Source organism: Myxocyprinus asiaticus, chromosome 4, assembly GCF_019703515.2.
Source record: "Myxocyprinus asiaticus isolate MX2 ecotype Aquarium Trade chromosome 4, UBuf_Myxa_2, whole genome shotgun sequence".
NCBI lineage: Eukaryota > Metazoa > Chordata > Actinopteri > Cypriniformes > Catostomidae > Myxocyprinus > Myxocyprinus asiaticus.
In genome coordinates, this window is record NC_059347.1 from 46,947,597 (window position 1) to 47,091,775 (window position 144,179).

Genomic DNA, 144,179 nt, shown 5'->3' on the forward strand with positions numbered 1-144,179 from the left:
AAATTTCTAATGATAACAGAAGTGCATGCTGATAAATCTTCACACACTGCATAGAGGATTCTTTCATAGGAATGCATTTGAGATCAAATGTTTCACATGCGAGCAAACTTTTCAAAAGTCATATGTGATCATATTACTAATTATATGTGCCAACTGATTATTATTAGATTTATATTTCTCACTGACCTAACTGGTATTGACAGTATTGTCTGGCTCTATTGCCAAGTAATCGGTATAAAAGTCTTTTTCATGCATCATTCTAACTATGCAGTAAATGTTCATGTTCCATAACTTCTGGATAAAATATTAAACTCACAATTGTTAAAGATGGAAATCATATTAGTTAGTTTTCTTTTTTTCCCACTATATCATAGTTAAGTGAAAATAAGGAAATTATTTTGAATAAGTTTACTTCCCTTCACTTTTGGTTTGAATAGATGTTGTCATTTTTGCCATGTCCTCGGGTGACTGGCACTAACTTAAATGAAAAACTTACAATTTATTAAGAAATATACTTTTTATTATTATTATTCATTTTCCCCCTTTTTCTAGACAAACTGTTTCCATTCAGATCTTGCTGGGTTCCAACCTCTTAGGCATGATGGAAAAATTTTCTTGCCATTGTGTAAATAATCAAGTTATACTGTAGTTAATAAAGTTGAAGTGCCTGAGCTTTACCAGAGCATATTTCTCGGTATAGCCTTTTATAGCAATATTTCCTTAAATTACAATACACACAGATTAATTTGTTAAAAGTTACAGATGTCATATGTACTGCATAACAGAAATAGCCAGTCAGTTCCATTATATAATATCAGAACAATAAAAAAAAATTTATGAAAAAACTATTCCAACATCAAAACATCAAAGTACAGCTGACAGCATTTGTTGAAGGAAGTCTGTGGCCTGACAACTGGCCATGAAGCTTATTTCTCACCTTATTACTATACAAAATAAACATGGCTCTGAGCCCTTTGCAACAAAAATATAAAGTGATTATTTAAAACATTATTCAATTATCCACTAATATCTTTCAGTTGGGCCTTTACAATGCATACTCAGATCTAAACACACACACACACTCTGCCCCTCTCTCTTTTGTTCCTCTATAATTCAAAATTCACAGCATTTATGCAAAGCACGCTGTTACCCTGGGTGATCCACTTTCCCGCTGTCTCTACAGAAAGACCTTCTCCTGCCTCATGCTTGGTTACTTAACTGTAGTAACACACTACGATGTCTGCTGTTTAAACTTTGTCCTTGAAGTACTTGGCATGCCCTACATCAAGAGAAGGATGTAATGGTAACCCTGTTCACTTGCTCTTTCTGGCATGTGCATGTTAATATACATTCTTATAATATCACAGCATGCGCTCTTCCTGATTAAATCCTCTCAATCACTCGCTATCTTTATATGTCATCAATTACTTATTCTTTCCGCTCTCTGCCTCCAGACACTTTTCTTTCTTCCTTTACCAGTGTAGAATATGCCTAACACCTACAATCCCCCAGCCACAGCAGCATGAACTTTCTCGCAGCCCTTCTCCGTGTGCTCTCTCTTCAAGAAGCCTTTTAAAAGGCACTCCCCTCAGTCAAATCTTGTGGAGATACAATTTCATTTTAATCCCGTGGCCTCTATACCATACACGTAAACATGCATGTTACCAGTGATCCGCATGCAAGATCAAGCATAATTTCAAGACTGCACTGCAAAAACTAATTTTAAAGGAATATTCCAGGTTCAATACAAGTTAAGCTTAATTGTCAACATTTGTGGCATTATATTGATTACCACAAAAATAAATTTTGACTTGCCTCTCCTTTTCTTTAAAAACAAAATAAAAATTGAGGTGACATTGAGGCACTTCCAATGGAAATTAATGGGGGCCAATCTGAATGTTAAAATACTCACTTTTTCAAAAGTATGGCCACAAGAAATAAACAATGTGTGTTAATATGATTTTAGTGTAATAAAATCATTTATGAACCTTTTCTGTGTAAAATATAATTTTTTTTACAAATTGGTTGCCATGACGATGTAATGTCAACTAACCCTAAAACGACGATTTAAAAACTTTACAGCTCAATAATACGAGTTTAAACAGAGGAATTAAAATATGTGCTTTTATGTAATGATAAGCTTCACATTTCTGCCTATAAATCCTCCAAAATTTGCCACAAATTTTGTCGATTGAGTTTAACTTACTGAACCCGCAATATTCCTTTAATTAGTATTTTTTTTCTTGTTTGACAGTAAAAATATCTAAACATCCTTAAAGGCATATTTCACCCAAAAAGTTACAATTTTCTCATAATTTACTCTCATACCATCCCAAACTTTTAAGTCTATCTTTCTTCTGTAGAACACACACACACACACACACACAAAAAAAATACTTTGAAGCATGTACAGCACCAGGTGTTTTTGTCCATGCAATGTAGGTCAACTGGGTCCAAAAGTTTAACACTCAAATAAGGACATTAAAGCAGCATAAAAGCAATCCTTACAACTGGTAATTCATGTCTTCTGATGAGAAGAGAAACAAATTAAAATGTAACTGCTAATTCACTATAAATATTAACATTCCAATTGGAACACAGTGCAGGCTTCAAGACGGTGATTCTTTGACTATGCACGCGGTTGCCAGGTACACAATTCCAGTTTCATTATACATCAATTAAACATTGCATTTAAAAAACAAAACAAAAAAACAACAACTTGCGTCTCCAACTCATGCCTTTTCAAAATAGCCCAACTTGGCATGAAAACAGCAAACCTGGCAAACACTGTGTCTGGTTTGTATACAGCACTGCATATGAGTTAAACGCATGGAAGTGTGTGAACGAGCTTCTCTCATGAATGCACCAGGGAGACTGCAGAAGTAAAGATTTATAGTGAAAAAGGCCTTTCATTTTGGTCTGTGTCTTACCCAAAGTGGTCATATTGTTTCAGAAGACATGGATTAAACCACTTGAGTCGTATTGATTGCTTTCATACTGCCTTTATGTCCTTTTTGGAGCATGTTTCTGTCTATTGTATAGACAGAAACACCTTCAAAAACGTCTTCAAAATCTCTTTGTTTGTGCTCCACAGAAGAAAGTCATACGAGTGTGGGATTACATGAGGGTAAGTAAATAATGAGAGAAGTGTTATTTTGGGACGAACTATTCCTTTAAAACAAGATATAGACTTGTTTTCAGAGTATCTTTCATTCTTAAATGAAATGGCGTAGTGGGCTTAAGCACACAACTGGTAATCAGAAGGTTACTGGTTCAATCCCCACACTTAACACTTAACTCCAGGTTGCTCCAGCGGTATTGTCCCTGTAATAAGTGCACTGTAAGTCGCTTTAGATAAAAGCATCTGCCAAATGCATAAAATGCAAATTGCTTTAAGCATAAATCTAACATATTTTGTGAGGTTTATGCTTAAAACAAGATAAAACAATTCACCATTGTGGCAAGAAAAAAAATTCTTATTTATAATCTTGCACAAATGTTTTTTTTTAAATAAGTACTAGTAAATAAACTAGTAAGATAGTTAGATATTTTTACTGTAACTTTTTATTTATTTATTTTTGCAGTGTGGTTTTACTTTACAACCATGCTTTTTTCTTATAAAAACAAACACTTTTACACTGAGGCAAAGGATTAAAAACTTTTCTATGAATATGTTTCATACCCCATATCACTTAATATTACATACCCAGAAGAAATCATTTATGGTAATTGCTTGTTCTCTGCTGGCCCTCTGCTGCATAAATTGACAGGAAGCTTGATGCAGATTGTGTGACGGAAGGTTCCTGAGAATTTGCCAGCGGGCTTTGGAGAGCTCTGCTTAGAATGACCATGAAAGAGCTTAAAACCGTGGTTAACACTATAACCACTGCTAACGCTAAATGCAGGGCCAGCAGTATCAGGACTGCTACCAGGGCTGTGCAGGTCATCAAAATTGCTTGCGCTATGACTAACCCCCTTGTCAAGATTAATACATTTGACACACTGGACAATACTCTCTTCTGGGTAACAGCTTACTCCATTGCTGATACTACTATCTAAGGTAACAACACGAACATCACCACCACCAGACAAACCTGGATCAGCCACACCCACATCCTTAGGGGAAGTACAGTGTGTCTGTACCTGGACTGATGTTTGCTGTGGTGATGTAGAATGTAACACTTGCGGAACCTTATGACTGTAAAACAGTGTTTCTGGGACATGCTCCTGAACTGGGTCTCCCCGTTTTCCCCCCTTTTGAACAAAGAATTCTGGCTCCATCTCTTGCTCTCTTTCCATAGGGATGCTCTTTGTAATGTCAGCAGTTTGATTTGTGACCTTGGAATGTTTAAGCATCACTCTTCCTGAAGAGGGAAAGAATGTGATTTTCATTCGGCTCATTTTCTGCCCAACTGAAATGTGCATGTTTGAGCGTGTATTTGTCCGTTCCAGCTGAAGTTGACCGACAGAGTTTTTTATTTTGGTACTGATTTGCTTTTGCATGGTTGTGGGTGTCTTTATGAGTATTTGTGTCACCTCAGATGCCTGTATCTCATTACCAGTCTGCTTTGCCTGTGGGACTGTCCATATGCTGCAGGGATTTTGTGAGATTGCCTGTGAGTTTAGTTCAGAATCGGGCTCTTTCTTATATGCATCAGATGACTTTAAAGGATTAAATCCCACGCTGCAAACATTCTCAGTGAGACACTCTGACGCACATTGTCTTTGTACACATTTAACCTCATGGATATTACTGAATGACTCACAGCTCATGGTATCCTCTCTCTCGGCTCTCTCTCCATCTTTCTCAATTCTCTCTCCACCACAGTCATTAAAAGATCCTTTAAATCCCCTCTCTTTCTCATTTTCTGTCTCCTGATCACTTTCTCTCCATATCTCCACCTTTTGTTCCTCTTCGTAAGTGAAAGTATTTGTCCATCTCTTTCTGGCCATTTCTGGGGTGAGAGGCCGCAGTCTAGCAGCTGCTCCGAACAAAAAAGGGCGGGACTGTCTATCTTGAGGGCTGGGGATTGGATCGGCAGAGTTTAGGGACAGCGTACTATCCAATGAGCTGAGTGAGGAAGTGGTAGTTGATGACAGACTTGACATGCTGGCCAATCTCTGCGCAGGATGCCTGAAGCGGCTAGGGATTTGTGGTGACTTCCAGAAAGTGTAACGTCGTTGTCTTGTACCTATCCCAGAATTATGGGACTGTTGTTCTGGACTTAACCGCATGGAGCCCTGGGACTGCTCATTTTGGCTTTTTTTTACCACAGCATCATAGCTAGATTGGCGGATAACAGGTGGATGAGTTGTTTCCTGTGTGTTGGGTGTGGAAAAATACATGGATGGCTCAGAGAGGCATCGATCATGTGATTGGCTAAGTTCCCCAACCCCCAACATGCTCACAGAAGCACTGGAATGTGATGAAATGGAATACAGTGTTCCACAGCTGTAGGCACCCTCTGATGATGTCTTATTGGTATGAAAGGGGCGTGGTCTCTTCTCTTTAAGAGAAAGTGCAGCGAGAGGGAAGAAAAGTGGATGAACTTCAGGAGAGAGATGGGGAGAAGCGATGAAGTCTTGATCTGTGTCTTCTGAAGAGGAGTGTTGATGAAGATATGAAGCACCTAGAGAAGACAGAGTTATAACTTAAAGGGATAGTTTACCCAAAAATGAAAATTCTCTCATTTACTCACCCACATACCATCCCAGAAGTGTATGACTTTCTTCTGCAGAACATAAATGAAGATTTTTAGAACAATATCTCAGTTCTGTAGGTCCATTCAATGCAAGTGAATGACTGCCAGAATGTGAAGGTTCAAAATGCATATAAAGGCAGCATAAAAGTAAATGACTCCACTGGTTAAATCAATGTCTTCTGAAACAATATGATAGGTGTGGGTGAGAAACAGATCAAAATTTAAGTCCTTAAATTTTTTTTTACTATGAATCTCCACATTCACTTCTACTTTCACATTCTTCCGCTTTTGTTTTTGGCAATTCGCATCCTTCGTGCATATCGCCACCTACTGGGCATGTATGAGAATTTATAGTAAAAAAAAAGACTTTAATATTGATCTGTTTCTCACCCACACCTTTCAAATCGCTTCAGAAGACATGAATTAAAACACTGGAGTATTTTGGATTAATTTTATGCTGCCTTTGTTGTTTTGGAGCTTAAAAGTTCTGGCCACCAAACACTTGCATTGAATGGACCTACAGAGCTGAGATATTCTTCTAAAAATCTTCATTTGTGTTCAGCAGAAGGAAGAAAGTCATATATATCTGGGATGGCATGAGGGTGAGTAAATGAGAATTTTCATTTTTGAAAAATGTTTCAAATACAAATGACTTTCTTTTTTCTGTGGAACACAAAAAATGATAGCAGAATGTTAGCCTTAGTCCGCAATCACTTTCACTGGATCTTTTTTCATCCAATGAAAGTGAATAACATTTTGTCAAACTGCTCCTTTTGTGTTCTACGGAAGAAATAAAGTCATACAGGTTTGAATCAACATAAGGATTAGGAAATGATAGACATTTTACTGACCATTGCCTGCATTTCAATCTCTTAAATGGATAGTTCACCCAAAAATTTAAATTCTCTCATCATTTACAGTACTTACCCCAATGCTGCCCCAAACCCGTATGACTTTCTTTAACTTTTATGACTTTTTCTTTAAAGCCTGCCAACCGGCCAGAAAGCCTGCATTCCTGCAGTCAGTTTGGATGGACATGAAAAGTCAGAGAAGGACTCAGGTTTTTCTCCCAACTAACTAAACTCTTATGGAGTTTTTCTATACCACCATCACCTTTGACTTGCTCACTGGGGCCTTAAAAACAAAAACATTAAGGCATGATTTTCTATAAAGCTGTTCACTGATGGCTTTTGTGGGTCACATACTTCATGTAGCATATGTGGGTAGAAAACTGCATGGCCGTCTACGTTTTGACAAATTTTTACATGAAGTGGTCTTTTGATCTGCCACTCCAGGTATTCCTCAATTAAGATGTCTTAGACCATGTGAACTGACTCCTTGAACATTTAGTTGAATATTTTTTTAATTAGAGAATTTGTATTAGTACCCCAGAAAGCATACTGTATGTAGGTCCTATATGACCAGTATACATTTACTATGGTGTTCAATGCATTTAAGACTAGTACAACTCTTGTAATCATTGATTGTTTTCATTTTCCATTTATTATGTAATTAAATACATGTTAAATACCATGTTCACATTCATATTTATACGTCCTATGAAAGTATAGCATGTTGGCATTCAGCCGGAGCTTTTATCTAAAGTGCATGACACTATACCTATTACAGGGAGCAAGAGCACAATGGTAATAGCTCCAGAATGTCTTAGTGTTTTTAAACCTGCAAATTTTCTTTGTCCTTTTTTTTTCTTTTGTACGCCTTGCCACATTGAATAACAAATATAGCTACATAGAGTAATATAGAAATATAGTGTCATACAACAATATAGAGTACATAAGGTTGTCTTTTTACAAGTTTATAACACACACACACACACACACACACACACATATATATATATATATATATATATATATATATATATTACAGTACTGTGCAAAAGTTTTAGGCACTTAAAATGTTTCACAAAAACATTTGTCTTAAGATGGTTATTTATATCTTCAGCTTTAGTGTGTCAATAGGAAAAATATATTTTAGACTCCAAAACATTACTTTTGCAAATAGAAAAGATTAGAATAGAAGAACAGGGTGCTCTGCAAGAAATGGCATTGCCCCCACTGAACATCAAGTCAGTCTGAGATTACACGAAGAGACAGAAGCAATAGACAGCCTAAATAGAAGAACTGTGGTGAATTCTCCAAGAAGCTTGGTACATCCTATCTGCCAACAACCAAGAAAAACTGTATCCAGGTGTACCTAGGAGAACTGGGGCTGTGTTAAAGGCAAATATTGATTTAGCTTTTTTGTTTACTGGACTTTGTATGGTGTTAATTGATAAATGAAAACTATTTATGGCATTCATTTTGAACACATCCTCACTATGCAACATTTTTCACAAGTGCCTAAAACTTTTGCACAGTACTATATACACACACACACTCACATTCAGCAAAAAAAGAAACGCCCTCTCACTTTCAACTGCTTTTATTTTCAGCAAACTTAACATAAGTAAATATTTGTATGAACATAAAAAGATTCAACAACTAAGACATAAACTGAACAAGTTTCACAGACATGTGACTAACAGAAATGGAATAATGTGTCCCTGAACGGGGGGGGGGGGGGGGGAGACAAAATCAAAAGTAACAGTCAGTATCTGGTGTGGCACCAGCTGCATTAAGTACTGCAGTGCATCTGCTCCTCATGGACTGCATTCCCAGACATTTCTGGGGGGAATGGCTCTAGCCCTCACCCTCTGATACAACAGGTCCCAGATGTGCTCAATGGGATTGAGATCCGGGCTCTTCGCTCACCATGGCAGAACACTGACATTCCTGTCTTGCAGGAAATCACGCACAGAACGAGCAGTATGGCTGGTGACATTGTCATGCTGCAGGGTCATGTCAGGATGAGCCTGCAGGAAGGGTACCACATGAGGGAGGAGGATGTCTTCCCTGTAATGCACAGCGTTGTGATTGCCTGCAATGACAACAAGCTCAGTCCGATGATGCTGTGACACACCGCCCCAGACCATGATGGACCCTCCACCTCCAAATCGATCCCGATCCAGAGTACAGGCCTCGGCATAACGCTCATTCCTTCAATAAACGCAATTCCGACCATCACCCCTGGTGAGACAAAACCGTGACTCGTCAGTGAAGAGCACTTTTTGCCAGTCCTGTCTGGTCCAGTGAAGGTGGGTTTGTGCTCATTGCCGGTGATGTCTGGTAAGGACCTGCCTTACAACAGGCCTACAAGCCCTCAGTCCAGCCTCTCTCAGCCTATTGCGGACAGTCTGAGCACTGATGGAGGGATTGTGCGTTCCTGGTGTAACTCGGGCAGTTGTTGTTGCCATCTTGTACCTGTCCCACAGGTGTGATATTCGGATGTACCGATCCTGTGCAGGTGTTGTTACACTTGGTCTGCCACTGCGATGATGATCAGCTGTCCTTCCTGTCTGCCTGTAGTGCTGTCTTAGGTGTCTCACAGTACGGATATTGCAATTTATTGCCCTGGCCACATCTGCAGTCCTCATGCCTCCATGCAGCATGCCTAAGTCATGTTCACGTAGATGAGCAGGGACTCTGGGCATCTTTCTTTTGGTGTTTTTCAGAATCAGTAGAAAGGTCTCTTTAGTGTCCTAAGTTTTTATAACTGTGACCTTAATTGCCAACCGTCTGTAAGCTGTTAGTGTCTTAATGACCGTTTCACAGGTGCATGTTCATTAATTGTTTATGATTCATTGAACAAGCATGGAAAACATTGTTTAAACCCTTTACAATAAAGATATGTAAAGTTATTTGGATTTTTACTAAATTAACTTTAAAATACTGCCCAGTTTCTTTTTTGCTGGGTTTATATATATACACTGGCGGCTAAAAGTTTGGAATAATGTACAGATTTTGCTGTTTCAGAAGGAAATTGGTACTTTAATTTACCAGAGTGGCATTCAACTGATCACAAAGTATAGTCCGGACATTACTGATGTAAAAAAACAGCACCATCACTATTCAAAAAAAGTCATTTTTGATCAAATCTAGACAGGCCCCTTTTCCAGCAGCCATCACTACAACACCATATCCTTGAGTAATCATGTTAAATTACTAATTTGGTTATAGAAAATCACTTGCCATTATATCAAACACAGGTGAAAGCTATTTGGTTTGTTAAATGAAGCTTAACATTGTCTTTGGTTGTTTTTGAGTTGCCACAGTATGCAATAGACTGGCATGTCTTAAGATCAATGTTAGGTCAAAAAATAAACAGTTTCATTTAATTCTACCCGTTCAACACCAGTTTCATGTACAACAGTAAAGAGAAGACTCAGGAGTGCAGGCCTTGTGGGAAGAATTGCAAAGAAAAAGCCACTTTTGAAACAAAAACAAAAAGGTTAGAGTGAGCAAAGAAACAGACATTGGACAACAGATAATTGGAAAAGTGTTTATGGATCTTAACCCCATTGAGCTTTTGTGGGATCAGCTAGACTGTAAGGTGTATGAGAAGTGCCTGACAAGACAGCCACATCTATGGCAAGTGCTACAGGAAGTGTGGGGTGAAATGTCACCTGAGTATCTGGACAAACTGACAGCTAGAATGCCAAGGATATGCAAAGCTGTCATTGCTGCACATGGAGGATTTTTTCCTAACTCTTTGTAGTTACTTAAGAAGTTAAAGAGCACCTATTATGGTTTTTCAAATATTACCTTTCATGTAGTGTGATATATAGCTGTTTGTGAATGTAAAAAATCTGCAAAGTTTCAAAAATCAAAGTGCACGACAAATGGAGTTATTGACTCTCAAAAGAAAGAACCGATTCTGAACACCTGAAACGAGTCGTTAATAATTCCAGACTTACTTCCTGTACTAACCAACGTAATTTGGTAACAAAAAACCCGCATCTGGTCTTCAATGGCTGCTCGCGAACAGCTTTGACCCGCCCTAACACTACACTAAGCGGTAGACCAATTACAACAGACTGGGGCATCTGACCAATCAGAGCAGAGTAGGCTCTCTGAAAGGAGGAGTTTAGAATGAATGCTTTAGAACGGATCATTGAACGAGTCGTTTTTGACACTGGGAAAAAGGTAAATGCTGCAATTTAAATTATGAGCAAATTAAAGTGTTTTTTGACCTTGGATTCACGTAAAACAAAGCAAAATTAGGCACGTTTAAAAACCATAATAGGTGCTCTTTAAGAAAACAAATTCAAATTGTAATAGTACTTTTTCACATTATTAATGTCCTGACTATGCATTGTGATCAGTTGAATGCCACTTTGGTGTGTAAAAGTACCAATTTCCTTCCATAAGAGCAAAATCTGTACATTATTCCAAACATTTGGATGCCAGTGTATATAAAAACAGTCCATTGTACTTTATTTGTGTTTGTGTGGGTGGAGTTGAGAAATTTCATATTTTCCCACCAAACATGGAATATGCCCATATTTGTCATATTACCTTCATATTAAGTACTGTAGTTTCATAAGGAATAAGCATCTAGATTTCACCTGGGTCTTTTTCAACCCACATACAGCATGTTTTTAATAGGGATAAGGTTGCATATACGTTCTAGGGTTAACAGTGACCGCATGAATCTGGTTTCTAGACAGAGTGGTTCGATAGAACCCACTTCTGTGTAAAGGGGCATGTCAGCCTGATTGGAGTGTGCCAAAATGCACTAAAATAAGAGAATGAGGGTGTCACTTGTCCTCCCCCCCGAGTGGGATTCGAACTGGCAATCCCCAGCATGGGAGTCGGACGCACTAGCAAGGAGGCTAGAAAAGCCACTGCTCTAGCCTCGGTCTCTTAAGGCCAGGAGAGTGAGGTTTACACACTGCACAGCTCTCACGTACCAGCTGGCTACCCATACAAGGGGAAGAACAAGATTGATAGCCTGAAGGACAAAGGCCATGTTTCTCTCCAGGCCAGTACTGTGGGGATGCTATGAGAACCTGAAGCATGAACTGAAGAAAATACTGAGAAATCCTTAAAGAAAACTTATTATACAGGGCAAACATTAACCTTTCATCCCGAGCGTGACCAAACTGCCAAAGACCATGCTGGAATGTCTTTGAGAAAAGTGTTTGAGTGTCCTTTCATGTCCTAAATCACAGACATGAAACCCACTGAAAATCTGTGCTGAGATAAAAAAAATTTAAAAAAACACAGGGAATATTCGGAATTACATCTACTACTAGGAATGCAGCATTCACTACACAGTGCATGCATTTTCTGTACGTATACCCAAATAACCTACTACATTGGGCAAATGTATATAGCCGAGCATACTGTAAGGGATATAGTGTCTAACAGGACTTGACCTTCCATTTCATTTAATTCAATGACAAAAGAATAAAAATAAAAATCAACCACAATCTTAACACCTTTATAACATTATTTGATTAGACTGTAGCAGGTCTACACAAAACTAAAATAAAAATTACCATATTTATTTCCATGATGATATAATCATGTGTTGGGCCTCATGTGCTCAGATAGGAGACAAAGGCAGGCTTACACACAATCATAAATCCTGACTGAGTCCTGTAGGAACACTCAGAGCCAAATGGTGCCAAAATCAAACAAAGGGAGTCCAAACAAATTACAGATCCCATCAAGTCTTGCTCACTTTACACCTAGGTGTGAAATTCTGAAGGATCGAACTCTGCTGCTAATAATATTTAAGGTATTACTGTAAATTACTGTTACCACGAATGAGATTTGCTGTGTTGTCATCCAACCACATTGGGCTGTTTGTGCATTTCTGCCATCGTGGTGAGACCGGCACACTGAGTTTATCCATTAAAGAACCAACGACCGTGGAGGACGGATTATGAGCCGTTCACCACATCTCTGAGTGATAAAACTAACGGTTGCCATCTCTCCCACGATCGCTAAACCGGCTAAGGTGCCATCACCCTGTTCTCTCTCTCTCTCTCTCTCTCTCTCTCTCTCTCTCTCTCTCTCTCTCTCTCACCACACACACGCGACCCCTCACAAACATACCCACACACACATTTGGCGAACAGATAACTTGGCGATCCTACAAAGTTAATCATTGTGATGAAGCATTGCAGGAACTAGTTGATTATGTCAACAGCCCGGTTGGGAAGCCATAGTGCAAAATCCCGGACCTCGTGGGCCAAATTTTCCTTCATCACTGCAGAACACAACTGAAAACCACAGAGCACCAGGCCCAGTTCACCCAGCTACTGAACAGCTACCAAGCGGTGCAGAGGGAAAATCTCAGCCTGCGCCAAGAAGTTAGGTACACCCAAGCTGAGAGAGTCAGGGCACAGGAATATAATTCCCGGATGCAGGAGGTAAATTAAACCCTGCGCAGGCAGCTCAAAGCTGCCCAGCTAAGAGCAGAGTCAGATCAGGTAAGTGCAGCTGTTGACTTGGCCACCCAGGAAATGCACAGCACCACATCTGACATCGAAGAGGGCCCCCTCTTTAGCACAGCCAGTAGAAATATGCCCCTAGGAAACCCAGGGACACACACTAGGAGCCGAGCTGCCCCTAGTGGTACAGTCTCTGACTTTGTCCTCCTAGATGCCTTTCAAGCTCCTCCAGCGGCCCGCTGGTTGGATGCAGGTGTCCCTCCTTCCGGTTGCCCCCTCAGTCCGTTTTCAGTAACACCACCTTGTTTCAACCAGACTGATTCTACACCATGAAGGGGGGGGAAAATTAGCCAGGGAGCTGTACGCAACACAGGGCCCACACCCACACTTTGACAGGACTCCATCCCCACCATGAAGGGGAAGAAGTCATCCTCATCGCTATAGCGATCTGAGTGACTATGGTGTTTCGGATGATTCGGAAGACCCGCGGTCATACCAACACCAAGACTTGAGCACTCGACAACTCGAGTCCCTTGCAAGGGACAGAGCGCTTTCACACGAGTAGTCAAGATTCAAACATCGATGATTATCTCAGAGAAATTGAGCACTGCCTTTTTGACTTACCTAATGCTTCATCGTGTGAAAAACTCAAGCTCATATGGAAGACCACGTTGAGGAGTGTCCACGTGTTTATGGAAATGCTACCAACTGGTACTAGAGACCGCTACTCAGCTCTGTGTAAAGCCCTACGCGAGGAGTATTCGCCTTATACCTACGAAGCCTCCACTACCCTAGGCGCTTTCGCCATCAAGCAGAAGAGGCATGAGCCTCTGTGCAAGTATTACAGATGCCTGAGAAGGATGTAATGCACCAGGTCTGGAGGAGGAACGGGCTTTCAAGTCTCTCATCCTTCACAACCTCCACGAGAGTGCACGATATGACGTCATAATGCACTGCAGAACGGGCAACCTTACCATGCAGGAAATCAGAAAGTACGCGCAATTGGCATGGAAGACACACGCATGCCCTGCTCAAGGGCACGAAGGTGACGCCGAAGTCCTGGGGATCCAAGCATCAGAAAACACCAACCTAGCGCTTGAAGGCAATGAGATTCTTCGTGTTAAGGTGAACATTAGAACAGGACCCCAGTGGTGCCGACCACCTTGCCAGCAGGGTGGGCAACACACCCACAGGATCACGCCAGGCCAAAATGGCAAAACGCTTGCCATCCTAAAGGAAAGGTACGGTTTAAATGGAAACCCAAACAAGAAGGTGAGTGGAAAGACAAAGTTTCAAACCCCCCCAGAGGACAAGGTTTGAGACAGGAAATGGAGGATATAATCCGGAGATGCCTGACGGAGGCAGTAATGCAGCTTGACGTGCTCCGTCGTTCACCAGGGCCACTGAACTTCTCAAAGGAACATGGCCCCCCGTCAGCATGACTAGACTATGTACCCCCTCACGTTAATGCCAAAGTTTACTTTGTAGGTTGGGAAAGGGGAACAGGGGAGGCCAAGTTGCTCCACAAAACAGCCACTCGTAATTGGCCAGGACCTACTGGACCAATTGGCTCCCCTCATTAACTGCCATCGTGGACACACGTGGGCTCAGGTTGACGCACTGAGGCCACTTGGTCTAGAAAACAGGTTGCCAGCTTCAGATGGACAAGTCACCATCATCCAGGAGTCCAGAGGATCCCTATCAATGATCATGCCTCCTCCAGAGCCTGAGCCTGCTCTGATCCTTCTATGCCACCTGCAAGCCCACAGTCGCCACAGGTTGATAGTCAAAACTCATTTCATGACCACAAGTCTTTCCTTTGTTCACTGAAGAACACGAACTTAACCCTGTACAGCCCCCACATAGTGGGAGGTGTGCACATCAACTGTATAGTGACACCAGATGCGCTTATAGCGCTCTGGTCATAAAAGACCGCTATGAGCAGGATCTATATGATGACTTGTGTCATCACAGTCCTCCTCTCCGTTCAGATTGGGAAAAGGCAGGTCATGCATTTCGTGAGTGTAGTCCCTCAACTCCAACCCCTGTTCTTCATGGGGGCGGACCTTCTGGTCAGACTAGGTGCTCAGTTGGACACAGTCAACCAGGTTCTGCGGTCCTAAGCCCGGGCCAAAAGGCATTCTCTGACCATTGAAGTAGAACACATGATTTCCCGCCAGACCATTCCCCAGGCGTGCCAGGTTGCTAGCGAGGTAGATATGACTATCCCCACGCAAACAGCAGGTATTCCCATCCACCTGGTGATCTCTAAAGGACAGAAGATACCTGGCCCACAGGTGTTCTTCCAACCCTTGCCCCACTTCTGGGAACTCAATCTGACCGTCTGCAGCATGCCCCTGCTCAAATTGAGCCACTGCTAAACCTGCTTGTTTGTTCTGAACCTGACGCACATCCCGACTCAGGTGACGGCACGGCGACCACTAGGGATGCTGGTCGATAACTCGTTTCATGATTTCGAACTGACATTGCCAGTGATAGGAGAATTACCTCCATCACTAGCCAGGGACAACAACCTGAATGGTGTCCCGTCCACTTTCCCGAACAAAATTATCAAGGTCGCCCGCCGCAAAGCACTACAAGACAAACCAATCTGCAGCGCTACCCTAGGCACCAGAGGTGACATGGTCGTATAATCTCTTGTGACTCAACCCAGAGACACAACCCCTGGTGATGATGGAACCTGCTCCTCACCAGAGGAACCCTATGTTGGCTTTGAGGCAGAGGTCAATGAGCAGCTTGCCAAAGCAAATGCTTTAATGACAGAGGATCAGAGAAACGTGCTTCAGAAACTCTTTAATGATTTCAAGCCAATCTTATTGAGAGATTCCCATGACTGTGGGGTCACCGACCTCCACACTGTTCGCATTCCCACTGATCAAAATGCGGTACCCACATTTGTATGCCAGGAAAAAATCCCCCTGGCTGCCTATGAGTTGATCCAAGGGATCCTCGACAAGCTTTTGCAAAAGCAAATCATTCGGGAATGCAACTCAACCTACAACTGGCCTATCTGGCCAGTGTTAAAGCCGACCAGCAAGTGGCGTCTCACCAATGACTATCGCCCTCTGAATAAGCAGGTTCCACTTTCCCACTGGCCCATGATCCATTTGGAACAAGAACTGGCCAAGGTCAAAGGGGCCCGCTTCTCAACTGTGGATGTGGCCAACAGCTTCTGGACAATGAGAGTCAACCCAGCTGGCCAGTACAAGCTGACTTTCTCTTTTGGTAACCGCCATTGCACCTGGAACCGTTGTCCATTTGGATATTCAAACTCCCCAGCCGAGTTCAATATTTTCCTCCATAAGGCCATGAGTGATGCCGCTGCCCACGGTAACCTCATCTACATGGACAACATCCTCATGAGGAACCAGACCTTTGAGGAACACTTGACCGAGATTCGACATGTACTTAACCAACTCTCCACGGCTGGAGCCAAGCTTGCACTAGCCAAGAGCCAGTGATGCCACACCAAGGTTGAGTATGTGGGTCTAACAGTGAGTGCAGATGGCATCGAACCCCAAGCTGAGATAGTTCAAGCCATCCACGACAAAGCTCCGACAAGTTTGTCAGGACTCAGAAGCTTCCTAGGTGTCTGCAACTACTCCCGACAGTTAATCAAGGACTATGCGGAGACAGACTGACCCCTCATGGAACTACTCCATAAAAACAAAACATTAGAGTGGGGAGATCCCCAGGAACAGTCTTTCCGCCAGATGAAAGACAAGCTCAGCTCTGCGCCCTGTCTGGCCTACCCAGACAAGGATAGTGTTCCACCTTGAGGCAAGCTTCTCGTCCCACTGTCTCAGTACCGCCCTGACACAGAAACAAGACACAGACAAACGTGTCATCGGCTACATGAGCCAACCTGATAGTGTTGTTGAGATGACGTTCTGACTGTGAGAAGGCCCTCCTGGCCACCATATGGGCTGTGGAACACTTCCGTAGCTAAATTGGGGGTCAGAAGACAGTCACCAAGACTTCTCACCGACCTGTCACCTTCCTGAACAGCCAACGGCTGAGGGAGGGGTGGGTATCCAATAGCCGCATTGCCACTTGGATGATGGCACTGCAAGGCTACGACACTGAGTTCAAGTACGCCCAGAACCATAAAATGGCCCTGGCTGAATGCCAACACTGTGACTGCGAAGGGCAACTGAGCCCAGAATCCTTACTTGTCACCACTCCGCTGCTCCCGTCAAATCATCATTACTATGATGAGAATACCTGTGCAGACCTCCCAAGGGTCTACATGGATGGCTGTTCATTCCGCCATAAAAGTCAGACTCATGAGCCGGTATTGTTTGGTTCAACCGCAACGTCAACAAACCAAACAACTACCGACTGGGCAACAAGACAAGCCAGTACGCGGAGATCGCAGCAGTGCTCATCATGCTCCATCAAGCCACCAAGTTGACCGTTGAGCAACTGATGATCTGTTCTGACTTTATCTCTCACTTTCCCACATGGAAAGAGAATGGCATGAGGAATGCGAGAAACAAGGAAGTCAAGCCCTCGGAACTCTTCCTGGCTTGCGACCAAGTTGTGACTGACTTGGGAATGACAGTGTACTGGAAAAAGGTCAAAGGTCATTCCCAAACCTCCGGTCCTGACAAAGACTGTAATGACAAAGCTGACCGCCTAGCCAAGCGAGTGACTACTAGACGAGTGGCTTCCAATTACCCAAAAATGTGCGGTAAATGCAATCACCCAGTCGGCAGGCAAAAGAAAGGCAAGAAGACCTGAAGACCTGCCCACTGACTCTGCACCTGGGATGGAGACCCGGCGATGCAGATCTTATCACCATGCAGGAGGAAGACCCGGCCATCCAAACCATCTGGCAGTGGGTAGCAAACCCTGAAACACAAGGGGCCTCTCAAACCCCACTGTGTGATTTGGAGGAGCTACATGCTCTCCTATCTGACCAGCCGTGTCTTAAACTGGAGAAAGGTTTGTTGGTCTATTCCCAAACTGACCAACCGATCATAGGGAGGTGATGCTAGCCCATGCTCACGACTCCCCTGTTGGAGGCCACAGGGGTTACAAGGCTACCCTCAAGCAAGTAGTTTATTGGCCATCGATGGCCCATGACACCCGTTCTTATGTAAAAGTGTGCCTGGTCTGTAGCCAGTTCCAGCCATCCAGACCTCTGGATCGGGCCCCACTCCAGAACCAAGGGATCACATTCCTGTAGTTCCACCTCCAGGTGGATTGGACCAGTCCTCATGAGGTAACAAGTTTCTCCTCATGGTTACCTGCTGCTGAACCATGTGTCCAGCCACTGGGGGATACCCCTCTCAGTTTATTTGGATCGAGGCACCAATTTCACCTCAAGTGTCATGAATACCATGTATGAAATCATGGCCGTAGAAGTCAACTTCCACATCCCGTATCATCCCCAGTCATCTGGACAGGTTGAACGTGCCAACCGCACCATTATCAACATGCTTAAAAAGTACGTTAACAGCACTGGCAGAGATTGGGATGTGAAACTCCCCCTGGTGCTGATGGCCATTAGGTCTACTACGCACCGCTCCACAGGAGTCACACCATTAGAAATGATGACTGGAAGAGAAATGAGCCTTCCGCTACACATTCTATACTGCCCCAAAGATGTCAGTGTTGCAACTGCCTATTCGGCGGACCAATACGTCACATTCGTGTGGGCCCAGAAGAACTTGGAAGCCAGTGTCAAGGGATCCAAAGCCTACTATAACAGGAAAGCGTCTCACCGCGAGTACCAAGTTGGTGACAAGGTAATCTATTTCAGGTTCACCAAACTGGCAGGAATCTCTAAAAAGTTCCTACCAAGTTGATCAGGCCCCTTCGAGATAGTGGGAAAGCTCTCATCAGTAGCCTACTGCATCAGGGTCTCAAAACCAAGCCAAACACTGGCATACAAATGGATCCATTCAAGTCAGATCAAGTCATTCAAGCCATTTTCACTCCAAAGGGGAGAAGATGCACCATAGTGCCATAAGGATAGATGCATGCCTCAACCCATCCTGTCAGCATGCATTAACTCCTAGCACCACTCCACTTTCATATAGTAATCAACTCTGGTTTGTTTCAGGACGAAATTCTCATGGATCCTCAGCATTCTCCTCAGCCAACAAGTCGCCCTATCCAGTGATGTGGTCGAGCCTGGCCCGCCGACCGGCATCGTCCTACAAGGGACACCTGGCCTCTTGATCACCCACTGCAACCTGTACACCCAGAGAATTTACATATGTTTAGATCCCTGGGTTGTATACCGCAAACACATCTGCCTACCCCCACAACTGACGAACACACGACACAGTCGAATGTGCCAAGCAGACAACTGTTCACACTCTTGAACATTTGCAGAAATTCATAGTGACTGTGGAGGACCTCAGCGGCCAGACACGTCCAAACGATTTCTCGGCAGCCTGATGCCACGGCATTAGCAATCGGGTCACTATTCTCCATTGGCCTCTCATCTGCCAACTCTGTCAGCTTCAGTGTGCTTCAAAGCCACATGGGTGAACTTGATGAGGAAATGCCAGAAATCCAACAGAGACTCCTCCTCCAACAAGAACAATTACAGGGCCTGGGTAAAACCCTTCAGGGTACTATAGTCACTGTAAATTTGCACTCTGCTCTTTTCAATAACACTTTGCATGGTTTAAGGACTTTGTCAGAGGTTGTCAGAGAAGACATAACTTATGTGCGTATTGTTAGAGATCTAATGCAGGACCTCATCAGGGAAATGATCTCCTCAGTCAACAGTCTGAGTGGTGGAAGAACAAATCCTTAGATCTGCTACTACCTCTGTTGTGTATCTGTGAAGGTTGCATCTGGCATATAGTCTTGGCAGTGCAATTCCAATCTATGTAAATCCTCAGAACCTCGAAATATGATTTATCCTCAATCTATCCATCATAGAAAGGCAGAATATATACCAACTAAAGTATGTATTGAATGTTGGTTTTCGGAGGGGTAACACACACATTCAACACCAACACCACATGCCTACCATGATGAGGACACCTCGCTCTACCTTATCCCTAACCTAAGCATGTGTACCAAGACAAAGAACATTCACTGGGTTTGTCCAAGCAACCCCTTTGTTAGAGAGGTGACTAAATACCTCTGTGGCCTAAAAGTCAAATCCCCTGAACAAAAGTGTCAAGGTAGCATGTCTGTCAAAGATGAAGAAACAGAGACAAAGGTAGAGCGAGCAGGCAATCGCTGGCTTGTTAACACACCAGTCACCAAAGTTCTAAAGTCATACGACTGCCATGATACAGCCACTAAACTAATGCTACCATACCAGATGGTGCTCTTAATGGTTCCCCAAGGAGCCACCATTCACATTGATGATATTGTCCTCAATCATCTCAGCATCGACAAACATGATGCGGAAATTGAGATCATGGATACATTTAGAGGTCACAACCTCACCATTGATGATACTCCTCAACAGCAGCTTCAGGCTGAAGGGACGAAATGAGTGAAGTTCAGTCTCAAACCTACTGGCTTGACCACTATATTTCCATCACATAAGCAGATTGTCATCTAACCAAGAACACCCTATCAGTCTGGTTACCCTTGGGCTCCTCCTTAGTGGTTGGATCATCATGGCAATTATTGCACACGCCATGTACAGGTACATTCAAAATTTACAGTACAGACTGCACTCTTCTCGTACAGCCAAGTTTTACACACCAGTCTGACCCCATCCCAAAGGTTAACCCCAATAATTTCCAAGGATAAGCCTTTTAACCTCTAACCCTCCTTTCCTTTCCCCTAACCCCTTTCCTCTAACATTTTGGTCCTAGTATCCATTGTCAGGTTCAACTATGATTTTGTGTTATGACCAAAGAACAGCAAAGGATTGTGTTACGGTAAATGCTGTGCCTACCATAACTTGGAATGTTTGTCTTTGTGTGATGAATGTAGTTTTAGACTTAACTAGAATTTCTATGCCCAGAAGTGCCTCAGTCTCTGTCCAGATAATAAAGCCCCTGTGAACTCTATGAACTGTATGGACTGTGCAACCGTTTTCTTTTCTATCAGGATGACACAGATGGCGTAACCCACAGGTTACTATGAAGCTACAGGAACTGTTCGGCCCTTCAGTAGCTCTAAAGATGCTGGACAACAACAAACCCTTCAGACCAAAGGGGGGAATATGTTGGGCCTCATGTGATCAGATAGGAGACAAAGGCAGGTCTACACACAGTCATCAAGCCTGACTGAGGCCTGTAGGAACACTCGAAGCCAAACGGCACCAAAATCAAACAAAGGGAGTCCAAACAAACTACAGATCCCATCAAGCCTTGCTCACTTTACACCTAGGTGTGAAATTCTGAAGGATCAAACTCTCAACTCCTATTGGATGAAATGCACAACAGAACGTGTCCCTCAACCATGATGTCATAGAGAGCATAAAACCCTGGATATTCCTCCTAAGCCTTGCTTCCAGTGACAGTATTCGCTGCATCTAGTTGCAGCCCTGCTGCTTCCAGGTGTAGCCTCGCTGCCCAAGGAAGTAACATACATACCTGAACTTTGGCCATACAATCTCCATCTCGCTGACGAGCCGAGATTCTCCGTGTTCCACAGAGCACGCTAACGGATCCGAAGGAGACTGCCAAGCAATCCGCATCTCACCCTTTTTCCTGCAGAAGTGAAGAAGACTTCCTTCTTCAACCAAGTTGACTTCGCTGATATCTCTGCCAACCCACCGAGAATCAGCCACCATACCGCCCGCTGACAGAGCGAGGAAACGGCCTCCCGTCATCACCCGAGCTTCGAGGAACCGAGTCGGAGTCAAACGATGGATGAACACACATTCTAATCATGTCCTCATGTGACTCAAGTGGTTTACATCTGGGCAGAGATAGATTATAGTGTGTTATTCTTGTGTAAAGGTTATTGCTTGTACAGTTTACGGACCGCTGAGTCCGCTCATTACTGCTAATAATACTCAAGGTATTACTATAACTTACTGTTCCCACGAATGAGATTTGCTGTGTTGTCGTCCAACCACATTGGCAGTTTGTGCATTCCTGCCATCGCGGGTGAGACCAGCACACTGAGTTTATCCATTAAAGAACCAAGAGCCATGGCGGATGGATTTTGAGCCATTCACCGCATCACTGATTGATAAAACTAACGGTTGCAGTCTCTCCCACGATCGCTAAACTGGCTTCAGTGCCGTCACCTTCTTCTCTCTCTCTTGTACTAACCGCACACACACGACCCCTCACAAACATACCCGCACACACATTTGGTGAACAGATAACTTGGCGATAGAGCCCAGCTTTGTCCTCAAGTTATCGTACCAGCAGAGACACGCATTAAACGGACAGAAGGCATTAACCAGTCTCTCCGCCCACATTCACGGCCGCATTCTCTGGCCGGAAACCTCGCGTGACGCACTCTCCACGAGAGCCACGCCTGCCATTTTGTGCACTCTTTCTCTCCTTACACACATACACACATACGCACATACACCCATTCACACACACACACACCTCTACACTCCTCTCATGTATTATAGGCTTATCTGTTATCATATCTAATCATGTTACTGTTTAGTTTGTAGTTGGAAGTCAGAAGTGCATTGTAGACTGCATTGTATTGATTATTTATTGTTATTACTGCATCAATAAACTTTGTTATACTATAAAGAGAAGTGTTTTGGTATTGTTCTGCATGCACCTGTGCCAAGGGCTGGCAGGGGATATCAGTGCTTGGATTCAAGCCTTCATTGTTCCCTTTCTGAATGTCTATGTTCTCTGGACACTGACTTTCCTACGAGAACAATCCTATATTGAGACTGCTATACTGTCTGGTTATTAGTCCCTGATTCCAGGGTGGTGCCCCAGCAATATTAATTCTTATTAATATTCTATTGATTTTGTTAATTGATAGTTATCTTTGATGATTGGTGATTTGAAGGATTAATAAGCTAATGTTGATTCTTATCAATGTTCTATTGATTTTAATAATTAATAATTATCTTTGATAATTATTAATTATTGCTGATAACCCAACCCGCTCCTGAACGAAGCTCCAACACGTGCATAGTAGTGGGGTCAAGACACACCAGTGTAGCATTCTACAGTTTAAAATGTTTGTTGCATACTGCATTCCATATCACTCATTCTTTAAAAATAGACTGCAGTATGCAATATAATACTGTACTTTGCAGTAGGCTGAAAATTAGTATACCCATAGTTTATTGACATTTTTATGCAGTCTGAGTTTAAGAGAGAATGGAATTGAGTCATTAAATTTTAAATCGCTGCCAAAGGCAATCCTAAAAAATACATTCAAAGCGTCTTAACAGTTGCGTAAATTAGATTTTCATTTTTTACTTTCAGTTATTTTACTTAAGGTTTTTACTGCTTGGTATCATTACCTGTGAACAAACATTAGGTCAAAACACCTGTGGGCAGAGTTAGCTTATTGACATTGACAATTAGCCTATTGACAAAACTGAGAAATTGTATTGTCAATAGGCTAATTGCTATCTGTAAAGTACCTCAATGACATCTACAGTAACTCTCAGTCTAATAAGGGCCAAAGAGTACAATACCTGTGAAGTCATTTGTTTCCTGCCCTGAATTAATTTGCCTGTCGAAGAGACTCTCCAAATCATTCCCAAATATGGCAGGAGTATTTTCTATCAGGTACTGGATGAGCACAGCGATCTAAACAACAGATGGAAAAAGCACACAACATCATTAATATGAAAAATAGACACTACTGGCCCACAAACATAAGTGTCAGCTGTAACAGTACATATATCTGAGGCTGAAGTGGAGTCAGCACAGGACATTGGTCAGATGTGCAAACCAGCTCCTAACACAAGCAAAGCAGTTGTTGAAAAAGTTTATGATTTGTTAATGTTTTAAAAAAAAAGATTTATGTTTTGTACATTCATTCAAGTATGTCAGTGACGGAGATGTCCACATTGTGTATGCTAGTTGCCAACCAACTTGTTTCAGTCCAAGTACTAGAGTGTTTAGACATAGTTTAGGGTTTTCATAGCACAGAATGTGTGTGACGTCAGTATCTATGTCTGGCATGTGCTTAGAGATCCTCAGTCCTGGTTTGTGTCTCGTGTCTTGTTCCTGAATTTCAGGACTCTTTGAAAGCGTAAGCAAAAAGCCAATACAGTTTTCCTTAATGGAATGGAGAATTAAAATGCATGCGGATGAGATTAAATGAAAATACACAGTTCTGTCACTTTCCATTGGAAATGCAGTTTTTTTTCATAGAAACTCTAGGATGCCATGGCTGCCTGCAGATGAGTGAATATCAACTAATTGACTCCTGCTGTTCTCTACTTTCTAAAGGATTCTCATGAGTTCATACATGGAAATGGCATCATCGTAGTTCTGGATACGGTCAACCATGGTAACCATAATAGAAAGTTAACACTCAAATGGCCTGCTTTTATTCACCACACATTTATCTATGTGAGTGCACTAATTGGGGTGGATTTAACTGGTATAGGAGACAAGGTGTGAAAATATTGAAAAGTCATGTTTGAATGTTGAGAAACATTAGCATTGTTTGCATCGTGCAGCTGACATCTAACTGCTAATTTTTGCTCTGTGATGTATCTTGGGATTGGAGGCTTCTCTGTTGTCCTTTTAATTATTAAATGATGCTAGCTAAGGCAACCATAACTATTACTGAATGGGTTGGGATATCAACAAACTTCTAACTCAAATCATTAAACTTTAGTGTGTAACTCATCCTGTTACAGACATAAATGATCAAAAGCAGAAATGATCTGCTTGAGGTTAAATGAGTACTATATTAAACTACAATATATAATGCTTAATATAATAATCTTATGGGGAGAATATTTTATGGTCTTGATAATATGTAGTTTCAGCTAAACAGAATTATGAATATTTCTATTTTGATGTCACCATTGCCCTGGGCTGGGCTGAATTTTTGTCCCAGTCCATATAGTACCTTATGGATCATTGAGCTTTAATGAACAGTCATTTTTATTAAATTTTAAAAGTTAAAGGGTTAGTTCACCTAAACTCAAAATTCTCTCCTCATTTACTCACCTTCATGCAATCTAAGATGTGTATGACTTTCTTTCTGCTGCAGTACACAAATGAAGATTTTTGAAGAATATCTCAGCCCTGGAGGTCCATTTAATGTAAGTGAATGGTGGCTAGAATATAAATTATCCAAAAAGCAAATCAAGTCAGCATAAACAATCCAAAATACAGTGGTTAAATCAATGACTTCTGAAGTGAGGCTGTGTTTTGGGTGAGAACAGACCAAAATGGAACTACTTTTCACTGTGCATCTTGACAGCAGTCTCCTTGGCGATCATGATTTCAAGCTTGTGCTCAGCCTGCCTGAAGACAGGAGCTGATGAAGAGGAGACGACATGGCGAAGATGATGTGAGAACCCAAGTGCAATTTTATTTTAGAAAGTGCAATAAATCCAAAAACATGAATCCAAAGTGGAAACAAAATAGAATATAAACCAGAACATAAACTAAACTTGACTATAAACAATGACTTGACTAATAGCATGAAAAATGACAATGTTACACCAACAATACTTGATCAAGGCAAAAGGCAAACAAGAGGGCTTAAATACAAACCAAAAGGTGACAACATAACAAGGCATCCAGTGACAAGACAGAGCTTATTAGCTATGTCTTGCATTGGATAACTTATGTTGTCACATAAGGACCAATGACAGAACTGAACTGGTAACAAGATAACAAGACTAATAAACCAAATACCAATAAGAACAAGACACATGAAACATGAGGGAAACAGGAAACCACATCGCTAAGGGACACGCCAGCATGGTGAATGGTGTCATGTGTTGTTCCTGGCAGGCTACTCAGCTTTACAGGCTTCATATGGTTAGGATTAGGGCAGAGGTGGGATTAGGACATCTGCTGCCTCCAAGGAACAAACTGAGGCACCTTTTTACAATGGGCTAAGACACATGACCAGACAAGGAAGTAAACTAATTTCAAAGTAAAAGACATGAACAAAAACACACATAAACATGACAGTTTACACTTCCTATAGTGCCATCTAGCACTTTACGCATGCGTCAAGCACTTGGAAGTGTAATTGAGGTCGAAATCATGATCGTGTCTAAAGATTGCAATAGCAAGATGTACAATGAAAATGAAGTTATATTTTGGTCTGTTCTCATCCAAAACCGATTGGATCGCATCAGAGGACATTGATTAAACCACTGAAGTCTTATGGATTACCTTAATGTCAACTTTACCTGCTTTATGGAGCTTCAAATGCCTGGCCACCATTCACTTGCATTGAAATGGACTACAGAGATTAAATATACTTCTGAAAACCTTCACTTGTGTTCAGCAGAAGAAAGAAAGTAATACACATCTGGGATGGCATGAGGGTGTGTAAACGATGAGGGAATTTTAATTTTTAGGTGAACTATCCCTTTAAGGAAAGAAACAGTTTTGCATATATCTTCAAAGTGAAAAAAAAAATAAAAAAATAAAAAAAATAAAATAGAATAAAATCCTGACCTTTCTGCTTTGTTTAAAGTATCAGGAGAATATCGAATTGTGAATTCAGTATTGAGTATGGAACTGAATCATGATATGACTATATAATTACCCCTCTACAATGGACCAGAATATCTAACAAACTTGCAAGTGGGCCACAAGTATAAGCAACCACCCAATAAGAAACCATCCTGAATCATGACAGCGACTTTTACAAATAAAAATCTAGCTTATAATGCATTTTCTCAATTTTTACTGCAATGCAATGCAGCCCCTTTAAATTGTGTTTATTTTTCTTACCTCATTTGCATATCATTAGTGAGGTATAAACCTCATTAAATTTGGTTAGATTTCTGTCAAAACATAAGTTACTATCTCATCTTATCTTACTTGTCAAGTAAATGTATACCTCGTTTAATGAATCTTTTATTTATTGTTTTGAATATGCTACAAAAATACTTGAAATTATAATTTTTTTTTATTTATTTTTTTTTTATATATATATATCTACTGAGTTTTGTATGTATTTCTTGACTGACTATTAGCTGTATATTTAACCATGTAATTCCATGTTTCTGTCATGGTGTGTGAACTGTCTGGCAAAGACCCTATGTGCATGTAATATCAACCCAGTTTGAAAATTAGTTTTAGTAACTGGCTCTGAGGGAAATATAGACATTTACAGAGTGTGATTTTGTCATTGGAAGCACGTAATGCTAGTGTTTTAAATAATAGATGAGATAAACTGACAGACATCTCTTTTACACCCGATGGATCCTTCAAGTCTGAGATGTAATGAATAAATGGAATGCAATGCACTAGGAGCTCGTTAATGAAATTTGTGTATGAATAATTCTCCAGCAAGTCAAATAGAGCATGCACACCTCTTTAAATGAGCGGTCAATGTGGTATGAATTATGCAGTTCTGCTATTGTAGAGACAGGGGATAGGTATTCATGACACGTGTATATATTTGCTGTGCAGCATACATGGAACTTTTTTGGAGTGAGAGTTGATCAAACTCTTACATCAATTACATTATTTGTGCCTGTTATATAAGTTGCTATGGAGACCAGTGTTTAATAAGATTTTTCATCTTTAGGTATCCCGGCAACACACTTTGGCCTGCTTTGCTTCAAAGGATGTAATTTAATAAATGTGCCCAGCATGTATGTCAAATTAGAGAAAGAACTCTCAAATCCTTCTCTTTGTCTTTCTCTCTTTCTCCCTATCACTAAAGCAAATGCAGCACTGAAGTCAACCTGAATCATCATCTCAAGCTTAGCTTTGACAAAACTGTGCTCTGCTTCCTCCAGACTTCCATATCATTTTCCATCTCTGTGTGTATCCACCTCCTCAATTTTCATTGGTTTCTTATACATTAGATTCAGAACTCTTGACTGTGGATTGCTGTGCTACCAGTGCCCTCCTGTTATATACAAGCCATGATGAACTCTACTGGTACAGTAGCTACAATCAGCTGCATCTTGTCCAAATGTTTTCCTCTCTTTAAATGAAAAGCTTTTAGATCTAGATCAAGAAACATGTCCATCCCTGCCACTCAGTCACAATTCATTTTTTTTATTTCGACAATCATCAATCAATCTCATGCCTGAAAAATACCTTCTAAAAATAATTAACTCTTGCTGTTGACAAAAAATACTAGCCCTCAGCTTCAAACTCTTTTGGAGTCAAGACCAGACCCTCCAAGAGCCAGCTCTATACCACCAGACCTCCTAAGACCCAGATTATGTCCTAACCCCAAGACCTATTGTCCCAAATAAAGAGACTGTCCATTTAAAATGAACTGAAACAGAGGAAATGCTGAATTTATTGCAGCATTCGTTTCAAACACTGAGACACTTCACGGTGGTTAAGTAGATGTTCAGAGCCACTTAAGCAAGTTGGAAATTAACTGAGGTCTTGTCTCAGACAATAAGCTGAGACCCACATCAAGGCCATGTAAAGATCACAAGATCAAGAGGACTTGAGGTCCCTAGTGCCACTAGTGCTAAAGTAGATGTCAATTTTTACTGCCTGCACTAGTAATACACAGCAGAGTGTATGTCCTTTAAGTTATTATGGTAAGACAGTGTCTGCAAAAAGTTTCATGTAAAGTTATGACATCTTGAATACAAATTTGCATCATTGAAGCGAGGAATCCTCCTTGTCATGTGAAGCAAGAGAAAATTAGTCAGGAGCATCTGGAAATGGTTTTCTTTCCTTTTTTTATTCTAAATGCTCTTGCATTTTATTGCTCATGACAATCATTTCAAGGTTTGGCATTTTCTGATATAAATAATTCACTTTTGGCACCCCCCATGGACTTTCACCCAGAAAATGGAGCTCACTTCTACCCATATGGCAAACAACACTTACTGCTTTGTCTACTGGGGGAATTTTGCATTTTGGTAAGCACAGACCCATTTTAGCTAAAGAAAAGTCAACATCAAGTGTAGGGTCAGTTCAGGCAAGCCACTGCCTCAGATGACGCTCAGTTGATCATGACATCTACCAACACAATTCAGACGGCTATCAGAGCGGTCCTATTTAAGTCACTTAACACCCTCCTCCATTCCCAGCTCCACCTCTTGTATGGCAGCTTTGCTTTTAGTTTTCTCCTCATCTGTCTTGTGTTCTGTGCACTAAGACTACAATTGTTTGCCAGTTTGGAATTCCTATCTTCAATGTCTTGTTGGGCCTCATGTATTCAGATATAAGAAAAAAAGGCAGGCCTGCACACAGTCGTAAAACCTGACTGAGGCCTACACACACAGTCATAAAATCTTACTGATAACAACCGCGCCAAAATCAAACAAAGGGAGTCCAAAATAGACTACAAATCCCATGAAGCCTTGCTCACTTTACACCTATGTGTGAAATTCCAAAGGATCGAACTCTCAACTCTTATTGGATGAGGCGTACGACAGAACGCCCCTCAACCATGACGTCATCAGGAGTAGAAATACTTCTGAGATCCTTCTGGGCATCGCTTCCAGCAACTTTGCGTGCCGTATGTAGACGCAGCTCATCGCTGCTCTCAGGTGTAGCCTCGTTGCACAAGGAAGTAATGTACGACTTGAAACTGTGGCCATACAATCTCCATCTCACTGGACAAGTTGAGATTACTCTGTGTTCCACCGAACACTCTAACGGATCCGAAGGAGACTGCCGAGCAATCCGCATCCTCATTCGTTTGCCTGGAGAAGTGAAGAAAGAATATTTGGCTCTGCCAGCCCACCGAGAATCAGCAGCCGTACCGCCCGCCGACAAAGCGAGGAAACGGCCTCCCATCATCCCCCGAGCCTCGAGGAACCGAGTCGGAGTCAAACGAGGGATGAACACACATTCTACCTGCTTCCTCACGTGATTTAAGTAAGAGGTTTATGTCTGGGCAGAGATAGAATATTATAGTGTGTTATTCTTGTGTATCAAGGTTATTGCTTGTACAGTTTACGGACCGCTGAGTCCGCTCATTGCTGCTAATAATACTTAAGGTATTACTGTAATGTACTGTTATCACGAATGAGATTTGCTGTGTTGTAGTCCAACCACATTGGACTGTTGTGTATTTCTGCCATCGCGGATGAGACCGATACACTGAGTTTATCCATTAAAGAACCAAAGACCACGGGACGGTTTACGAGACATTCACCGCGTCTCTGAGTGATAAACTAACAGCTGCTTTCTCTCCCACAATCGCGAAACCGGCTTCGGTGCCACCACTTTATTCTCTCTCTCTCTCGTAGTAACCACACACACACATGCGACCCCTCACAAAAATACCCGCACACACATTTGGCTAGTAGATAACTTGCTGATAAAGCTCAGCTTTGTCCCTAAGTTATCGTACAAGCGGAGACACGCGGTAAACGGGCAGACGCCATTAACCGGCTTCTCTTCGCCCACATTCGCGGCCATATTCTCTGGCCAGAAATCTCACGTGATGTACTCTCCATGAGAGTCACGTCCGCCGTTTTGTGCATGTCACTCCTTACACACACACACACACACACATTCACACGCACATACCTTCCTCTCATATGTTATAGGCTTATTTTGGTTACCATATCTAATCATGTCACTGTTTAGTTTGTAGTTGTAATACGGAAGTTTATTGACTGCATTGTATTGATTATTAATTGATATTACTGCATCAATAAACTTTGTTATATTTCAAAGAGAAGTGTTTTGGTTTGTTTTGCATACACCTGTGTCATGGGCTGGCAGGGGATGTCAGTGTTCAGATTCAAGCCTTCATTGTTTCTTTTTGAATGTCGAGGTTCTCCGGACGTCGGTCTTCCTAAGAGAATAATCTAATATTGAGACTGTTATACTGTCTGGTTATTAGTCCCTGATTCCAGGGTGGTGCCCTGGTGATATTAATCCTTATTAATATTCTGTTGATTTATTTAATTTATAATTGTCTTTGATGATTGTTGAATTTGAAGGATCAATAAGCTAGTGTTAATTCTAATCAATGTTTCATTGATTTTAATAATTGATAATTATCTTTGCTAATTATTAATTATTGCTAATAACCAAACCCGCTCCTGAACATAGCGCACAACAGTCTTAATGTGCCTTGTTCTTGATTTATCAACTTGATATTCAATACCTGAAGTTCTATCAGGAAGACTCACAGACTTAAGTACAGTTGAAATGGCATTTTTTTGATTAAATAATATTGAACAAAGAACTGTAATGTCTCTTTTGGCGCATACCCCATCTGGCGGTCCGATGAGATTGCCACTCGAACCGTCAGATCCTGCCGGAGATAGGAGGAAGGGGGCGAGGAGCCTACCCCATGCAGGACAGGACTCAACTGGTAGCAGTGGGGAGGAGGAGGTTGCCGTGTTGGCACAGTGAAACAGCAAAGAGGTACTGTAGATTGAAAGTGGGCTTTAAAAGCAATGGCTGATGTATGATTGGCTTGGAGATAACAAGATAATGGCATGACAATGTACAGCTGTTTGTCTCCCACTATAACTATACTTATGCTCACTTTTCTTTTAAGTGTCCATTTAATCTGTTATGCAATGAACGAATGGATTGTGCCACATTGCACTGTCAGAATGTTTAAAAAATGGAACAATGTTGTGATAATTCTGCTGGATCTGTTCAGTTACCCCTGGGGGGTTTTATTCGCTGCACTCCCTGCTTTGTCCATGCATTTGTGCATGGATGGGCGGAGAGTTTGCCCAGAACAGAACCATACTGCCAACACCAACAGATTACTTTAACTGTCTATAAGTGAATAAAAGTATTCATTCAAGTAATCAAGTAAAGCATTCAATTGATGAAAGTGGTCCTGGCTGAACTACTGTTTCCAATTTCACTGTGAGATCAGTCTGAAATTAAGGCATTTTAAAGTTTATGAAGTCTAATATGTACTTTTTTTTTATCACTGTTTTATAACCAGAGGTATTTAAATCACATTAAATCCTGCTTATATTTGAGATACCCCCATCCACATTAAGACAGAGTGTGGGTTCAATTTTTATGTTTATGTTATGTAATTATCTTTTATCCATAATGTGCATGAAAATGAAACAATCTTTTAAATATTAGAGTGGTTAGAAGATTAAAAATACTCTTGTTTGTATTTTTATTTGTTCATTTATGTAATTTTTCTTTAATAAAAGCACTGTACATTTTATTATCTACAATGAGTGCACAATAGGGGCATTTATAAAGTGATGTTGTTGATTAATACCAGCTGCATTTTAATGTGTGATTTTGTAATCGAGGTGAGTCATCATTGTCCCAATGTTCAGACGATCAAGACCCTTGTCAGTGCCTGAATTCGTGTTCACGATATACTGATTCACGGCACATGGAGCTAGGGAGCGAGATGAGACGCACTCATAATCTCAATATTTATGATATCGTGATGCAAGTATTGTGATAATATCATGACATGGGTCCCTAGCGATTCCCAGTCCTAATGATTTTTCTGGGTACATTTGTGTTAACATGCTGTTGATAATACAGAGACAGTTCCATTCCTTTGGAGACATCAGGAAAATCAGAGTGTGTCTTTGCTGCTATACATACTGCCAAGTTTAATACCTAAAACAATTCAGTTCTAAGCCAGCAGCACTGAGATGCACCTCAATCAGAATCGGCACCGTGAAGGGAACTGATTTCAGCTTTAGGCTAACAATAGCTGTTAAGAATAATAGTGGTTCACTATCAGGGGTTCCCTTGAGGTATTAGCTGTGCACATACCAAGTGTTTGTACTTTACAAAGTTGACCCTGGTCGTTGCACCCCTCAGTACCCTTCCCAGTGTATTTATAATTCAAGTGAGTACCTAGTAGTTTAATCATTTGAGGCTAAGGGCTTTTCTCCACCACAACAGCTCATGTGCACAGTCCTACTGAACTGTGTATCCCCGCCTAGAGCAATGAGAGGTGCAGTGTCTAAGTGGCACATCAGCCATGCTTAGCAAGCTGGCATGGAAATTAGGATCCTCTACACCAAAATCCACCCTCATCCCAGAACAAGCAAATGAATGATTGACACACTAAATTAATGGATGCATGCTATTTATCAATTAAGCTGATTAGTTTGCACATCAGTGACTGCAAGAGCATAGTGTCTGTGGGTAGTTCACTTGAACTGCAGTGTCCTGTGGTTTGACATGCTATAGTTCATCAAAAAGTAATTAATTCTATTTTTTTTATATAATATATATAAATATATATATATATACAGTATCATGCAAAAGTTTTAGACACTTGGGAAAAATGTTGCATAGTGAGGATGTCTTCAAAAATAATGCCATAAATAGTTTTAATTTATCAATTAATGTCATACAAAGTCCAGTAAAAATTAATATTTGGTTTGACCACCTTTACCTTCAAAACAGCACCAATTCTCCTAGATACAGTTTTTCTTGGTTGTTGGCAGATAGGATGTTCCAAGCTTCTTGGAGAATTTGCTACAGTTATCTATTTCGGCTGTCTCAATTGCTTTTGTCTCTTCTTGTAATACCAGCCATCTCTTGCAGAGCGCCCTGTTCTTCTATTCTAATCTTTTCTATTTGCAAAAGTAATGTTTGGGAGTATAAAATGTATATTTCCTATTGACACACTAAATCTGAAAATATAAATAACCATCTTAAGACAAATGTTTTTGTGAAGCATCTTGTGTGCCAAAAACTTTTGCACAGTACTGTATATACTGTGTATGTATATATTATTATTATTATTATTATTATTATACTGTATATATATATATATATATATATATATATATATATATATATATATATATATATATATAGTATACAGGATAGTAAGCCCACCAGGATTTCATGGCTCTTTTTCCTGATTTTTGCAGCCCAAAATGACTGAAATTGCTGCAGCTTTTCTCAAATGTTGCAATGCAATTTGCCCTCTTGTTTTTTTACTCAAATTTGAGCTATTTAAGTGAATTTCTGTCTTTATGCTGTGGAGTTTGGAAAGTGTTAATAAAGCATTTTTGTTACATACTGTATTGTTTTGTTCTATTTTGTTGTTCTTTCCAAATAACAAATAAATGCATTATGACAGGAAATAAGTATATATAGTCAAATTTTACTACTTTTAATATCTGAGATTAATCACGATTAACTATAAAAAATTATTAGATTAATCGTGATTAAAAAAATGTAATCTACTGACAGCCCTAATATATATATATATATATATATATATATATATTAAACTAAAATATTGATATTGAAATAATAAAAAAAAAATAATAGACATGTTTAGACATGATAGACATAATAGACATTATCTTGGAATATTTGTGAAATCAGATTTTTATTAGTTTACCTGCAATGCATTTTGTCCCTCTTGTTCAGGGCTAATTTGGCAAGACCTCCACAGCATGTTGGGTGCGATGCAGAGGGCCAAGTTTGTTGCTGTCATCTGATTCACCTCTGAGTACGAGTGTATCCTGTGCAGCACTCCAAACAAGTGACATAGTAAGGTAACATTCTCCTCTGGCAGCTGTGCAAGCAAACTGGACACAGAGATAGTTCCGCATAAACAACAGAAAAAATTATACAAAATATAACACTCAAATCATTTTGCCCAAAAAATGTATACAGTCTACCCTCTCAGCATAGGCAATTGAATGTGAATATACAGGTGCATCTCAATAAATTAGAATGTCGTGGAAAAGTTCATTTATTTCAGTAATTCAACTCAAATTGTGAAACTCGTGTATTAAATAAATTCAGTGCACACAGACTGAAGTAGTTTAAGTCTTTGGTTCTTTTAATTGTGATGATTTTGGCTCACATTTAACAAAAACCCACCAATTCACTATCTCAAAAAATTAGAATATGGTGACATGCCAATCAGCTAATCAACTCAAAACACCTGCAAAGGTTTCCTGAGCCTTCAAAATGGTCTCTCAGTTTGGTTCACTAGGCTACACAATCATGGGGAAGACTGCTGATCTGACAGTTGTCCAGAAGACAATCATTGACACCCTTCACAAGGAGGGTAAGCCACAAACATTCATTGCCAAAGAAGCTGGCTGTTCACAGAGTGCTGTATCTAAGCATGTTAACAGAAAGTTGAGTGGAAGGAAAAAGTGTGGAAGAAAAAGATGCACAACCAACTGAGAGAACCGCAGCCTTATGATTGTCAAGCAAAATCGATTCAAGAATTTGGGTGAACTTCACAAGGAATGGACTGAGACTGGGGTCAAGGCATCAAGAGCCACCACACACAGACATGTCAAGGAATTTGGCTACAGTTGTCGTATTCCTCTTGCCACTCCTGAACCACAGACAACGTCAGAGGCGTCTTACCTGGGCTAAGGAGAAGAAGAACTGGACTGTTGCCCAGTGTTCCAAAGTCCTCTTTTCAGATGAGAGCAAGTTTTGTATTTCATTTGGAAACCAAGGTCCTAGAGTCTGGAGGAAGGGTGGAGAAGCTCATAGCCCAAGTTGCTTGAAGTCCAGTGTTAAGTTTCCACAGTCTGTGATGATTTGGGGTGCAATGTCATCTGCTGGTGTTGGTCCATTGTGTTTTTTGAAAACCAAAGTCACTGCACCCGTTTACCAAGAAATTTTGGAGCACTTCATGCTTCCTTCTGCTGACCAGCTTTTTAAAGATGCTGATTTCATTTTCCAGCAGGATTTGGCACCTGCCCACACTGCCAAAAGCACCAAAAGTTGGTTAAATGACCATGGTGTTGGTGTGCTTGACTGGCCAGCAAACTCACCAGACCTGAACCCCATAGAGAATCTATGGGGTATTGTCAAGAGGAAAATGAGAAACAAGAGACCAAAAAATGCAGATGAGCTGAAGGCCACTGTCAAAGAAACCTGGGCTTCCATACCGCCTCAGCAGTGCCACAAACTGATCACCTCCATGCCATGCCGAATTGAGGCAGTAATTAAAGCAAAAGGAGCCCCTACCAAGTATTGAGTACATATACAGTAAATGAACATACTTTCCAGAAGGCCAACAATTCACTAAAAATGTTTTTTTTATTGGTCTTATGATGTATTCTAATTTTTTGAGATAGTGAATTGGTGGGTTTTTGTTAAATGTGAGCCAAAATCATCACAATTAAAAGAACCAAAGACTTAAACTACTTCAGTCTGTGTGCACTGAATTTATTTAATGCACGAGTTTCACAATTTGAGTTGAATTACTGAAATAAATGAACTTTTCCACGACATTCTAATTTATTGAGATGCACCTGTAAATCTGTGAGCAATCAACGAGAAGACAAAGATTGGTGCTGAATTGGAATTCGTAGCCTTTTTATGCGTTAACACCTCCTCATTTTTTAGATGGTTGATCAAAATGTAAAACTCAGCAGATAACTAACAGCAAAAAGACAATACTATTACTTTGTTTGCAGAGCTAAAGTGGCAATTTAACAAACTTGACAGGAGAAGACATTAATTCAGTTCAGATATTTGGAACATTGTTTGTACAAACAAAATTTTTTTCTCACAAGTCAGATGCATGTTTTTATGAAAGAGGCAGCTTAGAATGGTGCCGTTTGCCAGAGACCACTAAACCTTTTTTTTTTCTCTCCCCTTTTCTCCACAATTTGGAATGCCCAATTCCCAATGCACTCTAAGTCCTCGTGGGGCACAGTGGCTTGCCTCAATCCAGGTGGCGGAGGATGAATCGCAGTTGCTTCCACGTCTGAGACCATCAATCCATGCATCTTATCACGTGGCTTTTCCACAGAGACATAGCGCATGTGGAGGCTTCACACTATTCTCCAAAGCATTCGCGCACAACTCACCACACGCCCCACCGAGAGCGAACCACATTATAGCGACCACAAGGAGGTTACCCCATGTGACTCTACCCTCCCTAAAAACTGGGCCAATTTGGTTGCTTAGGAGACCTGGCAGGAGTCACTCAGCATGCCCTGGATTTGACTCCAGGGGTGGTAGTCAGCGTCTTTACTCACTGAGCTACCCAGGACCCCCACGAGACCACTCAATTTAATTCTTTGATATGTCTACTTTATAATTTAAAAAAATGTTATTTATTTTTTATGTTTTCCATTCCAGGTTCCATTACTTTAAGTTTAACTCCTAATTATTTCCAGGAAAAATTCAGTCCATACTATACAAGTATGTGATTTATAATTGATATCATAACAATTGATAATCTTCCTGCTGAGCATTCGTGCTCATGCTGTGCTCCACAAATACATTTAATTAAACACTTGCTTTTTCTCTTCTTGCTTTTTTTTCTAATTAGCTTGTTTTACTAATTAGTTTAATAATATGTGTATAATTCTTGGAAAAAAATGGAGGGTCAGCTGCTGCTGCATGAATAATAATGCAGATGGGACTGTTTACAAGGGGTGACTGGATTAATGAGAATTTGGTTAAAAATAAAAAAATAAGAGACGCACAGATCCAAAGGACTTGTCTCTTAAGTTTAAAAAGTGGCTGCTTTCAAGTCAGGACCCAGAGAGTGCATTTTGTAAGCAATTTCACTGCTTAAACACTTGTATTTGACATTTTTCATTTTCCACCTGAGCAGATTTCTCTAGTATTTTTCTAACACTATTATGAAATCAGGAGTTTTTTAGCCACGTGCGCTATTGTAAATGTTTTTTGCGATGAAGGGCAAAATTTCCTGATGGTTAATTTTACCATTTGAGTGATCCTTGTACTCCGTTAAAGGTGCAATGTGTAGTTCCTTCAGTGCTAAAATTATTTATTTTATGCCAGCATAAAATGCAGAGACAATTATAATGAACCATTTGTAGGTTTATTCGTAGGGGATGTACATACTACCTGTTAAAAAAAACAGTTATTTTCCACTGCGTCTGGTGACGCTAGTGGTGCAGAAATTACACACTTTACTTTTAATATACTTTGTATTATAATGTATGTACTGTACAAGTGTGTAAGCTGTTCTCACCTTCTGACTCTGTTAAGTCTATCCTGTTGATCGTCACTTTGCAGAACTTCCATCCAGTCTTCATACAAGTCACAGCACAGCACACCACCAGGCAGTTTGCGCAAAAACTCCTACACACAAAACAAAAGCTTCAAGACAGAACTTTATGTTGGGCATAGATAGCCATTCGTTATGAGAATTCAGATTCAAAATGATCATGTGAATTCAAATTCAGAGTGCTAGTGTGTATTTAGAGGAAGAATGATTAGTGTGAATTTACAGCATATTCAGAAGATTTGTTGAATTCAAATTCATAGAGATTACTTTGTTCTCACTGTAATTAGAGATGCAGAGACAAACACAGATTCTTCATGCAGTGAAATATTTTGTCCAGTATTCATTTGCTCCTTCAGAATTCTACAGTTTTTGGCATTTGCTGAACGGCGGAAGATTCCACAGGTCTCTGGACCCTCACAGAACAGAAGATACAGGAGGTCCTAGGTGCATACACACACACATAGACAAAATCATTCATCTAAGTCAAAGACAAATGCTCAATCTGACCTGATTAACAAATGAATTCTGATTTCAAAAGAGAATGCATTATTTTGAATCTTTCAGCCTTTCAGTGGGTTGAATTAACATATGATGTTACTGTTACAGTGCATCCGGAAAGTATTCACAGCGCTTCACTTTTTCCACATTTTGTTATGTTACAGCCTTATTCCAAAATGGATTAAATTCATTATTTTCCTCAAAATTCTACAAACAATACCCCATAATGACAATGTGAAAGGAGTTTGTTTGAAATCTTTGCAAATTTATTAAAAATAAAAAACGAAAAAAATCACATGTACATAAGTATTCACAGCCTTTGCCATGACACTCAAAATTGAGCTCAGGTGCATCCTGTTTCCACTGATCATCCTTGAGATGTTTCTACAACTTGATTGGAGTCCACCTGTGGTAAATTCAGTTGATTGGACATGATTTGGAAAGGCACACACCTGTCTATGTAAGGTCCCACAGTTAACAGTGCATGTCAGAGCACAAACCAAGCCATGAAGTCCAAGGAATTGTCTGTAGACCTCTGAGACAGGATTGTATCGAGGCTCAGATCTGGGGAAGGGTACAGAAAAATGTCTGCAGCATTGAAGGTCCCAATGAGCAAAGTGGCCTCCATCATCCGTAAATGGAAGAAGTTTGGAACCACCAGGACTCTTCCTAGAGCTGGCCGCCTGGCCAAACTGAGTGATCGGGGGAGAAGGGCCTTAGTCAGGGAGGTGACCAAGAACCCGATGGTCACTCTGACAGAGCTCCAGCATTTCTCTGTGGAGAGAGGAGAACCTTCCAGAAGAACAACCATCTCTGCAGCACTCCACCAATCAGGCCTGTATGGTAGAGTGGCCAGACGGAAGCCACTCCTCAGTAAAAGGCACATGACAGCCCGCCTGGAGTTTGCCAAAAGGCACCTGAAGGACTCTCAGACCATGAGAAACAAAGATTGAACTCTTTGGCCTGAATGGCAAGCGTTATGTCTGGAGGAAACCAGCCACCGCTCACCACCTGGCCAATACCATCCCTACAGTGAAGCATGGTGGTGGCAGCATCATGCTGTGGGGATGTTTTTCAGCAGCATGAACTGGGAGACTAGTCAGGATCGAGGGAAAGATGAACGCAGCAATGTACAGAGACATCCTTGATGAAAACCTGCTCCAGAGTGCTCTTGACCTCAGACTGGGGCGATGGTTCATCTTCCAACAGGACAACTACCCTAAGCACACAGCCAAGATAACAAAGGAATGGCTCCGGCACAACTCTGTGAATGTCCTTGAGTGGCCCAGCCAGAGCCCAGACTTGAACCCAATTGAACATCTCTGGAGAGATCTGAAAATGGCTGTGCACCGACACTCCCCATCCAACCTGATGGAGCTTGAGATGTCCTGCAAAGAAGAATGGGAGAAACTGCCCAAAAATAGGTGTGTGAAGCTTGTAGCATCATACTCAAAAAGACTTGAGGCTGTAATTGGTGCCAAAGGTGCTTCAACATAGTACTGAGCAAAGGCTGTGAATACTTATGTACATGTGATTTTTTTAATTTTTTAATTTTTTTATTTTTTTATAAATTTGCAAAGATTTCAAACAAACTACTTTCATGTTGTCATTATGGGGTATTGTTTGTAGAATTTTGAGGAAAATATTAATTTAATCCATTTTGGAATAAGGCTGTTACATAACAAAATGTGGAAAAAGTGAAGCGCTGTGAATACTTTCCGGATGCACTGTATGTGTATGTTATGATGTTGACCCCATAATTATGGCTCTGTCTGTGCTCCTTATTTTGAAAGGATGAAACATGAGGTAAAGCCCTTAAAAGACCCAAGAGGACTGGAGTGCCATAATAACACTATCTATCTGGAGCTGTGATTACAGCACACATCAAGAATTGAGTTCGTGGTAATAACCTATTATTGTGGGAAGCCAGGAAGCAAAAATCTAAAAATAGGGGAGAGCGGGACACAAACTAACGCAGTGTTAGTTGTAGGTAACACACATGGTTTAAAAGTTGTCAGATGCTATTTGTACCCTGGTGCAAATAATGGTATATGCTATTTACACCCCAGTGCAAATAGTGGCCAATATTATTAGCACCCCAACCCTGGTGCAAATAATGGTAGATACTAATTGCACACTGGTGCAAATAGGGTCATATACTATTTGCACCCATATTTAAATGACATACAGTCAGGGTTGGGGAATAACGAAATACATGTAACGGGAATGCGTATTTAAAATACAAAATATTAATAACTGTATTCCACTACAGTTACAATTTAAATCATTGGTAATTAGGATACAATTACATTCAAAAAGTTTTTGGATTACTGAAGAGATTACTTTTCATTTAATATTTAGTCCTTTCAGATGGAAATACACTATATTGCCAAAAGTATTTGCTCACCCATCCAAATTATTGAATTCAGGTGTTCCAATCACTTCCATGGCCACAGGTGTATAATATGAAGCACCTAGGCATGCAGACTGCTTCTACAAACATTTGTGAAAGAATGGGCCGCTCTCAGGAGCTCAGTGAATTCCAGCGTGGTACTGTGATAGGATGCCACCTGTGCAACAAGTCCAGTGGTGAAATTTCCTCGCTACTAAATATTCCACAGTCAACTGTCAGTGGTATTATAACAAAGTGGAAGCGATTGGGAATGACAGCAACTCAGCCACGAAGTGGTAGGCCACGTAAAATGACAGAGCGGGGTCAGCGGATGCTGAGGCGCATAGTGCGCAGAGGTCGCCAACTTTCTGCAGAGTCAATCGCTACAGACCTCCAAAGTTCATGTGGCCTTCAGATTAGCTCAAGAACAGTGCGTAGAGAGCTTCATGGAATGGGTTTCCATGGCCGAGCAGCTGCATCCAAGCCATACATCACCAAGTGCAATGCAAAGCGTCGGATGCAGTGGTGTAAAGCACGTCACCACTGGACTCTAGAGCAGTGGAGACGCGTTCTCTGGAGTGATGAATCACACTTCTCCATTTGGCAATCTGATGGACGAGTCTGGGTTTGGCGGTTGCCAGGAGAACGGTACTTGTCTGACTGCATTGTGCCAACTGTGAAGTTTGGTGGAGGGGGGATTATGGTGTGGGGTTGTTTTTCAGGAGCTGGACTTGGCCCCTTAGTTCCAGTGAAAGGAACTCTGAATGCTTCAGCATACCAAGAGATTTTGGACAATTCCATGCTCCCAACTTTGTGGGAACAGTTTGGGGATGGCCCCTTCCTGTTCCAACATGACTGCGCACCAGTGCACAAAGCAAGGTCAATAAAGACATGGATGAGCGAGTTTGGTGTGGAAGAACTTGACTGGCCTGCACAGAGTCCTGACCTCAACCCAATAGAGTACCTTTGGGATGAATTAGAGTGAAGACTGTGAGCCAGGCCTTCTCGTCCAATATCAGTGTCTGACCTCACAAATGCGCTTCTGGAAGAATGGTCAAAAATTCCCATAAACACACTCCTAAACCTTGTGGAAAGCCTTCCCAGAAGAGTTGAAGCTGTTATAGCTGCAAAGGGTGGGCCGACGTCATATTAAACCCTATGGATTAAGAATGGGATGTCACTTAAGTTCATATGCGTCTAAGGGCAGATGAGCAAATACTTTTGGCAATATAGTGTATTTACACATATAAATGATGCGACCCAAAGTGCATTTGAACAGTGGTGAAACACTTTCTTATGATGTGTTACATTCATACAAGCAGACAGAGAAGTAAGTCTGGAGCAGAAGAAATAGAAATAAACCTTGTGTAAATTGTCAGCTTTACATTAAGCTAAAATGCTATTTCTAGCCATTTTACATGCACATGTTACCAGGCACGATCATATTTTTTTATCAAGAAAATTCACGTTGGATCATAATTTTTTTTTTCAAGTTCACGTTGGATCATAATTTCTTTTTTTAAGTAAGACCTTTGATATTTGGGCAAAAATCGTATTCTTGATCATAATTTTTTTATTGTTTTCCTGTAAAAAAATATTGAAAAATCCTTAAAACAAGATAAATTTGATTTATCTTGTTTTAGAAACAACACTGCATAAGATATTTAGGTTTTTCAGAGAATGTATTTTTAACATGTATTTTGTCTTACTGTACTGGCAGAGTTTTTATAATAAAAAAATCTACAAAAAAATGAAAGTGAAAAAATCTACCAGTGCTGAAGAAGTAATCCAAAGTATTGATAATACGTGTTTATATATAAAAGACAGTGTGGTTGTTTTAAGGAGCACAACATGACAATACTTGAACAAAAATGAGCTGCATGGTCGAGTTCCCAGAAAGAAGCCATTACTGCGCCAATGCCACAAAAAAGCCCGGTTACAATATGCCTGACATCAGCTTGACACGCCTTACAGCTTCTGTAATTTGGAATGACGAGACCAAAATAGAGCTTTATGGTCACAACCATAAGCACTATGTTTGGAGAGGGGTCAACAAGTATTGTGCTCCTTGAAACAACTACACCGTCTTTTTCCAGAGCAGCCTGTATTTCTCCTGAGGTTACCTGTGGGTTTTTCTTTGTATCCCGAACAATTCTTCTGGCAGCTGTAGCTGAAATATTTCTTGGTCCACCTGACCTTGGCTTGGTATTAAGAGATCCCCGAATTTTCCACTTATTAATAAGTGATTGAACAGTACTGACTGGCATTTTCAAGGCTTTGGATATCTTTTTATATCCTTTTCCATCTTTATAAAGTTCCATTACCTTGTTATGCAGGTCTTTTGACAGTTCTTTTCTGTTCCCCATGGCTCAGTATCTAGCCTGCTCAGTGCATCCACGTGAGAGCTAACAAACTCATTGACTATTTATACACAGACACTAATTGCAATTTAAAAAGCCACAGGTGTGGGAAATTAACCTTTAATTGCTGTAACAAGGCCAAACATTCAAGGGTATGTAAACTTTTGATCAGGGCCATTTGGGTGATTTCTATTATCATTATGATTTAAAAAGGAGCCAAACAACTATGTGATAATAAATGGCTTTATATGATCGCTATCCTTAAATAAAAGTCATATTTTCAAAATCAATGCCAAAATTTCACAATTTCTGCCAGGGTATGCAAACTTTTGAGCACAACTGTACACACACACACACACACACACACACATATACATACATATATATATATATATATATATATATATATATATATATATATATACATATATATATATATATATATATATATATATATATATATATCACACACACACACACACACACACACACACACACATACACACACACATACATACACACACACATACACTATATTGCCAAAAGTATTCGCTCATCTGCCTTTAGACGCATATGAACTTAAGTGACATCCCATTCTTAATCCATAAGGTTTAATATGACGTCGGCCCACCCTTTGTAGCTATAACAGCTTCAGCTCTTCTGGGAAGGCTTTCCACAAGGTCTAAGAGTGTATTTATGGGAATTTTTGACCATTCTTCCAGAAGCGCATTTGTGAGGTCAGACACTGATGTTGGACGAGAAGGCCTGGCTCGCAGTCTTCGCTCTAATTTATCCCAAAGGTGCTCTATCGGGTTGAGGTCAGGACTCTGTGCAGGCCAGTCAAGTTCTTCCACACCAAACTCGCTCATCCATGTCTTTATGGACCTTGCTTTGTGCACTGGTGCGCAGTCATGTTGGAACAGGAAGGGGCCATCCCCAAACTGTTCCCACAATGTTGGGAGCATGGAATTGTCCAAAATCTCTTGGTATGCTGAAGCATTCAGAGTTCCTTTCACTGGAACTAAGGGGCCAAGTCCAGCTCCTGAAAAACAACCCCACACCATAATCCCCCCTCCACCAAACTTCACAGTTGGCACAATGCAGTCAGACAAGTACCGTTCTCCTGGCAACCGCCAAACCCAGACTCGTCCATCAGATTGCCAGATGGAGAAGCGTGATTCGTCACTCCAGAGAACGCGTCTCCACTGCTCTAGAGTCCAGTGGTGACGTGCTTTACACCACTGCATCCGACGCTTTGCATTGCACTTGGTGATGTATGGCTTGGATGCAGCTGCTCGGCCATGGAAACCCATTCCATGAAGCTCTCTACACACTGTTCTTGAGCTAATCTGAAGGCCACATGAACTTTGGAGGTCTGTAGCGATTGACTCTGCAGAAAGTTGGCGACCTCTGCGCACTATGTGCCTCAGCATCCGCTGACCCTGCTCTGTCATTTTATGTGGCCTACCACTTCGTGGCTGAGTTGCTGTCATTCCCAATCGCTTCCACTTTGTTATAATACCACTGACAGTTGACTGTGGAATATTTAGTAGCGAGGAAATTTCACGACTGGACTTGTTGCACAGGTGGCATCCTATCACAGTACCACGCTGGAATTCACTGAGCTCCTGAGAGCGGCCCATTCTTTCACAAATGTTTGTAGAAGCAGTCTGCATGCCTAGGTGCTTCATTTTATACACCTGTGGCAATGGAAGTGATTGGAACACCTGAATTCAATTATTTGGATGGGTGAGCGAATACTTTTGGCAATATAGTGTATATATATATATATATACATACATACATACATACACACACAGACACACACATACATACATACACATACGTATTGCAAATCAAAATTCAAATCGGTTATATACAGTGCAAGGGAATGTAATGGCAGAAGAGGTTGGATGTGTTGGATAATATAAAAAGACTAAGCTGTGTATTGCACATTAATTATTGCTCAAAGGGGCAGTTTTATCTGTTCATGAGATGGATAGCCTGGGGGAAAAAAACTGTTACTGTGCCTGACGGTTCTGGTGCTCAGAGCTCTGAAGCGTCGGCCAGAAGGCAATAGTTCAAAAAGATATTGGGCAGGGTGAGTGGGGTCCAGAGTGATTTTTCCAGCCTTTTTGCTCACTGTGGAAGTGTACAGTTCTTGAAGGGTGGGCAGGGGGCAACCAATAATCCTCTCAGCAGTCCGAACTGTCCTTTGTAGTCTTCTGATATCTGATTTCGTAGCTGAACCAAACCAGACAGTTATAGAAGTGCAGAGGACAGACTTAATGACTGCTGAGTAGAAATTACCACCATATTACTGCAGTAACACCATGGTTAATTGCATTAAAACTATGGTTTCTGCCAAAAAAACATGGTTACTACAATATTACTACAGTAATACAGTGATGCAATCTACATACAAGCGATGCTGAGCCCCGGGAACAAGTGCAATCGACAGACCACGCTTCGGATCAAACTCATCTCTGCACTCCCCGATATTCAACGTGACCAAATCACACAGATGAAATCAACATTTATATTAATTTTGTATCTATTATTTTAAGTAGTATTAAAGGAAATATTAAGAGTGGAAACAGAAAATCGGATGGGGAAAAGAGTGGGACAAAAGCCAGAATCAAACCAGGGTCACTAGGACAACACTATACATTCACACCGTCTTTACACCCCACGCCACTGCAGCGACACCTATTGGGTCATTTTTCATATATTCCTGTGGTTTCACCTGACTATTGGGGTGCAAATAACCACACTGTGGAGAAGGAAATAGCTGCAGGCATTGCCCAAAAAGGGGCGGGAGCTCCAAACCGCCATTAAAGATATAGTGGGTAGCTTACCTAACCCCAGGGCCGGAGTGACAATCGGGAAGATCGGGAGAATTCCCGCTGGGGCGGTCAAAAATTGGGCCGGTTAGGTCCGCATGTTGATTGACAAACTTTCATCATAAGTCACATAACAGTTGCCAACAGTCAGTAACATCCGGTATTTAAAGGATCAGAATTGCATTCCGTATTATAGCGGACGCAGTCTGTATTTTATCATCTCACACCCAAACAAATAAGAGAGTATCCTGTGAGAGACGAAACTGATGTGCTTCACTTTACAGCGCGGGAAGGATCACGGAAGATCCACCGAGAACAGATAGGCTACTATAGCTGAATGGATGAACGTGCTTCAGGTACAAGATCATCACAAGTTTAATACTGACTGCAGTCTCACAATCTCAATCAATTAATCTCTGAAATCCTCTTCCTTAGCAGTGCAGAATGATAATAGCAAAATTATTTTTTGTCACAATATTACAGAATACTTAAAGTAAATGAATACAGATGCAACAGCACGACATGGTATGAAAATAATGGGACTTTACAGCTCTCAAAAGATTAAACTCAACGAAACAAACTGCACAGAGTGCCTTCAATGTTGTATAATGCGATAAAACCCTCTTAAAGAGACAGAACATTTACATTCCAAGTAAAAGAAAAGTACAAATGTGTTATTTTTAGTCTTTTATTTCACTCTTATCATTGTAAAATGCCACGTTTTTGAATGGCATGTAAAAATGTAAAAACAATCACTCAACCTTAATTGTTTCACTGGATCTGTTGCTATTTTAATTATCTAAAATACAAAGCACTGACCATTTAAAGTGTGAGCCTGTACATCTTGAAAGAGTTATAAACATTTACAGTTCTATAGTGTTATTACGTGCCTAGATAGTCTTTAAAATAAACTTAGTTTACCCAAAAATTAAATTTCTCTCATCATTTACTCACCCTCATGCCATCCCAGATGTGTATGACTTTCTGTCTTCTGCTGAACACAAATTAAGCTTTTTAGAAGAATTTCTCAGTTCTGTTGGTCCTTTCAATGCAAGTGAATTGTGATCAGAACTCAGAAGGTACAAAAATCTCATAAATGCAGCATAAAATTAATCCATACAACTCCAGTGGTTTAATCTATGTCTTCAGAAGTGATATGATAGGTGTGGGTGAGAAACAGATCAATATTGCATTTTTTTTTTTTTTACTATAAATTCTCCTCCCTGCCCAGTATGGGGTGATATGCTTATGTAAATTACCAAAAACAGAAGAATAACTCTTAAGAGAGAAGAGTGCTTATGAAAGTGAAAGTGGAGATTTATAGTAAAAAATTACTTAATTATTGATCTGTTTCTCACCACTTCTCATTGCACTTGCATTGAATGGACCAACAGTTCTTCTAAACATCTTCATTCATGTTCTGCAAAAGAAAGTCATATACATCTGGGATGGCATGAGGGTGAGAAAATTATCAAATATTCCTTTAACATTCACTTATTTTTACAACACATACAATGATGTCTTATGACAATCTTAGTGAATGCGTATGTGGTATAATGACATGGAGAGCTTAAATAATTTTCTGTAATTAATAAAGTAATTACATATATTGCATATTTTTGCTGTGATCTTGTTTTATTGTTATCATCTTCACCACCAACCCCCCATTTGGGTGTGGGCTGACTTGGACATGACATCCCGGGCTGAATATGAATCCCACTCCGGCCCTGCCTAACACTTTCCCTAACCTTAACCGTGAATGGAAGTGATGCCCCCTTTTGGAGTTGACACAATCCCCTTTTGGAGTAACCACACCCCTTCTGGAGTAACCATGTCCTCTTTTGGAGATTCCACCCCCATTTGGAGGTCTCTGGCCAACAGCTATACCTACTTGGAACTGTATGGCAGATGTTACTTACACTAGGGTGCAAATGGAACCTTTTCACAGATGTGTTATGATGCGTTTCCGCCTTATTTAAAGGTGCAGTATGTAAAATTCAGAAACGCTTGTTATTAATGACACCTGTGGCCGTTAAGTGAACTGCAGCCAGCTACCTGCTGCTCATGCTTGCGCTCGTGCACACACTCCATAGGGACATGAGTGAGCGAGCTTCGGCCAAAACAATGACTTAACGTACAAAGAGACTGAACGTGATCCACCGGCACCATGCTGACAGATGAGGTAGCATAATTAAAATTACACAGTTATGATTGTTTTACTACAAATTTTGAGACTAAACTAAAACTACTTATCAGCTAACATAGCATACAGCTACATAATACTGAACTACACCAGATATTTTACTGTTGCACTGCACTTTTATGTTGCACTATTGTATGTTTTGTATGTCATATGTTGTACTATGATCAAGAAACCAGCGTATTTGCTTAAATTTATCCTGTATACCTGACTTTTAGTATAAAGAGAAGATCGTTGAAATTATTTGAAAGTTACGAATTAAGGTAGCTTGCAATTCATCAGCATTAGCTGGCAACATCAAGTTAGCTAAAATTACACAGATCAATCCTTATGGCACTATATTTCACATGCTTTGCAGTTATGTAAGCCTACCTGTCCAGTAAGAAGAATGCCAATTCAGGCTCGGTTTTGATCCCCAAAACCGAACGAAGGTCCCTCCAGGAATCAAATGCCCTGCCAGTGCTCACTCTAGTTTTCGCTCGACCACGATCACGTTCCTGCTTAGCTAGACGGGATTCAGTAGATACATGTTTTTTTTTTTTTTTTTTTTTTTGGCATACTCTGAGTTTGTTTAGGAGTCCGTGTTGTGCTGGGAGCCAGACATTTGCTGGATTCCATCTCTAACATAACGTTACCTAGTGTTGCAGACTGTCAGTTGACACTGTTGAATAGCGGAAGTGAAACTATTACTGAGGCAAGGCTCTCGGTAGTGCGTATAAACGTCACATCCATTGGATTTTCCCAGAAAAACCGACCCACTCCCTTCACATGAAAATCAGTCTACAGGCTTTAATAGGCAACCTAGGAAGTCCGGGAAGGGCTCATTTTTTAAGTTGCGTTACAAGCCATTCACACACTGGCAAAAAAAAAAAGGCGAATATTACATGAAAAGTGTTACATATTGCACCTTTAAAAATGTAAATGTAGCAAAGTTTTTTTTATTTTTAAAAACTGTTTATTTTAAATTTATAACATTGAACTTTGTATTTTATTACCCTGGAGTAAGTTTTAAAAATCGAGTTACCACAGCTGCGATGAGGTTTCTAACACAGCTGCTAAAATTTTGTCTATTTTCTGTTTTTACTGCTGTTATCCAGTGCTCTATATTTTTATCTTCCTTTGAAAAGCCATGAAAGCACAATCGCTGATATTTTCTTTTGCTGTTGGGACAAACGGGTGAGCAAAAATTACATTTGTTGTGGTCTCCCATTCACTGCCATCAAGTTTACCCAACTATGACTCTACTTCCACTCGGCAAACCTAGATATGTGAAAAGGGTCCATAGTCACTCCGTTAAAGGTTTCCACACACACTGGTATGATGAAACTTAATTTGTTTACTCGTTGCCATATCAATTCTGCGTAATGTTTTTTTTTGTTGTTTTTTTTTTTGCCAAAATTCAAAAAACCTTAAAGTAGCAAAAGTAAACTTTCAAAGTTAATTGTCATATCTTTTTTTAGTGTTTATTTAAAACTAAGCACACTTGGCATGATTTTATTCTCCAATCTGTAGGTTAGCATCTTGCATAGTCAATTAATGAAAAAGTATGGCCTACCCTGTATTCAGTCCTCCAAGTACCAGTCACAGCAATGTTCCCTCTATTTTCCTCTTTAAGTGCAATGAGTGCAAAATGCCATATTGATTAATGTCCTGCATTATTCTTGTGATTTAAGAGTTAGTTCACCCAAAAAAGAAAATTCACTTTTACTTACCATCATGTTGTTCCCAACCTGTGCGACTTTCTAGCACAGAAAGTCTGTGACAGATCAACTTTCTATTGGCAGATCAATATTTAAATCCTTTTTTACTATAAACTCTCCTCCCTGTCCAGTAGGTGGCGATATGCACAAAGAATGCTTATCGCCAAAACCAAAAGAAGAAGAATTTGAAAGTTAATTGGAGATTGATAGTAAAAGTGGACTTAAATATTGATCTGTTTCTCACCCACATCTATCATATCGCTTCTGAAGATATGGATTTCACCACTTGAGTCTTATAGATTACTTTTATTCTGCATTTATTTGCTTTTGGAGCTGCAAAATTTTGGTACCTATTCACTTGAATTGTGAGGACCAACAGAGCTGAAATATTCTTCTAAAAATCTTTGTGTTTTACAGAAGAAAGAAATTCATACACATCCTGGATGGCATGAGGGTGAGTAATTGACGAGAGAAATTTCATTTTTGTGTGAACTGTTCCTTTAACTATTGTGGCAGAATGACCGCCCCTCCCCCTCATTATCGTCGCCCCGCCTCTAAGGGCTGTCCTTCAGCCAGGCTCACAATGGGAGTGGGCAGGAGAGAGAAGAGGTGCATAGTTAATAATCTTTGTTTGGGCAGCGAGATGGAACAAGGCACACCTGATGTGTGTTTGGCCTCGTCACCGCTGCCAAATAAATGTACCGCGTGCCTCTTCTCGGGGAGCCGCCTTCTATTCTCCATGTGTGCACACACTGGCATCCTCACAGGCCTAGGATCAGAGCGGGGAGGGTTTGGCCGAGATAGATGCATGGCCAGACGCGCTCCTCGGAACTCCGGTACGAGTTAGATGTGTCGCCGGGGGAGAACAGCATGCATTGTTGCCTTCCCCTCACACCTGCCACGGGCCTGGAAAGATGACACCGCGCCACGGATCCAGGAGGGGAGCGCGTGCGGCCGTCGGACCCTGCTCATTCCTGGGCCATTCCACAGACACTTCCCCACCCTTCACGGAGCCCCGTCTCACAGCAAGGATGCCAGATTCCCCCTTTATTTTGAACACCATTCCCCTGGACACTCCACTCCACACTCCACATTCAATGGACAATTCCCCGCCCTTCACAGAGCCCTGTCTCACTGCGAGGATGCCAGATTCCCCCTTTATTTTGAAAATCATTCCCCGTGGACACTTTATTTTCTCCTTTTATGGACATTTTATGTTTATTATTATTTTTAATAAACGCCTCTCCGAGGCTTGACGCCACACCCACTGTGTCTGTCTCTTGCTTACCCCACTACAGTGGTGGACATTGTGGGCATGAGTGTGGGTAGAGACGGCACAGTTGGAAAAACACGGTGACATCACTCTTCCTCTCGCTCGCCGGTTAGATGGAAAGCCTGGAGTGGGACGGAGAAAACATGAGGACATCCTCCCATTTAATAAGCATTTACCCTGTGGTTGATTGAGGCTGTCATATTAATTAGTGTTTTTCTCATCCGGGTGCTAGCGAGAGGGTGAGCTGTCCCAGAGATGTATCACCCATATGTTGAGGAAGTAGCATTCCCTTGTGGGCGGAGAGGAGGGTGCACCTCCCCACTCTGGACTCCATGTTTGGACAGGAGCTGCTGCCAGGGTGATGCTTGGGGAGGGGGAGGTGTGGCTGAACGACCCGCCCCTTCCTCTCGTCATCGTCGCCCTGCCTCTGAGGGCCGTCCTTCAGCCAGGCTCACAACGGGAGTTGGCAGGAGAGAGAAGAGGCGCATATTTAGTAAGCCTCAGTCCGACAGGCTGGAGGCCGAGCCGCCATCCCCTCACACCTGCCGTGGGCCTGGGAAGACAAGACGCTAACAACAGTGCCACCCCACGCGCCACAGATCCAGAAGGGGAGCGCGTGCGGCCGTCTGACCACGCTCATGCCTGGGCCATTCCACGGACACTTTCATGCCCTTCACGGAGCCCTGTCTCACCACGAGGATGCCAGATTCCCCCTTTATTTTGAACACCATTCCCCCTGGACACTTTATTTTCTCCTTTTATGGAGGTTTTATGTTTATTATTATTATTTTTAATAAATGCCTCAACACTGTGTCTGTCTCTTGCTCACCCCACTACACTATAGCAAGCAGTATTCTGCAATATTGTGGTGTAAATTGTGATTTTGTTTGTTGTTCGTAGGTCCTTACTTTAAGGATAATATAAAAAATGCTTCATAATCATTCAAACACACATTTTCTAATTTTCCTCTCTGGGGATACCCCATACAGTACCTTTCCTCAGCCAAAAGGCCTCTTATGCCACATACAATATCTAAATGTAAAAATATAATTTTAAAGTATGTATTAAGTATTAAAACTCAAATACTGGACTGCTCTTTCAGCATCAAAACCAACAGTTGATCTCCTGTTAATATTCATGTCAAAGTGCATTCGACTGATTTAACTCAACTGAAATATTTTATTATTTCGGTAGAAATGGTATTGGTAATAGTATTACCATGGTACCATATAAAAAAATAGATAATATGTTTGTTTTTTTTAGTGCCAACTGTACGGCCCACCCTAAGAGACCTATGGCCCACCTTAGATCTTAGAGCTGGAGCCAGGCCTGAAATGAAACAAAAAGAACCAGAGCCAGTTATCCTTGGCATCCTTACCATTATTGGTTTGGGCAGGTTTCCATCATGACAAATGGATGAGAGAGACTGGCCGAATAACTTGTGAGAGGCAGTGTGCGAGTCAGTATGGCTTTCTGACTGGTTAGGGTGTCCCCTCCTCAGAGCCCAATCAATCAGAGACCTCTTTCTTTTGTGTTTCAGTACAGCACCTGACAATGAAGCACAATAAACCAATTACACTTGGCAAATAAATTACTGGGAGGAGTTTAAAACTCAAGCTGATTCCAGTCTGCCATTTTTCAGAGAAATAACTGTGCATTTTCCACTTTTCAACCCTGTAGAAATTCAAAATGTCTAGTAAATTTTCAGAAAGACACTCTCAAGCATTTTCTTATTGAATAGAATTTGGTGCTGCAAAAGATATGAACAGTATATGTGTGTAAATATGCATATCTACTGTTTGTCTATAAAAGGGACAGTTTACCCAAATATGAAAGTTAAAGAGCATAGAGAGAAAGAAAGTCATATGGCTTTTGAACAACATGACAGACTCAACATTTTTAAAGTAAATTACTTTTTATTCTGGGGTAAACTATCCCATTAATTTTCTCTCTGAATCTGCTCTGCTCATGTACTGAATAAACACTCTCAAACCTTTTGAGAAGTATGGAATACCTTTATGTCTTTTTTTGGAGCTTGGAAGTTTTGGACCCCATGGACTTTTATTGTATGGATATAAAAACATCATACCGTACATCTATTAAAATATATTTTTTTGTGTTCCGCAGATGAAAGAATGTCATATGAGTCGACATGAGAGTGAGTAAATAATGAGAAAATAATCATTTTTGGGTGATCTATTCCTTTTAGTATTTTGTGCAAGAAAATCTTTCAATTTAATGTTAACTGTTATCTCTCTTTTTTCTCTCTTCCCTTTTTTTTTTTTTTTTTTTACTGCTACTATGCTATAAAAAATATTGTGATGAAATCACTGAATGCATAAACAGCACTTGCATGTACTGTAATTATTATCTAAAATGTCTGAGAGTAAACGGGTTGCTTTGCTGAATGTCGAAGGTTAACAATAAGAGCTGTTCATAGAAATATTCATTACAATATAATTAGACACTCGTACAATCATTCCAGGCCTGCATAAAACAGCAGGGTGTGTAGGAGTGTTTGCATGGTTTGCTTTTGGTTACAGTGATGTGTTTTTTTTTTTTTTTTAAGGAAATCTTTCATCTGTTAGACTATTTCAGAATCTAAAAATGAGTTGTGACATATACAGCTGCCTTAATATAAAATGTCATTTTTACATTTTTACTTATAGAACTAATTAAGTTTTACAAACCTTAAAGCTCATGGTATTTTCAGAGAAATGTCAAATTCCTCACAACAAGTTGTAAATAGCTGCACATCTGAAAGCATCGCATCAACACAGACAACAGAGAGGTGATAATTTAGAGACCATAATACACATATAGACCACATAATTACATGGACATGACCACAATAGGACGTAGGTGGATGCTGAATTCATTGCAGTTATTTTTTATACAGATTAAAAAGCAGTCAATCATAATTCCAGATCTGAAGACCTGATCAACTGCCCCAACAACTATACTCTTTGCCCATGCATCTGTGGTTATGAAAACATTTAAATGTGTCCTTGGCGACCAGAAATCCACGACATCGCTCTAGTTTGCCTGTTGTCAAAACAGGTCAGTCACAAATTTTGTAAACCTTGTACATTCTAAAACCCTGTGCTTGTGTCCTCATCCATGACTTCATCTCAGCTTGTAATATAAAAATATTATTTAAAATGCTCCAGGACATGAACATCCATTCTGTTTTGTGCCACTGGGATCTGCTTTTTATGGGAACAGGACACAGACTGTCATGGTAAATAATCACAACATACCACTGGGGTACCTCAGGTGGGGTACCTCAGTAAAGACTGAACTTGACTGCTCAGTCTGGGTCATCAAGTAGGCAATTATCAAAGATGACAGTGAGCCTAATTCCCATACACAGACAGACCAGAGAGAAGCTTCGTACCAAGAGAAATGATAAATGGCTAAATTCTAAGAACAACAAAAAGTCCAGTTATAATTAAAAACAAATCAGTCTCCACTATAGACTAATCACTAGCTCATTTAAATGGAACTTGAAATCTACTCACATAATCAACAAAGCTCTTCAAAGGCTTTCTTACAACATAATGAGTTGGCCACATCAACTGCTCATCAAAGTCAGTATTTATGTGTGTGTGGGGAGCATGTGCAAGTGTACAAACATGCATCATGTCCGTGTGTTGTGTCATGGACAGGTGCACTCACCCCTTGGGGTGTGTATTCTGGTTTTTAGGGTGAAGTGAGGGGTCTTGGGTGTGGCCTCTGTCTGCTGGGCAGCACTAAATGCTTCCTGCAGGTGCACACTGGGCATGTGCAGATGGTCTTGCTGACTTCTCAAGGAGTGATGCAGAATGAAGAATGGAAGCTCATGGCCTAGAACAGACAAAAATGGAGACAGCAAATTGGTGTTTTAGGTTGCAGGACGTCATTCTCAAAAAATCATGCAGGAGCAAAAAAAAAAAAAACATATTATAATATGTTACTTTCAATCCCTTACATATTTCATTATGTACAGTATGTGCTTGTGTGTGTGCCAAAGAGGGTGTGAGCAAAAAAAGAGGAATCAAAAACAATGTCCTCGTTTGACCCTTTGCTAAGCCCCGCCATCTTAGTTACGGTTGCTCGCTCTGACAAGCTCTCCAGACCTCCCCATTGGAACAGAGCTGTTTATAACATCTCAAAACACACTCATTTTGGTGCTGTGAACTGTTTATTTACTATTGCTTTTACTATGATTTGGATCAATACATAAATGAATTAACGTTCAGTTATTAGCTTCAATAGACCTTGGAGCAGATGTAGGTGTCGTTGCAGATGTTATATGTTCATTTGGGAATGAAGTCTGACACATTTTAATCCATAGCATGCTCTTCTCCAGTTAAAGAGTATAAACAATTTTTTTTTTTTTTAAAGCATAGAAAAACACTGCGGGTATCCTCTCTGAGTAACTCGTTTCACTATTACAAATGACCCGGCAACAATATGTTTTTCATTTTTTTGATTATTTTGATCAAATCCAGCTTAAAAATACTCAAAAACACTTCCATCGGCTGTTGTTGGAAAATAGAAAACGCATGTCTGTGTAATGGCAGCAGGGCAACAGTTGCTAAGACAGGACTGGTAAGAAGAGCTTTTAAGGTGGCGCTTAGCGAAGGGTCAGTTGGCCTTGAGTACAAGTTACTGGCAGATTTTCTGTTGTCTCCCTGTCACTGGTTCAGGTTCATTTGTTATATTCTAACTCAGGGGCCGGCAACCTATGGCTTGCGTGTCAGCATTGGCACACGGAGGGGTAATCACTGGCACGCCAGCAACGGTGAGAGAGGAGTAGACTATTTTATTTATTTGAAATGCCACACCTGCATTCCAATCTACATCTTGATGTAGTCCATCCTCATGATCGCACAGCGTGTTTTCATGAGCTGAATGGGAGACTAAACGAAAACATAAAATGTGATGAGACTGCAGTATACCCAACAGACTCGTGCAGCGCGTGCAAGCCATTCGTGCATGAGCCAGCAGCGCTTCACTTTCGGTTAATCGCACGAGTAAAAGCGCTCACTTTGCTTCGGTCAGGCTGCACAGATGACAGCCTACATTCCGTGTTTCATTTGTTTCTTTTTGCTTTCAGAACAACACGTCATGTAAAAGGAAAACACCAATATTAATCCTTGAGATTTCGCATACAGGTACCCCCTCCTTAAACCATGGTCACACTCAAAATTACATTAAATGATTAAAAGAGAAAACATAAACCCACATCATGGGATTCAAAAATCAGAGTCTATTCAAAATATTAATTAAACCTGGAAATAAAGTTTTAGGATTTTGCAGGTGCGACTCACCGAAAAGGGCTAAAAGTTGATTGGCTTGTGATGCGCAAATGGCTTGCACGGGCAGCGCTAGTCTCAGTACACTTTAATACTGTTTAGTCTCCCATTCAGCTGTTGAAAACACGCTGCGTGATCATGAGGAAGGATGAAATCAAGATGTAGATTGGAATGCAAATCAGGTGTGAAAAACTTCATATAAATAAAATAGCCTGTTCCTCTCTCGTTGTTGCTTGCATGCTAGAGATTACATGATTACAATGGCATAATATAAACAATATTTAAGATTCCACACAATTTCGTGATCAGTAATCAAATAAGCAAATTTGTGACATTAATTGTGTTAACTCATGTTGTACAAAAGGACAGGTTTTCTTTCATTAAAGCACTTTCACAAGATGTTCTGTGAAAATTCACATCCAGGATCATGATTATATCATAATCATCAGGCTTTGCACAAATTCTTCACTTAATCTATTATGCTGATAATTTCATTTGTAATGATAAATAAATGATTAAATGAGAAAAATGCAAAATAGAAATATTTTCACAAGTGGACTCAAACTTCGGAAAATCACATACATGTGCAAGGTTGGCACAGCCATTGACCAGGAAAATAAAAAATGGCACTCCATGTCAAAAAGGTTGCCGTGTGTGTGTGTGTGTGTGTGTGTGTGTGTGTGTGTAAGTGCAAGTAGCTCATAAAGATTGTTGCAAGGGTTGTGTTTCTTCAGTAAATAAAAAGCTTTTTGGCTAATTTTCTATCATGCCTGGTCTTTCATCATAGAGCTGTTAGATCAAAGCTCACAGAGAAAAAGACAGTCTCAGTGGTGTCAAAGACATGGCCCTCAGGCAGTGGAGGAGTCCAGTCTAGCCCGTGGGATGATTTGTGGAAAACACAAATAATAGTAAAATAAGCAAAACACATTTGCATCTATTTATTAAATGGGGTACGATAGATTCATTTTATTCTATTTTTAGCCACAGCAAGACAAATAAACTGTTTACATTTTTATGTTAACAATAACATGTTATAGCATGCATCTTAAAGTGGTAAAACATGTCTTTTAATTAAACATGGCATTAGGCATGCATGCGTGAATTCACACTTTGCTGAAACTGGATCTGTGGGTGACACAACTTCACCCAGTTAATTTTCCCACGTTGAAGTTTGAGTGTTGCTCACAGAAATAATGACAACATATACCAGTACAAGGAAGGAAACATTTTACAATTCCAAACACATTCATAATGATTTGATGCTGTTGAGAGTTTTACTAAGAAGCAGGATTGTAATTAAAATGAGCCATACAGTACCTAACTTTATGTTGTTGTTTGATTCAGCTGGCTTATTAAAGCTATAATCCAGAGCTGTGAGTAGTTTTCTGATTTTCTTCTTAATCTGAAGGCCTCTTGTGAAAGACATTTGCACCGATCGATCGGCCACCATTCTAAATCAGCTGATATTTGTCTTAAATCTGTGATTGGCAATCGGCCAATCATGCCTAGATTCAGGGCCAATCTCTTTTCATTTGAATCATGCATGAAATCACACATACACTGCTGATAAGCACTTGCTCAGCCCTCGAAGCGACATTGCGACCACCGGAAGCAATTCTAAGCATTCACGAATTCAAACATTCAGACATGCTGTAATTCAGATAAATTTGGCAGTTTGTTTTAAAAATGTGAATGAGTCATTTCAAGAGTCATTATCAAATATGCGCGCTCTCAATCTCTCATCATCAGTCACTCATTCCAGTGCTATTCTGTGAGAACCCCAATTTAAATCAGATATTTATGTTTATCGCAATACCACTAATAACAGCAATACCAGTTTAACGTTCAATAACGGCATCTTCACGCAGTTTCTTAATAATTAGTAATTTGCGGGGCCTGGGTAGCTCAGCGAGTAAAGACGCTGACTACCACCCCTGGAGTCGCGAGTTAGAATCCAGGGCATGCTGAATGACTCCAGCCAGGTCTCCTAAGAAACCAAATTGGCCCGGTTGCTAGGGAGGGTAGAGTTACATGGGGTAACCTCCTTGTGGTCACTATAATGTGGTTCGCTCTCGGTGAGGCATGGTGAGTTGTGCGTGGATGCCGCGGAGAATAGCGTGAAGCCTCCAGACGCGCTATGTCTCCGGTAATGTGCTCAACAAGCCACGTGATAAGATGCGCGGGTTGACGGTCTCAGACACGGAGGCAACTGAGATTTGTCACTACTCAACCACGAGGACTTAGAGCGCATTGGGAATTGGGCATTCCAAATTGGGGAGAAAAAGAGGAGAATTTTTTTATTTATTTTTTTTATTTGCATTACAACAAAACGCCAAAAATGGTAACCAAATCATAGATAATGATTTCTTACTGGAGAAGTTTTGGAGCTTGTAATTAATATATCATTTTATTTTTGAATGCAACACTTCTGTGTGTGATGCTCTCATGGTGTTTACTGGTTGCCAGTGTGTCACAATGATCTTTGATAGCGACAGCAGATCTTTTTAATTCAAATAAATGTTAGCCTTTCACAATGCATGTAAATTGAATGGCATTTTACAATGTGAGGGCATTAACATTGAACTGCAGCATATAACTTGCAAAAGTGTGGCAAAGGGCACTTTAAAATTAAAAAATCGGTGATCGGATCGGTATCGGTTGATCACAGTGTAAAAATAACTTAAGTGAATCTGCCTTAATTTCCCGATCAGTGCACCATTAGTAAATTGCATGTGCTCCCTTATGTTTTACACCAGTGTTAATTATTAAAGAAGCATAAAGTTGATTTTTGGACTTAATAAGCTCCTGAGCAGTGTGATTTGTCCTGTCACAAATTTGTTTTCCAAACCAGCCCTCAATCTAAAATGAGCTTGACTCCTAATCTAGCATTTGTTCACAGTTGTGTTAGACAGCATGTTTAGTATATATTCATATGTTTTGTGTGTGCGTGCGTGCGTGCGGTCACCAATAAGAGGGAAAGTTTCCTCTTCTTTTTCATAGTTCACATACAACTGGTAGTCCGAGACTTCACCCTGCACACAGGAAGTGGTCATTATGTTTTGTAAAGAGACAGGAAAGAGGAAGTGGCCGCTATCAAACACAGGAAATGCCAGTGGATAAACTTGGCACTATGTAGAGTTACTGATGTTTATATCATCATACAACAACAGAATGATGCACACAACATTATCGAAGCACATCCCTTGCTAAATGATGAAATTCTGCCAATTCGAGTATGTCAGAAGTAATGAACAGGTAAAATGAGTTATTTTAAAATAATCGACATAACTTAATAAAAATGCCAAAACCACTAAAAATCAAGATGTAGGCCGACAACTTATAAACTGACAGTTCCTGAAACTTCTGGAATCACAAAATTAATTGTGATTAATTATTTAATTCTGTTAACACCCCTAGTTTCTGGGCGAAGAGGTGCCTTCAAATATGTTCTTGGACATTGGGGGGGCCTTGGAGGGGCTTTCTCATTTGGAGTTACCACCCCACTTTCCTCAATTGTGCTTTAAAGTGGGTCACTAGCTAAAGTTCAAACTAGAATTACACTCACAGCAATAGAACAAACTGGGTTTTTAAGGATCACTTACCAGCAGTTTGCACTGTTGCATGATGTATTGAACCACATTGTCTGCAGTGGTGCTCACATCCACTGCCACAGCAACAGTCTTAACATGCAATAATACGTAAACAAACAACAACAATAATCATCAACTCACAATAAATACCTTCAGGCTAGAGTACAACAAATAGCCTCCACTTATAAACAGAGACATTGTTTTAGTTCTCTGAGGACCGGGAGGGGCCTGGGTCCAATTTAAACCAAAGAATTGTGTGTACCGTAGGGCAGTCGTCACTGGGATGGCAGATCAGCAGGACATAGAGAAGAATGGCATTCGGCAAGATTCTTTGCCTGACTCTGCAGGTGTGCCTGAAGAATTAAATGTTAATACAAACAAACCAAAACAAATGGGAAAGCAAGAAAAACTCAAATACAAAGCCATGGAATATAAAACACTGCCTCAACATCACAGCATGAATAGAAGAAACTTGCACTTCGATACAATATAATGTTATGGACGTGAGACTCTTATTTTTGCTATGTATTCGTTTACAGTGATTATGCATTTCAAGGGTGTTTGCCACTCTCACCACTGTAGAGTATGTAACCATCTTTCCTTTGTTTCTGAGGAGCTTTAGTTTGGGAGAGAAAAACAGAGAGTACAATTTACAATTTATTTTCAACATTCTATTCAAGCATTGGTCAACATTCAAATGCTAATTAAATCTTTAGATAAATGGGACACATAGTTTTAATGAGGGGTATGGATGATGGTTTGTATTGTTTTGGCCTGGTTGTGGTGTTACAACAAAGAAAACCTTTTTGTAAAATTGTGTACTCTTAAACTTGGGACTCATTCCAATTTTTAATCCAATCCTACACCATGTGATGCAGAAGTGTGCTTCAGTTAACTAATTCAGTGAACCAAATAATTACATTTGATCTTTTTGGTATAATAAATGAATGTGTCAATGATTATGACAAACAACATCACCCCAGCCCATAGTTCTATACAATAAACAGCACAAAGCCAATGGTAAAACTATGGGTAACAATTTATTATAATGGTCCATAATTAATAGGTAATTATGCAGGAATTCATGCAGGACAAATGAGTAGTTCTACATTAACACTTTTGTTACTACTATTAACTAATATGGAAACATGATTAACCATTCAGTGAGTAATAGTGAACTGATGACTGAGGTAGTTCACTGTTAGGTAATCAATAATTACTGAATTTGATTTGCCTCACTGAGAACTATTAACTAACTATGGCTAATTTAAAATAACTACTAATGAATTACTCATCAAAACATTAACATGTGTCTAAAATGTGAATGATTATGTTTTTATTGTGAACATGATCATGAAATGCACCTTCAGCGAAATATGCGCCTCACGTGCGTTCTTTGTGGAAATTAATTTATGAACGTAGCTGCTCTCTAAATCAAGGCTATATTGTCTGGTAGAGTATTATAGTCAGCTTACCTTTCAGAAATATAGGGATGTATGTGCCCAGCCTGGGATATCTCTTCTGTTCATTACAAATTATTAACTTTGGCATATTAGATATTGCTGGAGATCTTTTTTAATAATTTTGGTAACCCATAAGTAATGAGTGTTACCACATAAACATGAAGGGATTACTTATTATTTTAAAGTGAGGGTCATTGTAATGCATTATTAATTAATGAATATACACTTGAATATACACAACATTTTCTTTTTACAAAATATTTTTACAATGATTTTTTTAGTCCTAGATACTGTAGGATAATCTTACAAGAAGTGTTTAATTTTATATGACGTGCATTTTTTTTCTGAGTAACTTAATGGATCCAGTGAAAAAAAAAGAATGAGTGTCACGTCTATCAAACTTCTAATCCAATCAGGGTTCACCATATTCGATGCCCACACTGAAACTGAAAGAAGCGTGTGCGATTTTGCTCCGCCCTCCTGTCGCTCTGCCTGCACGTGGTAAACTTCAACATACATTCTGTTCTGTACGTTCAGACCGAACATAGGCAAATGAGGAAACATGTCAAATTTATTTTATAAAAACTGTACGTATTTACAGAGTAGACTGTCTAGGGCGGAAGTACACAGTTCTCTTATGACTCAGTACACTTGACATTGCATTTATTAACGCATAAGGGGAGTGCCTTCTTACACGACCTAGTTGAAAACTCTCTACAATAACGGCAGTATTCTAATATTGGCACGAAAATGACCGCTATAAAAACAGGTGCACATACACCATTTCCTCAGAATTTCTTCCTTCAAGACAGCGATCATCTCTTGTCTAGAAGCCCTCTACCTTCACCATCGCTATGCATGAGTCAGCAGGCGGAATCTTTGCGGGAAGACTTTCCACCCCCTGCAGTGCTCCGGCAAACATCACACCGCCTCGCTGCTTGACGCTTTGCTGGTGAACGGGCCTCAGCATCCAGATTCCCCGCAGCGCTTCAGCAGGGTTTGTGTATCCTTACAAAGCAATTGTATGTATATTGTGTGATATAATTATAAATATATATTTATTTATATATCTAAAAGCCATCAGATCAGCATGAGAGCTGCGTTTACTGTCTGGGCCACGCCCACGCAGAGACAGCTCTCATGGAGACAGACTGTCCTCACTGTGAGGGCATGAGTCTCAAGACGGTTCGCTCGCAAATCACCCTCGTTCTGAGGGACGATTCAGCCTTACGCAACCTCCCACCCACCTCTTCTGTGATACCCGAGGATTCACATGAGGAGTGAAGTGCATGTTTTCCGATACGCTATGTGCGACACGAGCTCTGTCCTTCTGAAAGAGTGGGTCGGCCTCATCTTGTTCAGCGGTTCTGACGCTGGGGATAATAATGATGATGTCATGTCTCTCGCTGCATCAGGTGAGTGGTCAGTGGATGATGCTGCTGCCCCTCCCCCAATGAGGGTGAGGAACGTGCACGTGCCGCTGACAGGGAGATGTTCCACATCCTTACAAAGGCAGTTGAAGAGCTTCACCTTGAGTGGTCTCCCCCAGAGAAACCTGAACAGTGTCGCCTTGATGAACGGTTCCTGCTGTCTGGACACCGTCGAATGGCAGCATCCTGCAAATCTGCCCCATTCTTCCCTGAAGTTCATAACAAACTAAGTCTTGGCGCACGCCCTTCTTGGTGCACTCGCGCAGTGACGCCATCTTCTCTAATATGGATCATGGGGAAGAAAACGGTTATGCCCAACTACCCCCTGTGGAGGAGGCGGTAGCGGCACACCTCTGCCCAGCAAGTAACAGGCTGTGGAAATCACGCCCCATACATCCTTCCAAACCGTGTCAACAAATGTCCGCACTGGCAGGAAAAGCTTACTCAGTGGCAGGACAAGCTGGATCAGCATTTCATGCAATGGCGGTGCGCCAGGTATTTCAAGCCAAGCTCCTCAAGCAAATGGACGAGCACGGCTTCGATCCAGAGACATTCAAAGAGCACCGCACTGTTACAGACTTAGCGCTGCATGCCACGAATGTCACTGCACAGGCCATCGGCAAGTCCATGGGCAACCTGGCAGTTCTGGATTGACATAAATGGCAGACCCTCACAGAAATGAGTGATAAGGAAAAAGCCATTCTGTTGGATGCTCTAGTGTCTCCAGCTGGCCTCTTCCTCTGTGAATACATTTGCTGAGCATTATGTCGCGACTCAGCAGCAGTCACAGGCTATGAGACACTTTATGCCCAAACGGACTACATCACAGCCGGTTCGCCCACAATCTGTTTCAAGCCAGCACCCGACTCAAAGCCCCATAACTGCTGCCTCACCAGCACCTGTGTATCAGCATGCACAGCAAAAGCGCTCCTGAAGGGCACAACCCTTTGAAGCGAAAAGTAGAGCCCGCAGTTCTCTCGGGGTCTGCTCCAAAAAAGGCTCGATAGGAGACACAAACCACTGTTCCCCATCTCCCCACTACTATTTGCCGGGAAAGGAATATTGTTGTTCACAATATTGTTCAAAATGTTGTTCCTGTGTCTTGCACTCAAATAAATGCAATAAAAAATGCAATAAGTTCAAAACAGCATTCATTGCAAATGCACGAGATGATCACACATTCTCCATAAAGAATCCTTTTCCACTTCAAAGCACACACATTATGCGCAACCACTTCCCTATAGTGAGCAACGTATTATATCATATGGTAAACAAACCAAATTGCCCTCTGTCCCATTACACGGACGTGTGGCGAGCCCTAACGGGTATTTCAAAATGGGTGCAAAAAACGATAGAACATGGTTATACGATCCAATTTGCATGCCAGCCACCCCGTTTCAACGGCGTTCTGTCTACCACGTTTTATTCCGAAGATGTGCCAGTGTTACAAGCAGAAATACACAATCTCCTCATAAAAAGTGCAATAGAGATTGTACCAAATTGTCAAGCCCTAAAAGGGTTTTACAGCCATTGTTTCCTTGTCCCAAAGAAAGATGGCGGGCTTCGGCCAATCCTGGATCTGAGACATTTAAATTGTGCACTCACAAAGCACCCGTTCAAAATGATTACTCAGAAACGGATCTTATCGCATGTCTGCCCACACGATTGGTTGCGTCCATAGATCTGAAGGATGCATCCTTTCATGTCCAAATTGTATGACATCACAGGATGTTTTTGAGATTCGCATTCGAGGGAACAGCGTATCAATTCAAAGTCCTGCCCTTCGGACTGTCTCTGGCTCTTCGCACATTCACAAAATGCATCGATGCAGTTCTCGCCCCTCTGAGACGGAGCGGCATGTGCATCTTGAACTACCTCGATGACTGGCTGTTACTGGCGTAATCAGAGGCTCTGTTATGCCAGCACAGAGACTTACTGCTTCAGCATCTAAACAGCTTGGGCCTCAATGTGAACTGGGCGAAGAGCAAACTCTCCCCCATCCAACAAAGCTCCTTTTTGGGAGTCCACCTCAACTCCACAAGCAGACACGCGCACCTCACCTCACGAGCGCATACAAGCCATTCTACAGTGTCTGTCTCAATTCAAACTGGGGAGAACACTTCCACTGAAGCTGTTTCAGAAAGCAATGGGATTTATGGCAGCGGCATCCGCCATCATTCCATTAGGTCTCTTACACATGAGACCTCTTCAGTGCTGGCTGAAGCGCCGTGTGCCATGACATGCTTGGCGCCAAGGGTGCATGCGCATCACTTTATCCCGCTGCTGTATAGCTGCTTTAGCACCATGGACAGCTCCTGAATTTTACCAGCAAGGTGTTGCACTGGGGAAAGTTGCCAGGCGGAAAGTGGTGACTATGGATGCTTCCAACATAGGTTGGGGGGCGGTGTGTGATGAACGCCCAACTTTCGGCACGTGGACAGGGGCGAAGAAAGCATGGCACATCAACCACCTAGACCTATCGGCTGTATGTCTATCCTTAAAGGCTTTTCAATCAAAAATAGCGAACTGTCATATCCTGGTTCACTCAGACAATATGACAGTTTTGGCATATATAAACCGCCAAGGCAGAATTCATTCACCACCACTGTTGAGACTGACGCGTCGCCTCCTCCTATGGAGCGAGTGTCATCTCATCTCCCTGTAAGTGACATATGTCCCAGGCTGCCTGAATTATGACCTACTGTCACACCAAGGGGTGATACCAGGCAAATGGAGACTTCATCCTCAAACTGTATTGAGGATTTGGAAAATATTCGTTAAAGCAGAAATCTATCTATTTTTCTCCATGGGGAATACCCACTGTCCCCTCTGATACATGAACTCACAAGCCCCGGAGCGGACTCAATGCCACACAAATTGCCGGCGAAATGCAAATATGCGTTTCCCTGGTATACTTGATTCACTCTGTCATATGCAAAGTCCGAGAGGACAAGGAAATGATTCTATATGTTGCGCCAAAATGGCCCAACCAGTCATGGTTAATACCGCTGAGGAGGGATCTCCTCTCTCAGGTGCAAGGCACAATCTGGCATCCCCAGCCCCAGCTGTGGAACCTGCATGTGTGGCTCCTGAACGGAACATGCTAAATGTGCCAGAACTGACACATTCAGTCATGAAAACCATTTTACAGGCCAGAGCGCCGTCCACGAGACGCCTCAACGCACTTAAAAGGAAAGTGTTCTCTGATTGGTGTCTCTCACATGGCAAAGACCCAGCAAACTGCCCTATACATGAATTTCTCATATTTCTTCAAGAGCGATTAGACACAGGACTCACTCCGCCAATGCACAAAGTATATGTGGAAACTATATCTGCGTATCACGCACATGAAGCAGCCGCCTCTATAGGAAAGCATGATTTAATCATAAAGTTCCTTAAAGGAGCAAGATGATTAAACCCACCTCGCCTGGCTACAGTCCCAACTTGGAACTTAACTTTAGTCCCAAAAGCTCTCTCGCAGGGCCCCCTTCGAGCCTTTGGACTCTGTTGACTTGTGCATGCTCGCCGTTAAGACCGCACTACTGCTGGCTCTGGCCTCAGTAAAGCGGGTTGGTGACCTGCATGCACTATCAATTGAAAATTAATGTCTGCAGTTTGGCCCCGGTCTTTCAAAAGCCACAGTCAAACCCAGAAAAGGCTATATGCCTAAGGTCCTAACCACATCCCTCAGAGCGCAGGTGGTTCACCTTCAGGCATTCTTCCCTCCTCCATTTAATTCGGACGAGGAACAATCATTGCATTTGTTATGCCCTGTGTGGGCACTACACGCATACATTGAGCATACACACCAGTTCAGACTGTCTGATCAGCTCTTTGTATGCTATGGAGAATGCACGAAAGGAATGTCCATCTCCAAGCAAAGACTTTCTCACTGGATTGTCAATTGCCCTGGCTTATGAGTCACAGGGTAAGACTTGCCCAATTTGTGTTAAAGCATACTCATCTAGAGGCATGGCCTCCTCATGGGCATGGACGAATGATGTGTCCTTACAAGACATATGTTTTGCAGCAGGATGGTCTTTTCAGAACACATTTGCAAGGTTTTACAACCTAGACGTAACGTCTCTCTCTTCACAAGTCCTCTTCGTTTAGAGACAAAGGGAACGAGACATTGCGAACACTAGCCGCACTACAAGACTCAGAGCTCTTGAGGCACGAGTGATGCGCTCCTTGTTCTCAGTCAAAAATTCTGAGGAAATGGTGTTTGTGCACCTGTTTTTATAGCAGACAGTTTTGCGCCAAAACAGGTGGGGCTCAAACACCATAGCCAGTATTAGAATATTGGCGTTATTGTAGAGAGGTTTCAACTAGGTCGTGTAAGAAGGCACTCCTCATATGCGTTAATAAACGCATTGTCTCGTTCCCTTCGTCTCAGGGAACTGAGCTTATGAACGTAACCGAGACGATAGGTGGAATCGGCCTCATAGCTGCATGCCGGTTTTCTCTCCGTTTTCTGTTGAAGTCTTGTGGAGATCAACACACTTGTCCTTTAGACACATAATTTTATTATTTTACTTTATGTTAAGAGATAAGACTTTAACATGTAGTCACTGTGAGCACCAGCAATTAAAAGCATTATCCTGCTAAAGGTTTGTAGCCTATGCAATTATGTTCAATTATGTTCAATTATTTCAATGATTCATAATTTAATGCCAGAAAAAATATTGTGAATGTTTGTTAACTATCTGTTTGATTAAATGAATAAAATGTAGGAACAAACACTTGAACTGACAAGTAACACCTCAGTTACTATTAATGGTTTATAATGTGTTTTCACTTCATAATAATGGTCCAGATACCATTTAACTCCCAAGAAAGGAAACAGTAAGATCTCATGAATTAATAATGCATTATATGACCCTCGCTTTAGAATAATTGTCCAGATAATTAGTAATTCCTTCATGTTTGTGTGGTAACACTTGACTCATTACTTATGGGTAACAAGAATTATTTAAAAAAGACCTTAAGCAATATCAAACATGCCGAAATTAATAATTTGTAATGACCAGAAGAGATATCACAAGGAATACACAGGTTGGGCACATACATCCCTATATTTCTGTAAGGTACGCTGGCTATGATCATGACCATAACCACCATAGACATTGAGGGGGACATGCCCGCAAATGATGTGTCTTGCAGTTCGCACCACCTTTTGCAGGGCTTAGCGGTTGAGGGCGGTGCTGTTGCCGTACCAGGCAGTGATGCAGCCAGTCATCACTTCTCCTGAAGTCCACCACAAGCTCCTTGGTCTTGCTGACATTGAGGGAGAGGTTGTGCTCCTGACACCAGTGTGCCAGAGTGTGCACCTCCTCTCTGTAGGCTGTTTCATCATTGTCAGTGATCAGACCTACCACTGTCGTATCATCAGCAAACTTAATGATGGCATTGGAGCTATGTGTTGCCACACAGTCATGTGTGTACAGGGAATACAGGAGTGGGCTGAGAACACAACCCTGCAGGGCTCCAGTGTTGAGGGTCTGTGATGAGGAGATGTTGCCCATTCTAACCACCTGGCGTCTGCTTGACAGGAAGTCCAGGAACCAGCTGCACAGCAAGTTGTTTAAGCCCAGAGCCCGGAGTTTCTTATCAAGCTTTGAGGGCACTATGGTGTTGAATGCTGAGCTGTAGTCTACAAAGAGCATTCTCACATATGTGTTCCTTTTTTCCAGGTGGGAGAGAGCAGTGTGTAGTGTAGATGCAATGGCATCATCAGTGGAGCGATTGTTGCGGTATGCAAACTGCAGTGAGTCCAGTGAGGCAGGCAGCACAGACCAGATGTAATCTCTAATTAGTCTCTCAAAGCTTTTGCTGATGATGGGGGTCAGAGCAACAGGTTGCCAGTCATTTAAGCAAGTGATTTTGGATTACTTTGGTACAGGCACAATGGTGGACGTTTTGAAGCATGTGGGGACCACAGACAAGGAGAGGGAAGGGTTGAAAATGTCCGTAAAAACACCAGCCAGTTGGTTCGCGCACGATCTGATGACGCGGCCATCTGGACCCGCGGCTTTACGGATATTCACCCGTCAGAAGGATCGGGTCACATCCGCTACAGAGACGGAAAGTGAAATAACCTCTGTAGCTTCGACTGCAAGAGCTCTCTCCGCGAGGGCAGTGTTATTTTCCTTGAAACAAGCATAAAAATATTTAGCTCATCCGGAATAGAGGCAGCGGTGTTCACAGTGGAGTTTTTATTCCCTTTGAAGTCTGTGATGATATTAATTCCCTGCTACATGCTTCTAGAGTCAGTGGTGTTGAACTGTCCTTCAATCTTGTCCCTGTACTGGCATTTGGCTGCTCTGATAGCTTTGCAGAGGGCATAACTGGCTTGTTTATGCTCCTCCACATCCCGGAATTAAAAGCTGAGGTCCGAGCATTAAGTGCCGCACAAACATCATTATTAATCCATGGTTTCTGGTTAGTGTAGATCCGTATTGTTTCGGTCGGTACAACATCATCTATGCATTTCCTGGTGAAACACGTTACGCTATCAGGGTAGACCTCAATGTCATCATCAGAGGCGGACTGGAACATATCCCAGTCCACGTGATCAAAACAGTCTTGTAGCGTAGAATCTGATAGGTCCGACCAGCACTGGATCGTTCTGAGGGCGGGTGCTTCCTGTTTCAGTTTCTGCCTGTAAGTGGGCAGAAGCAGAACGGAAGAGTGGTCTGATTTGCCAGATGGTAGGTGGGGGAGGGATTTGTAGCCATCCGGGAAGGGAGAGTAGCAATGTTCCAAAACCCGGTCCCCTCGTGTGTTGAAACTGATGTGTTGGTGGTATTTCGGTGCTATTGACTTGAAGTTGGCTTTGTTAAAGTCCCCGGCCACAATGAACGCAGCCTCAGGGTGCGTGGTTCCCTGCTTGCTTATACTCCCATACAGTTCCTTGAGTGCCTGGTCTGTGTCGGCTTGTGGCGGGATGTACACAGCTGTGAAAATGACTGCTGTGAATTCCCTCGGTAGCCAGAATGGTCGACAAACAAGCACAAGAAATTCTAGATCAGGAGAGCAGAAAGACTTGATAGAATGTACATTCCTCTGATCACACCAGGATTTGTTGATCATAAAACATACACCACCACCTCTGCTTTTACCTGAGAGGTCTTTCGCTCTATCCGCTCGGTACATGAAGAACCCCACGGGTTCGATGGCTGAGTCTGGAATCTCCGCAGACACCCAAGATTCTGTAAGGCAGTCCCTCGTCTCTCGTTGGAAAGAAATCTTCGCTCTCAGCTCGCAGAGTTTGTTGTCTAGAGACTGAACATTGCCAGTAGAATACTGGGTAGCTGGGGTCGATTTGCGCGACGTCTTAGTTTGATGAGAACGTTGGCTCTCCTTCCCCTTTTCCAATATTTATATAATGAGACTAAATTTTTCAAGATAAGATTTTATGAGTAGATACTTAAATTACGTTAAGTGACAAAAAAATAAAATAAAAAAAATCTATCTTTATACAGATTTATACAGCACATGCTATTGAAGGGACTGCTAGTCTTTGCCTCACAGATTCGTTTTCATTCCTGTCAAAAATTAAGTATGGTATGCTCTGAATAAGGTCTATAGCATACGGAGTCCCTGAAGTGCCCTTTGGGATCAATAATAGCACCCACAGGACCCATTGTAGGGGTGGTCGAAATTTTATTACATGTTCAGACAGTGCTGTTGAAACATTCCTTATGTCCTGTAATTTGTAGGTTAATGATGATTGCTGAATACAATGAGGTTCAAAAGTCCACAAAATCTGTGATTGAAAACCTAATTTAATCCGGGAAATAAACAGAAATTTTTAGGATTAAAAAATAAACAAAGAAACACTATGATGTAAACTGAATATTTAAAATTCTGCACTAATTCCTGGTCACTAATAAAAAAATAAATTATAAAAAAGCTAATTTGTGACATTGAACATTGTAAAAGCATTCTCATTTTTTATTTTTTTTTTCATCCTGTGACATGCAACAAGATTTGACCCACTTTAATCAAGACAACAATTTGTTTGATGAAGGGCTTAAGTTAACAATCCAATCAGGTTAATAAGGAGTCGAATCAGCACTGTTAAGAAGAGAGTGCATATTTAGAACTGAGCTTGTAATTGAGAGAGAGAGAGAGAGAGAGAGAGAGAGAGAGAGAGAGCGAGTGTGTGTGTGTTTGTGTGTGTGTGTGTGTGTGTGTGTGTGTGTGTGTGTGTGCATTTATGCTAAATAATAATGTGAACTTTATAGGTGAATTTAAAATAATTTTGTGGGTTTTCTCCACATAGAACACAGTGTTTTATGATCAGGTCTGAGTCAGTTGCAGCTGTGTGGGTGGAACAAATTATTTGCCTTAGCATACTAGTTTGAAATGCTTAGGGCTTAAACACATCATCCATGTCTTCCCCTTCACTACAGCATACTTAAAATTCTTATTTGAGGACTACATCTTCATTTCAAATTGTGGAAATCACATAAACATACTGTAGAGGTCTCATAAACAGAATTGTTTAGAATAAATCATTTTATTTCCCTGTATGACAATACTGGTCTGGTTTGGTTTGCAAAGATTTCAAGTTGTTTGATTTCTGGAGTACAACTACTTTTAGAGTAGTTTTTTGTAGAATTACCTGAAAGTGACAACATAATTGGTGGTCGGCCAGCCAATCACAAATGAGTTTTTAGATGGAAGTTTTCTCTCTGTGATGAAATAAATACAGGATCCCAGCCATATGTCTGAGAGGCTAACACAAACCTTCAGCTTTAGATACAGAGACCTATAACACATACACACATACAATGCATATACATTTAGTACACAAGCAGCTAGATATCAGAGAGACAGATGCCCTAAATTTTGGCCTGATCTACATAATAATACACATACGCACACACGCTTAAATAGTAACATACTTGGTCTTGGCGATGATAAGTGAATCTGTGAAAAGTAACAGCAGTCTCTCTCTTGACTGCAAGCCAGTGGTAAGGTGTACATGGGCTTCCATCAACAGCACTGCATTTTGGGATACATGACATGCCTCATACTCATCGCTGTAGAAGAGTCAACAGTTTAATTTTACCACAGATGAACAACATTTGCTTTCATACAGAAGCCAAACTACTGTTCCATGTTAATTCTGTCCCAAACACTATATTATATTATATTTTTAATTTTACAAAAAAATAAGGTGTAAGGTAATAAGGTGAATTGGGGTAATCTGGGAATTCTACTTTTCGACAGATCTTAGGTGGTCCACACTACAAAATGTCCTATTTTACCATAATTCACCCTAACATTATAATATTTTGAACATATGAAAAAAATAAAATTTTCAATGTCAAAATGTTTTTCACAATATGCTAGAATAAAAATGATATACTAGAATGTTGGCAAGGGCTGCAAAATTAACTGTTCCCTGAATCTTACATATAAACACTGTATATATATATATATATATATATCTGTATACAACTATATATATTGCTTTTTTGTGAGCTTGGCTGATTCAACACACTAACTTAAATTTTGTCACATAAGTCCCTTTATGTAACCTGTGGACACCATCATCATGACATAAATACAGTTGTGCTCAAAAGTATGCATACCCTTGGAGAATTGGTAATATATGTACCATTTTTAAAATAAACGTGTGAGCAGGCAAAACACATTTCTTTCATTTCTTATGGGATTCATATTCAACTGTAGGTTATAACAGAATGGCACAATCATAAAACAAAACATGGCAAAAAAAAAAAAAAAAAAAATGAAATGACCCCTGTTCAAAAGTCTGCATACCCTTTGTTCTTAATACGATGTATTGCCCCCTTTAGCATCAATGACAGCATGCAGTTTTTTGTAATAGTTGTTTATAAGGCCCCAAATTCTTGCAGGTGGTATAGCTGCCCATTTGTCTTGGCAAAATGCCTCCAGGTCATGCAAAGTCTTTGGTCGTCTTGCATGAACCGCACGTTTGAGATCTCCCCAGAGTGGCTCGATGATATTAAGGTCAGGAGACTGTGTTGGCCACTCCAGAACCTTCACCTTTTTCTGTTGTAACCACTGGTGGGTCAACTTGGCCTTGTGCTTAGGGTCGTTGTCATGCTGGAAAGTCCAAGAGCGTCCCATGTGCAGCTTTCGTGCAGAAGAATGCAAATTGTATGCCAGTATTTTCTGATAACATGCTGCATTCATCTTGCCATCAATTTTCACAAGATTCCTCGTGCCTTTAGAGCTCACACACCCCCAAAACATCAGTCAGCCACCACCATGCTTCACAGTGGGGATGGTATTCTTTTCACTATAGGCATTGTTGACCCCTCTCCAAACATAGCGCTTATGGTTGTGACCATAAGCTCTATTTTGGTCTCGTCACTCCAAATTACAGTGTGCTGTGTACAGTGTGTTGTCGGGCATATTGTAACCGGGATTTTTTGTGGCATTGGTGCACTAAAGGCTTCTTTCTGGCAACTCGACCATGCAGCTCATTTTTGTTCAAGTATTGTCATATTGTGCTCCTTGAAACAACCACACCGTCTTTTTCAAGAGCAGCCTGTATTTCTCCTGAGGTTACCTGTGGGTTTTTCTTTGTATCCCGAACAATTCTTCTGGCAGCTCTGGCTGAAATCTTTCTTGGTCTACCTGACCTTGGCTTGGTATGAAGAGATCCCCGAATTTTCCACTTCTTAATAAGTGATTGAACAGTACTGACTGGCATTTTCAAGGCTTTGGATATCTTTTTATATCCTTTTCCATCTTTATAAAGTTCCATTACCTAGTTACGCAGGTCTTTTGACAGTTCTTTTCTGCTCCCCATGGCTCAGTATATAGCCTGCTCAGTGCATTCACGTAAGAGCTAACAAACTCATTGACTATTTAAACACAGACACTAATTGCAATTTAAAAAGCCACAGGTGTGAGAAATTAACCTTTAATTGCCATTTAAACTTGTGTGTGTCACCTTGTGTGTCTGTAAGAAGGCCAAACTTTTGATCAGGGCCATTTGGGTGATTTCTGTTATCATTATGATTTAAAAAGGAGCCAAACAACTATGTGATAATAAATGGCTTCATATGATCACTATCCTTAAATAAAAGACTTTTGCATGATCAGTCATATTTTCAAAATCAATGCTAAAATTTCATAATTTCTGCCAGGGTATGCAAACTTTTGAGCACAACTGTATAACAAGTGAATGGAACACCTGTTTCTCTGTGTATGTGTGTATGCTTCAGTTTAACTTTCAAGTGTGTAGGTTGACAAATCTGTACATTCTATCACAGGTGTTTGTGTATATACTTAGCTATAGTTTGGGGACAAGTTTTGAAAAAGAAAAAAAAATACTTAATTAAACATATATAGTATATTATTTTAATTCTAAATTCTGTTTGTTTGTTTATTTGTTTGTCTTTTAGGGTTGAGTAAGAGTTTAGGTAAGGTAAATGTGTGTGCAGTGTGTGCGATGATTCCTTTTTGAAATGATAATTCAGTCATTTAAAATTCATATGAAAACTCAATCTACTGCCAGTTGAAAGACTGACATACAAATTATTATTTATAGCTAGGAACAAAAATGTCATGTCATGTATGTATACATTTATTTCTGTATGGCATGTATGAATTTTCTAGCTGTCCATTTTCCATAGAACCACAATGACATGAAGACTCCAACCAATCTCAGACTTCGGATTATTCCTTCTGGATTCCTGCTAATATTTCCATTCTGTTTTTACAGTAAGCAGTTTTCTCATATGTTCTTCCATTCTCTCTGCCCAGGGCCCAACATGACAAATATTTCTACAACTGTTGTATCCTGTCCTTTATAAATCATATAATCCAGCCTGGATCATATCACCTTTGTCATGTGCCTAGGGCAACTAATAGATATTCTATCCGAATGACATGCAAATTGTAGCTACAGCTACAGGAAGCAGCTCAGCATCAGATTCAATCAGGTTTGTGTTCCTACCTTGCATAATCCTTTTTAATTTCAGATTTTTTCCACAAATACAAACTTACTAGTAGTTTTTTATTTTCTATTGTATTTAGTGCTTATCTTGCCCTGGTTTCTTGCTTCTCTCTCTCCCTCTCTCTTTTCTTGCTTGAAATCTAAATGACGCACATTGAGTGTGTGTGTGTCTGAAGTTGCATTCCTGCCTATATAAGGCACAGTGTCTTGTAGCCAGTACCAAGGAAATTGTCAGTAATGTGTGTGCATGTGTGTGTGCGTGTGTGTGTGTGTGTGTGAGACAGAGAGAGACAAAATGAAAAAAGAGTGAGAGAGACAAAGCTTTAGAGATCCTTTTGACAGCCTTTTTGCCTCAAAGAATGGATAATCCTTTGACCAAACAAGAAAATGGATAGATGACATGAAATACTTTTGGAAAGCTGGCATGCCCAGTGGTAAGACATGCTGTACTTGATCTAAATCTATTTTAAACAATATTTTGCTACTTCTATTACACATATAAATTAGCTTTTATGATCTCATATTAATCGATAGACTACATGAAACATTTGTACTTTCAACACATTGCAGAACCATTGTAAATGAACACCTTTTGTGTAGACAAAAAGGTGATTAAATGGTGAAAAACAATTTAAAAAATCCATGGACACGTATGCATCGACACATCACTAAGAGACTGTCAATTACTTTTTTATCTGTCTTTCAGAATAAAGAACAAGGTCAAAGATAAACATTCTTAGACTCTTCAGACTCCAAAACTCTTTGACTCTACACTTTTAAACTTCTTTTTGAAAGAGCCCTATAATCAAGTGCCCAGTGAGTGATTAAGCTTGACTCACACATGCACAAAGAGCAACACAGATTTCAGTACATGAAAGATGTCGTTTAGATTTAAATCAGCTAGATCAAAACACACACACACACGCACACACACACACACACACATACATACACACACACACACATGCATAGATCAGACAGCCAGTGAGCAGCAGAGGGACAAGCCGTTTTGATTTTCTGTCAGGAGTCAAAAGGAACAAGCAAGATACGAGAAGCAATTAAAGGGAGAAGGAGGAGAAACCAGTGGCACAGGCAAAGACTAATGATGAGAGAGTAAGGCTGTGTCTCGTTTGGAAGGCTGCATGCTAGGTAGGACACGTCCTTTGAAGGCTGCAGTATACCGAGTGTGCTCCTTTAAACCAGTCTCGTTTAAACGGAAACAGAACGTAACATAGTTGCTATGACAGCACGCCACTCTTTAACAAGCGGAAGCGCTTTGAGTGAGAAGAGAACAAAGTCCGTTTAGAAGGGAATGTATGAGGTACATTTTAGGAGAGTTATAATGATGTAAAGAGAAAAGAAAATAGATTTTACAGGTGTACTTTTAGTCTATTACTTTATTCTAATTATATATTAATATAATTATACATATTATATACTCTGCACCCATCTACTGAGGTACTTCAACTTGGGAATTAATATTCCTTGCGTTTGAACATCATATTTACAGGCAAATTGGTGTCATTTCTTTTAGACATTTCCGTTGAAGCAAAAAATTGTGGGTTATGAGTGCCCACAAAGGATACACCTCATGCATCCTCCAAATTCCCGTGAAAGAAGGTCGCATTCAAAGGCTGCATTCGAAGTGTCCTACTCACTTTTCTGAAACGAGACAGTCTCGATGACGTATGCGGCCAACAAATGCGACCTCCGGAGGACGCAGCCTTCCAAACGAGACACAGAATGTTTGTTTGAGTGGGGAGAGTGAGAAATGAGAAGTGAAAAGAATACACATTTACATAAATATTTGCTGTTTTCATTCCAGATCAATTTAAAAGAATTCCCATTACAAGAATACCTTTTTAAAAAAGCAAGTCAAGGTGTCAAATGTGTGTGCGTTTGTGCATATGTGTGTGCTGCATGTACCTTTGTCTGGTTTTGCTGAAAGCTTTAATAGATTTTCTTCTTGGTACTATGGACTTCATCTTCTGTGTATTGAAAGCACAAACATTTGCACACCAGTCATACAATAATACCACAACAAAAACATCAAACACAAACACACATGCACTGGCACCAACAAAAGAGCTAATCTATTGAGAGAAAACTTTGACAGAAAGTAATTAAAAAGTAATGTAGTAACTATGGCAACAGACTTATCCATCTGTGCAATGAGAAAATAATTTGTACATATGCCTTAGATAATATCCCATCCTCATATCACATCTGGTATGAACGCTTCACTGACCTTTTCATCATTTTCATAAAGGAGAGGTTGCAGGGCTTGTGTTTGGGGAAGTTTTTCCGAGAGTATTTGTTCATTGAAAAAAGATGCACAGCCAAAATTGCAAAACAATTACACTCAATATTATTCTATAAGCATGATAAAACATCCCTAAAGGAATATACAGGACTGATAATGTACTTTTTTTTAATAATTTGGAACAAATATTAAAGGCACCTACTAAGATCAAAAAAAGAATCCACTAAGAATCTGATAAGATCCTACTATACAGAGTCCTATCTTCCATAGACATTGAGGGGGAAATGTCTATTGTGATTAACTTTTCTTTTCTTTCCTTTTTTTCTGTTTTTTTCTGTTTTTTTGTTTTTTTCTGCTTTTTTGTGGTAATTTTACTTGGTGAATTTATCATAATTTTCTGCATCATTCCCCGTGGTAATCCTTTCTACTGGATAAACTGCAACTCCTTACTGCTTGTTTAAGCTTCACAGTCTGTAGCAAAATACATTGCAAACTCTCCGCTCTGTTCTGATCTCCAGCTCTATGCCCCTATCTGGTGCTGAACAGTCTAAATACTTTGGATAACTTCTTCAGCACTGGTAGATTTTTTCACTGCGAGTACAGTAAGACAAAATACACATGTTAAAAATACATTCTCTGAAAAACCTAAATATCTTATGTAGTGTTGTTTCTAAAACAAGATAAATCAAACTGATCTTGTTTTAAGGATTTTTAGATATTTTTACAGGAAAACAATACAAAAATTATGATCAAGAATAATATTTTTGCCCTAATATCAAAGGTCTTACTAGAAAAAAAGAAATTATGATCCATCGTGAATTTTCTTGATAAAACAAAATGATTGTGCCTGGTAACGTGCATGTAAAGTGGCTAGAAATAGCATTTTAGTTTAGCGTAAAGTTGACAATTTACACAAGGTTTATTTCTATTTCTTCTGCTCCAAACTTACTTCAAACTTCTCTGTCTGCTCGTATGAATGTAACACATCATAAGAAAGTGTTTCACTGCTATTCGAATGCACTTTGGATCGCATCATTTATATGTCTAAATGTTTTCCATCTGAAAGACTAAATATTAAATAAAACAAATGACAATAAAATGCAAAGTTGAATGCAGGACAATTTCCTCTCAAATCGTTTCACATTTAGAAAACGCATTTCTGTGACAGAAGCTTGTAAGTAAACCGTCACTCTGAAGCATACCAAATATACCTTTGGTAACTAGCGGATTTTATATTTAGTTTAGAGCTTGAATTAAAGTTTAAGTGTGTAATTTCTGCACCACTTGCTTCACCAAATGAAATTGCAAAAATGGTGATGTTAAGTGTTTTTAAACAGGTTTCTTGAACACTCCCCCGTCTTCCACTGGTCAGACAAACAGATAGTCCTGCTCCTAACTCACACCATTCACTGACAGAGCAACATTTGAAAGTGCCACAGAGGCAGTGTTTACACTTTTTGGGGAAATCAGCCTACCAATGGCTTACTTATAGTTGTCTCTGCACATGGAGCAAGGATAGGATCCAAAGTAATTTAATACTGGAAAAATGACACACTTCACCTTTTATTTCTCTCATACTGCTCTCTAACCCTCAGTTTTAAGGTCCCTCCAAGAGCACCAAATGTAATCAGCTGCTAAGCTTACACAAACATACACACACAAACCACTGCTGCCACTAAGTACATTCATGAAAAAGGTGCACCTTTTTCTCTGCAGGCCCGGTCACCGGTCCACTTCTGGTAGATTGAAGGTCAATGCAGTTTGTGATACACTGTTGTGGACTCATTTTCATCCATCTCCTTCAGACTCCATTCATCCTCAGCAAAGCTGCTCTTAATCTTCTTATTCACAGACAATGCATCAATTTCCACAATGCCGTTGTACGGAAAAGAGGCTGGATTGTCTCAAATGTAATTTGAGAATATGGTTGTTTGGCTTTTCTTGCATTCATAAAGGGGTTTGACTTTATCACCTGGTTGAGATGTTGCCTGTAACTTGGTATGATAGTGTGAGGAACTTTACCCAAACTATCTCCTTTATCCCCCCCACACAACTTTTTATTTTCTCCTTAATTTTCATAAATGTCCTCTTCCTTTTCCCCTCCCTCCTTGGCTTCTCATTTCTTTCCATTTTTTTCTTTCTCGGTAATCCCTCTCTCACACATACACAAATTCTTTCTCTCTCCCTCTTTCTCTAAATATGGACATGGAGATTTAATGATGACTGAAGTTCCAAGGCCCCCCACTGGTTGTTACTGTCACTACAGAAACTGACTGTTAGAATAACTGTGCCTTAACAATCAGCAGCAATTCTGTATTTAAAATGCTGCTTTGAAAGAGCCCATAATGACAGTGATTCCACTCCAGCATCACACTAAACTTTTCCTGAGCACTAATGGCCACATCTGAAACACACTCTCACCGCTCAGGACCAAAATATCTAACAAATCCCAGGAAACTGGAGCAAATTAATAAGGTTTGCAAAATAATCTGTCAAGCAACAATTAAATTTAGCTAAAGACATGGGAAATAACAGAAAGCCATTTTCAAAGACTGCCACATTCAGACAGTTTTAATAAATGTGTATCAAGTAGATGAGACTCAGCCTACCAGAGTGACAAAGCTGCATGTCAGAAGTCTTAGTCACACAAGCAGCTTTTATCAGGTTGCCACCATCTTCTCGGTTCATCCCTTTACCAGATGCAGCTCTTAATCAGATGCTCGCAAAGGCTTATAGCACAAGCTTTGTACAACGACAGAGCCATAATATACCTTTTTTAACCCTCTATATTTACTTCATTTCTTATTGAATTTTTATTTAGTTAGTTATTTAGATTTTAGTCCGAATCATTAATGACTTATCTATGTCCAAATAACCTATTATTTATGTCAGTACAATCCAAATGTATCTGTATCTGTCCCCCACTATGTATTTGGACGGTCAAGTCTCAATCAAGTTCAAGTTGAAAATGTCAAAATACTTTATTTGTCTTAATTATAAAGAGCATGTTTGGATTTAAAAAATGTGCTTGTGCTATCTTTCTTAAAATTTGCATTTTATAATCTCATACAATTATATTTTTTCAAAATTTTTGAAGTATGGATTAAGTCAGATACTGTTTTGTTTTGCCCATGATGGACCACTTGTTTTAAAATGAATAGAAGAAACTGGAACACCCAATCTGGCGGATGTAGAAAAAAAGAGCCAATCCTCTTTTAGATACTGTCATGGTTCCGGTTGGTCCACTGGTCTCTTTCTGTGTCGGTGTGTTTTTGTTTCCCTCCTGTGTTTCCCTTTGTCTCATTGGCGGTGGAATTAGCATTTCCTAGGAGACGCTCGTTTACGCCGCTCATGAGACAATCACCTCCACCTGTTGCTCGTTACCGCTGTGTATATATTCTCCCTTGTGGGTCGTGTCTATCACCAGATTGTTTTGTGAGTTTTGTCAATGCAGTCTTGCCATCCAGACAGACTTGTGTCTTTGTTTTGTTCTCTCCCAGTTATCTGTTCCAGTTTGGATTATCTGTCAGGATTCACCGCTCTTCTCTCTGCTTTGTGGATTATATTACTGGACTGTCACTTCACTGATCGGTTACTGACCTGTGGATTACTTACCCCGTCGCTGCAGTCATCATCACATCGCCATTCAGCACCCGGGTGTTCCATGCTGTGTCTCACCATCTCCTCGTCTGTTTCCCACACCATCATAGCCTACTGCAACCAGTGCTGTGGATTTATTTATTTTCATTGCCATATCTGCTCTGTGTGTTAATAAAGACTAATCATTGTACTCCCTCTGTTTTTGGGATCTTCCTCAAAACAAACCATGACAGAACAATTATGGCCCCAGCCAAACATGGACCCAGCAGAGGAAGCATCACTCCACATGGCAGTATCACAACAGGGGGTGCTAAAGGGTCGTCAACAAGAACAGCGGATAGCTGAAATTGCTCACTCTCACCAGTAGGAAAGGGGTTACTGGTGAGTGTTACTCCTTAAGGATAAATCCCCTGGAAAGAGAACTCTCCTTCCGGCCTCTTATATGGTATGGCGACACCCGTTACTCCATCTCTGCCCTTGTGGACTCTGAAGCAGAGGGTAACTTCATGGACGCTAAACTGGTTGCTCAGTGATCCATTCCCCAATCTCCTCTGGATGAACCCATCACTGCCAGCATGCTCTGTGATACCCCTCTCACCATAGTAACCCATATCACTGCTTCTCTTCAGCTTACCATATCTGGCAATCACATGGAGGAGATCCGGTTTTATGTTATCCACTCTCCCTCTGCTCCAGTGGTTTTGGGACACCCATGGCTGGTAACTCATAATCCACTCTTAAACTGGGTTGAGAATTCTGTAATGTCATTGTGTCCTTTTTGTTTGTCACATTGTCTTGTTTCTGCTCTTTCCCCAGTTCAGTCACGTTCTGTGTTGTAGGAGGAGTCGGTGGAGCTGACCAGAGTACCTGAAGTCTACCACGACTTGAGGGCAGTGTTCAGTAGGTCCCGGGCTGCTTCTATTCTTCCACACCGCCCGTACGAATGTGCCATCGACCTCCTTCCTGGCCTTTCTCCACCTCTGGGATGCTTTTATTCACTCTCTGATCCAGAGAGGGAGTCCATGGAGAAATACATCAGCTAGTCTCTGGCGGCAGGTATTATTCAACCTTTTTCCTCTCCGGCTGAGGTGGGGTTCTTCTTCGTGGGGAAAAAAGACGGCTCTTTGTGTCCCTGCATAGATTATCGGGGGCTGAATGACATCACGGTTAAGAATCGTTACCCTTTGCCATTGATGTATCCTGCCTTCGAACTCTTGCAGTGAGCTTCTTTCTTCACGAAGTTGGACCTTCGCTTTGCTTACCACCTGGTCTGGATCCGGGAGGGGGATGAATGGAAGACGGCCTTTAACACCCCTACTGGGCATTTAGAATACTTGGTCATGCCCTTTTCCAACTGCCCGGCCGTCTTCCAGGCACTTGTCAATGACGTGCTGCGTGACATGGTCTGCCAATTTTTACCGGTGGTTCATTCGGAATTTCAGTAAGATCTCTAAAGGATACCTTTATTCCGCCCAGTAGGGTGGTTGCCATGATATCCTGGGGAATAAAGTCCAAAGTCCGGCTGGATCTGCACGACATTACTATTCCAGAGAACCTGCTATTTGTTCCTGGGTCGGTCCGAATTCACGTCCTCCGGTGGGGTCATTCACCTAACCCTAGTTAAGCAGCAGTTCTGGTGGCCCTCGTTGGTGCGGGACATTCGTAAATTCGTCTCGGCCTGTCCAGTTTGCGCTACTGGCAAGTCTTCCAGTCGACCTCCTGCGGGGCTTCTTCCATTGACATGAATTTCATCACTGGATTACCCCCATTAAATGGCAATACAGTTATTTTAAATGTAGTAGACTGGTTCTCAAAGTTTAGGCTACCAGCCCCCATTATTCCCCTCCCAAGAACCCGACACTGTTGTTCACTGTGCTATCTGAACTGTGTTTTTGTGACTGTTTTTTTGCTTGTGTATTATTGTGTTACTATTGTAAAGTGTCCTTGAGCTCTGGAAAGGCGCTATATAAATTAAACATTATTATTATTATTTATTTGTTCCTTCCGTGAACATGTTTATCCAAAGGTGTCGATGCACCTGGAAGATCGCCAGAGAAGCCCTTCTCCAGACTGGTAATCAGAACAAAGTGTCGGTTGACCATAACCGTTCTAAGCCCCTGGTTTACGTTTGCGGACAGAAGGTCTGATTGTCCTCCCAGGACATCCCTCTCCGACTTCCCTCACATAAAGTGGGACCCAAATTTATCGGACCATTTACCATCTCCAAGGTGCTTAGACCGGTGACAGTTCGACTCAAATCTTTTCATTGCCATATCTGCTCTGTGTATTAATAAACACTCTAATCATTGTACTCCCTCTAAGTTTGGGTTCTTTCTCAAAACAAACCATGACAGATACAGACATTGCCTGTCAGTTAACTCGATAATGTGAATGCACAGTAGCTGAACCAGCCTGAGAAACAGTGTTTTTTTAAACGTGATTTGAGCTAAAGAAACACAATTTGTGATACCACTGTTGTCAGATTTTACTGCCAATTTGAAATATGTTATTAGATTGTAACCGTTTTGGAGATTTCTATCTTTTCCCATTCAAATACATAGCAGCTATACTTTTATTTTGCTCGTACCCATAGAAAATAGCTGCACAGAAGCATTCCCAAGATGGCCTTTCCTTAAAGGGACTTTGATTAACTGTCCATTTTGGGATCACTGCATGCTTAGGCATGTTAACATTCTTTACTTCTCTCAATAAAGCTTGTATGTACATGCGTGCGTGTGTGTGTGTGTGTGTGTGTGTGTGTGTGTGTATGGGCAAGTTTACAGGCATATTTGAGGTTTATAACAGTGAGTCAGCAGCCCCTTAAACTCCTCTTCTAGATCTCTTGAAGAACCAGAAACGCTAAATATGCACATTTAGATTCAAGACCATCCTGCTGAAACCAGCTGATGTTATGTTCTGGGTGTTGGTCCCCCAGCAAGGAATGCTGTTGTGCTGGTGACCCCACCACCACCAGGCATTTAAACTAACTTAACCAGCTCCACCAGCCACCTTTGCTGGTGAAAAGCATAACTATGCTGGTCAACCAGCAAGACCAGCACAAAAACTAGCATAAACCAGCCTAGATCAGCATGGGAATTACGTGCAGGCTAAGCTGTTCTTTTAGGCAGGGCAGGTGCATTTTCTAGTCTTTTTCACCTTTCTTGCATTATAAGTAATGAGGAGACTTTTCCACTGCTATAGAAACACTAAAAAACCATGCAATATGATGAAAAGACACTTGCTTAAGACACGTCATGATGTAAGCCAACTTCCTCTTTAAGAGATGGCCACAACTTTAGCTGGTTAAGTGTTGAAATGGTGATTGCACACGCATCTGATTATTTACAGAGATACTGAAAGCTCACACACCCCCACATACAGGCACATAGACACACACTCATACACAAACATATGCTCATTAATACATACACAGCCTCACAATGAGCAAGAGAACCCTTTGATTTTGTCCACTGTAATTTCGAATCACTTACTTCACCAGGCATTAACAACCAAGCAAAGCTTCTTTTCTAGTGAGCAGCAGTGTGGCCACCTGCGATGCACACACCATAGCAACAGAGAAAGTATGAATGTTTCATAACATAAATATATCAATATAATAGATCTGTTTTGAATATTTTGTGCTCTTTGCAGATAGGTATACTGTATATATGTAAGTGTGTGTGTGTGTGTGTGTGTGTGTGGGCGGGTTTGGGTGGTTTATGAGGACTTTTTTTTAGGTTACAAACTGGTAATTACAAGGTATTATGCTATAAATGTGGTTTATGAGGACATTTCTAGTGTCCCCAATTCAAATCGCTTAAAAAACAGACCTAACGATGTTTTTTTGAAAATGTAAAAATGCAGAATGTTTTTTGTGAGGGTTAGGTTTAGGAGTAGGGTTAAGGGATAGAATCTATAGTTCGTACAGTATAAAAATCATTATGTCTACGGAGAGTCCTCATAAGGATAGCCGCACCAACCTTTTGTGTGTGTGTGTGTGTGTGTGTGCATGTGTGAGAGAGAGAGATATCTGTGTGAGAGTGTGATATGAGTGTGTACAAGTCATCATGACTGGTGTGGTTTGAACACTTGCTGATCTTTATCTTTAACTAGTCACTCTGAAAAGAGTGCAGCCGATCTGATCCAAACCAGAGGCAGTACAGACCTTGTCCAGATCCCACCAAACCAAGACTGTAAATAACCCTTGTGTTGTGCTCGTTTTGTGCTAACACAGTTTGTGTTCCTGGTCAAAAATGAGCGGCCCACTAAGATTGTTTAGAAATCTCTCATATTGCATATATTATCACAAGATATACTATTAGGTCTTTTTATCAACTTCTTTTTTAGTAATTATGACAGGCTATGTACTCCTTTTTTGAACATAATTAAAAAATGTATATTTTAATTGACATAAGGATTAATTGAACTGAGCTTATACCAGGCCAGTGGCAGGCACTCCATGTGGGAAAATAATAATAATAATAATTACATAAAAAATGTATAACCACTTGCTTGATCTGAACAAAAGCTTAGAATCTGGACTTTACGATGTATATAGCTGATCCTACCAATTCTTAAATATTGCTTTTTAATTTTCTGACAAATAAGAACTGTTTCGTTCTCATCATTTGCCAATTTGTTATCACAACAACTATATTCAGAGTTGGTAAAACCATATAAAAGATGAGATTGGAAAGGATTCAATTAGTAGAATGCAATGAGCAAATTTGTTTCACACAGAGGCCAAACTGTAGTAAGTATTAGTGTACGAAATTCCCACTGACACACAAAAATATAATAAACAGGAGTGGCTTTTTGTCACATTTTTCCTTATTACTTCCTGAAACATACATATAACATAGAAAATGACATATCATAACTTACAGCAGACTATCCTGATTCAAACGAGCCCAAACACAACATAATATGATAAGTAGATCTTGAAATATTCCTCAAAGAGTGTACATGGAAAGACGATGCACAAAAGGCGCTCAACACACATTGAGTTGTTTTTTGTTTTTTTGTTGTTGTTGTTTGTTTTGTTTTTTGTGGTTTACAAGGATATTTTTTAGGTTACACACTAGTAATTACGAGGGTATTATGCTATAAATGTGGTTTATGGGGACACCCCTAGTGTCCCTTTAATTCAAATGGCTTTAAAAACATACTAAACAATGTTTTTTAGAAAATGTAAAAATGCTTTGTCATCAACATATTTCTGTATTTTGTATTCTAATAATCCATTCATTTCCAATGGCCGGTCATTTTTGATTGGGAACAAAAGTGTAACAAAGTGAAATAAAACAACAACGACAAAATTTAAGGAAAATGGTCCAAATTTTTTTCTGTTTTCAAATACCATCTGTAATTAAAGTCAAGGAATTGTATTCCAATTGGATTAAGTAAAATAATAATAATAATAGTGTGTAAGAAAAAAAGTCATCCAGGTCAAAATGACCGGAAAACAACATAAGGGTCAAAGGGATGGTTTCCCCAAAAATTAAAATTCTGTCATATTCATGTTGTTCCTAACCCATATGACTTTCTTTCTTTTGGGGAACACAAAATGAGATGTTAAGCAGAATTTAAGAGACTGACATTACATTTTTTTTCCATACAATGAAAGTGCAGGGTGACTGGGGCAGTGGTAGCTCAGCAGTTAAGGCTCTGGGTTACTGATCAGAAGGTCAGGGGTTCAAGCCCCAGCACCGCCAAGATGCCACTGTTGGGCCCTTGAGCAAGTCCCTTGACCCTATATGCTCCAGGGGCGCTGTATCATGGCTGACCCTGCACTCTGACCCCAGCCTAGCTGGGATATGTGAAAAAGAAGAATTTCACTGTATATGTGCAAATGTATAATGTGTGATAAATAAAGAAAATTAATTAATTAATTAATTAAGCCAAAAGTATACTTCAGTCAGAAGCGAACGCTAGGTGTCTGCGTACAGGACGCGTGACAAAATTTCATCATCAGCAGCGTGCTCTAGCACTGAACATGTGCTGTCAGGTTTTTCTAACCACGCTTACTCTGAACACCCAGAATGCACATGCACCTCAAATTATTTACACTGCTTAGTGGACCAACAAGGTGGCAATACTCACATTTGAGCCACAGCTGTCTCAAAGAAGTGCTAAAAGAAGATGCAATTGCCGGTAAACAACAGGAGATTAAGCGACAAAAGTGGATGTGCATGTCAAGAGCATGTGTGTGAGGAGGTCAGAAGATACCTTCATTTGTATAACTTGAGTCTGAAGGACCATAAAGACATCATTATGGGTCTAAACTCCTGGAGAGAAATAGTCCATTATCTCCTAGCAGTCGTAGCGCGCATGTGCCAACCACCTATGTATGCGTGTACAGTCAAATGGAGTATATTTTGAAAGGCTAGAATTTGACTGTGCGCAGATGCTAAGAGTTCGCTTAGAAACCGAAGTATACTATGGGCTTTAGGCTGTCAGTCTGGCTAGCAACTCTTTTTGTGTTCAAACAGGTTTGGAATGACATGAGGGTAAGTAAATATTGACAGAATTTTTGGATTAACTATTCCTTTAAAACAACTCTCTCTAACCTTATAGTCTGCCATATCGGCAGTGCAAATTAACTGCATGACAAAGCAGAAAAGAAAGGAGAAGGGGTATTAACATTTAATGGTATGGCATATTACGTTTTGGTGACTCTGGCACATGCCACTGGAAGTTGTGGCACATCCGGTGGCATATACGCTTGCGAGTGGCATGTGCCACTAGAAGTTGTGGCACATGCCACTAGATTTTGTGGCACATCCAGTGGCATTTCCAGTTTTTAGTGGCACGTTCCACTGAATTTTGTGGCATTTCCGGTCGTTAGAGGCATGTGCCATTGAAATTTGTGGCACGTCTGGTTGCCACTGTATTTTAAGGCATATTGCAGATGCTGTCAATGATACGTGCAGGTGTAGTCAATGGTAGTGATTGCGCACTGACATACTGTATAAAGCATGTTGCATCCAAACATTAGCTTTTAGCAGGCTACTCACACCTAAATTGAATAGATAAGCAAAAAAGGATTGTTTTACACTGTAGTTTAGGTCTGTCTTGTGTTCAGCTGTAATACACGTTATGCATGTAATGTATTTTGTAAGTATGTAAGTTTTCTTGTAATAAAGCCATTGTCATTTAATAACCCACGTTGGTCTTTTATTACTTTGCTTAAACAACATAGGCATTTTATTTTGAAAATGGTCACAGTGCTCTGACAGCTTAACTATTTAAACTGCTTAACTTTTTATTATATCTGGATGGTTAAGAGATGTCATTGTGATCACCAATGTGTGATTCTACTCTTCTGAGTCTATGTAGAGTGGTGGCTACAACTGTAAAATTTAAAGACAGAAAAAGGACAATTGCCACCAAGAATTTACAATCAGGTTTGTCTTAGATCATTTGTAGACTAGCAATGTGAAATATGACAAGATTATACAATGGCACCTTTTGTCCTTTTGTTTGCATAAATTATATTTAAAGCCACCAATATTTAACCACATATTAACTATCTTTGATTTATCTGTATTTTATATTAACATGTAGTCATTCCTACATCGAGACTCCTCCATTTAGCCAACAGTATTTCCATTACTATATATAACCTATCCAACAGACATGAAAAGAAACAGGCACAAGAAATGTATATGTAAAATAATATGTCACTGTGTGTCAATAAGAACAGAGTACCAGTTTTCTGGGAGTCGAGTTTGAGGAGAAGAGAAGAAAGTGGGAAACAAAGTTTGGGACACATGCGTTTATTTATCTTCATCAAATCACACAAAGAGAGATTATGTGTCTTCACACACGGAGATGTTATCTCTGCCTTTACCTGTTCACACACACACATAGATGTTATATGTGCACCTTTGTCAAATGCTCAAAGACAGAATGAGTGCTTAAATACACAGTTTTATGTATACTGTTGCAAAAACATGCAATGGACATACAAGGTAGACATTGTTGCAGGGAGACATTAGTGCCTTTCCAAATACAGAAATGTGCCTCTCACCTCTCCTTAACCGTGAGCAGTGTCTAAACTGCTGTCCATGTCAGCAGAGGTCTTACAGTAGTACCCTAGAAAATACAGATAAATTAAAAATGGTTCAACTCATTAAAAAAAATACATACAATGCACATGACAGCATCCCCGATATTTTGAACAGCATTGGTAAAACCTGCTTCTAGAAGAAGTCCTGAATGTTGACATCACAGCTGGTGGTGTGAGGAAGGCCACATTCATATTTAATGACATAATGACTACAGACCTGTCGCCCTGACGTCTTTTGAGAGACTGGTGTTGGCCCACCTGAAGAACATCACTGGACCCTTTCTAGATCCCCTTCAATTTGCAATTTGCTTATCGAGCAAACAGGTCTGTGGATGATGCAGTCAACTTGGGATTGCATCATACCCTGCAACATCTGGACAGACCAGGAACATATGCAAGGATCCTTTTTGTGGACTTCAGTTCGGCTTTCAACACCATCATCCCAGCTATACTCCAGAATAAATTACACCAACTCTCTGTTCCTATGTCTATCTGTCAGTGGATTACCAGCTTTCTGACGGACAGGCAGCAGCTTGTGAGACGGGAAATTCACTTCCAGCATCTGTACAATCAGCACTGGTGCCCCCCAGGGATGTGTGCTCTCTCCACTACTCTTCTCCCTCTACACCAATGACTGCATCGCCAAGGACCCCTCTGTCAAGCTCCTGAAGTTTGCAGATGACACTACTGTCATCGGCCTCATCCGAGATGACGATGAGTCTGCATACAGAAGGGAGGTTGAATAGCTGGCTGTCTGGTGCAGTCAAAACAACCTTGAGCTGAACATGCTCAAAATGGTGGAGATGATTGTGGACTTTAGGAACACCCCAACACTGACCCCCCTCACCATTTTAAACAGCACTGTGGCAGCAGTGGAGTCATTCAGGTTCCTGGGCACTACCATCTCACAGGACCTGAAGTGGGAGACACACATTGACTCCATTGTGAAAAAGGCCCAGCAGAGGTTGTACTTCCTTCACCAGCTGAGGAAGTTCAACCTGCCACAGGCGCTGCTGATACAGTTCTACTCAGCAGTCATTGAGTCTGTCCTCTGCACTTCAATAACTGTCTGGTTTGGTTCAGCTACTAAATCAGACATCAGAAGACTACAAAGGACAGTTCGGACTGCTGAGAGGATTATTGGTTGCCCCCTGCCTCCCTTCAAGAACTACACACTTCCAGAGTGAGGAAAAAGGCTGGAAAAATCACTCTGGACCCCACTCACCATGCCCACTACCTTTTTGAACTGTTGCCTTCTGGCCGACGCTTCAGAGCTCTGAGCACCAGAAACATCAGGCCCAGGAACAGTTTTTTCCCTCAGGCTATCCATCTCATGAACAGTTAAATTGCCCCATTGAGCAATAACTATGTGCAATACACAGTTTAGTCTTTTTTTATATTTATCCAACACATCCAACCTCTTCTGCCATTTCATTCCTCTGAAAAAAAAACAAACAAAAAAAAAACATTTGCACTGTACATAACAGATTTGTATTTGCACTGTACATAACAGATAACAGATTTGTATTAGATTGCACTATGTATATGTATGTGTGTATGTATGTACGTGTGTGTCTGTGTGTGTATGTACATATGTGTATAACTATTTTTAATTTGTTATTATTATCTATGTCTTGCTGCTGTTTTTGTATTGTTGTGTACTGGAAGCTCCTGTCACCAAGACAAATTCCTTGTATGTGTAAGCATACTTGGCAATAAAGCTGATTCTGATTCTGATTTACAAACTAGAAACTTTCACATCCTTAACCTTCTTTATACACAAAAGCAGTGAATGTGAAGAGACTGTGAATGTTTTAAAGTGAATAAAGTTTAATTCTTTCAGGTTGAAACCATTAATTTATTAGTTTTACAGACAATGGAGCTGTCTGTTCTTTCAGTTTGTAGAGCCATACAGTACGGAAGTATGTTTGGTTTCAGACATTAATTTCATAAACCATTAGAATGTACCTCTAGGAGCATCACTCTCACTCTCTCTCTCTCTCTCTCTCTCTCTCTCACACACACACACACACACACAAACAGATATCAAACAGGCCGCTTACCTTTTTTCCATAACAAAATATTTTGTCTAAGCTGTTGACTCCACAAGTGTCACCCAAGTATCTCAAAATACAATGGCATGTGTCAGTCACTACCAGACGTGCCACAAATTTTTCGTTATGGCATCTTGTGTAATGGTGCCATTGGCACCTGCTGCAATATCTTGTGGCATGTGGCACTGTAGATGCCACTAGATATAGCAGCACATGCCAATGCTATTGAAAGTTGGCACATTCCGTTTTTAAACACAACGCTTTGGCATAGTAAGGTTTGATTGATTTTAACCAGACAAAACATAAATGCACGCAAAGAATGCTGCATTGACCAAAATCTATTTACAGTAAACTCTCCCGACTAGTCACTAATAAAACCTTCATACCCTATGGATCCAGAAACCGAAAGAACAGATTTACAACAGATTTGCACATGCCGCTGAACTTAGTGGCATTTCCAGTTGTTAGTGCCACAATGATGTCTGTTCTTTCAGTTTCTAGATCCACATAGTATGAAAGTTTTATTAGTACTTCTTTAAAGCTCAACTAGTGACTAGTCGAGAGAGTTTACTGTAAACAGATTTTGGTCAATGCAAATTCTTTGCATGCATTTATGTTTTGCCTGGTTAAAATAAATTAAACCTTACTATGCTAAAGCCCATTAGAACTTTGGCAGGAAAGTGGCAGATTTGAAGGTTTCTGAGCTAGATCATGATCTGAACCCATGCTGTACAATTAAGCTTACCCATCAGCATTGCAGGGTTGCATCTTACTCTCAGTAACTCCACCAGAATCAGAGTGCAGCCAACCTAAAAATGCATCACACTACATCCTTGCAACACTTGGATACAATGACCTGTTAATGTGAGAGAGAGAAAAAAAAGTTAAAAGTGAATTAACGTAAAATCCCAGAGTGATTTAAAAATGAAGGTCTGCTCTTGGCCCACTTTCTAGAAACAGCATGCATGCCAGTCACCAGTGATGCACTTTAATAACTTTTTCCAGTTTCTTCATGTCCTACAAGGAAAAATTTTAAAAATTAATAAACTTACAGGTACTATTACAAATGATACACATTACATGACTAGTTCAAGTTAATTAACATTTGCCTGCTTTTACATGAACATGCAATAGAATGTGCAATAGACTTGCAATAAGAGTAAAGACTAAACTATACAGTATGCATTTCAAACCCCTTTGTAGCACCTCATTATTTTACACTTACCACAAAATGAAGTGGTCCCCAGCCAGGCTCAGGGCTGGGAGCATGACAAGCTTTGAAACGGTGTAAAGAATGTTTTTAAATAAATTCTGGATGCATCAATCACATGGGTTCACTATTATCCAGCGATACTTCTTTCATTAGCTAAAAGCTAATTTGATTAGTTAAAACAACACTGACAGTAGCAGTATAGGACTGAAAATTGCTGCCGTTGTGGCATGTTATCAGCCGCAGTGTGGAGGGTGGAGGTTGGTAAATAGTCATGATTCTGATTCAGAGATATTGTGTTTAGTGAGACATGATGAATGAGGAACAGAAAAAACAAAACTTTCTTAAGGGTTTGAGTTCCATACATATTCTGATCCCATTCCGTGCATATAACACATGAGTTTATGAGTCATGCTGCACATGTCTAAATTTTCTGTTCTTTGGGCCGTCTTCATTTCTCCATCTGCTTATTTGCGTAGCATCTGTTCCTTTGTGCTGCAGTCTCACAATATGGTGTTTTATTAACAAAGTTCGGGAGGAGCAAGTTAATTTAATCCAACCAATCACACAGCCAGAGTAAGAATACATAAACTGCTGCTTACCTCTACGTAGCATTGAGAGTTTCCGGCATTCGGCCCCGCCCATTGTCCACAAACAGACTCATGCAAGTGACTCGGATCATCGGACTGCTACTCCGCTGCAAAGCATTTGCCTTCATCAGAACAGCTATTCCGTCTAAATCATCTTGTCTCAACAGAATCTGCCACAGCAGCTTATTTGTTTCACAGCATCGACTGCTACCACTTTAAGTGCTACTTTTACTCTGTCTTTCCTCCTAATCTCTATTTGCCGGAGCAGATAATTGCGTGTAGCTGCTTCCGCAACTGGCTGCTTCAACGCTGTACAATGCGTTGAAATGACTCGCATTACGTTGGAAAACAATCTACAAAGCTCCAAACCATACGCTTAAATTAATAAACATCAGACTACGGTATTCATCTGGGCACTCAGTTTCAGGTGCCTTCTAATTTCATGACAACCAACTTTAAATGACGTCGTTCATATGCACACGCAAGCATGTTTCCTGACATTGTCTTACACATGTTCCCGACATTTAATCTAGCAACTATTACGTTCAGGCATCCGCAGACGCTACGTTTACCACATTACCATGTTTTCTATTGGCTCAACACATCCTTAAGCAGCACGAATGTGCTGCCAGGTGCCGCAACTGCGGTGCTTTTCGGGCGGTGTGACTAAAACCACCCACTACACCGCAAACAGTGCAATGCACCGTCCAAGCGCAGCAACTGTGGTGTCTTTAGGGCCTACAAAAAACTCCCACTACATGGCAAACAGCGCAAACATGCAGTCCAAGTGCTGCCACCATTTACGTGCCGCAACCGCAGCACGTCTTTCAGACCATGTGTCTCAGCCTCCATGGCTCCATAACCCATATTATGCAACTCATACCAAATGAACCATCACCCACATAGCAACTGACAACAGTCGGGCTGTTTCAGGTCTTCCCTAAACAGTTCACAATAAGCCTGCATCTCCGCATCAATCAATTTCATTCGAACACAGCCTACCATACACCCTCACGTCAAATGCTGTGCTCAACCCATTCGTACTGCAGAATGAGTTCTTGCTCATATGCAGCGTATCACACACAAAAAATGGGCTCTTCCTGTTAAACTCTGTGTGAGTCTGCGCTTGAGGATTCAACCCGTTCATCCTATGCCTAAGTAATCCAGCCGCTTGCAGCTTTGAGCGAGCTCAGTAAAATTCAGCATAAGCATTCTCACACAAATCATATGCTCTCCCATTGAACACTGTGAGGTCCTGCACCCGAGGATTCAGCCCATTCATATCACAAATGCCCATGCAAGCACGTATCCTGACATTGCCTCGCATATTTTCCAGATGCCTTAGTTTTTCCACGCAACCTATTATCTCTGCCGACATCCATCCTTCTACCTGGAGTGGATTCCCACATGAGGCTGCCTCCACTGGAGAACCCATTCCAGAATTATTACCCTCTTCACTTTATCCCCCTCCCTTCTATCATTTTAATCTCTCCTACCCCGGAACTGTTCCCTGCACAAGGCTGCCTCCGAAAGCGGACTTTGTCTCAAATCCCTCCTCAAGAAAAACAGACTTCCACTACAGCGCACGCGCTGTCCAAGCGCCACAACTGTGGCATATTTCAAGCTGTGCGACCAAACCTCCTACTGCACTGCAAACAGTGCAAATACACTGTTCAAGCACTGCAACCGTGTCATCTTTAGGGCCATACGACAAACTCTAACTACACGGCAAACAGCGCAAATGCACTGTCCAAGCGCCACAACTGTTCATGTGTCACAACCTCGGCACATCTTTCAGACCATGCGTCTCAGCCCCCATGGCTCCGTAACCCATACTATGCCATTCATACTAAACAAACCATCACCACCTATTGATTGAAATTCAGGCCGCTTTAGGTCTTCCCTAAACAGTCCACCACAAGCCGGCATCTCCGCATCAGTCAATTTCAGTCAAATATCGCATACTATACGCCCTCACGTCGAATGCTGCGCTTGACGAATCAACCCATTCATATCGCAGAGTGAGTTGTTGCTTATATGCAGCATGAACTGTTCACATGAAAACACAGGCTCTTTCTGTTAACACCGTGTGATCCCGTGCTCGAGGATTCAGCCCTTTTCGCATAGGGAGTTTCCTTAAATGCATCATATATCACTTCCAAAAGAATCTAGTAGAATCTAGCATTTATTTTCATTTTCAATCTGCCAACTCCCATCCATCCCTTCCAATCGCTAGCACACTATCTCCATTACAGAGGTTCCCACTTAAATCCAGCATCTCAAAATACTCAAACCATTCCTTCGTTTCGGTGCCGCAACTGCAGCAGCCCAAAGGCCTGCCCGAGCACCAAATCTGCTCACTAGGCCAATGGTCATCTGACGCATTCAGTAGTTACATACGTACAAACCATCTCCAAATTAAGAAAGTGCACCTTGCCCTAATAAAATAAAAAATGAGGAAGGGGCCGCTCGCTCTACCTTGTCCATATTTCGGGGGCCTTCCCATTCGGATGCTGCGAGGGTCCACACCGGCTGGCCCGGAACCCCTCCCATTCATACCGCTGCGAAGGACCTCCCACTTACATACATTCAAGGGCTGTCCCGTTCAAATCACAGTGAGGGTCCTCCCGTTCAGATGCTGCGAGGGTCCACCCCAGCAAGCTTGGAAGCCCTCTCGTCTGTACCGCTGCGAAGGCCCTCCCACACACATACATTCAAGGGCTCTCCTGTTCAAATCACAGTGGGTGTCCTCCCATGCGAATGTTGTGTGAGCTTACTCACATTTATTTGTATCGTGGGCTCTCCCACTTGTACCACTGTGAGGTCCTTCCTGTTTCGAATGCAGTGAGGTCCCCCACTGATTACAGGATGGGCTCGTCCACTCGAGTGGCAGCTGAGCCCCACACATGTGGGGTTAGCCTGTTTGCTGCGCAGGCCCCTCCCATCAAACAAATTGCATCTGGAGGGATGTTAAGGTCTGGTCCGGGCGGCTCGGGTTCTCCCACACCTGGGACAGACCTGCCCGATCGGAGGGGGGCAGCCCACCTTGCTCGGGCGTGGCGAAGCCCTCCAGTTGCAATTACAACAGCTCCCTGCGAGAGCTCATTTCTATGCGGCCGCAACTGCTACTGTCTTTCAGTGTTTCAGCCTAATGTCACTCTCTATTTCCTCCCTATCCTGCACCTATTGGTTTCCTATCCCCCAAGCAGACCCTAGTGTGAGTCATCCTCTGCAAGCGGCTCCGTATGTTCTATCTTCTTTGGTACCTCAGCCCATCTGGCACACAAGGCTAGACAAGTGCCCCCCTTCCCTTCCAGTACATTGTTTCAGGTTCCATTCTTTTGGGGGGGGGGAGATATTGTCGTTAAATCAATCGGTTCCTCTTATTCCTTCCAACACATGACTTCTACACCTCATGAGGCTACGATGCCAGAAACTTACTGTTCTGTTTCTTGGCTTCTTTTGGGAGGCATTCGAGCTCAGGTCAAGTCTCGAACCTCAAGCCCTCCGCCAGGGACAGCAAGACACATATGTTTATGCTATCCTCACTGCAGGATTACATTAACTTGCGAACTACTGAAATGAATGTACTGTAACTACACATTAATGTAATTATCATCCTCCCTCTGACACACAATTACACGCATGCATGTGTTCTCAATAACACACCCACGCTTTCCCTTTCCAGAAATACATAATCCTTGCCATTCTCACCCTTCCTAATTATCTATTCCCTAAAGCTTTCAGTTCCGTGTCTTGGGTGAGAATCTCACACATACATGTTTAAGATTAAAGGCTTAGTTGACCCAAAAATGAAAATTCTCTCATCATTTACCCACCCTCATGCCATCCTAGATGTGTATGACTTTCTTTCTTCTGCTGAATACAATCAAAGATTTTTAGAAGTATTTCTCAGCTCTTTTGGTCCATACAATGTAAGTGAATGGGTGCCAAAAATGTGAAGCTCCAAAATCCACATAAGGGCAAAGTAAAAGTAATCCAGCTGACTCTAGTGGTTAAATCCATATATTCTGAAGCGATTTGATAGGTGTGGGTGAGAAACAGATCAATATTTAAGTATTTTTTATATAAATTCTCCTCCCTGCTCAGTCAGTTTCCACTTTCACTTTCTCATTCTTCTTCTTCTGTTTTTGGTGATTCCCATCCTTCTTGCATATCACCCCCTAATGGGCAGGAAGGAGAATTTATGACAAAAATATTTATCTGTTTCTCACCCACACTTATCATATCGTGTCTGAACACAAGGATTTAACCACTGGAGTCATATAGATTAATTTTATGCTCCCTTTATGTGGATTTTGGAGTTTACAATTTTTGGCATACATTCACTTGCATTGTGAAGACCTACAGAGCTGAAATATTCTTCTAAATATTTTAATTTGTGTTCTGCAGAAGGAAGAAAGTCATACACATCTGGGATGGCATGAGGGTGAGTAAATCATGAGATAATTTTCATTTCTGGGTGAACTAATGCTTTAATGAACAGAAGATGATGACCCTGCTAGAACCCACCAAAATTGCATGTTCATGTCCACAGTTGTGGTCACACATTCTAATCAATTAGTTCTACCACTGTTCCATGCTATGGGCCTGTGTTGACTAGTCGTGACATCAGTTGAGCTTGTTCTCTATGACAACAGCACAAGGAAAATTCCTCTGTCCACAACTGCATCTCAGTCTATTTGCAAGATATCATCTTTGTATGGTAACTTATAATGGCCAAATGCAGTGGCCCCCAAAAGTATTTAGACACTTAAGCCACACTTAGAAATGTATGAATGTATTTGCATTACATAGATGAAGTTATGTTTACAAAAAAATAAAAAATAAATAAAAACACTCTGCAGTGGCACTTCCAGCTTCTTTTGGCATCCCAGAAAAGAACTTCTTTAAATGGCCATTTCATTCAAATTGAGCTGGAAAAAACAAACAAACATGCTGTTTGTGTAGTTAAAACACCCCATTTCCAAAAGATTATTGGAGATTTAAAGATTTTCATCCTGATCAGTGGATCCGGACAAATTTAGGATTTGACATAAATTATGATATTTCACGGATCACCGTCACTATCGCATCTGCTCTTATAAGACCCAGTTGCCTTGGTTGCTGTTGGTAGATTTTACACTTTTCACAAAGGAATCACACAAACACATCGCAAATGGCTGTTTTTAATTTTCATAGCACAACCACTGTGACAGATATGAAGCCAAATTTGATCTAATGATGATAGATGAATTTATACACCATGTAAGATCTAAATTGACAAACCGGACACCATCTTCACCACCGCAGCGCATTCTGTTTGTGAAAGGATATGCAAATAAAAATAGTACAGGCTTAATTTTTTCCTAGATATGTCTTTATGTTGAATGCAGTAAATAACTTGTTCAGATGAAACTCTCTGTTAAGTTTTAACATTAAATAAGTCAAATATTATTATTATGTGTGGGCTAATAATTTAAGCAGTGAACATATTGTATGTCTGATAGTTATTTAAATATATATATATATATATATATATATATATGTGTGTGTGTGTGTGTGTGTGTGTGTGTGTGTGTGTGTATTCCACATTTCTGAGGCTTTAGAAGTGTGTTAAATGTGTGAGGATGTGTATTCATCAAGCTGATAAAACAGGCAAATTTCTCAAGCAAAACATTAAAAAAAAAAAAAAAAAAAAAAAAGGCATTGTGAATCTTGTGAAAACTGTTAAACAATAAATATACTATTCAAACCAAAGATAAAAAGATTTTGTGTCACTTTATGGTTGTCAAACTTTAGTGGAACATGTCCATAGTTACATTAATGTAATGAACTAAAATTGTGGTTACTCTGCTAAGACACCTGTGAGAACTTGAAGGGAACCAACCTCATACATCCTCTAACAATCACCTGAGAACAGCTCTACCATCATTTGTTTGCAAATGACACTTGCTTTGATCCATTTAATCTAATGCACTGACATTTAGACATTCTTAAAGTGTGACTTTGGTAGTCCAAAAGTGTTCAAATACTTTTTGGGCCCACTGTACAGTATATCTAGAATTCAGCAAAGGTGAAAATAAAGTGAACCTGGGGCGCTCTGTGTTTATAAAGCATGTTATAAACAAACCACCCAGCAGACTTCTGAGATGGTTTGAGTTTGTTTAGAGTTTTAATATACAAGCCAAAATTCTTGTGAACCACCCTAAGACCTAGCAATGTCCATGACAACATAAGCAGTATGGGTCTGGCAATAAAAATATCATCTCAGCTGTTCGGAACATGCTGTACTGTTTCAGCTAGCTTTCAGATTGCTGATGCTGCACGGCGTCTGTCTGATGAATCATTTACATAAGGTAAATATTGACGAATAGTTGATTAGTAAAAGTGAATAGTCATGCAAGCCCAAGACCACAGATTGTTAGACAAATCAATCAGGAGAACCTGAACGTTGGGAAGTGAGGTGCACACAAACACATTTCAGCTATACTCTTACTTTCTATCTTAGATCAGCAATAGCTCTTGGCATTTCAGTTGCAACTCACTTGAAGCAAATATCAACAGGTCATTGAGTAAGTAACCATTCTGCAAAAAGCTTTTATCTGAAGCCACTTACAGTTCATCTATTATAAGCAGAATTCACAGTGTAGCAACCTGGAATTAGGAGCCTTGTTTATGGTTATAGCGCATGGCTCATTCCTCATGGAGGTCTTCCGGTTACCAGCCTTAAGCATTAAGCATAACACCACAACACAACACTTGAGACACCGGGGTAGAATTGGTAACTTCTAATCATTTTAAGTGAGTTTCTATAGCCATTAAAGGGATAGTTCACCCATATTTTATTTGGGCTCTGTTTAGAGTAGATTTGATTTGAGAGTGAAGAATGACTTACTGTAAATTTCAGTCTGTTCATCAGGTGAGTAAATGATGACAGAATTCTAATTTTGGGGTGAATTATTCCTTAATAGTTCACTCAAAAATGAAAATTCTCTCATCTTTTACTCACCCTCATGTCATCCCAGATGTGTATGACTTTCTTTCTTCTGCAGGACTCAAATTAAGGTTTTTAGAAGAATTTCTCAGCTCTTTTGGTTCATACAATGCAAGCGAATGGGTGCCAAATTTTTGAAGCTCCAAAAATCACATAAGTCAGTCAGCATAAAAGTAATCTATAAGACTCTAGTGGTTAAATCAATGTTTTCAGAAGAGATATGATAGGTGTGGGTGAGAAACAGATCAATACTCAAGTCCTTTTTTACTATAAATTCTCCTCCCAGCTCAGTCGATCTCCACTTTAACTTTCACATTCATATTCTTCTTCTTGTGTTTTTGGTGATTCACATTCTTCATGCATATTGCCCCCTACTGGGCAGGAATAAGAATTTCTTGCAAGAAAAGGAAATAAATATTGATCTGTTTCATATCATATCACTTCTGAAGATATGGATTAAAATATTGGAGTCAATTGGATTACTTTTATGATGACTATATATGCTTTTTGGAGCGTCCACATTTTGGCACACATTCACTTGCATTGTACGTACCAAAAGAGCTGGGAAATTCTTCTAAAAAAATCTTTATTTGTGTTCTGCAAAAGAAAGTCATACACATCTGGGATGGCATAAGGGTGAGTAAATGATGAGAGAATTTTCATTTTTGGTTGAACTATCCCTTTAAGTCAGCATCACAATAATAGGCTCAAAACAATTGGATTTTGGCCGAGGGTGAGACACATGCAGAAACAGCGACTTGCTGTTCCGTTTCTTGGCATTCAAAACATTCAGATCAGCTTGACGTCTTGTCAGTTCTTCAGTACAAGAAGAAGCTCATTGGTCACTTGAAGAGAACTCAAGAGACCACCCCGGCAATAGAATGATTTTTTCTGTCATGTTGGAACCTTTTTTCCAGTTGCTGGAACCATTAACTCAGCAGGGAGTCCCAACGGTCAAGGGATTAACGACCTCCCGCTGGTAGACACTATTACATGCTCAGTCTCTCACCAACTGGCCGGCGATTATGTTAATGAAGCTAACACCTGAAAATCACTGGGAAAATTGTCTAGAGTGGCACCAGATTTAGCTAGCTATCCCTAGCCAAAACACAGTGAGAATACATACCAACTTTGAGCAGTGTGTGTCCCCTACAATCCATGTGAACTGAGCAACTATGCAAAACCTGGCGCACTAAAAGGCCTGACGGAAAGAGACAAAGGCACAGCAGGTGTAAAGCGTTTGGGTCGGTCCAACACTCAAGCTTGATTGGACTGAACATCTCACAGCTAGCAGGCTAATTGACCTGTTTGCATTAGGCTGAATACTCCTTCATGTTTTTAATGATTAAATCATTCTTAATTGGGAAAAGTGCCATTCATCTTACATTAAATCAGCTGTATCTCCAAAGTAAAATTTCCTCTCTGATCATTACATCCGGTAACAGATTTTCAAACAGCAGCTGTCTGAAAGCGAAATAAAAACAATTACTTGTGCATTTTGGCCGACGCTTTTATGCAGAGTGACTTACGGTGCATACAATTAATTTTTTATCAGTACATCTGGCAATTAAAATAATGACCTTACAGTTGAGCTACAGGAATACCACTCAAAGGCTTCCAATTCCTCCACACAGTTGTACTTTTAGTGAATTGTTATTACATCTGGTTATCATTCTATAAATGTGTAAACATGAGTGTGTTTAATTATGAATTCATTTAATAACTGAAATACTGAAATTGAAATATTTATATAAATTGCATCCTGATTCCTGACACTGTATGTATAACTGTCAGTAACTCTTGAACATAGGACAATTAATTTACGACATCCCAGCTAACAAATGTATGTTCTAAAAATGTTTTCCAAACATTCTGTTTTTGTTGCAGGATTATTAAAATGTCCAATTTTATGGGAAATGTGCATTAGCCTAATGTTCCGAAAAACATTCCATCAACTGCGTTTGTATTATCAACTTGACATTTTAGAAACATTGATTTGTAAAGTTCCAACTACGAGTCATGCTGTTGAGTAAAAAATGATTGAAAAAAAATTGGAACAAGGGTGCTCTTTAATCAAAGCAACTAAAATTGTGACAACTTTGATACTAGCAAAAAAACAAAACAAAAAACTCATGGGGACTACCATTTTATAATCACATGACCATCTAAATACTACTTGGTAATTGATAGTAAAAAAAGGACTTAAATATTGATCTGTTTCTCACAACTGTTTTTAACAACATTAATTAATAATATTTACTCAGCCTTCACATAATATTTACCAAAGTTTTTTGTATATAGTTCCTTGTTAGGTGGGATGAATGCTGTCACCTTACAACTGTCAAACATGACACTGTCCACTGCCTGCACCTCGGGCTGAGGATGGACTCCACTGAAATGACCCATCAAGCTTCCAGCCAGACTACGAGGCACATTTCACTGACCTCGCCAGCATCATCTTGGTCATAGGATGGACTACACTCTCTTATAATAGAATACATGGACCATAAATTAATACCTGTCCTTTTCTGCATATCGCGGTGCCGTTTTGCAGCCCTCTACAACCAGTCGCAGCCCATTCGGCATAATGCGGTGGCCCGTTTCAGCTTATCACGTGGCCTGTTCGGCCCCGTTTCATGGCCGGCCCACTGGGAAAAGTCCTGGTTCTCCCTATGGCCTGTCCGCCCCTGATATCAGATGAAACAAAGAAGAACTCATTGTGGGAGCATTTTCTGCCCGCACATTTTGAATTTCGCTGGCATTTTTGCTCCAAGCCCCTGTTAATTTCTGGACCTGTGTGGGCCAAACCTGTGGATCACTGTCTAGGATGCCTGATTGGTGAGAAGGTCTAGTGTTGCAGCTGAGCCCCATCACACATGGGTTATCTTCAGCAGGGTGGAGGCACAAAGAGAAAAAGTGTGAAAAGTCTCACAAAGTTAGACCTCAGAGCATCCAACATCCCCATCAGAACTTCACACATTGCCACATGACAGCTGAGTACAAAAACACCAATCAACCACCAGAGAAGTCTGTGAAGAGATCTGCTGTTACAACGGGAGTCAAAAAACAGTTCTGCTGCAGCCAGAAAAACAGAAACTAACCTCAAACTTTTACCTGTATACTAAAATTGTTTAAAAGGGCACTGAGGGGTGGCCAGCAAAACCTTTTTAATCAGACTGACATAGAGGCAGTTCCTTGCTTCTAAAATGTTGTTCACATAATTTACAATTCTTCCTTCAGCAAACCACACTCCATCGCCCCAGATGCTGGCAGTGAACAGCGGGAGGGTTTTCATTCTTCATCAACCAGAAATCAAATTTTTAGCTTTTCATTTTATACTGCGAATGAGTGCAGATGTTGATTAAAAAGGCTATTCTGTTGGAATGAATTAGAATTTTGTTATTATTTTTCCATTACTGAGGATAACATTTCCATCACAGAGAGAGAAAAAAAATCACAAGCATGTTTATATCAAGCAGAGAACTGATGGGTTTTGCTCGTGACGTTATGTGAATTAAAATCTCAATTGAATTTATACTGTTTGTTCAGAGTGCAGAGCTAATGCCACAAGAAGTTGGCAGTACACATTTTCCACAGTCCACAGGTGTTCAAGCATTAATGTCTATAGAGAGAACTGTACAACTCTGTTCTGTAAAGGGCTCCTTAGATCTTAATGGATCTACTCTTTTCTGCTTTTCTTTATTCAACAAGAATTGTTCAAGTGACTCTATAATACACTACTGCAAGTTACAGCTTTCCTCAACAAACAAGTACATGTTCATAGTGTAGATGTGCTTAACCCTCATGTTGTGTTCTGGTAATTTTGACCTGAAGAGGATTTTCTTTTGCCTGAAAATGCTAGTTAATATTATCCTATTGGACTAAAACGTACTGACTTTGCTCACACAGGGTCACATCTTCGTAAAAAAGTGTGATACTTAAAATGTAAACAGCACAAGAGTTAAGAAAAGATGACGTTCACATTAGTGTTAGTGAAAGATGTCTCATTGTTTGTGCGCACATCCTGAATGTACCTAATTTCCAAAATGGCTGCCTCATGCATGGACACTGATGGCAGCTTGGAGTAATTCCCATTTCCAGGGGCTCAACAGTCCAAATGAGTCAGACGTTCTGCCAGTATGTATCTCACACGAGGATTGTGCAGACCAACATACTGATACACACACATAAAGGGCTACAGTTTGTGGAGTAATTTGGCGGGACAGTTTGTGGGTTTTATTGCAAACTCAGAGCTTGTTTTGTTTTTTACATTTCACAACCACTTTAACGCACACAGTATTGTCTCTTAACCCCCAGATATTTCCTGCTAAAGGGCCTCTCTTTTATCTTCCTCCTTTTACTTCCTCCTCATGCTGCTCGCTTATTAGTGATCACACATACGCTGTCTGCTTCATACAAACACTCATCCACGCCTGATAAGACACACACACCGGAGCTATGACCCAACCAAACCAGAGCCGGTCCACGCGAGGAGCCCTGCATACCAGAACGACAGACCCGAGGAACTCAAAGGTTTGAAAATCTACTTGGCCAGGCTAGAAAGATATAAAAGTGACAAAAATGAAGCAGAGCAAAGGGGAATAAAGAAACAGAAGTAAAGAGAGAGAGAGAGAGTTGCATGGTGCAAAAAAGAGAAAGACACCTCCTTTAAAATATAAACAACAAGGCCATATTAAGATATAGGTGTGATTTTAGGACTGCATCAGGTTTTTCATTTCTTTTCCTTTTTTCTTTTTTCTTTTTTTTTTTTTTTTTTTGTTGTTGTCTTTTTTATGCAATCATTTAAATCATTCTGCCATAATTAGCAGATATTTTCAGCCATTTGCTGTTCTCCGCTCTGGAACTCTTTGTTATATTCAGTCAGAATAATGAGTCTAATAAATTAACCATGAAAGTCATTGATTTTTCGGTTTGTCTGAGGACATCTGACAGCCAGGTGGATGGAAAGGGAGGGGGTGCGAAAGAGGACAGATCATTCTGTACTAAACATGCCTTGTTTTTGTTTTGTTTTTCTCATCAGGTCTTTTCACACCTTTACCTCTCTTTTTCTGATCTAGACCCTTCTCTTAGAGTATTTGACAGACTGTGATTGACACTCGATTTAAGGGGGTGTCAGTTTGTCAAATACCCCAAGAGAGAGGTCACGAGTCTCCGAAGAGCTCTGCTACACCTCGTTTGACCCAGGATCTTCTGTTACACACATTTAACCGTGTTTGCAGCAGTTGTGTACGTATAGAGTTCACTTTTGTATGTGTAAAATGCTAAGGGAGAGATTGAATAAACAGAATGGACCTTATCATGCACACACATGTGCACACATGTATGGACAATGGAAACTTGTATGTAATGTGTTTTTATGAATATCTATTTCAGTGGTTTTCAACTGTTGGGTCTTGACCCAAAAGTGGGTTGAAGGTCTGTTTTGGGTCACAGACAGCATGGACAAACAAGTCTAAATGCAGTTAATTAAAAGCAACTATCCATATTGATAGTTTGGATAGCAACGAATAGGTGTATCTACTTTTACTTTTTACCATATTTTGCATTGTTGCTATCAAAAGCTGTGCATCCATTTAAAGTCTATGGTATTCTGGTGCAAATTCATCTGTCACCTGGAAATATGGCTAATAGTAAAACAATATTTGACCAAGTGTTTGGTCCACATGGTAAATTAGACTTCTGCTGTTGTTTATGGATTTAGAAAATTGTTGATTATTCTATTCAGTCCATGTTTGATTGGAAATAATTTTTTGTCACTTTTGTATGATAAACAAGTTTAGAACTGCATTGGGTCGCCACTTGATGGCCAAACCAGTTGAGAACCATTGCCTTTTGGTAATGACTGCACATTTTCACTGTATAAAGTGTCAGATAAAAGTTTGCTTAAAATATCATTTTTTATTTTTTTATTTTGATTGTTTGCTTAAAAGAGATCAAATAAACAGAATGAACCTAAAGCCTTGTCACATACATGTCTTGTTGGAAAATAGTTTAAACATCCACATGTTTTTTTTATTTTTATTTTTATTTTTTTATAATCTAATTATCATTTAAATACTAATGGTTTATAGGAGAGCTACACTGCTTTTAGCAATCCACATATTTGTTTGTGTATAAGCTCTACACCACTGCAATTTTCATGGACGGATGGGCGGATGGATGTAAGAGAATATAAACAGATGAAAAATTTGCTTTTGCAATACCAGATATGTACCCTTAACACAGTGCTGTGTTGATTTGTCAGGCGCCATTATGTTAAAGGCACATACTTTTACAGTCTCTACCTTTACACTCGTGGAAGAAAAGGTTTGAATCCTAAAGAACATTTTTTTCTAAGGGTGTAGTGTTTAGCTTGCAGTGCACATTCACATATGTGGATGACAGTTTCAGTTTGCAAGCTACTATCTACAGAAAACTGAAATGCAGTTGTGAAATGTCTGTGTCTCAGTGTTAGTGTGTGTGTATGTGTGTATGTATGTGTGTTGTAATGCATGTGGGTGTGTGTTATCTGTTATCTGCAAATTAAATCTAGCCACGTTTTCTTAGTTTTAGAAATGCAGTTCTGTGTAAACTACCAATGGAAACTACTTTTTCTTTTGAAATCATATATTACCAGGTTAATCTAATTAGAAGCTCAATCTAAATTACATTTGCATATCCAGAAGTAAATATAGCAGTCCTTGCAGGGAAGCAAAATAATAATTTTAGATAAGTATAGGTTTCAGGCCTTTGGTTCTGCATAAATGAAATTCTGCATCAGAGCCACTCAGCGTCCTTCTCGTTTTCTGTCAGCTGTTTACGAGAATCAACACATTAGATGACCTTCACACGGCCACATACTTGGGTTCAGAAAGAGCTAGAGGAATGCAAAGGGGTACCAGAATGCAGGGGTCTACAGGTAATTTTTTTATTTTATTTATTAAAGGCACTTGAAGCGATTTCAGACTGCTTCATTTTGCAAGTCTCAACGACACACCATCTCTCAAATATGCTCCTACCCTTCAAAGACGTGTCAGGAATCAGATGTCAACAAACATGCAAAATGATGTTCAGACAACTATAAATACCTATTTCATTGATATCTTTCTGCACATTTTACTGTATGCATGGTGTTAAAAAAAATCACCTTTTAGTAGCACTTCAGTGAGGACCAGTTTTGTCTAATACTCTTTTATTTACAATTTGAAGTAATCCATTGGTGTTGGCGATATGGCAATTCTGGGCAAAACTCCCATGCAGCCTTGCATTGAGTGGAGAGAGCAGCAGAGGCACTTCTTGGGTCAGTGAATATTTGGGGCTTAGCCCAGACCTCTGTGGATATGTATGGGGCCATCCTTTGATAAAATATCAGAATATAATACACTTTTCTTTTTTTTTATATCCCCTTTTCGCCCCAATTTGGAATGCCCAATTCCCACTACTTAGTAGGTCCTCGTGGTGGCACAGTTACTCACCTCAATCTGGGTGGCGGCGGACAATTCTCAGTTGCCTCTGCTTCTGAGACAGTCAATCCACGCATCTTATCACGTGGCTCATTGTGCATGACACCGCAGAGACTCCCAGCATGTGGAGGCTCATGCTACTCCCCGCAATCCATGCACAACTTACCACGTGCCCCATTGAGAGCGAGAACCACTAATCGCGACCACGAGGAAGTTACCCCATGTGACTCTACCCTCCCTAGCAACCAGGCCAATTTGGTTGCTTAGGAGACCTTAGGAGCTGGAGTCACTCAGCACACTCTGGATTTGAACTCGCAACTTCAGGGGTGGTGGTCCAGGTGCAACTCGCTGAGCTACCCAGGCCCCCCCAGAATATAATACACTTTTAAATACAACCCCAATTCCGAAAAAGTTGGGACAGTATGAAAAATGCCAATAAAAACAAAAAGGAGTGATTTGTAATAATCACTCTTTGCTATATTAAAAGCTCTATAACTACACATTATATTATTTTTTTACCCTGTGAATTTAATTGTTTTCTTTTTCAATGTACAGTAATTTCAAATCAGATGATTGCAACATGCTACAAAAAAGTTGGGACTGTCGAGTGTTTACCACTGTGAAACATCACCATTTCTTCTAATAACACTTATTATGCATTTGGGCACTGAAGACACAAGTTTGTTAAGTTTAGAAAGTAAAATTTTCCCCCATTCATCCATTATGTAGGTCTTTAGCTGCACAATTGTACGGGGTCTTCATTGCCAGATGGTGTGCTTAATAATAAGCCACACATTCTCAATTGGAGACAGGTCAGGACTGCAGGCAGGCCAATCTAGCACCTGCACTCTCTGCTTACACAGCCATACACTTGTAATCTGGGCAATATGTGGTTTGAAGTTGTCGTGCTGGAAAATGCAGGGATGTCTCTGGAAAAGACATGCTGGATGGCAGTATATGTTGCTCCAAAATGTTTACATATCTGTCTGTATTAATGGTCCCCTCACAGATGTGCGAGTTACCCATGCCATGGGCACTGACACACGCCACCCCTGGCCCATACAGACACTGGCTTTTGGACCTGATGCTAATAACAGCTTGGATGGTCCTTCTCCTCTTTGGCCCAGATAACACGAAGGCTGTGTTTTTTAAATGTGGACTCTTTGGACCAAAAAACACAGTTCACCGTTCTACTTTCCTTCTAATATGAGACTGAGCCCAGAGAAGTCGGCAGTGCTTCTGGACAGTGTTGATGTAGGGCTTCTGCTTTGCATATTAAAGTCTTAACTTGCACATGTGGATGCAGCGGCGAGTGGTGTAGACTAACAAAGGTTTACTAAAGTAATCCCAAGCCCATGTTCATGATATCCATTACAGATGAATGATGTTTTTTAAGACAGTGACGTCTGAGGGATCTTCTGATGCATTCAGAAGTGTTTTTTGTCTTGCCCTTTATGACCAGATTCCTTGAATCTTTTAACTATGTTGTGCACTGTAGAGGGTGAAATGCCCAAAATCCTTCCAATTTGTCTTTGGGGAACATTGTTCTCAAAGTGTTGGATTATTTGCTGAAGCATCTGTTGGCAAAGTCTTGAATGATCCTTGCTCTTGAAGGACTAGTCTGTTTTTAAAACTCCTTATACAGTATACAGTACTAAGACAAAATTGCCTCACCTGTTTAACATCTCCTGTTTCACATCACCTCGTTATTTCAACTTGTCAAATTGTTATTAGTCTTAAATTGCCTGTCTCAATATTTTGGTGCGTATTGCAATCATCTGATTTGGAATTACTGTACATTTTTTTTTAAAAAAAAACAATAAAATTCACGAGGTAAAACATCATATTATGTGTAGTTGTGGTGCTTTCAATATAGCAAAGGGTGAATATAATTTACAGATCACTCCTTTTTTGTTTTTATTAGCATTTTTCATACTGTCCCAACTTTTTCGGAATTGGGGTTGTAAAAGTGTAAATGTCTGTGAGATGTCATTTATATACCTACATACTTCCTCAATGGAATAATTTTACTTTTGACATCACTACAAGATGAAGAAAACATTCGGGGCTTAAGCCTCAATAGCTCACCCCTAGCACCACTTGAGTATGCAAGTTAATGCAAGAATGAAGATCAATCATCAATTCAGTTCGCTATCAATTGGATCTTGAATGGTGAACATTCTAACAATATAAGTCAATGGGAGATTTTCAAACTTTCATCTTTAATTTCTTAAAAAGTTTACAGAAACCAATAATTGAAATTGAAAAACTAAAATAATCCTTAGACTGAAATGTCCTACACTGTCTAAATGGAGTCTGTACATTCAGCAGTTTGAGCTGAATTAATTGCACTAATTTGTTGAAAGGAAGAAATAAGCATGTCTGAGAAATATCAATGCAGAATATAGAACGTCAGAGGAAAATCAAAGCCTTTCAAGCATTGTAAAAAAAAACTAAAACCCTTCTTCAAGCTGAGTAGCTGAAAATCAAGCTTTTTTTCTACCATCAGGGACATGTATTGCCCCTAGAACTGCCTAAGGTTAAGTGTCTTGCTCTAGGGCACATGGACAATAGGGCGATTTTCAGGTTAAACACCAAGAGTTTTTGGATGTAGGACCTTTGGCTTAACAACCTAGAGCTTTAACCACTACTGATATAAAGGTCTAATGCTATTTAAAGTAATGAGGCACCAGTATCGATGGAAAGCATCAGTCTACTGTGATCTGTGACTCACACATTTACATTTATCCAGAGTTGTGGGGGTGTAATTGTCAGAGATAAAGATGAGTTAAAGCCATGCACTGTCTGATCTGCCTGAATGTGTGCAGACATCTGTATTGACATTTATTTATTTATTTTTGGGGGGGATAATGTACTCCCATTATACCTTGGGTTCACACTTGGTTTATTATCATTTTGTTGAAATGTAGAATACCATTTTCATATGCCGTCAAAACAGAAATTATTTTTTTTGGAAAAGAAAACCATTCTTACTGTGTATAAAGTGAAATTGTTCACCCAAAACAAAACTTTTGCCATTTTGTCATGATTTACTTATCATTTAAAACACAACCGTGAATAATATTTGAGAGCAATGGCAGAGATAAAGATTATCAGTGAACAACAACTTTATGACAATTTAAATTTATGACAACATCTCACACAAAGCTATCATTTGGTATTCAAAATCACTATCCCTTTTTGTTGTATGAAAAAGAGCTGATTTAACTTTCTGCCTCTGATTCCCTTTTGCGTGTCGTAGAGGAAAGAAAATGGGAGTGAGTAAATAATGAGAAAATGTTCATTTTATGTGAATTATTCCTTAAAATATGTGCATGAACTAACAATATTTGTGTATGTGTCTGTGTGTGTGTGTGTGTGTGTGTGTGTGTGTGTGTGTGTGTGTGTGTGTGTGTGTGTGTGTGTGTATGCGTGCTTGCGTGCATATGTATCATTTGCTGCCAATGGCCTCTTGTGATCCTCGTCGATCTTTGATTTCTTGCGGAACACGGACTGTCATGCCGTCCATCCAACGCTCCACTGTCACCTGACACCCTAAACGAGATCTGAGCCAATAACAAAGCATCATCAGAAATCAAAACAAAAATTATCAAGGCAGTGAGTGGAGTAATTGTATACTATCGTTCTGAAGGTGCAGTTCTCCTGGGCAGTTCCCATACTTACAAGCTTGGGAGTCGTAATTATAATGTGATGTGTGTTTAAGTGATTTTGGTATGACAAAATGGTAATGTTGGTCAAATGTATAAGAAAGGTTTTCACTGGTTGACAAACACAGGAAGCCTTTTAACTGCTTATGCAACAAAATCTTTGTCTAATGCTGTCCCCACTTAACGTGTCTTTTAGGGGTGTCTATTAAAGAATCAGGCCAGAAGCTAATTGGTATTGTATGCAATTTGTGTACTGCTGATGAAGAATATGAGGAGATAGGCTGTGTGATAAAACTACATTCCCATCATGCTCTGTGATTATTTAAATGACACATCCCTCGGAATGTAAGGGCTTACAAGTTTCCCATTGATTCCCATATGATTATGATGTTTTGATGCCATTCATGTGTGCTTATCTCATAAATAAAAATGTTCTGGCATGACTTGTAAGCAGCATTAGTTTGGTGAACTCTCTGACCTGCAAATTCTAATAGCCATAAGACTTTTGACCAATAGATGTTCTAAAGGTCCCAGATTGACCTCTTGGTTCAATACAAAGAATACAAACCAAAGAATTTTTTATTGTTTGTCATTTATAATTGATTAAAAAATAGAGCCCCTGACATCCTTATATGAATATTTTATGTGCTGTCTGAAGTAATTTTAAAATTAAAAACTTGAAAAAAAAAAAAAAGTTAGAGCAGGGTCTTACGTCTTGGTGAGTCCATAGGCCAGATCTAGCATGTCAATCTCTTCATCCACCACCGGCTCCAGTTTGTTATACACACTCTCCTCGAATATCAGGTGACATGTGGAACAGGCTAAAGCACCCTCACATGCTCCTGAGACAAACACACACACACACATTCTATTTTTATGTTGTGTGACTAAAGAAATACAATGAACTGTCAGTCACCCATATTACAACAAATCCATATCAAACTGTCATTATTGAACATAGTGGCTTTCATATATTTTCAAGTTTGCATTAGGACATTTCCATGACATGAGTGCACAGACAAACATTTTAAGTAAATCATTTGGTCTCATGTAAGTAATGGCAAATCCATCTCAGGTGTCAGTGTCTTGAGTGGGTTGACTCAAAGCTGAGGTGTGTAATTTTTCGATAATAGATATTCTTCTGAGCTCCCAGCTCAATGTGAAGAGACAACTGTGACATCCTTATGTTGATTACCCTGAAAATTGTAAACACTGTGACTCTGTGGCGGTATCAAAACATCTCTCCATTTGTTAGAGAGGTCCGACATGGCAATTTCTGATTCAAACAATAGCGTGAGTTTAGGGCGGGGCTACCTGGAGTGTTTGGGAAAACACTCATGTTTGAAAAAGTCATTATTTTTGTCATTCCTTTGCTTTTACTCTATTGCTAGTGTACTCCTAAATTTGACTAAATTAACTTTTAGCAGATATACACATTTTAAATGTACAGTTTTTCTCTTCTGGGAAAATGGACCAAAGATATTGATGACTCATTTTACACACAAGGTTGTTCCCAAATATTTGTCCAATCAAATGCTCTCTAGACTGTGAATGTCCCTCCTCCTAATACCAATAGTTAATACATCAACAAAGGAAAGAAAATGGCTATAGTTAAGCCATTTCATGAGGTCTTTAAAATAAGTTCAAAAGACAAAAATTGATGTAATTAAGAACACAGTGTGTAGCTCACAGACACAGAATAGGGAACTAGTAAAGGAACACTAGATGTAATGTTTAGTTACACCATTACACTATAATTATGCACATTTAAAATTTACGGGACTAAGAACAAATCACACTGAACCAAAAGAATTCACAAAAACGCATGTGAATGTGCAAAAAAAAAAAAAAAAAATTATATATTATATATATATATATATATACTATTTACCAAAGCCACTGATGTCAAGATTTTTCTTGATCACAATGTCTAGAAGAGTCTCTCCCTCTGTGACAAACACACTGCTTTTCACCCCCGACTGATTTAAAAAGTGAACCAGCACCTTAGAGCCAGAGGAACTAAGAACACACAAAGACACAAGTGATTACATTAAACTTATGTTCTTGGCAAAGGTTTTCTTATCAACTTAAATGGCAAAAATAACAAACAAAAAAAAATGAATTTCAAGAATGGGTTGAGTTGAGCCCAGTACTGAGGTTAAAATAAAGTTCCAGCTGTAGTGTTAGTGGAGGAAGAAAAGTTGCAATGCAGGAATGGATTTTTTGATGAAGGCTAATTTAAAATGTTCTGAATCTGAACAAATTAAAGTGAACTGATAACAGAAGGATGTTGATTAGTTGTAATCAATGTGTTTGCGTGAATCTCTTATTTGTTCATGTTTTAAACCTTAGAATGGAGGGACCTTACTAATTGCTCAGTTAAAGTGATAGTTTACCCAAAAAATGTAATTATGTCATAATTCACTCACCCTCATGTTGTTCAAACTTGTATGACTTTTTTTTTTCCTTGGAACACAAAAGCAGATTTTAAGTAGACTGGGATGGGGCGCCAATAGGGATCTTGCCTAGGGTGCCAAAATGGTCAGAAATGGCTCTGTTGAATGGTGACTGAGGCTAACATTCTGCCTAACATCTCATTCTGTTTTCCACTGAAGAACAAAAGTCATAGTAGTTTAAAACAACATGAGGGTGAGTAAATGACAACAGAATTTTTATTTCTGGGTGAAATATCCCTTCAAGCATTAATTAATTGCAGATTTCATTAGTGCCTGTAAACACAAAGCAGAAAAGAACATCCAGATCAGCATGAATCCTTCACTGCAGGGCTGAAACCTGTGAAATTGACCATGTCTGTGAATACTGTGAACAAAATGAGAGCAAGCAAGATTCTTTTCTTTCTTACGGCACTTACAATCTTCTGGTCTTTCATGGTCTTGAAACAGTACAAACAGCTATCAAAGCTCTGGGGGAAAAAATGCTACCATTTAAATTGTCCAGCACAGCAGGTTTTCTGCACTGATTATAAGTAGATCCTTGAGTAGAAGATGAGTAGAAGATTGTTGTACTCAACAACACAATTAATGAAAAATAACACTGACTAGAGGGTTTGTCCTTAACATTGTCATCTTTTGCTTGCTCACATTGAATTGAAATGTAAGAAGCTGATTATAATTATATGATGTCGATGACAACTCTCACATGCCAAATATGTTATGTTACTATTCCCGCTCTTTTTCCAGGCAATCCAGTGATGAGTCAAAAAGTGTACACACGATACACAGAGAGTTCTATTAGAACAAATGAATCGCGAACCCTTTCAGCATTCAATCATGCGCAGCATATTAATTACAAATGTCTAAATTTATATTTATAACAAGTTAAAATGCTAATTTTTGATATATACAAAGTAATAACTACCAGTAAAAACTGAAATCTTGATGAAAATAATAATAATAATAACTTTAGCACCTTTTAGCAATTTAGCACAAAGTGCTTCACAAAACATACAATCAAAACACACTCAGTAAAGCACAACACATTCACACAGCAAGTCTAAACAAATTACTTTTTAAACTACACTTAAACACAGATCCAGATTCTGCAGATCTAATCTTCCAGGGCAGGCAGTTCCATAATCATGGGGCCGTCACTACAAATGCTCTATCACCTTTAGTTTTGCATCTGGATTTTGGAACATCCAACCGGTCATGACTAGAAGATCTAAGAGGTCTAAATGTTTCATAAGGTCTTAAAAGTTCTGCTATGTATTCTGGCACCAAACCATGTAATGCTTTATATGTCAGTAATACAATCTTAAAATCAAGCCTTAAATTGAATTGATAACTAATACAAAGAAGATAAAACTAGAGTAACATCATCTGAAAACCTAGTATTTGTCAAAAGTCTAGCTGCAGAATTTTGCACTGACTGTAGATGTGCTAATGTGCATTGATTTAAAGTTGAAAACAGGGCATTAAAATAAATGAAGTTCCTAAACGTAAGTTCGGGAGGAGCTAGTCCATCTAATCTTTCAATTAACAGCCAGAGTATATAAGCAGCTGTTTACCTGTTTCCAGCATCCCTCCACCTCCCCAACTCCACCTTTACCCTAGGCATCTTGCCCCACTTAATCATCTCCTAATAATATTCCCGGGGGGGATACTTCAGAGCTCGAGTTGAAGCTGCTTCATCCAGCCCCTCCTCCATGGCAGCAAGCCAAATAAGCATAAATAAGCTTCTCTGTATCCCTAAAATGTCTAACCTTACCTTGGAAATGTTCCTTACTTGATAAAAACAAGACTGAACTAACTGCCTGATGTGATATTCAAAATTTACATTTGTATCAAAATAGACATCCACATTTCTCACCACCTGCTAAATATTTGGGACCACCTGTGTAAGTGCTGACTTAATCAAACTTTTTTTTAAACCATGGCTGACTATAACAACCTCTGTTTTATCAGTATTTAATGGAAGAAAATGAAATGCCATCCAATGTTTTTATATCTGCTATACAAGCTTGAAGAACATTTAAATTAATCAGATCATTGGGATTCAATGACAAATACAACTGCAGGTCATCTGCATAGTAATGAAAATCAGTAATGATATCAGTAATTACATTTGCATTAGTAAAAACGTTAATTCTTGATATAAAAATGATGTCATTCTCACTGAAATACCCATTCTTGATAACAAAATAAAAAAATGTATATCCATTACTGCATTTTTACTAGTAGAATGTCACAATGATCTGTCATTCCCTCCTGTGCAAAATGCAATTTCAGATATCTATAATTAATTTCTTACTAGTTGAAATTAATAAAAGGTAAATAGATAAAATGAGACTCTAAATACTTGATGACAATGAGCACAGGAAATGTGTAGTATAGTCTAGTGAGACCAAGAGTAGGGGAGTCTTAAAGAGACTGGCATGTGGCTTTGTCTAAATATAGGCGGGGAGTTAGATGATTTGGCAGTAATTGGAACTTTGTTACCAATAACACGTAAGGATGAAGAAGTTACTGCACCTGGACATGCACGACCCTTCATGTGGCAAGACAGAATGTAGAGGTAACCAGGAGAGGATGAATCATAATGGCCGGCCTGGTGTGTAGCACTTAATGAAAGATCAAGGACCAGGCCACTAGCAACAGTGAAAGGTTGGTGTGTTGAACTGAATACTAACAGATACTGTGTGTTTCTGTGTTCAATGTGTGAAAGAACTGAGCAGAAGGAATCAGTCTGAACAAATTTCCAAAGGTTGAAAACAATTTCAGGCAGCAGGCTGCTAGATGACTAGGGCCTTGATGAGCTGTGGTAGAGTAGATTGTCACAAAAGGGCCTTATTTTCGTCATACTGTGGAGCATGAAGCAGCTTTTGGGGTAAAAGGCTCCCTCACCACCTTTTTTTAAAAACTGAATTTTAATTGAAATAACCTTCTGTTATTATTTATCTTCACACATATTGTTTTGCTCTATCAATATTCAAGAAAAATCTATCTTTTTTATTTTACCTTGATACATTTTGTGACCAGAAAAAAATCTAAATTCCCTTAGGGGTGCCTTTAGCCCCGTTGCACCCTACTAAAATATAAATGCACACAACACACAAACTTCTTCAAGTTACAGTCTTCTGTCTGATAGACTTCCTTATTTGTGCTGTACAGCTGGGTATGTAGAAGGTGAATTTTAATAGAATAACATGTGCATGCAAGTGGCCGATTGTTATTTTGAATAACTTTATTTTATTTATTTTTTTTCATATACACAAATAAAACAGTCAGTCTCAGTCCCCGTTCACTTTGATTGTGTATGGAAATAATGATCCAATTAAAGTGAATAGTGAGTGAGGCTAACTTTTAGCTAAAATCTTCTTTTATGTTCCACGAAAGAAAGTTATTTCAGGATTTGAATAACATGAGGGTAAATGATAACAATTTTTATTTTTGGTTGAATTATTCCTTTAATTTATATAGGAAGGAGATGTGTTTGTGCTGAAAACCATTAAAACAACTTAATTTTAATATTTCTGCAATGCTATTTCAGCACTTGTAGAACCTGATTGTTATTTTGCAGGTGGTTTGTAAATAAAATACAATTTTTTGAGCTCAAATACCAAAAGTGGAGCAACTGTTAAGTGAATTTGTTGCTCAAACTTTAAACTTTATTAACTACAGTGCTCGTGGAGATTTTCATTGGCCTTTGCAAGATGGAGACTATGATACTTAATCAAATGTGGTCCGGTACTTGCTATTAAACGTATAATTTTTACATATATTGAGTGCCCACAGGTCAGTTTTCAGAGGTTCTATATTTACAATTCAATACAAAAAGCATTATGTGAAACATTAGGGTTTTTTAAAAGAGTAGTCCATTTGTGAAGCAGCACATCTGATTCCAGATCAGGTGTTAAAGACTCACCCATTTTCCTGGGATTGACTGTAGAGTTTGGGTACTGTGTGAAGAACTCGCAGATGGTTCCTGGTGGATCCTAAATGGCACAGGAGAATAGAAGTTGAACGGAGAAAACTCCTGACACACACACGATAGGCCATGCTGTCCTGTGCAAACATGCGATCTGTGTGTGCAAGTGGGTGTATGAATGAGCAGGGAGCTCTGCATCTAATTTTGGGATGTTCTTTGCTTTAAGGACAAAGCTAAAAGCTTCATCAAGAGGACCAACCCTGTAGGTTCTCAAGGTTGTACACAAAGAGAAAGGGAGAGGGGGAAGCCTTGGTCTAAAGGCCATGGGCATATCTGAGAAAATAAACAAGCTTGACAGAAAGCACAAAAACACTCTCTCACACACACGCATTCTAGTACTTTGTAGTTTAAAATTCAGTTTTGTCGAGCTGCCGTTGTCTTAGCAACTAGGCTTTGTCTGTCACTTGGTTCTATTGCTATTGCTAATACCATGTTAGGCCCAGTGTTTGTTCTGTGTACTGTATGTGTTAGGCTGGTAAATCAAACTTTGTTGTTTATACATTTACAACATTTTCCAACTTGGTCTAATAGAATCATGTCACTATACCTACATTTTCTGCAAAATTATTTTGACATGGCTTGTTGTATCAAAACTGTTGCTACACATCTAAGGAAGCACGTAATATCATTTTGCAAAAATGTTGCTACAGTCATGTATTTTTTCTGAAACCAAGCTGAAATTGTCAATTTCCCAATTTGGCCTATGGCATGTCAAATATATTGCACATAATTGGGCCTATGCAGTTCATTGAAATGAATAGTCATGTTTGCTACTGTGTTGGGTTGCCACCAGTGTTGGGGAAGCTACTTTGAAACTGTAGTTTGACAAGCTACAAACTACTCATAATTTTAAGTAGTTTAGCTACAGTCAAGCTACTCTTTTGAAAAAGTAGTTAGCTACACTACAAGTTACTATCAAAAAGTAGCTAGCTACATTGAAGCTACTTAATGAGGCAATATTTTTTTTATGTTACTATCAAACCAATAATATTAATAACAAAATTTACACTAATGACATTTATTAATTAATGTATTAATTAAATACATTTAATGTGTTTAAATATATTAAATGTATTTAATACATTTAATGAATAGTAATATAAAAACAGTTAATAATGGCCATAAAATAAAATACAACAGTATAAAATAAAAACAAAAAAGATCAGATGCCATTAAAAAAACTTTTTTATATTACACACTTTCCAGTCCTGCTGTGGCCAGGAGTAGCCTACTTTCCAAAATTTCTAATTTTTATGACAAACTCTCATTGGGCTGGCATTTTTTGTTCTTGTCACATAATATTTTGTGTGGATAATATGTGAATAAAGACTCAGGGCTTGTTTCTCCCCTCACCTGGGTTCATGCTCATTGTATTTTCTGACTTTTTTGCCATTGACATGCAAGTGCCAGCTTTACAGGTCACATACAGAGGTTGCTCTACAAATATTTGTTCGCTTTGTTCAGGTCCAAAAAAAGTGGACAGATGGTCATCCTAGATTGTTGCATAATAATACATGCTATAAATGATTTCTTTTACCAATCATTTTATTTATTTTACATGAAAATAACAGTTAATTAAATGCTAAGAAATTGAGAAATCAAATAGTTCTGCATGATAGTAATTATTATAATAATATATACTGTATATTTATAAATATTATAATAATTCACTCGCTGCTCCCAATAACGCACAAATGATGAGAAGCTAATTAAACATATTTAGAACAGAAACAAAATCCCTCAAATGGCAATAATAACTTTATTTTATTTAAAATAGTAAAGGTAAATATGCTGTTGTGTGATCTATTAAGAACAAAGTGTTTGAAACATTCTTTGTTTCATAGAAGAATATAATGGTGTTCTTTTATCATTTTCAGATTTACCTGCACCTGTACATCTTGTAAAGTTAAACAAACTGTGGTTGCTTGCTTTACATAACCATCAGACAATCTCTTCTTATCCAAGTGAGCTGTAATAAGCTCTCAGTAGATGGCAGTAATTCACTCTTTTTGTTTGTGATCTGCCATTACAAAAGAAGAAGACGATGCTTCCTGATTCTGATCAGCAGAAAGAAATATGCTGCCAGATCGTCAGACATTTTGCCGGTAAAAGTTTGGCTTCTACGCAATAAGGAAGGTTATTAGTTATAATCTGACCAACATGATGCAGCGTTTGGTCCCGCTTCACCGCTACTTGCTGGATAAAGTAGTTCACTACTGGAAAAGCTACTCTGTTTTAAAAGCAGCTGAGCTAATGTCAAGCTACTGAATTTTTTTTTAAAGTTAGTAGCGTCGCTACATGTAGTTAGCTACTTCCCAACACTGGTTGCCACTTGATGTACATTGGAGTTTGCTCCAAATCTGGGTCCTGAAGCAAAACGAGTTGTTGAACCATTTTTCCAGAGTTCAGATTCAGATACGAGTTCAGAGTTCTGAGCTTAGAGTTGACAAAAAATGTAGGGCTTGGATCCAGATTTGATATTATAAACTGGACATAAATTGATGTAATTAAGAACACAGTGTCTCACAGACACAGAATAGGGAACTAGTAAAGGAACATTAGATGTAATGTTTAGTTACAACATTACACTATAATTATGCACATTTAAAATGTACGGGACTAAACAAAACACTGAACCACAAGAATTCACACAAACACCTGTGACGTGAATATGTGCAAAAAAAAATAATATTTTTTTTTTTACCAAAGCCACTGATGTCAAGATTTTTCTTGATCACAACATCTAGAAGAGTCTCTCCCTCTGTGACAAACACACTGCTTTTCGCCCCTGACTGATTTAAAAAGTGAACCAGCACTTTAGAGCCAGAGGAACTAAGAACATACAAAGACACAAGTGATTACATTAAACTTATGTTCTTGGCAAAGGTTTTCTTATCAACTTAAATGGCAAAAATAACAACAACAAAAAAATGAATTTCAAGAATGGGTTGAGTTGAGCCCAGTACTGAGGTTAAAATAAAGTTCCAGCTGTAGTGTTAGTGGAGGAAGAAAAGTTGCAATGCAGGAATGGATTTTTTGATGAAGGCTAATTTAAAATGTTCTGAATCTGAACAAATTAAAGTGAACTGATAACAGAAGGATGTTGATTAGTTGTAATCAGTGTGTTTGCGTGAACCTCTTATTTGTTCATGTGTTTTAAACCTTAGAATGGAGGGACCTTTTAATTAATAAAAAAACGGCACTTACAATCTTCTGGTCTTTCATGGTCTTGAAACAGTACAAACAGCTATCAAAGCTCTGAAAAAAAAAATACTACCATTTAAATTGTCCAGCACAGCAGGTTTTCTGCACTGATTATAAGTAGATCCTTGAGTAGAAGATGAGTAGAAGATTGTTGTACTCAACAACACAATTAATGAAAAATAACACTGACTAGAGGGTTTGTCCTTAACATTGTCATCTTTTGCTTGCTCACATTGAATTGAAATGTAAGAAGCTGATTATAATTATATGATGTCGATGACAACTCTCACATGCCAAATATGTTATGTTACTATTCCCGCTCTTTTTCCAGGCAATCCAGTGATGAGTCAAAAAGTGTACACACGATACACAGAGAGTTCTATTAGAACAAATGAATCGCGAACCCTTTCAGCATTCAATCATGCGCAGCATATTAATTACAAATGTCTAAATATATATTTATAATAAGTTAAAATGCTAATTTTTGATATATACAAAGTAATAACTACCAGTATAAACTGAAATCTTGATGAAAATAATAATAATAATAACTTTAGCACCTTTTAGCAATTTAGCACAAAGTGCTTCACAAAACATACAATCAAAACACACTCAGTAAAGCACAACACATTCACACAGCAAGTCTAAACAAATTACTTTTTAAACTACACTTAAACACAGATCCAGATTCTGCAGATCTAATCTTCCAGGGCAGGCTGTTCCATAATCGTGGGGCCGTCACTACAAATGCTCTATCACCTTTAGTTTTGCATCTGGATTTTGGAACATCCAACCGGTCATGACTAGAAGATCTAAGAGGTCTAAATGTTTCATAAGGTCTTAAAAGTTCTGCTATGTATTCTGGCACCAAACCATGTAATGCTTTATATGTCAGTAATACAATCTTAAAATCAAGCCTTAAATTGAATTGATAACTAATACAAAGAAGATAAAACTAGAGTAACATGATTTGAAAACCTAGTATGTGTCAAAAGTCTAGCTGCAGAATTTTGCACTGACTGTAGATGTGCTAATGTGCATTGATTTAAAGTTGAAAACAGGGCATTACAATAATCTAGCCAAGATGAAATAATAGCATGTATAAGCTTCTCTGTATCCCTAAAATGTCTAACCTTACCTTGGAAATGTTCCTTACTTGATAAAAACAAGACTGAACTAACTGCCTGATGTGATATTCAAAATTTACATTTGTATCAAAATAGACATCCACATTTCTCACCACCTGCTAAATACACTATATTGCCAAAAGTATTCGCTCACCCATCCAAATAATTGAATTCAGGTGTTCCAATCACTTCCATGGCCACAGGCGTATAAAATGAAGCACCTAGGCATGCAGACTGCTTCTACAAACGTTTGTGAAAGAATGGGCCACTCTCAGGAGCTCAATGAATTGCAGCGTGGTACTGTGATAGGATGCCACCTGTGCAACAAGTACAGTCGTGAAATTTCCTCGCTACTAAATATTCCACAGTCAACTGTCAGTGGTGTTATAACAAAGTGGAAGCGATTGGGAATGACAGCAACTCAGCCAATAAGTGGTAGGCCACGTAAAATGACAGAGTGGGGTCAGCGGATGCTGAGGCGCATAGTGCGCAGAGGTCGCCAACTTTCTGCAGAGTCAATCGCTACAGACCTCCAAAGTTCATGTGGCCTTCAGATTAGCTCAAGAACAGTGCGTAGAGAGCTTCATGGAATGGGTTTCCATGGCCGAGCAGCTGCATCCAAGCCATACATCACCAAGTGCAATGCAAAGCATCGGATGCAGTGGTGTAAAGCACGCCGCCACTGGACTCTAGAGCAGTGGAGACGCGTTCTCTGGAGTGACGAATCACGCTTCTCCATCTGGCAATCTGATGGACGAGTCTGGGTTTGGCGGTTGCCAGGAGAACGGTACTTGTCTGACTGCATTGTGCCAACTGTGAAGTTGGTTGAGGGGGGATTATGGTGTGGGGTTGTTTTTCAGGAGCTGGGCTTGGCCTCTTTGTTCCAGTGAAAGAACTCTGAATGCTTCAGCATACCAAGAGATTTTGGACAATTCCATGCTCCCAACTTTGTGGGAACAGTTTGGGAATGGCCCCTTCCTGTTCCAACATGACTGCGCACCAGTGCACAAAGCAAGGTCCATAAAGACATGGATGAGCGAGTTTGGTGTGGAAGAACTTGACTGGCCTGCACAGAGTCCTGACCTCAACCCGATAGAGCACCTTTGGGATGAATTAGTGCGAAGACTGCGAGCCAGGCCTTCTCATCCAACATCAGTGTCTGACCTCACAAATGCGCTTCTGGAAGAATGGTCAAAAATTCCCATAAACACACTCCTAAACCTTGTGGAAAGCCTTCCCAGAAGAGTTGAAGCTGTTATAGCTGCAAAGGGTGGGTCAACGTCATATTAAACCCTATGGATTAAGAATGGGATGTCACTTAAGTTCATATGCCTCTAAAGGCAGATGAGCGAATACTTTTGGCAATATAGTGTATTTGGGACCACCTGTGTAAGTGCTGACTTAATCAAACTTTTTTTTAAACCATGGCTGACTATAACAACCTCTGTTTTATCAGTATTTAATGGAAGAAAATGAAATGCCATCCAATGTTTTTATATCTGCTATACAAGCTTGAAGAACATTTAAATTAATCAGATCATTGGGATTCAATGACAAATACAACTGCAGGTCATCTGCATAGTAATGAAAATCAGTAATGATATCAGTAATTACATTTGCACTAGTAAATTAATAAAAGGTAAATAGATAAAATGAGACTCTAAATACTTGATGACAATGAGCACAGGAAATGTGTAGTATAGTCTAGTGAGACCAAGAGTAGGGGAGTCTTAAAGAGACTGGCATGTGGCTTTGTCTAAATATAGGCGGGGAGTTAGATGATTTGGCAGTAATTGGAACTTTGTTACCAATAACACGTAAGGATGAAGAAGTTACTGCACCTGGACATGCACGACCCTTCATGTGGCAAGACAGAATGTAGAGGTAACCAGGAGAGGATGAATCATAATGGCCGGCCTGGTGTGTAGCACTTAATGAAAGATCAAGGACCAGGCCACTAGCAACAGTGAAAGGTTGGTGTGTTGAACTGAATACTAACAGATACTGTGTGTTTCTGTGTTCAATGTGTGAAAGAACTGAGCAGAAGGAATCAGTCTGAACAAATTTCCAAAGGTTGAAAACAATTTCAGGCAGCAGGCTGCTAGATGACTAGGGCCTTGATGAGCTGTGGTAGAGTAGATTGTCACAAAAGGGCCTTATTTTCGTCATACTGTGGAGCATGAAGCAGCTTTTGGGGTAAAAGGCTCCCTCACCACCTTTTTTTTAAAAACTGAATTTTAATTGAAATAACCTTCTGTTATTATTTATCTTCACACATATTGTTTTGCTCTATCAATATTCAAGAAAAATCAATCTTTTTTATTTTACCTTGATACATTTTGTGACCAGAAAAAATCTAAATTCCCTTAGGGGTGCCTTTAGCCCCGTTGCACCCTACTAAAATATAAATGCACACAACACACAAACTTCTTCAAGTTACAGTCTTCTGTCTGATAGACTTCCTTATTTGTGCTGTACAGCTGGGTATGTAGAAGGTGAATTTTAATAGAATAACATGTGCTTGCAAGTGGCCGATTGTTATTTTGAATAACTTTATTTTATTTTTATTTTTTTTCATTTACACAAATAAAACAGTCAGTCTCAGTCCCCGTTCACTTTGATTGTGTATGGAAATAATGATCCAATTAAAGTGAATAGTGAGTGAGGCTAACTTTTAGCCTAAAATCTTCTTTTATGTTCCACAAAAGTTATTTCAGGATTTGAATAACATGAGGGTGGGTAAATGATAACAATTTTTATTTTTGGTTGAATTATTCCTTTAATTTACATAGAAAGGAGCTGTATTGTACTGTATTGACAGCCTGAATGTCAATACAGTACAATACAACCTACTGTATATTTTATATATACCATATATATTATTTTTTATTGTATACTGTGTATTCTATATTGTGTGTATTGTATACTGTACATTGTATATTATTATTTGTATATTGTGTTGTGTGTAATTATGTGTATATTAGATATGTAAATTGTGTTGTGTAAATCTGATGTTTATTGTAAATTGGTATATGTCTCATCACTGTCATGACTGCTATGTTGCTCGGAACTGCACCCAAGACTTTCACCCACTATTGCACTTGTGTATATGGTTGAGTGACAATAAAAGTGATTTGATTTGATTTGATTTGTTTGTGCTGAAAACTATTAAAACAACTTAATTTTAATATTTCCGCAATGCTATTTCAGAACTTGTAGAACCTGATTGTTATTTTGCAGGTGGTTTGTAAATAAAATACAATTTTTTGAGCTCAAATACCAAAAGTGGAGCAACTGTTAGTGAATTTGTCGCTCTAACTTTAAACTTTATTAACTACAGTGCTCGTGGAGATTTTCATTGGCCTTTGCAAGATGGAGACTATGGTACTTAATCAAATGTGGTCTAGTACTTGCTGTTAAACGTATAATTTCTATATATACTGAGTGCCTACAGGTCAGTTTTCAGAGGTTCTATATTTACAATTCAATACAAAAAGCATTATGTGAAACATTAGTGTTTTTTAAAGGAGTAGTCCATTTGTGAAGCAGCACATCTGATTTCAGATCAGGTGTTAAAGACTCACCCATTTTCCTGGGATTGACTGTAGAGTTTGGGTACTGTGTGAAGAACTCGTGGATGGTTCCTGGTGGATCCTGAATGGCACAGGAGAATAGAAGTTGAATGGAGAAAACTACTGATACACACATGATAGGCTATGCTGTGCAAACATGCGATCTGTGTGTGCAAGTGGGTGTATGAATGAGCAGGGAGCTCTGCATCTAATTTTGGGATGTTCTTTGCTTTAAGGACAAAGCTAAAAGCTTCATCAAGAGGACCAACCCTGTAGGTTCTCAAGGTTGTACACAAAGAGAAAGGGAGAGGGGGAAGCCTTGGTCTAAAGGCCATGGGCATATCTGAGAAAATAAACAAGCTTGACAGAAAGCACAAAAACACTCTCTCACACACACGCATTCTAGTACTTTGTAGTTTAAAATTCAGTTTTGTCGAGCTGCCGTTGTCTTAGCAACTAGGCTTTGTCTGTCACTTGGTTCTATTGCTATTGCTAATACCATGTTAGGCCCAGTGTTTGTTCTGTGTACTGTATGTGTTAGGCTGGTAAATCAAACTTTGTTTATACATTTACAACATTTTCTAACTTGGTCTAATAGAATCATGTCACTATACCTACATTTTCTGCAAAATTATTTTGACATGGCTTGTATCAAAACTGTTGCTACACATCTAAGGAAGCACGTAATATCATTTTTCAAAAATGTTGCTACAGTCATGTAATTTTTCTGAAACCAAGCTGAAATTGTCAATTTCCCAATTTGGCCTATGGCATGTCAAATATATTGCACATAATTGGGCCTATGCAGTTCATTGAAATGAATAGTCATGTTTGCTACTGTGTTGGGTTGCCACCAGTGTTGGGGAAGCTACTTTGAAACTGTAGTTTGACAAGCTACAAGCTACTAATAATTTGAAGTAGTTAAGTTACAGTCAAGCTACTCTTTTGTAAAAGTAGCATACATTCCATGTTTAATTTGTTTCTTTTTGCTTTCAGAAAAACACATGATGTAATAAGGAAAATCCCTGAGATTTCCAACCCAGCATACAGGTACACCCTCCTTAAACCATGGTTCCACTCAAAATTACATAAACCTACATCGTGGGGTTCACAAATCTGAGTCTATTCAAAATCTGAATTAAACCTGGAAATAAAGTTTTTGGATTTTGCAGGTGCGATTCACCGAAAAGGGCAAAATAGTTTATCGGCTTGTGATGCGCGAATGGCTTGCATGCCCAGGCGAGTCTCGTCACACTTTAATACTGTTTAGTCTCCCATTCAACTGATGAAAACACATTGTGTGATCATGAGGAAGGATGAAATCAAGATGTAGATTGGAATGCAAGTGCGAAAAAATTCATATAAATAAAATAGCTTGCTCCTCTCTCTCCGTTGCTTGCGTAGGCTACTAGTGATAACCCCTCTGCATGATTCTGAAAAATATACATACATAATTTATAAAATATTTAAGATTCAACACAATTTCTTGATCAGTAATCAAATAAACAAATTTGTGACATTAACTGTGTTAACTCATTTTGTACAAAAGGGCAGATTTTCTTTCATTAAAACACTTTAACAAGATGCATGTGAAAATTCATATTATATCGTAATCTTCGGGTTTTGCCAAACAATTTCACTCAAACAATTATGCTGATAATATCATTTGTAATGAAAAATAAACGATTAAATTAGAAAAATGCAAAATAGGATCATTTTCACAAGTGGACTCAATCTTCAGAAAATCACAAACATGCACATATATATACAGCTCTGGAAAAAATGTTTCTTAAATAAGCATCTCTACATGTAGGCCTATGGCAGCCATTCCATTTCAGTTTCTGTTGAATTCTTGCTTGAATCTTTGCGCCAGGAGTGGCATAAAGTCACCCAACAGCAATGTGAAAGAACAAAACCTCTTTTAAATAGTTTATTTAGGTCTTCACAATTATGCTATAATTTTTGAGGAAATTGCATTGTTTATCCATCTCACATTTGCTAGGACACAAAGATAAAGAAAAATCAGTGTCGGGGGGCCTGGGTAGCTCAGCGAGTATGTGGAGGTAACCGAGACTTGTCCTCCGCCACCCAGATAGAGGTGAGTAACCGCGCCACCACGAGGATCTACGAGGGAGAAAAGAGGAGAAAAATTTAAAAATATATAAAAAATAAATAAAAAGCAGCGTCGACATTGAGATGGCCGCAATATGCCAAAGTGGGTCGTGATATGATGAAGGGGGCCACAAAATGGTGCCGTGATATGCCGAAGGGGCTGCAATATGCAGAAGAGACAGCGAAACACATTGCCACAACAAACACCCAACCCCCATTTGTGTGAAATCAACAGAGTAAAAATTAAATATTAGATGTTCTTAGTAGTGCCAACCAGGTTTCTTGTTGAATGGGATAGAAAACTGTCACCTGGCAACATTCATCTTCCCTGAAACAGTGGCAAAAACTCTGTATTTGAGATTGAATAGTTGGTCTCCTCAAAACTAACAAAGACAACTCCTGTTAAAGACTGTAACTAAGGATTAAGAATTTTGATAATATTGATTTCTGAACTCTTCCTAAGGTAAAATGTTAGTATTGTCTTGTTTAAAAATGAATATGAACTTGTTGTCTTTGCATTATTCGAGGTCTGAAAACATGTGGATGTCGGCACAGCCATTAACTAGGAAAATACAAAATAGCACTCCATGTCAAAAAGGTTGCCGACCTCCTGGTTTAGAGTTTGGATTGACTGTAGGGTTGTCTTAAATTTCAATTTTAAACTTGAGCTCAGCTCAGAGGAGGCCCACAGACATCCATTTTAATGATTGATGACTAGGTCGACAAAAGATTTTAACAGTTTATTATTGGTTATATTTGTAGCTGCTTCTAGGAGACGGCTATGAGGTTACGTTATTAGAAGAAAAGGTTCTTTTTTTCTAAGAGATCTCATAAACACTCTGGATGTTCTGGTCAACAACTAAAAAGAACCAAACAGTGGGTGTGGAAGATAACCCAGTCAACTGTCGATGCTGCTTTTTTCTTTTTCTTGTCTTTGTGTCCTGGCAAACAAGAATATACTGCATTTGATCAAAGGAAAAGTGCTTTAGAAACACTATAATCAAGTTTTTAGAAGAGTGGAACTCCCACACACACAAACACTCATTCAGAACTTTAATAACAGACAGAAAATGTCTGATCCCTCTCTATTTTAGGGGTCTGTCAAGGTTCAGTTTTATCAAGATAAAAGATGAATAGAGACCACCAAACCAGGAGGGAGATATTCCTGTCAGTATTTATAACCTATACTATGTGTCAAAATGTCAAATTGATTGATTTATGACATGTGATTTATGACCCCCCTGTCACCCCTGATTGACAGATATGTGTGACATGTGATTTATGACCCCCCTGTCACCCCTGATTGACAGGTAGAAGATAGTCCAGACATGTTAAAGAACATGTTTGGACAAGATCTTCCTGGAATGTATTGGTCAGTCGTCGGATGTCAATGATTGTTTATGGTGTGTTTATGTTAATGATGTCTTACCTCTCACCATTGTTCCTTCCTTGTATGCTTTTCACACCTACAACACTACCTACATCCTGAATTTGTTGTTTAAATAATGGTTTAAGATGCCATAGTTAAAACACAGAAGACACTCTGCAACTTTCTGTTACAATGGCTGCTCCGAGAACTCCTAAAACCCCTAGAAGATTGATGTGTAAGAAAGATGCTGAAAGAACTCTGTTTGGGCTGCAAGGTGGACCATCCGAGTCAGATTAGACATTCCTGCTTGTTTGAACCTGACGCCTATTTCTTTGACGCATACTTTGAGGAACTGTCACGTAATCTGGATTTAAACACATCATAGCTCAAGCATTGAGCCGGTGTGGTTTGAGGATTCACCCCCAGAGGATTCAGGGGACGGTGGACACTATTTTGCATGAATTGCGTGACGAAGTTTACATTGTGGAAAAGCTTTGTGAAGTCAGAGAGAAAGTTGTGGATGTCAGCAGCGAACAGATTGTCTACGACGCCGTGGACAGCTGGAAAGGCTCAGTACAAGTTGCCTGAGTGTGATACTGAAATGGGGAACACATGCTGTGCAACAGGATTGGCAAAGTGTCTACTTAAACGTCGTATTAGATGTGAGATTACCAGAATACCTGTTGCTGTAAATGGATGTGGTGTTGATCCCAAAGGTTTAACAAACCACAAGAAGCAAATGTCTGTTGTAAGAGGCATGTCAAATGAGTGGACAGATATGATGCGTATGTGTATTAATGCAGGCGATCCAATTTGTGCAACTATCAGAAAAATAAAAGACCTGGTGTCTGAATGTGGCAGATGTATTAGAATTGCTGACATAATGTGTATGTGTACATATGTTACTGATTTATGTGTAATCACGTTGTCAAAAAATGACCAGACTGATGTTTGTGAAATTATTGAAACAAGAGGTGATTACATTCTTGAGAAAAACACTGTGATGTGTCTAAAATTTCTACAGTACCTTGATGCTGTATGATGCCATTGTTTTCTTTTACTGAAATAAAAACCCAAAACACTTAAACCATCTGAGTTATTCTTTTGTGGAGACTGAAGTGACAATATGTCAGAAGAAATGAAAAATATTTATTACACACATTCTAACCCAGGTTTTTTTAGGAGGTAAAAAACTTTTAAAAGATGGTGATGGAGTTTCGGACTGGCTCGCCGGTGAGGATGCTTACACACTACACAGCCCTTCTAAAATACAAAAGGAATCGGGTTTTTGTCTATGGTATTGATATGCAGTTCCAGGCCGATCTAGTTGATATCTCTGCATATGCCAAGGAAAATGACAACAATCATTTTCTGTTGACGTGCATAGATCTGTTTAATAAATATGCATGGACACGTGTGTTAAAAAACAAGAGCGGCGCCGAGGTGACAAAGCTTTTGAATCTATACTAAAAGAGGGCCATGTGCCACACAAATTACAGACAGACAAAGGAAAGGAATTTTTTAACAAGCATTTTCAAAGCATGACAAAAAGTACAACATCACACATATTGCACCCACAACAGAATTAAAAGCCTGTGTCATTGAGCGGTTTAATAGAACCTTAGAAGGTAGGATGTGGAGGTATTTAACAGCTACAAACTCCAAACACTACATCGATATACTTCAAGACATCATGGATGGATACAGCGTCAGCTATCACAGAAGCATCAAGATGAGACCGGTTGATGTGAACAAAGAAAATGAATCTGTAGTGATTCATAATCTATATGGGTCTAGTGGGAGTCACGGTGTCAACCCAAAATTGAAATATAAAGTTTGCGACATTGTTAGAATTTCTAAAGTAAGAGGCATTCACAAAAGGGTATGAGGAAAACTATACGCAGGAGTTTTTCACTATAACAGTGTGCATCCCACGCGACCCACTTGTCTACAGATTGTGTGATTATGACGGTGATATCTTCGATGGCTTTTTTTTTGAGCAAACAAAAACAAAGGTTTTTTGTGAACAAAAACAAGACATTTAAAGTGGAAAAAAATTTAGACAAGAAGAAATAAGGCCGGAAAACGTTGGATCGACCAGAAAGAATTGGTTGATGTACAGAAGCCATAAAAACAAAAGACCTACATAGGTCGCACACATTCATGTATAAACCAACCATGGCTGAGGGTGGATTTTATGTCACGCTGCCCTGCAACGCCTCGTTATCTGTTTATCCAGAAAACCACATATCTAGTTATACAACCAGGTTAGCGAGAACTATATACCTAAAAGAAGAATGGCAAGTTGGACTGATCAAATTTGAATATCCTGTGTCATGGTACACATTTAATGAGGAAGATGCTGCGTTCATTCTCAACTATGGTGAAACAACGGCAACAGATTGTGAGAAAAACATCACCGAATATCCTGTTGAAGTCAAAGAGATAGAGATTTTCATCAACAGCGATCAAAAGATATCAAATGTACCTTACAGATTAAAGACTGGATATTATGATGACATAGTTTTGTTTTTTTTATCAGGGAGATCAACGCAAACCTGCCATTGCGGGTGAGTCTTGGTTATGACCATGTTAAAAACAGTGTTTCTGAAAGCCCCTCCAAAGACGTCACTGACATTTTATGGAAAGCTGGCTATTATTTTAGGATTAAAACCAGGGGTTTCTATAGAAACTGGTAACCAAACTCATGAAAATCATAGTGTTGGGTACACGCCTGTGACGTATGCACCCTATCAAGCAGACATAAATGGGGGGTTCTACAGCATGTATAGCTACACGGATATTATAGAATATCAATTAGTTGGTGATCATCATGTTCCGCTACTAAGGTGTGTCCATATAGATGGTGAGAATAACAAGATTGTTAGTGTTAGATACGACAGATTTTATTACGTATCAGTTAATAAATCGTCCATCACCAAGATAACCATACAAGTGAAAGACGATCAAAATCAAGACGTACATTTCAGTTACGGGAAGGTGTGTGCTAAGCTACACTTTAGACCTGTGAAACAATTTGTTTAAAAAATTGCATATTTCAACAGTCACAACGCTGACCCCATGCGTTATGTGGCCTATTACCAGGCCGGCAATGGACTCCCCGGCTATGCCGGGGGGGCGGGGTAATGTATGGAGCTGGTTTGGGGGGGATGTTTAGAGGACTCTTTAGAATGGCTATACCATTGCTAAAACGAGGATTTAGCATAGCCAAGTCACATCTTAAATCAGCTGCAAAAAACATGCTAAGTGACGTTGTTAGCAACACATTATCACAGTCTTTTAATAACAACAATACTCAAGACGGATCCGGGCTAATGGTGATGGCTCGCAAAAGAGCATCTAGGCCACCAGGGGTGTGGAAGAGTGGCCAAACGCAGAAGAAAACAAAACAAGAAAGTGTCAGTCGTAAAACGCAAGCGCAAGGAGACAACAAAACGTGCTACATCAAAAAGACCAAAGAGCTCTGTTAAAACAATATTTTAGATCATGTCTTTACTACACAGCATGTCAGAAGAGTGTTTAAAAACTGAACTGGATCTGTTCACAGTGCCATTGACTCAAGCTGCTATTGAAAAAAATACTTATATAGAAGTACCACCATTATCAGCGATATCGGACTCACCTTTGGAATTTTTTATTGCGGGGACTGGAGAGGATTATGTAGACCTAAACAACACATTGGTGTTTTTGTATCTCAAAATCACAAATGCTGATGGCACAGATATTGCAGACGGAGCCCCTGTGGGTCTTATTAACTATGCTGGGGCAACAATATTTTCACAAGTGGATGTGTCGCTTGGAGACCGTCTTATATCACAGAGTTCTAGCACACATCCTTATCGTTGCATAATAGAATGTCTTACCAATTATGGTAAAGATGCCCTTGAAACATTTTTCTCTGCAGGGCACTTTTACAAAGACATGGCTGGACATATGGATGTGGCAGACCCTGCTGGGGGTAATCGCGGTCTGACAAAGAGAGCGGCCTTTACCAATGCCAGTAATGTGGTTGAGCTACTCGCACCCGTTCACAGTGATAATTTCTTTCGAGAAAAACTGATGCTTAACTGGGTGGACATTAAAATTTGCATGACAAGAGGTAAAGATGAATTCTGCTTGATGAGGAGCGATGCTGTAGCCTATAAACTAAACATCCTGTCAGCCTCACTATTTGTGAAAAAGGTGTCTGTATCACCAGCTGTGAGATTGGGCCATTCACAAGCACTGCTCTCAATAACTGCCAAGTAAACCATCAACAGAGTGTGCCTGAAAAACTTCTCAATTCCTGCAGGCTCACGTGTCTGCAATTAAGAAACCATATTCTTAGGAACTCTATCAAAATCTGTGGTTCTAGCGATGGTTGATAATGATGCGTTTACAGGATCCTATAATAAAAACCCATTTGAGGAGTGCAGTCAGCACATATCGCTTATCAAGTCTGGAAATATTAGACTAGATGCTCGGTTTAGACAACCGCTACCCCGAACGATCAACTTAATTGTTTATGCCATATTCGACAGCATCATCGAAGTGTCAAATCGCCGACAGATCCTGGTTGATTACTATTAATATGTAAAAATGGACACTGTCCAGATTACGACTATCATGGATAAGATCTCATGCAACATCCATTTTTTCGGTGTGCTCCCGTGTGACTATCTACCAAAAGACCTTTTAAGAAAATTACCATCAGTGGTTATAACCAACACACGTCCTTCAGGACTTCCAGGTGAACACTGGTTAGCCATGTACATAAATGGTGTGGGGTGTTTTTTCGACAGCTTTGCTAATAAACCAGATTACCCCTGTTTTCCGCCGATTATCAAAAACTTTCTAAACTGCAATTCTAGTGTGGTACAGCATTCATCAGTGCAAGTCCAAGATTTTTCATCAGAGACTTGTGGTCAGCATTGTGTGTTCTTTCTCTACCACATGGCAAAGGGGTATGATTATGCTTGTGTTGAAGCTGTATACCAATGATTTTATTAAAAATGACAAAAAGGTGTCAGCTTTTGTGAAAAAAATACAATTAAAACAATCTCATTGTAATGAAAATGTTTTCAAATGTGCTCAATGTGTTCAGACAGGTGAAATGTTTGTCTTATGCTTAATATTTTCAATAAACAACTAAAGAACAGAAATTTCTTCTTTTGACTTTATTATACATACATCACATTCGACAATACAGATAATAACAAGATTAAAACATGAGAACACAGAACATACAAAACTCTGAGATTAAAAACTTAGCCAAGAGGGGGTGAATTGAATACATGGCCATCTGAATAATCTAAATGTGTTGTTCCTCTGTGGAACACTCTTCAAAATGTCGTCCACAACATTATCTAAAACATCCTGGACACTTACACTGGCCGTTGCAGGTGGATCTTCTTTTTCAACGTGGTCAGGTTGTGGAAGGGTTAATGTTAATGTGTTGGTTTGGTTTCCCTGTCCCCTTGTCTAGCAAGTGTTAAAATCGCTGTAAAGTATTTGTGTACAGTTTTGCCTTTTCATAATTGCCCAAATCAGATCTGTGCGAAATACTTCTTATAGTCATGTCCAAATCATTCTCCACAACCCGTTGAATAGACTTGCGGGGGGTACCAGTCTTTAGTTTATCCAGCTGATGCTGTGGAACTAAAAACATTTTCTCTGCATACATCCCCAAAGTTATCTAGAAGCAACCAAGCTGGAGATAAAAGGGATTGTGATGCTTAAGAGGGGAAGAAGAAATCCACCCTGTTGGTTTATCAGCCATCTCTTTCTTTTAACCCCAATCTTCTTATCTGCAACAAATTTGATCTCGCTTTTCCTCCTCCTCAGCTTCTGGTATTGTTGTGACATGAGTGGTGTATTGCCATAGAGAACATTAAGAGCTACTTTACACAATGTCACAACAAGCTCGTCTGTGGCACATTGTAAAAGAACCCGTCTCTGTTTGGGTGTTGCTTTTAATAATATTTTTAAAAGAGGCATGTTTCTACAAAGTCTAGCTGACATTTTCACATTTCAGTTTTTTATTTCTCACAATAGTGTCGGTGTATGCCAGTATATGTCGACTATTATCTTCCCCCACGACATAGTGATCAACAAGTCCAATCAGAGTGTCTAACCTAATGGCTTTTGAGTTTACAACATTGAGAGTGATACCCTTGGCTTTCATGCAGACCTTACACTTAGCAGTGCGGTAGCCGTATATTTTCGGGCCCCCTGAACAAAACTCTACAATGTGATCCCCATCTCAACCTCATCAGTCAGATTACCAAGGTAAGGCCCCAGTGGAGGCTCCCAGGCTCATCTCTAGAAGTAAAGATGACGCTGTCTGTGTCATTGTACAACAGCCTATCCCCCAACTTATCCATTAGTTCATACAGCTCTAGACGTGCATGTGCAGTTGTAAACGCACCAAGAAAGACATTAATGTCATGGGTCTGACCGCCTTTCCCGTCTGCGTAACACCACTGAATTAGTGCAACAGTGTCTGACACGAACGAGAAGTGTTTAATATCATAACCATCGGCAAAAATGTGTTGGGCAAACTGTTCAGGGTCTGAAAGTAGTTCCGTACATGGCAAATTTTCACACATAGAGTACCGCTCCCAAAGTGAGTTCAGCAGAAGTTTATTAATAGACCAGCGTGCAGGGTTAAGACTTATTTTGTCAAGATTCAACTTAATCCCCTCTTTCTCAAAGTAATCGTCGATATAAGATTCTTTGTCTGCATCTGTCACAACATGTGTGGGGAATCCACTGGCCTCTTGTTTGTACTGTAAAAATGTTTTAACAATCACAAAACAAGGTTTCTGATCGTTGAGGGAAATGCCATACCTCATCCACATTCGTTACATCATAACCCTTCTCCACAGCCTTTAACAGTTCGATACTGACCCAGCAGCCTGAAATAGCCTTTTCTTCATCAGTGTGTCAACACGGGGTGGTCTGATTCTGCTGATCCGCACATGTACGGCAGAGCAGAAACATAAGCTTACCACCAGTCCTATAGGGAAGGACAGGGTGAAGAAGTTTTTGCGGGGGCAATACTGTGGCTTTGACAAATCCATAATAATTTTCAAGAGGTTCAAAATCCTTGAAAATTATTTGGGGGTGTCCAATGGGGTAACATTTCTTGGCCTGGCAAAAGGGGTACAAACTTGTAAAGTCGACATACCGTATTTTTTCACAATTGTCAGCTTTATGATACACCACCAAATAGAGCGTCACGTGGTTTCAATCTTTCAGGATGTAAGTGGCCATAAATGCCATCACATCAACATCAGTCTGTTTAGCAGTGTTCCAAGCACACTCCCACATCACTTCTACCTCCAACCCATATGCATACTCTAAAATTTCAACCTTGTCATCAAACTGTCTTCTGAGTCTGCCGTAGGGCAGTCTTGATAACGTGTGTAAATGGTTAGGATTATAATGACATTCATGCCTGTGAAACATACAGCCGGCCTTTTTTACACCGTCCTTTTCATAATAACCATCAAGGTGGTATTTTCCAATCACCATCTAGACGTGGTTTAACGCATGCTGAATGTCTACGCCGCGTGTTGTTTTAACATATTCAAGCCATTCAATGGAAATGTTTGAGTATGTCTTGTTCTGACTGGTGTACGCGTTGTTGTGGGTCAGAGCTAGGGTTTCTTTTGGTAGGAAGTGGGTTTTATACACTGCCATACAACATGCTGCTAAAGTGGTGCATCTAAATGGATCAAGTTTGGTACACTGTATGAATTCATCGCGGTTAGATTTAACGCAGCAGATGTCATGGCCAAACACATAGGGATGAATGAATAACTGTCAATAAAGCGCTGCTTGAATGTGCCGTCATACATTAAAATTATTCGACATCCTTGCATCGAGATTTTTAGTCTGAGCCCTGTTTTTGTGAAATATTCCAAGAGTATAAAGTTTTCAAAATCAGAAGCATTGTGGGCAATCCATGTGAAATCCTGATAATGTGGATGTCTAAACCTTTTAACAAGTCGTTCTATACAGTCTGGACCAGCGGCTGTGAACTCCTCCCCTTTAAATGTAACGGCGCAAACGAAGTTTCCAACGTGTTTACCATTTACGTATTGCGTCTCAAAATCATAGAATATATACTTGTCGCTAGGTGCCTCGTTGTATAAAGCATTGATGTACACTGTCTTTAATCAATTCCTCGCCACAATGGATACACCGTTCGGCTGCACATTTGTGAGGTTTGAGGTTGGTGGCACTGACATGATAACGTCTATTACATTTTTGGCAGTATTTTGTAACAGCACGCTGTGCAATAGTCAGATTTGCAGTACCGCAAACAGTCACAGCATTGTTTTGTTTTGACGGGGTACTTATAACAATCAGGACCATTGCAGATATCGCAGACGTATTTGCAACGATGATCTCTACGGTTAGTAAAACCCTGGTAGCAGTAGTCACACACGTATGGAGTGCCTATGAACGTCATTGGACGTACACTTCTCCAACACACCAGTGCATGACCTATGGAAGACCACTATTTTAATGTGTAACATCCGTTCAAACCGTGTGATATCATTAAACCCTATCTTATGCTGTTCTGAATACCCACCATCTTCTGCATCTCCGCTGCTATAGGTTCTAGATCTGTGTGTGGCTTTTGAGGGTTTATAAAATGTGCCAAGCAGATTGCAAAACACAGATTATTTGAAGTGTTGATGGGGCAGAACAGATTCATCCTGTTTCTGGTGATCACTTAATTATGGGCAAGATCACGTATCTTTCGATACACACCCCCTTGTTTACTCCTTGCTATAGTCACATTTAGATCCAAACTATCATCAAACCCGCACATTAGAGTTACTTTGCATTATCTTTTCAATCTGATATGTGAAGACATCCACACTGTAATCATTGCTAGGTAACAAGACAGTGTTAACATCAATTGTTAGACAAGGCCCTCTCAATGTTATGTTAATTAACCCATCGTCCCCAGCCAACAGTCTGGAAAATGACACTATTTCAGACAGAATATCATGCAAAAAAATGTTTTGCATAATCAGTTTAGAATATCTTTATTGTGTGGAACTATTTGGGTGTGCTCTTTAATATGTAAAGAAACACAAACCTCTAACTGCACATTATTTCAATATAAATGTATTGCTTATTAAGAAAAACTTTACTGTGTTCTAGTATACTGGATAATGTAGCAGCAAAATTAACAGTAATTCCAATATAAGTCATCAGTATAAAAGAAGCCGTTTTTTTTTTTTTTTTTTCAACTTGTATCTGGACTTTAAAGGATTCAGATCTCTTTTTTGTTCAGTTAAGTTATAAGATATCAGCTCACTTTTCATTCACAGTTATTTTTTGCAACTCTACAATGTGTAAACAAATGATAATAAAAATAATATATTATAATAGTAATATATAGTAATATATCTCAATCGTGCACCTTTAATTTTTAAACCCTCACGCTTTTATTATGACATTCTGAACTCTCCAGGAATTCCTGTAAGTGTGTCTGTTTGTAGGCAAGTTCACAATAGTTTAATTCGCTTCTTATTAAAATTCTGGTAAAATTCAGTGCCATTCTAAATGCATATTATAAGTGAACCGAACTACTGAGCATCTATATCTGAGATGTTGTTCGTGAGTAGCGCTCAAATATTGCGCGCCGCGTGAAGGCTAAAAATAGCCGCGAGTGTGTGTGTAAACAGAGCAGCGGCATTCACTGACGCGCTGGAGCAGCGCGTGCATTTTATATATTTACTTATTAAACACAGCCTTTTGTGATTCACAGAGCTATTGCATGTCTTCAAGTGGCTTTGAATAAAATGCACGAGTCATATGAACTACTTTAATTGTGTTTTTATGGTTCTTTTATGTCATTTTTTGAGCTTGACAGTAACGAACATGACTAACACTCAGTATCGGATTTGGATCGGGCTCGTCGGACCAATACCCGATCCATTTAAAAGTTTCAGTATCAGAGCCGATACCGATCCAGGTATCGGATCGGTGCATCCCTGCTTAAAATAACTAAGGAAATAAAACTAGCCCCATACAGTAAAAACAAAAACATGAAAAACTAAAATGACATACAGTGGGAATAAATGTAAAAAAAAAAAAAATGGTAATAAAAAATACAGGTGCATCTCAATAAATTAGAATGTCGTGGAGAAGTTCATTTATTTCAGTAATTCAACTCAAATTGTGGAACTCGTGTATTAAATAAATTCAATGCACACAGACTGAAGTAGTTTAAGTCTTTGGTTCTTTTAATTGTGATGATTTTGGCTCACATTTAACAAAAACCCACCAATTCACTATCTCAAAAAATTAGAATATGGTGACATGCCAATCAGCTAATCAACTCAAAACACCTGCAAAGGTTTCCTGAGCCTTCAAAATGGTCTCAGTTTGGTTCACTAGGCTACACAATCATGGGGAAGACGGCTGATCTGACAGTTGTCCAGAAGACAATCATTGACACCCTTCACAAGGAGGGTAAGCCACAAACATTCATTGCCAAAGAAGCTGGCTGTTCACAGAGTGCTGTATCCAAGCATGTTAACAGAAAGTTGAGTGGAAGGAAAAAGTGTGGAAGAAAAAGATGCACAACCAACCGAGAGAACCGCAGCCTTATGATTGTCAAGCAAAATCGATTCAAGAATTTGGGTGAACTTCACAAGGAATGGACTGAGGCTGGGGTCAAGGCATCAAGAGCCACCACACACAGACATGTCAAGGAATTTGGCTACAGTTGTCGTATTCCTCTTGTTAAGCCACTCCTGAACTACAGACAACGTCAGAGGCGTCTTACCCGGGCTAAGGAGAAGAACTGGACTGTTGCCCAGTAGTCCAAAGTCCTCTTTTCAGATGAGAGCAAGTTTTTTTATTTCATTTGGAAACCAAGGTCCTAGAGTCTGGAGGAAGGGTGGAGAAGCTCATAGCCCAAGTTGCTTGAAGTCCAGTGTTAAGTTTCCACAGTCTGTGATGATTTGGGGTGCAATGTCATCTGCTGGTGTTGGTCCATTGTGTTTTTTGAAAACCAAAGTCACTGCACCCGTTTACCAAGAAATTTTGGAGCACTTCATGCTTCCTTCTGCTGACCAGCTTTTTAAAGATGCTGATTTCATTTTCCAGCAGGATTTGGCACCTGCCCACACTGCCAAAAGCACCAAAAGTTGGTTAAATGACCATGGTGTTGGTGTGCTTGACTGGCCAGCAAACTCACCAGACCTGAACCCCATAGAGAATCTATGGGGTATTGTCAAGAGGAAAATGAGAAACAAGAGACCAAAAAATGCAGATGAGCTGAAGGCCACTGTCAAAGAAACCTGGGCTTCCATACCACCTCAGCAGTGCCACAAACTGATCACCTCCATGCCACGCCGAATTGAGGCAGTAATTAAACCAAAAGGAGCCCCTACCAAGTATTGAGTACATATACAGTAAATGAACATACTTTCCAGAAGGCCAACAATTCACTAAAAATGTTTTTTTTATTGGTCTTATGATGTATTCTAATTTGTTGAGATAGTGAATTGGTGGGTTTTTGTTAAATGTGAGCCAAAATCATCACAATTAAAAGAACCAAAGACTTAAACTACTTCAGTCTGTGTGCATTGAATTTATTTAATACACGAGTTTCACAATTTGAGTTGAATTACTGAAATAAATGAACTTTTCCACGACATTCTAATTTATTGAGATGCACCTGTATGTCCTGCCCTGTGGTTCTGCCTTTAAGAGGTCTACAAAAAAGAAAAGAAGTTCCACGATAAAATTGTCCTGCCCGAGGAAACGAATGTAGACCATAAGCTGTGCTTGATTTGCAACAGCAGTACTTTCATCCAACTGCAGCGCAAAATATTCACTGGCCTGCACTTGTTCTAAAAGCTGCGAAGCAATATCATTGGACATGTCACATATGCGTCTGCTCACTGTATTGTCCAACAAAGGCACACAATCTACTTTTCGTGCCGCTTCCTCTCCAAATATCTCCCTGACAATGTCTTTAGTAGCTGGTAATAATAATGCTTCGCCAATCGTGTGCAGCTTCTTAGCACACGCGATGTGGAGTGATGTCAAATATGATGCCTTTAAACTCCTCTCAGAGACCGATGCTTGCTGCCGAAAAGTACTAGTCTGCTGGGCCAAACACAACTCCTGATGTTTGAAATAGTCAGTGGACTTTCCTGCCTCATTTGGATGTTTTTGCTGTAGATGGCGTTTGAGCTTGGATGGTTTCATGCACTCATTGGTGAGAATCTCTTGACAGAGAACACACTGGGGTCTCTCTACTCCCTGTTTAACATACAGGTAAAACCAAACGTAATGTAAGATTTGTCATATTTTCTAGTTTTTTTGTTTAGCGTTCGCCAAGTCAGATTGACACGAACTGCTTGCAGGAGCAGGATTATTCAAAAATCTTTCCATCATTTGTAGAGCATGTTCTTATCCACTAATTGCTCCGTTCACCTTACTATAAGTGCAAAGTATTTTGGGATAAACACCTTACAAGGAACCACTCTTATAAATCACGAAACTATACAGGTGCTGGTCATATAATTAGAATATCATCAAAAAGTTGATTTATTTCACTAATTCCATTCAAAAAGTGAAACTTGTATATTATATTCATTCATTACACACAGACTGATATATTTCAAATGTTTATTTCTTTTAATTTTGATGATTATAACTGACAACTAAGGAAAATCCCAAATTCAGTATCTCAGAAAATTAGAATATTGTGAAAAGGTTCAATATTGAAGACACCTGGTGCCACACTCTAATCAGCTAATTAACTCAAAACACCTGCAAAGGCCTTTAAATGGTCTCTCAGTCTAGTTCTGTATGCTACACAATCATGGGGAAGACTGCTGACTTGACAGTTGTCCAAAAGATGACCATTGACACGTTGCACAAGGAGGGCAAGACACAAAAGGTCATTGCAAAAGAGGCTGGCTGTTCACAGAGCTCTGTGTCCAAGCACATTAATAGAGAGGCGAAGGGAAGGAAAAGATGTGGTAGAAAAAAGTGTACAAGCAATAGGGATAACCGCACCCTGGAGAGGATTGTGAAACAAAACCCATTCAAAAATGTGGGGGAGAACCACTACGCACAGACGTATGCAAGACATGGGTTTCAGCTGTCGCATTCCTTGTGTCAAGCCACTCTTGAACAACAGACAGCGTCTGAAGCGTCTCGCCTGGGCTAAAGACAAAAAGGACTGGACTGCTGCTGAGTGGTCCAAAGTTATGTTCTCTGATGAAAGTAAATTTTGCATTTCCTTTGGAAATCAGGGTCCCAGAGTCTGGAGGAAGAGAGGAGAGGCACACAATCCACGTTGCTTGAGGTCCAGTGTAAAGTTTCCACAGTCAGTGATGGTTTGGGGTGCAATGTCATCTGCTGGTGTTGGTCCACTGTGTTTTCTGAGGTCCAAGGTCAACGCAGCCGTATACCAGGAAGTTTTAGAGCACTTCATGCTTCCTGCTGCTGACCAACTTTATGGAGATGCAGATTTCATTTTCCAACAGGACTTGGCACCTGCACACAGTGCCAAAGCAACCAGTATCTGGTTTAAGGACCATGGTATCCCTGTTCTTAATTGGCCAGCAAACTCACCTGACCTTAACCCCATAGAAAATCTATGGGGTATTGTGAAGAGGAAGATGCGATATGCCAGACCCAACAATGCAGAAGAGCTGAAGGCCACTCTCATAACACCTGAGCAGTGCCACAGACTGATCGACTCCATGCCACGCTGCATTGCTGCAGTAATTCAGGCAAAAGGAGCCCCAACTAAGTATTGAGTGCTGTACATGCTCATACTTTTCATGTTCATACTTTTCAGTTGGCCAAGATTTCTAAAAATCTTTTCTTTGTATTGGTCTTAAGTAATATTCTAATTTTCTGAGATACTGAATTTGGGATTTTCCTTAGTTGTCAGTTATAATCATCAAAATTAAAAGAAATAAACATTTGAAATATATCAGTCTGTGTGTAATGAATGAATATAATATACAAGTTTCACTTTTTGAATGGAATTAGTGAAATAAATCAACTTTTTGATGATATTCTAATTATATGACCAGCACCTGTATGTATGCAGGTATTTATCACTTTGTGGGGACCAAATGTCCCCATAAGGATAGTAAAACCTGAACTTTTTGACATTGTGGGGACAATTTGTTGGTCCCCATGAGGAAAACAGCTTATAAATCATACTAAATGGTGTTTTTTGAAAATTTAAAAATGCAGAAATTTTTCTGTTAGGTTTAGGGGATAGAATATAAAGTTTGTACAGTATAAAAACCATTATGTCTGTGGAAAGTTCCCATAAAACATGGAAACCAGTGTGCATAGATTTGGTTAACATCTTTAGGTTAAAAAATAAATTATGTAAAAAAAAAATATTTTACTGTAAATATATATATATATATATTTATTTATTTTTTCTGTCAAGTTTCAGGGTCAGCATATTTTAGCTTCTTCCTCTCATGGGACAGTAAGTTCTATCATGATGACTTTCCTATTTGATGCCAACCATCACACTATGTCTGGCCTCAAGGAAGTAATGGCAATCTCAGAAGGAAATTTTAGCTGCTTGCCAAGGTTGACTACCATTGACCAATCACTTCCATGTGCCAGGATTGACCTTTCCTCCTTCTGGCACCTCCCTTTTTAACAAACTCAATGTACTTCCTATGAGGAGCATGATGGCCTTTGTTGGCCTTTATTCTACACACCTCAAGGATCTCTGCCAGCTTTCACAGAACCTGATCATGCTTCCACCTGTACGATCCTTGTGCCAAGGCGGTCTTGCACCCAGCCAACATGAGCTGCAGATTTGCTCTTGGGGCCTTGCAGAGAGGGCAAATTTCCTCTTTACCCTACCACAGAGACAAATTTCCAGGGCTTGGAAGAGTGTCATAGGTGGATCTTATTTGAAAACTTAGCCTGGCCTGGGGTAGCTTCCACAGGTCAGCCCATCCTAAAACTATATTAGATGCACCTTCCCATACTGTCCAGCCCCCTTGCTGCTGCTGGCTGACTGCTCAAATCATATACCCTTCCTCTTCCATCTTAGTTACTTCTGTCACTACCATCACTTTCTTCTGTTTTTTAGAGGCTGCTGACACAGTTTGGGAGCCATCCCCATTCCAAGGCCTGCTCATCCTGACTGGGTTCCTACAACAGTCTCTTGTTTCTTCAGTTTTGAAACCGCCCTGTTTACAACCTCCTCTGCCTTCCAGGTGCAGCCTGTTCGGACCTGGGCTTGACAAGCCCTCACTGACTGGTCTGTTGATTCCCTTAGTTCTAAGAACAGCCTGGTCTTCTCCTGATTGTAACCCATGGTGATGGACTTCAATGGCAGTTGTAAGGCATTTCTTCCAAACAATGCTACGTCTGAAAGACAACACGGTA

General features: G+C 39.9%; 2 protein-coding genes and 2 long non-coding RNA genes across 11 annotated transcripts; 2 read left to right on the forward strand and 2 right to left on the reverse strand.

The window, feature by feature from the left end:
- Positions 1–3,546: 3,546 nt before the first annotated feature.
- LOC127438687 (uncharacterized) lies at positions 3,547–79,300 on the reverse strand. 3 transcript variants are annotated; one of them, XM_051694452.1, is made up of 16 exons: positions 78,969–79,300; positions 76,930–76,991; positions 76,662–76,727; positions 71,951–72,088; positions 71,668–71,814; positions 60,720–60,761; positions 60,408–60,498; positions 60,158–60,235; positions 59,521–59,587; positions 54,934–55,101; positions 52,634–52,803; positions 38,268–38,429; positions 37,954–38,063; positions 34,366–34,555; positions 23,594–23,708; positions 3,547–5,630 (listed from the first exon to the last, which is right to left on the reverse strand). In XM_051694452.1, exons 1-16 carry the CDS (start codon positions 79,056–79,058, stop codon positions 3,721–3,723), a joined length of 3,606 nt encoding a protein of 1,201 aa, XP_051550412.1. In that variant the 5' UTR covers positions 79,059–79,300; the 3' UTR covers positions 3,547–3,720. The 3 variants fall into 3 exon arrangements, with proteins under 3 accessions (XP_051550412.1, XP_051550421.1, XP_051550432.1); XM_051694461.1 differs by lacking the exon at positions 76,662–76,727; XM_051694472.1 differs by lacking the exons at positions 76,662–76,727; positions 76,930–76,991.
- LOC127439011 (uncharacterized) lies at positions 75,257–83,347 on the forward strand. The gene is made up of 3 exons (XR_007896843.1): positions 75,257–75,437; positions 80,767–81,585; positions 81,683–83,347. It is a non-coding gene; the product is annotated as an uncharacterized LOC127439011 (long non-coding RNA).
- Positions 83,348–104,117: 20,770 nt separating this feature from the next.
- On the forward strand, positions 104,118–108,391 carry LOC127438979 (uncharacterized). Of its 5 annotated transcripts, none has more exons than XR_007896833.1 (4): positions 104,128–104,321; positions 104,830–106,707; positions 106,998–107,088; positions 108,261–108,376. It is a non-coding gene; the product is annotated as an uncharacterized LOC127438979 (long non-coding RNA). The 5 variants fall into 5 exon arrangements; XR_007896831.1 differs by lacking the exon at positions 108,261–108,376 and adding an exon at positions 107,235–107,326; XR_007896832.1 differs by having other exon boundaries at positions 104,118–104,321; positions 104,830–107,088.
- A 191-nt stretch (positions 108,392–108,582) lies between these two features.
- On the reverse strand, positions 108,583–125,447 carry fdx1b (ferredoxin 1b). 2 transcript variants are annotated; one of them, XM_051694862.1, is made up of 5 exons: positions 125,282–125,447; positions 117,304–117,373; positions 112,811–112,938; positions 111,632–111,761; positions 108,583–110,817 (listed from the first exon to the last, which is right to left on the reverse strand). In XM_051694862.1, exons 1-5 carry the CDS (start codon positions 125,403–125,405, stop codon positions 110,703–110,705), a joined length of 567 nt encoding a protein of 188 aa, XP_051550822.1. In that variant the 5' UTR covers positions 125,406–125,447; the 3' UTR covers positions 108,583–110,702. The 2 variants fall into 2 exon arrangements, with proteins under 2 accessions (XP_051550822.1, XP_051550832.1); XM_051694872.1 differs by lacking the exon at positions 125,282–125,447 and having other exon boundaries at positions 109,104–110,817; positions 117,304–117,477.
- Between the last annotated feature and the right edge of the window lie 18,732 nt (positions 125,448–144,179).

Coding starts and splice junctions, on each gene's coding strand:
- LOC127438687 (XM_051694452.1), bottom strand. CDS start 79,058: ATGAAAATGAGTCCACAACAGTGTATCACAAACTGCATTGACCTTCAA. Junction 72,089..76,661: donor GACTGTCTCGTTTCAGAAAA/GTGAGTAGGACA, acceptor ACTCTTCTACAG/CGATGAGTATGAGGCATGTC. Junction 60,236..60,407: donor CCAGTGACGACTGCCCTACG/GTACACACAATT, acceptor TTGCATGTTAAG/ACTGTTGCTGTGGCAGTGGA.
- fdx1b (XM_051694862.1), bottom strand. CDS start 125,405: ATGTGTGTATCAGTAGTTTTCTCCATTCAACTTCTATTCTCCTGTGCC. Junction 117,374..125,281: donor AGTCAATCCCAGGAAAATGG/GTGAGTCTTTAA, acceptor TGTGCCATTTAG/GATCCACCAGGAACCATCTG. Junction 110,818..111,631: donor GCCTATGGACTCACCAAGAC/GTAAGACCCTGC, acceptor TTATTGGCTCAG/ATCTCGTTTAGGGTGTCAGG.